Raw genomic sequence first — 143076 nt, forward strand, 5'->3', positions numbered from 1 at the left:
GATAGTCTTTTAGGTGTCTTTTGGCAAGCTCCAAGTGAGCTGTCATTTGCCTTTATCTGAGGAGTGGCTTCCGTCTGGCCACTCTACCATAAAGGCCTGATTGGTGGAGTGCTACAGAGATGGTTGTCCTTCTGGAAGTTTCTCCCATCTCCACAGAGGAACTCTGGAGCTCTGTCAGAGTGACCATCGGGTTCTTCGTCACCTCCCTGACCAAGGCCCTTCTCCCCCGATTGCTCAGTTTGGTCAGGCGGCCAGCTCTAGGAAGAATCTTGGTAGTTCAAAACTTCTTCCATTTAAGAATGATGGAGGCCACTGTGTTCTTGGACCTTCAATGCTGCAATTTTCTGTTACCCTTTCCCAGATCTCTGCCTCAACACAATCCTGTCTCAGCGCCCTACGGACAATTCCTTCGACCTCATGGCTTGGTTTTTGCTCTGATATGCACTGTCAACTGTGGGGCCTTATATAGATAGGTGTGTGCCTTTCCAAATCATGTCCAATCAATTGAATTTACCACAGGTGGACTCCAATCAAGTTGTAGAAACAACTCAAGGATGATCAATGGAAACAGGATTCACATTAGCTCAATATTTACAAAACTAAAAGCATTGTACTTGGGACAAATCATTCACAAAACCCTAAACCTCAACTAAATATTGTAATGAATAATATGGAAATTGAGCAAGTTGAGGTGACTAAACTGCTTGGAGTAACCCTGGATTGTAAACTGTCATGGGCAAAACACATTGATACAACAGTAGATAAGATGGGGAGAAGTCTGTCTATAATAAAGTCCTTCTCTGCCTTCTTAAAAACATTATCAACAAGGCATGTCTTACAGGCCCTAGTTTTGTAGCACCTAGACTACTGTCAGATACAAAAAGATGGACTTAGGAAAATTACAATTGGCTCAGAACAGGGCAGCATGGCTTGCCCTTAAAAGTACATGGAGAGCTAAGAATGATTTGCATGTCAATCTCTCATTCCTCAGAGTGGAAGAGATATTGACTTCATCACTACATGTTTTTGTAAGAAGTGTTGAAAAGCTGAATGCACCGAGGTGTCTGTTTAAACTACTAGCACACAGCTTGGACACCCATGCATACCCCACAAGACATGCCACCAGAGGTTTCTTCACAATCCCCAAGTCCAGAACAAACTATGGGAGGTGCGCAGTACTACATAGAGCCATGACTACATGGAACTCTGTTCCACATCAGGTAACTGATGCAAGCAGTAGAGTCTGATTTTTTTTAAACTGGTAAAAATACACCTTATGGAACAGAGACACGCATATGCACACAAGCGCTAGCACACGCACTTTACACACACGTACTTTGTAATATTGTTGTCTTGTGGTATTATACATTTTGTATTGTAGATTTTGTATTGTAGATATGTAGTGGTGTAATAATGTTACATGATGTACTATTTTACCTTTTCATTTTACAGGTAATCAAATCAAATCAAATGTTATTAGTCACATGCGCCGAATACAACGGGTGTAGATTTTACAATGAAATACTTACTTACGAGTCCCTAACCAACAATGCAGTTTCAAAAAATACATATAAGAATAAGAGCTAAAAGTAACAAGTAATTAAAGAGCAGCAATGAAATAACAACAGCGAGACTATATACAGTGGGGTACTAATACAGAGTCAATGTGCGGGGGCACCGGTTAGTTGAGGTAATGTGTACATGTAGGTAGAGTTATTAAGCACTATCAGATCCACAAGGTAAGAAACAGACAGCACTCCCCCATTCTCATCGATGGGGCTGCAGTGGAGCAGGTTGAGAGCTTCAAGTTCCTTGGTGTCCACATCACCAACAAACTAACATGGTCCAAGCACACCAAGACTGTTGTGAAGAGGGCACGACAAAACCTATTCCCCCTCAGGAGACTGAAAATATTTGGCATGGGTCCTCAGATCCATCAAGAGCATCCTGACAGGTTGCATAACTACCTGGTATGGCAACTGCTCGGCCTCCGACCACAAGGCACTACAGAGGGTAGTGCGAACGGCCCAGTACATCACTGGGGCCAAACTCCCTGCCATCCAGGACCTCTATACCAGATGGTGTCAGAGGAAGGCCCTAAAAATTGTCAAAGACTCCAGCCACCCTAGTCATAGACTGTTCTCTCTGCTACCGCATGGCAAGCAGTACCGGAGCGCCAAGTCTAGGTCCAAGAGACTTCTAAACAGCTTCTACCCCCAAGCCATAAGACTCCTGAACATCTAATCAAATAACTACCCAGACTATTTGCAGCGCCCCCCCACCCCCTCTTTACACCACTGCTACTCTCTGTTGTCATCTATGCATAGTCACCTTAAACTCTGTGCTGAATGTTCCTTCATTTCCTACATGTGATGTAAAAACGTGGCTACATTTGATTTTCTCAGCACAGCCAAATTGTTACATTTACATTACATTTAAGTAATTTAGCAGACGCTCTTATCCAGAGCGACTTACAAATTGGTGCATTCACCTTATGATATCTAGTGGAACAACCACTTTACAATAGTGCATCAAATCTTTTAAGGGGGGGGTTAGAAGGATTACTTTATCCTATCCTAGGTATTCCTTAAAGAGGTGGGGTTTCAGGTGTCTCCGGAAGGTGGTGACTGACTCCGCTGTCCTGGCGTCGTGAGGGAGCTTGTTCCACCATTGGGGTGCCAGAGCAGCGAACAGTTTTGACTGGGCTGAGCGGGAACTGTGCTTCCTCAGAGGTAGGGGGGCCAGCAGGCCAGAGGTGGATGAACGCAGTGCCCTTGTTTGGGTGTAGGGCCTGATCAGAGCCTGAAGGTATGGAGGTGCCGTTCCCTTCACAGCTCCGTAGGCAATCACCATGGTCTTGTAGCGGATGCGAGCTTCAACTGGAAGCCAGTGGAGAAAGCGGAGGAGCGGGGTGACGTGAGAGAACTTGGGAAGGTTGAACACCAGACGGGCTGCGGCGTTCTGGATGAGTTGTAGGGGTTTAATGGCACAGGCAGGGAGCCCAGCCAACAGCGAGTTGCAGTAATCCAGACGGGAGATGACAAGTGCCTGGATTAGGACCTGCGCCGCTTCCTGTGTGAGGCAGGGTCGTACTCTGCGAATGTTGTAGAGCATGAACCTACAGGATCGGGTCACCGCCTTGATGTTAGTGGAGAATGACAGGGTGTTGTCCAGGATCACGCCAAGGTTCTTAGCACTCTGGGAGGAGGACACAAGGGAGTTGTCAACCGTGATGGCGAGATCATGGAACGGGCAGTCCTTCCCCGGGAGGAAGAGCAGCTCCGTCTTGCCGAGGTTTAGCTTGAGCTGGTGATCTGTCATCCACACTGATATGTCTGACAGACATGCAGAGATGCGATTCGCCGCCTGGTTATCAGAAGGGGGAAAGGAGAAGATTAATTGTGTGTCGTCTGCATAGCAATGATAGGAGAGACCATGTGAAGATATGACAGAGCCAAGTGACTTGGTGTATAGCGAGAATAGGAGAGGGCCTAGAACAGAGCCCTGGGGGACACCAGTGGTGAGAGCGCATGGTGCGGAGACAGATTCTCGCCACGCCACCTGGTAGGAGCGACCTGTCAGGTAGGACGCAATCCAAGCGTGGGCCGCGCCGGAGATGCCCAACTCGGAGAGGGTGGAGAGGAGGATCTGATGGTTCACAGTATCAAAGGCAGCAGATAGGTCTAGAAGGATGAGAGCAGAGGAGAGAGAGTAAGCTTTAGCAGTGTGGAGAGCCTCCGTGACACAGAGAAGAGCAGTCTCAGTTGAATGCCCAGTCTTGAAACCTGACTGATTAGGATCAAGAAGGTCATTCTGAGAGAGATAGCAGGAGAGCTGGCCAAGGACGGCACGTTCAAGAGTTTTGGAGAGAAAAGAAAGAAGGGATACTGGTCTGTAGTTGTTGACATCGGAGGGATCGAGTGTAGGTTTTTTCAGAAGGGGTGCAACTCTCGCTCTCTTGAAGATGGAAGGGACGTAGCCAGCGGTCAAGGATGAGTTGATGAGCGAGGTGAGGAAGGGGAGAAGGTCTCCGGAAATGGTCTGGAGAAGAGAGGAGGGGATAGGTTCAAGTGGGCAGGTTGTTGGGCGGCCGGCCGTCACAAGACGCGAGATTTCATCTGGAGAGAGAGGGGAGAAAGAGGTCAAAGCACAGGGTAGGGCAGTGTGAGCAGGACCAGCGGTGTCGTTTGACTTAGCAAACGAGGATCGGATATCGTCAACCTTCTTTTCAAAATGGTTGACGAAGTCATCCGCAGAGAGGGAGGAGGGGGGAGGGGGAGGAGGATTCAGGAGGGAGGAGAAGGTAGCAAAGAGCTTCCCTAGGGTTAGAGGCAGATGCTTGGAATTTAGAGTGGTAGAAAGTGGCTTTAGCAGCAGAGACAGAAGAGGAGAATGTAGAGAGGAGGGAGTGAAAGGATGCCAGGTCCGCAGGGGAGGCGAGTTTTCCTCCATTTCCGCTCGGCTGCCCGGAGTCCTGTTCTGTGAGCTCGTAGTGAGTCGTCGAGCCACGGAGCAGGAGGGGAGGACCGAGCCGGCCTGGAGGATAGGGGACAGAGAAAATCACAGGATGCAGAAAGGGAGGAGAGGAGGGTTGAGGAGGCAGAATCAGGAGATAGGTTGGAGAAGGTTTGAGCAGAGGGAAGAGATGATAGGATGGAAGAGGAGAGAGTAGCGGGAGAGAGAGAGCGAAGGTTGGGACGGCGCAATACCATCCGAGTAGGGGCAGAGTGAGAAGTGTTGGATGAGAGCAAGAGGGAAAAGGATACAAGGTAGTGGTCGGAGATTTGGAGGGGAGTTGCAATGAGATTAGTGGAAGAACAGCATCTAGTAAAGATGAGGTCAAGCGTATTGCCTGCCTTGTGAGTAGGGGGGGAAGGTGAGAGGGTGAGGTCAAAAGAGGAGAGGAGTGGAAAGAAGGAGGCAGAGAGGAATGAGTCAAAGGTAGACGTGGGGAGATTAAAGTCACCCAGAACTGTGAGAGGTGAGCCATCCTCAGGAAAGGAACTTATCAAGGCGTCAAGCTCATTGATGAACTCTCCAAGGGAACCTGGAGGGCGATAAATGATAAGGATGTTAAGCTTGAAAGGGCTGGTAACTGTGACAGCATGGAATTCAAATGAGGAGATAGACAGATGGGTCAGGGGAGAAAGAGAGAATGTCCACTTGGGAGAGATGAGGATTCCAGTGCCACCACCCCGCTGGCTCGATGCTCTAGGGGTATGCGAGAACACGTGGGCAGACGAAGAGAGAGCAGTAGGAGTAGCAGTGTTATCTGTGGTAATCCATGTTTCCGTCAGCGCCAGGAAGTCTAGGGACTGGAGGGTAGCATAGGCTGAGATGAACTCAGCCTTGTTGGCTGCAGACCGGCAGTTCCAGAGGCTGCCGGAGACCTGGAACTCCACGTGGGTCGTGCGCGCTGGGACCACCAGGTTAGAGTGGCAGCGGCCACGCGGTGTGAAGCGTTTGTATGGCCTGTGCAGAGAGGAGAGAACAGGGATAGACAGACACATAGTTGACAAGCTACAGAAGTGTTGTTTCTTGTATTATTGTCTCTTGTGTCTTTAGAGAACTGTTTCACTTTGATATCCTTTTTCTTCTGTCCTGATTTTCTCCTTCTTTTCTTCTGTTAACTAGATATTCTTTGTTGTTCTTCGTTAGCTAGCTAGCTTCTTCCAAAAGAGTCCCTAGCAACTGCTTAGCAACTGGTAAACAATTCAGCTAGCTAAGATAACTACAATTTTATGAAAAATAGTTATTTTTCAAAAGCCTATCTTCTTTGTTTGTTGCTTGTTTTTTCTCCTATTCAGTCTTGCAGTTTTCTTTAGCTTTTTTCCGATGTACTTCACTCTAAAAACCATGTAAATTTCAATATTTGTAGGAGCTCATTTTTTCAGCTGCTGCTGCTCAAATTGGAGTTCCGGAACTCCAATTGTGAAATGAAAATTAGTGCATGTAGCCTAATTGTGCCAACAACAAATTCAATTTACCTTTGAACACAAGAAATCATAATGAATATGAATCCAGTTTAAACATTTTGGCCTGTATGCTTATGCCAATTATCCAATAAAGCCAGTGATTATTATATATTGTAGGAACAGTCACTGAGTTGACTTTGTCATGGCGCCAATAATCCGAAAAACAAAAGTAATCTCATTAACTAAATAGAGTTTTCAGATTTTTTTCTAAATTTAAAATAATCCTAACTTATTTTGGTCATAACTATAAAATCTCCAACTGTCAGTTTCAACCTCCGAAAAAATAGAGGGTGAAGTCCAGCAGAGAAATCCGCTCATCAGACACTGTTCTTATTCTATTCTACGGAAAGACGGTGAGAAAAGGACTCTCTTGTAAATTCAGTGTTGCTTGTTGAAGGAAGTTCTATGAATCTAATTCCAAGAATGGTTTTGTATTGCAGGGGCCGCACCTGCCCAGTGCCCACCCTGTTCCGCGGAACTGCGCTGCGTTTCGACTTGCTCCGGCGCGTGCTCGAGTTTCCTTTTCAGCCTCGCGCCAGGGCTATGGAAGAGGCTCAGCCGGCATCACCAGTACGCCTAATGCACAGCGGATGACTTCTAAGTAGAGCACTTTCCAGGAAAGCTGACTGAAATTGACATTAGCTGACTGAGCCTCCCCCTTATAATGCTCTGCCTTCCCTCATAATGTTTCATAGGCTACTGTTGATTCTTTAACTTTGTGATTACCGTGTGTAAACCTATTAATTGTTTAAATGAGTGTTTACAAACAAATACGTCTCCAATTTTACTTCTTTAATTTATACTTTCTGTTTTACAGGACAAACAATCAACGATATGCAAGCATATCAGGTAGACAAGGTTATTTTCCAGGTAGAGGCCGTGTGCCATTCAAAAAAATATTTCTCAGACATAATTTGACTTTATTCAGATTATCACTGTGGTATGTACAAACACACATTCACACACATGATTTTATTTAACACTTGATCGTCCCTTGTTGTATCCTCTATTTCCCAAACATTTAGTAAAAACAGAAGACAAATGAAATATACATCATTTTTTATTTATTGGAAGATGATGTAAAATAATGAGCATCCTGACATGCTTCAACCTGTATCTGATTGAACCTTCATCTGACTGTGATCAGTCGTTTCGGGGAAGGGCAAGGTGATGTGTCTTTTAGTATGGGGACCAGGGCACTGATGGTGAACCGATGGACAGAGTGGAAAAAGGGAACATACAAGTAATGTTGCATAAGATAAAAAACAGACCTTGAGACGTTGCTTTATGTTAAAATAAGCACCATCAGATCCACAAGGTAAGAAACAGACAGTTGAGGAGAAAGAGGCCAGGTTATACGTGGAGGTTTGGGTGTGAGTCTGTTCCTGTCACTCTCTAGCTCTCTTCCCCGTTCTCTCCGGCCCCCTTGACGAGGCGCTTGTTGCCCCTCTTCCCCCCTGGCCCACGTGGCTTGGCGAACACCTGCTTCAGAGTGTGTTCAATGGGATGGACCTCCTCATACAGAAACTCCTCCGTCAGCCCATCCCCACTGTCAATCTCAATCTGTACACACACACACACACACACACACACACACACACACACACACACACACACACACACACACACACACACACACACACACACACACACACACACGAGAGAAAAAGGGAAGAGGGAGAAAGAAGGAACATACTTGGAAAATATCAAGATCAGTATACATGCACACTGTGATATGACAGTCTGATATTATAATGTACATTAAAGATGGGTAACTTGGAGGTTGTGTAATTGTTGAACCTTTTTGGCGATATCTAGACGGTAGTCTCTCTCCACCTCATCCAGTAGCGGGTTCTTACAGCTAGAGTACAACATCCGCTCCTTAATGCTGCAGCTATACCCTGGCATGGAGTAGATGAACACTGAGAGAGAGAGAGAGAGAGAGAGAGAGAGAGAGAGAGAGAGAGAGAGAGAGAGAGAGAGAGAACGAGAGAGACGAGAGAGAACGAGAGAGAGAGAACGAGAGAGAACGAGAGAGAACGAGAGAGAGAGAACAAGAGAGAGAGGGAGAACGAGAGAGAGAGAATGAGAGAGAGAACGAGAGAGAGAACGAGAGAGAGGGAGAACGAGAGAGAGAACGAGAGAGAGAATGAGAGAGAGTGCGAGACAGAGAGTGAGAGAAGGATTATGAGAGATCCTATAACCTTTAATTGCGTATAATGTGTGTGCACGTGCGTGGCTGTGCATGTGTGTATATGTGTGTGCGTGTGTGTGATACTGACCCAGAGCCTCCTGTTGCTGTCCTTGGTGGGAGTGTTTGAAGATGAAGAAGTGGTATCTGGGTGTATCTGTAGGGATTCTGTAGGGAAGCTCACGGGTCTCTGTGGGGTTGGTGTGGACCAGCTCCACTGTCTCTTTCTCTGTGTCCAACTTCTGAGACACACACCAAAAATCACAATACTGAGTGTGTGTATACTGAGTGTGTGTGTGTGTGTGTGTGTGTGTGCTTGTGCGTACCTGCATGTGTGCAAGAGATACAGAATGTTTGTTGCATGTTTTGTTTGACTTTGTTTTGTACGTTTGTAACGTGAGGCCTGCTCACCAGCTGTATGTAGTTGATACGTTTCTGATTGAGTTGCTGCAGAGCGCGTTTGGCCTCCTCCTGTAGAGGGAACACCAGGCCTGTAAGAGTCTGGTGCCTTTTGTCCAAACCAAACTCCATTGTCACCTGTAGGGGCCGACATATAGCCATAAAACCACAGTTTCTGCATAACACACATCAATAATGTATTCCTACATAAACTATAATGAACAAGGTACTGCAGAAGGAAAAGTTGTTATCAACTACACAAATCAATAAAGAGATGCAAGTGAAAACAGTAGAGGCCGACCAATTCAGTGCGTTCTGTGCAAGCAGAGTCAGGGTATATGCAGCAGTTTGGGACGCCTGGCTCGTTGTGAACTGTGTGAAGACCATTTCTTCCTAACAGAGACTGTAATTAATATGCCAGAATTGTACATGATTATGACATAACATTGAAGGTTGTGCAATGTAACAGCAATATTTAGACTTAGGGTTGCCACCCGCTCGATAAAATACAGAACGGTTCCATATTTCACTGAAAGAATAAACGTTTTGTTTTCGAAATGATCGTTTCCGGATTTGACCATATTAATGACCTAAGGCTCGTATTTCTGTGTGTTTATTATATTATAATTAAGTCTATGATTCGATATTTGATAGAGCAGTCTGACTGAGCGGTGGTAGGTAGCAGCAGGCTCATAAGCATTCATTCAAACAGCACTTTCCTGCGTTTGCCAGCAGCTCTTCGCAATGCTTGAAGCACTGCGCTGTTTATGACTTCAAGCCTATCAACTCCCGAGATTAGGCTGGCAATACTATAGTGCCTATAAGAACATCCAAGCAATAGAGAACAAAAGAGGAAAGCCCCCCCCCACATGTGCAATGTCATGACTTACCTGGACCACCTATTGAGATGTGCCTTTTGTTAAATGAGTTGAAAAGGAGACTGGAGTGCCACTTTTAAAGGTCTTTAGTACAGAGTTGAAGATGAGAGGGCGGGACAAACCTTTGCTCGTCCTCTAGGAGTGTTGCTTAACCTTCTACGCTCATCCTGTGGGCATATAATGGACAATGTTTAATCTCTTTCTCTCTTTTTTCTCTCACACACATTCACGCACAGTTTGCACACATACTTGCACTCATTGCCTACATACACCTGAACCAGATGCTCAGAAACACACACATACACACACAGATACAAAATACACACGTGAAAATACTGAGAGAAGAACCCTAGCTTACCCATACAACCTTGTCCTGGATGGCACATTACAGAGACACAAACACATAAGGATGACAATATGTACTACACATCATACAAAGGTATAACAAGATACATTATCTCACAGTAGTAGCCTTCATCATATATGTTTGTAATATACACTGAAAATAATATACTAATTGGTGGATATATAGCACAGTCACTCCCCTTTGCTTTACCTCTGTGATTTTTATTCGCTGCAGCTCCTGCTCCGCTACTGTGAGAGGTGCAGGGGAGGAGCAGGAGGACATGTGACGCAGGTACCCCTGGAAACACAGGTCTTCCTGTGGACACAGGAACCAGGAAGTGATTCCCTAAACAAGCCCAACATACTTTATTCATAAAAAGAGGGCACCGATCCAATTTATCACACATCATCTTAACTCTTCATTTGAGCCAGTTTCCTGCAGCATGAAAATAATCTTACAGCAACAGAAAATGTGAATTATTATGTGGATTATAATAATGGACATTTTTGTAGGGGTTGATACATGTTTCGTAGGGGAAATTTCAAAGTGGAAATGACAAACTTCAGAAGCCTTTTAAAATGCAAATACACAATAAGTTTGACATTTCCTGTATTGCCAGAACGTTGTCCTGCAACAGATTAAGATCCTACATATGTAAGGAGGTAGATGAGGCCACTGAGGAAGGGTTGTGATCAGCTGTTACCATGAGCTGTCAATCACATAGTGATTCGACTGATTGGAAACTGATATATAGACAGAAAAGGTAACTGGGTGACATCAGTCACTGACTGTAGTGTCTTCACATGATAATCTTCTGACCTAATGAGGTCAAGACCTCATTTAACCCCTCCTTCATCAACTGCCCTCTTGTGTCTAGTCTACCCAAATGGAATGTGGAACTTTGCTCTACTTTGTGGACTCTGGAGTGGGTGTTGTCTAGTAAGCATCTTAACCCCTGGCCCTGGACCTCCTGAACAGAGTAGAAACATTTGTATGCTGTGGAGTGAGTCAAATGTTCCAATATGCAGAAAATAAAGGGAAGGGAGGTTATTTCAAAGGCCGGGGATTGATAGGGTTAACCAACAAGTTAGTTAAACCAAAGTGAAATAAAAGTGTTTTGGATTTGATGATTCCAGACCACAGACCTCAACTGTGCCAAACATCTCATCCTTGATGTGGCCTCCGCCAAACTCCTTCTTTAATGTGGCACGGGTGGCAGCGTAGACCATCTTCTCCCTCACCTACAGGGGGCATAGCGGATGAGGAAAAAAAACACTGAACACTGGATAGTGCATTGCATGTGCATGTTTTACAGAAAATGTGTATAAACTGTACGCATGATCGAGGCAGGTAGCGTAGTGGTTAGAGCATGGCAGGTAGCCTAGCGGTTAGAGCATTGCAGGTAGCCTAGCGGTTAGAGCATGGCAGGTAGCCTAGGGGTTAGAGCGTTGCAGGTAGCCTAGCGGTTAGAGCGTTGTAGGTAGCCTAGCGGTTAGAGCGTTGCAGGTAGCCTAGCGGTTAGAGCGTTGCAGGTAGCCTAGCGGTTAGAGCATGGCAGGTAGCCTAGCGGTTAGAGCGTTGCAGGTAGCCTAGCGGTTAGAGCATGGCAGGTAGCCTAGCGGTTAGAGCGTTGCAGGTAGCCTAGCGGTTAGAGCGTTGCAGGTAGCCTAGCGGTTAGAGCGTTGCAGGTAGCCTAGCGGTTAGAGCGTTGCAGGTAGCCTAGCGGTTAGAGCGTTGCAGGTAGCCTAACGGTTAGAGCATTGGGCCAGTAAACGAAAGGTTGCTGTCGAATACTTGAGCAGACGAGGTGAAAAATCTGTCGATTTTGAGCAAGGCACTTAACACTAATTTGCTCCAGGGGAGCTGTAAGACGAGCTGTAATACAACCTTGTAAAACAACACATTTCACTGCACCTCTCCGGTGTATGTGACAATAAAACACAACCGTAATTTTTTTCTTGGATTTGTATAGTATTGCAAGCTTGCATAATGTTATTCAATGTTGACTGCAAATAGAGATGTGTGGTCTTAGTATTTACGTACTGGTGATTGATCAGGTGACCAAGCGATGAAGATCCATTCATAGCCCTGTGCATTCTGGGAGTCGAGGCGGTACAGGATGTAGCAGGGCTCCTGAGCCACCAGCAGAGGAAGAAGGAAGTGATCATAGTCCTTGTCCCAGCTCTTTGCAGGTTCTCTGTATGAGCCTAACACCAGTTCCTCTGGAAGATGGACAGATAAATACTCATATCAAACTCTCATCTTTGAGCACAGTCCTCACATTTAAATAGTTTCCACGTCCCAGTGGATCAGGTTAAGAAGATCAGCCAATTGGTAGATAAACAGGTACTCTTTACTCAGTCTTTGTTCTAGACTTCACATACTGTGTACATACAACACCCATACTTACCATCTCTGATGACAATCTTTGCTATTCTGATGGTCCCTCCCCTCACCCTGGCCAGGAAGTCCTTCAGTTCATCCGATGCTACAATGGTATGGTAGACAAGAGAGAGACAATGGGGGGGGGACAGAGAGAGAGGGAGACAGAGAGAGGTATAGGGAGACAAAGAGAAAGAGATAGGGAGGTGGAGAGAGATATAGAGAAAGGGAGAAAGAGAGAGAGTGGGGTCAGGGGTGGAGAGGGAGAGAGAAAGAGAGGTATAGAAACAGAGATAGAGAGAGATCAAGAGAAAGGGAGAAAGGAAGCGAGAGAGAGAGAGAGGGAGACGGGGAGAGAGAGAAGGAGAGGAAGATGGAGAGAGAGAAAGAAAGAGAGCGAGAGAGAGAGATGGGGCAGTAAGAACTTGAGACACCGGGGAGAAAATCTGATCCCCTGCCAGGCACTCACGGTATCGCCTTGAGTGACATAGACAGGGGTCACAGAGATACTGTACAGCTGACACGGAGTGAATAGAGTCTATACACAACAAGCTGATCCCAGAACAGTCAATACTGGTTGCGGAAAGTCGGTCTCTTTCGAATGGACTGAGCCCATAATTTGGGTTATTACTCGAAGTGAGTTTCCCTCTCTTTAAGAAGATTTACTGTACGCCTCCCCTCTCTCACCATGGAAACCAAACACAGCAGCAGTCTCATAAATGATGTAGGATCAGGTGAGATAAGTGAGAGAGAGGAGATGTATGCTTCCGCCCCAAGCTCCAGTTACTCACATGCTGAAACATATGCACATAGCCATAAACTAAACACACATTCCCATAGATACAGTACATCTCATAAAAGTATAGGGTTTGAAATATCCCAACTGTTCAATACTTTTAGGAAAGTGACAAATAATGTTTCACATTATATCCCTCATATGGGAGAAAAATGTATGGTTCTATATGGGACTAAATGTTTAGAAGTGTGGTATTATGTAGACTCCAACGAAGATGATTATGTGAGTAAGGTTAGAGGCTCCATATGTGTATTCACACAGACTGCGCCCCGAGGTGTCACTCACTATCTGAATACCATGAGCTGGCATAACTTTCCCGTTAAAGTAAGAATGAATTACCATCACATTACATAACATCAAATTACAGTGTTGTGTCGTAGAATGTCCCGAATTCTGTTGCAACACCAAATTCTTAAAACAGAACGGATCGGTAGGCCTACACGATTGGAGAGCTTTTACGCACAATGGCACAGCGCAAAGAGAGAGCACTGGTAATTGATAATAATCACTTTTCCCCTCTATACAATACAACACTAGCTATCATTCGTTCAAATGATATCATGCGCGTCTAGGCCTACCCAAGAGGACATTTACCATGTATTCCAGTCTGGTGCGACATCCTTTGGCAGTAAGATTTCTGCTTCAAAATCCTCTCCTCCAAGGTAGCCTTCTAGAGTGAGTCTCTACGTGTCCTCTGTCTCTCTGTTGCTGCTCAGTTGGATCCTCCGTACTTGCACAAGACAGTTCGGCCTAAACCAACTTCAGCGTAAGTGACATAAAATCCCCAAGGCTGACTTGGGGGATTCCTAACGCGTGAAACCTGACCTGTGGAACTGTGGCAGGTGAGTAATAACGCGGCTGTCAGTGGATATGCCACCTTAACCACTGCTCTAAAATGATTCGTGTATCAATGACAACCACTTTATAGCGCTTGGCGGGAGTGGGACCTCTCCAACGACGCGCTTCTATACACCGTGACAAGTGGCAACGCAGGCGCAGTAGACACGTTATCTTTCAGAACTCCGCAGCTGAAATATATTGTCCTTGGGTCTCTATCTTTTGTTGGATGTCTGTCCCTGTGTCATCAGCAATGACATATTATCTATCACTCATGCACATCGTGAACCGGATCGGTTCAACACACACGGACGCAGCAGAGATCTCAAATTCCAGCCACCTGGTCACAGAAATGCGACACCCGCATGAAGCTAATCCCAAAGTTTCGACACTGCACTTTTGGTAGGCTAGACCCCGTTTAATATGTGAGAGATAAGCATTGTTCCCCTTGACTGATAAATCTCAGATACCTTTTGATGTAAAAGCTATCTATTTCCATATCCCAGTCTAATTGTTAACTAAACATTAAATGGTAAAGTAGGCTATAGGTAGACTATAGGCTTATGATATTACACACAGGTTTAGGTCTACAAAGCATTATGTCATAGGGGCAGGAATGGTGGGTTTTTCAATGGTCAGTACTTAAGGACCGAAACAATGGCCAGGTACAAAAACGACGAACAAAGCTCTTTCATTAGCAATACGTCTGATTGTGAGTGTGTGTATGAGAGAAAGATAGAGACAGAAAGAGACACACACACACACACACACACACACACACATAGGTGGTGAGAGAAAGATGAGTGTGTACCTGTGAGGTTACCTGTGATGGGATCATCCATAATTCAGTAAGCTCCAAGGTTCTATACATTATTCAACAGAGGCCCCCACTCTACTATACACACAGATACACTTTTGTGCACGCACACACGCACGAATGCACACACCAATGAAAAACACCAGAGTTTAAGGACATAAAAAGTAGACATTAAAACATTTGAATACTTTCAGAATAAACAGTACAAAAAACACTAACATTGAATTCCCAATAAAACATGTATCAGCAGTTCAAATTAATACTTGATTGAAGTTTGTCATTGTATCAAAAAGTTACAAGTTCATAACTCTCTACTTATTAACGTTATGTGGCAGTTTGCTCAGAATCACAGTAAAAAAAAACAAGATATCTAAACAGGTTTTTGCCAGTAGTACACTTCACGTCTTCTCTACTCTTATAAAAATGTATCTCAACTTATCTGCAGGCCACAAGCACCTGTCACAGTGGACAATAACTACTGTAATAACTACCCACAGCTCTAGTCCTCCCCTTATGTAACCTTCCCCATTTGGCAAATCAATCAGTGTATAGAGTGACAGCTCTCCTCAGGGATAATCGACATTGGAATCCCTTTCACCAATGCCTTAGTGTGCATACAATTTTATCTGGAGCCATTAAGAGTCCACAGTGTTATGCATTTGCATACTCAGAGCAACATGAAAGGAGAAAGGCATGCTGGGTAATGATGATGACAGTTTCTCTGTGGCCCCACTCCTTTATCAGTCTCCTACACTGGGAAGCCAAAACGCCTGCAAAGAGAGAAACAGAGAGCGTGGGGGTAGAGGTTGGCAGGGGCCAGTGAAAGACAATGTACGCGTGTCTGAGTGAGTGAGTGTTTGGCTGATGAAAGTGCTTGTGTGTGTGTCTCACCATATTGCAGCAGGTGCTGGCAAACATGTATTTGGGGTTAAACTGCAGTGTGTTGATTGGTAAAGAATGCTTCCCATCCAGAACAGCTATTTTCATCGCACTCTCTGAGGGTTAGTTAGGTGGTTATTGATGATGGATTGGGGGAAAATAGTTATACAAACCTCTGGACTTACTGGAGTTCAGATAGTAATAATATCAGCAAATGGCAAATAGATTTTGGTGACCCTAGAATTGTCTTGAGTGTGTCAGACTTTAAATTGTGTTGAGTTGTTCTGATATTAGATTTCTGTGGATCAGGGAGGGCTGGGTAAGTCAGCCTAGTTTACCAAGTTCTAATGTTGGGACTTGGAGGTGTTGGGCTCACCAATCATGACAAACTTTGAGTCTGGGGTGAAGCAGCAGGCCTCGAGTGAAATGTTGTTGTAGCCCTACATAACACACAGGAGAGACACATGTCAAGATGCAGCCAGTCAGAAAATAACTATGTATTTACTAGAGATAATACATGGTGTGAGCTATTTGCATATTAGTAGATCTGTGTGTGAATATGTACATTAGGTCCATCAGTGCAGTGTGACAACAGTTCTCTCACTGAGAAAGTGTGCAGCACAGCTCCATTGAATGCATCTAGGATGTGAATAGCGCCCCCATTGATAGAGATGAGAATCTGCTTCCCGTCTCTCCATTTCACTCACACACACAGCTGAACTGAGTTTGACAAGGAGACAAAGGTGCCATGAAGACAAGAAAACAATGCAAACTGTCTCAATGACCTCACCTTACAGTAAATTAAAAACAGTTAACAAAAGCACATTTTACAGACATTTTCACAGTGTTACCTTGTCAAAGGAACATAGGAAACAGTTGAATATCAAATCAAATCAAAATCAAATTTATTTATATAGCCCTTCGTACATCAGCTGATATCTCAAAGTGCTGTACAGAAACCCAGCCTAAAACCCCAAACAGCAAGCAATGCATGTGAAAGAAGCACGGTGGCTAGGAAAAACTCCCTAGGAAAAACTCCCTAGAAAGGCCAAAAACCTAGGAAGAAACCTAGAGAGGAACCAGGCTATGAGGGGTGGCCAGTCCTCTTCTGGCTGTGCAGGGTGGATATTATAATAGAACATGGTCAAGATGTTAAAATGTTCATAAATGACCAGCATGGTCAAATAATAATAATCATAGTAGTTGTCAAGGGTGCAACAAGCACGTCCGGTGAACAGGTCAGGGTTCCATAGCCGCAGGCAGAACAGTTGAAACTGGAGCAGCAGCACGGCCAGGTGGACTGGGGACAGCAAGGAGTCATCATACCAGGTAATCCTGAGGCATGGTCCTAGGGCTCAGGTCCTCCGAGAGAAAGACAGAAAGAGAGAAAATTAGAGAGAGCATATTTAAATTCACACAGGACACCGGATAAGACAAGAGAAATACTCCAGATGTAACAGACTGACCCTAGCCCCCCGACACATAAACTACTGCAGCATAAATACTGGAGGCTGAGACAGGAGGGATCAGAAGACACTGTGGCCCCATCCGATGATACCCCCGGACAGGGCCAAACAGGCAGGATATAACCCCACCCACTTTGCCAAAGCACAGCCCCCACACCACTAGAGGGATGTCTCCAACCACCAACTTACCGTCCTAAGACAAGGCCGAGTATAGCCCATAACGATCTCCGCCATGGCACAACCCAAGGGGGGGCGCCAACCCAGACAGGAAGACCAGTCAGTGACTCAACCCACTCAAGTGACGCACCCCTCCCATGGACGGCATGGAAGAACACCAGTAAGCCAGTGACTCAGCCCCTGTAAAAGGGTTAGAGGCAGAGAATCCCAGTGGAAAGAGGGGAACCGGCAAGGCAGAGACAGCAAGGGCAGTTCGTTGCTCCAGCCTTTCCGTTCACCTTCACACTCCTGGGCCAGACTATACTTAATCATAGGACCTACTGAAGAGATAAGTCTTCAGTAAAGACTTAAAGGTTGAGACTGAGTCTGCGTCTCTCACATTGGTAGGCAGACCATTCCATAAAAATGGAGCTCTATAGGAGAAAGCCCTACCTCCAGCCGTTTGCTTAGAAATTCTAGGGACAATTAGGAGGCCTGCGTCTTGTGACCGTAGCGTACGTGTAGGTATGTACGGCAGGACCAAATCGGAAAGATAGGTAGGAGCAAGCCCATGTAATGCTTTGTAGGTTAGCAGTAAAACCTTGAAATCAGCCCTTGCCTTAACAGGAAGCCAGTGTAGGGAGGCTAGCACTGGAGTAATATGATCAAATTTTTTGGTTCTAGTCAGGATTCTAGCAGCCGTATTTAGCACTAACTGAAGTTTGTTTAGTGCTTTATCCGGGTAGCCGGAAAGTAGAGCATTGCAGTAGTCCAGCCTAGAAGTAACAAAAGCATGGATTACTTTTTCTGCGTCATTTTTGGACAGAAAGTTTCTGATTTTTGCAATGTTACGTAGATGGAAAAAAGCTGTCCTTGAAACAGTCTTGATATGTTCTTCAAAAGAGAGATCAGGGTCCAGAGTAACGCCGAGGTCCTTCACAGTTTTATTTGAGACGACTGTACAACCATCCAGATTTATTGTCAGATTCAACAGAAGATCTCTTTGTTTCTTGGGACCTAGAACAAGCATCTCTGTTTTGTCCGAGTTTAAAAGTAGAAAGTTTGCAGCCATCCACTTCTTTATGTCTGAAACACAGGCTTCTAGCGAGGGCAATTTTGGGGCTTCACCATGTTATAGCCTCAGAGTCGACCCGAGCAGCGAATATCAGGCCCTCAGGATCAAAGGATCACCTAATCCAAGATGGCATAGCAGTCAGACGTCCTTTGTCCTCGTCTTGTCGTGTCCCGTGTATATATATATATTTCCATCTTTTCTTCGCATATCTTCTTATATATTTTTTTCTAAAAACTCAACTTCAAAACACTCTCCTGCAGCCTGCCTCACCAATTTAAAAAAAAGTATTATTTACCTCAAATTTGAAATCCACAACAGAAGCTAGCCAGAAGTTAGCCAGAAGTTAGCCAGTTCAATAGCTAACGTTAGAATTCAGCTAACCACGGTTGGCGGTCATCAGCTATCCCTTAGCTCGAAAAGCTATCGCCAGTTTTGTACAACGTGATTCAGACCAGAGCATACCGGACCTATTTTCTCTCCATATCCCCGGATTTCTACCGCAAGCTCTGGACATTTACACCTGGATCTTGCAGCTAGCTAGCTGCTATCCGAGTGACTGTTGGCTAACGTCGGTCCCGGAGCTAACATCAATTATTCCGGAGCTAGCCAGCTAAAGAGTTCCATCAGCCACTCCTGGGCTACAATCACCTATCCGGACCTGTTTGACTGCCGATGCGGAGCCCCATCGGGCCTTCACGACTGGACTACCGACGTTATCTGCCGAGGGAGTTATCCAACTGGCCCCTCCGTCGCGACGTAACCTGAACGCCCATCTGCGGCCAGCTAATCGTTAGCTGTCTTATCGGCTGCTATCTGAATAGGTCTATCTGCCAATTTTCTTGGGCCACTATAACTATTTTTGCCAATTGGATTGGTCTCCTCTACCACACGGAACCCCACTAATCTACCAACGGAAACGCACGAGGTGGCTAAAAACAGACCATCTTCTGCCAACTTGCTACCCATGGCCCGGCTAGCTGTCTGAATCGCCGTGACCGCAACCGACCTCACTACTCACTGGACCCTTTTGATCACTTGGCTAAGCATGCCTCTCCTTAATGTCAATATGCCTTGTCCATTGCTGTTCTGGTTAGTGTTTATTGGCTTATTTCACTGTAGAGCCTCTAGTCCTGCTCATTATACCTTATCCGACCTCTCAGTTCCACCACCCACACATGCGATGACATCACCTGGTTTCAATTATGTTTCTAGAGACAATATCTCTCTCATCATCACTCAATGCCTAGGTTTATCTCCACTGTATTCACATCCTACCATACCTTTGTCTGTACATTATACCTTGAAGCTATTTTATCGCACCCAGAAACCTGCTCCTTTTACTCTCTGTTCCGGACGTCCTAGACGACCAATTCTCATAGCTTTTAGCCGTACCCTTATCCTACTCCTCTGTTCCTCTGGCGATGTAGAGGTGAATCCAGGCCCTGCAGTGCCTAGCTCCACTCCTATTCCCCAGGCGCTCTCTTTCGATTACTTCTGTAAGCGTAATAGCCTTGGTTTCATGCATGTTAACATTAGAAGCCTCCTCCCTAAGTTTGTTTTATTCACTGCTATAGCACACTCTGCCAACCCGGATGTCCTAGCCGTGTCTGAATCCTGGCTTAGGAAGGCCACCAAAAACTCTGAAATCTCCACCCCTAACTACAACATTTTCAGACAAGATAGAACGGCCAAAGGGGGCGGTGTTGCAATCTACTGCAGAGATAGCCTGCAGAGTTCTGTCCTACTATCCAGGTCTGTACCCAAACAATTTGAACTTCTACTTTTAAAAATCCACCTCTCTAAAAACAAGTCTCTCACCGTTGCCGCCTGCTATTGACCACCCTCTGCCCCCAGCTGTACTCTGGACACCATATGTGAACTGATTGCCCCCCATCTATCTTCAGAGCTCGTGCTGCTAGGTGACCTAAACTGGGACATGCTTAACACCCCAGCCACCCTACAATCTAAGCTTGATGCCCTCAATCTCACACAAATTATCAATGAACCTACCAGGTACCACTCCAAAGCTGTAAACACGGGCACCCTCATAGATATCATCCTAACCAATTTGCTCTCTAAATACACCTCTGCTGTTTTCAACCAAGATCTCATTGATCACTGCTTCATTGCCTGCATCCGTAATGGGTCAGTGGTCAAACGACCTCCACTCATCACTGTCAAACACTCCCTGAAACACTTCAGCGAGCAGGCCTTTCTAATCGACCTGGCCCGGGTATCCTGGAAGGATATTGACCTCATCCCTTCAGTAGAGGATGCCTGATTATTTTTTTTAAATGCCTTCCTCACCATCTTAACCTCACTAGGGTATGTGGGATGCTAGCGTCCCACCCGCGGGACACTCGCCAACAGCCAGTGAAATAGCAGGGCACCAAATTCAAAACAACAACAATCTCATAATTCAAATTTCTCAAACATACAACTGTTATACACCATTTTAAAGATAAACTTCTCATTAATCTAACCACAGTGTCCGATTTCAAAAAGGCTTTACGGTGAAAGCATACCATTAGATTATGTTAGGACAGCGCCTAAACAAGAAAAACCACACAGCCATTTTCCAAGCAAGGAGAGGCGTCACAAAAACCAGAAATACAGCTAAAATTAAGCACTAACCTTTGATGATCTTCATCAGATGGCACTCATAGGACTTCATGTTACACAATACATGTATGTTTTGCTCAATAAAGTTCATATTTATATCCAAAGAAAACCATTTTACATTGGCGTGTAATGTTCAGAAATGTTTTGCCTCCAAAAACTTCCGGTGAATGGGCACATCAATTTACAGGAATACTCATAATAAACGTTGATCAAATAAAAAACTGTTATTCAAAGAATTAAAGATAAACTTCTCCTTAATGCAACCGCTGTGTCAGATTTCAAAAAAGTTTTACGGCGAAAGCACACTTTGCAATAATCTGAGTACAGAGCTCAGCCATCAAAGCAAGCTATACAGTTACCCGCCAAGTTCTGGAGTCAACAAAACTCAGAAATAGTATTATAAATCTTCACTTACCTTTGCTGATCTTCGTCAGAATGCACTCCCAGGACTCCTACTTCCACAAGAAATGTTTGTTTTGTTCGATAAACTCCATATTTATGTCAAAATACCTCCGTTTTGTTCGCGTGTTCAGATCACTATGCCAAAGTCATAATGCGCGAGCGCAAAACCCTAGATGAAAAGTCAAAAAGTTACATTACCGTTCATAGAAACATGTCATACGATGTTTACAATCAATCCTTAGGGTATTTTTATCATAAATCTTCGATAATATTCCAACCGGACAATAGCGTATTCATTACAGAGGAAAAAGAAGGAACGGCGCGCCTGCGTGACTGCGCAGTAAACAACTAATTTGCCTCAGGCAGTCCACTTGTTGAGTCAGCTCTTATTCTCTCCCCATTCACAGTAGAAGCATGAAACAATATTCTAAAGACTGTTGACATCTAGTGGAAGCCTTAGGAAGTGCAAAATGAACCATAAGTCACTGTATACTGTATAGGAAATCACTTGAAAAACTACAAACCTCAGATTTACACAGTTCCTGGTTGGATTTTTCTCAGGTTTTTGCCTGCCATATGAGTTCTGTTATACTCACAGACACCATTTAAACAGTTTTAGAAACTTCAGAGTGTTTTCTATCCTACTAATAATATGCATATCCTACCTTCTGGGCCCGAGTAGCAGGCAGTTTAATTTGGGCATCCAAAATTCCGAATGCTGCCCCCTACCCTAGTGAAGTTAAATAAGCATGCCCCATTCAAGAAATTTAGAACCAGGAACAGATATAGCCCTTGGTTCTCTCCAGACCTGACTGCCCTTAACCAACACAAAAACATTCTGTGGCGTTCTGCATTAGCATCGAACAGCCCCCGTGATATGCAACTTTCAGGGAAGTTAGAAACCAAAGGCTAGCTTTTTCAAGCAGAAATGTACTTCCTACAACACAAACTCAAAAAGGTTCTGGGACACTGTAAAGTCCTTGGAGAATAAGAGCACCTCCTCCCAGCTGCCCACTGCACTGAGGATAGGAAACTCTGTCACCACCGATAAATCCACTACAATTGAGAATTTCAAAAAGCATTTTTCTACGGCTGGCCATGCTTTCCACCTGGCTACCCCTACCCCGGTCAACAGCATGGCACCCCCCACAGCAACTCGCCCAAGCCTTCCCCATTTCTCCTTCTCCCAAATCCAGTCAGCTGATGTTCTGAAAGAGCTGCAAAATCTGGGCCCCTACAAATCAGCCGGGCTAGACAATCTGGACCCTTTCTTTCTAAAATAATCTGCCGAAATTGTTGCAACCCCTATTACTAGCCTGTTCAACCTCTCTTTCGTGTCGTCTGAGATTCCTAAAGATTGGAAAGCAGCTGCGGTCATCCCCCTCTTCAAAGGGGGGGACACTCTTGACCCAAACTGCTACAGACCTATATCTATCCTACCCTGCGTTTCTAAAGTCTTCGAAAGCCAAGTCAACAAACAGATTACCGAACATTTCGAATCCCACCGCACCTTCTCCGCTATGCAATCTGGTTTCAGAGCTGGTCATGGGTGCACCTCAGCGACGCTCAAGGTCCTAAACGATATCTTAACCGCCATCGATAAGAAACAATACTGTGCAGCCGTATTCATTGACCTGGCCAAGGCTTTCGACTCTGTCAATCACCACATCCTCATCGGCAGACTCAATAGCCTTGGTTTCTCAAATGATTGCCTCGCCTGGTTCACCAACTACTTCTCTGATAGAGTTCAGTGTGTCAAATCGGAGGGTCTATTGTCCGGGCCTCTGGCAGTCTCTATGGGGGTGCCACAGGGTTCAATTCTTGGGCCGACTCTTTTCTCTGTATACATCAATGATGTCGCTCTTGCTGCTGGTGAGTCTCTGATCCACCTCTACGCAGATGACACCATTCTGTATAATTCTGGCCCTTCTTTGGACACTGTGTTAACTACCCTCCAGACGAGCTTCAATGCCATACAACTCTCCTTCCGTGGCCTGCATCTGCTCTTAAATACAAGTAAAACTAAATGCATAATCTTCAACCGATCGCTGCCTGCACCTGCCCGCCTGTCCAGCATCACTACTCTGGACGGTTCTGACTTAGAATATGTGGACAACTACAAATACCTAGGTGTCTGGTTAGACTGTAAACTTTCCTTCCAGACTCACATCTCCAATCCAAAGTTAAATCTAGAATTGGCTTCCTATTTCGTAAGAATGTATCTTTCACTCATGCTGCCAAACATACCCTCGTAAAACTGACCATCCTACCGATCCTCGACTTCGGCGACGTCATTTACAAAATAGCCTCCAATACCCTACTCAATAAATTGGATGCAGTCTATCACAGTGCCATCCGTTTTGTCACCAAAGCCCCATATACTACCCACCACTGCAAGCTGTACGCTCTCATTGGCTGGCCCTCGCTTCATACTCGTCGCCAAACCCACTGGCTCCAGGTCATCTACACGACCCTGCTAGGTAAAGTTACTCCTTATCTCAGCTCGCTGATCACCATAGCAGCACCCACCTGTAGCACGTGCTCCAGCAGGTATATCTCTCTGGTCACCCCCAAAGCCAATTCCTCATTCGGCCGCCTCTCCTTCCAGTTCTCTGCTGCCAATGACTGGAACGAACTACAAAAATCTCTAAAACTGGAAACACTTATCTCCCACACTAGCTTTAAGCACCAGCTGTCAGAGCAGCTCACAGATTACTGCACCTGTACATAGCCCATCTATAATTTAGCCCAAACAACTACCTCTTCCCCTACTGTATTTATTTATTTTGCTCCTTTGCACCCCATTATTTATATTTCTACTTTGCACTTTCTTCCACTGAAAATCTACCATTCCAGTGTTTTACTTGCTATATTGTATTTACTTCGCCACCATGGCCTTTTTTGCCTTTACCGCCCTTATCTCACCTCATTTGCTCACTTTGTATATAGACTTATTTTTCTACTATATTATTGACTGTAGGTTTGTTTTACTCCATGTGTAACTCTGTGTTGTTGTATGTGTCAAACTGCTTTGCTTTATCTTGGCCAGGTCGCAATTGTAAATGAGAACTTGTTCTCAACTTGCCTACCTGGTTAAATAAAGGTGAAATAAAAACAAAAATAAAAAAAGGAGCAGACAGGCTTCCCCGAAGGATTAGTAAGACCCTGAGACAAACAAACACATATTTCGAAACCTGTTACAATATATAACATATCTCTCTGTAATATATACTGTATATATATTATAATGGTGCCGGAGGAGATGGCTGCCGTTTTACGGGCTCCTAACCAACTGTGCTATTTTGTGTTTTTTTCACATTGTTTGTAACTTATTTTGTACATAATGTTGCTGCTACCGTCTCTTATGACCGAAAAGAGCTTCTGGATATCAGAACAGCGATTACCGACCTAAAACTTCTTTAATGAGTCCGACGCAAAAGATATACTGCTTCTCCGAGACCAGGCCAAAATCCCTGTCATTCACGTGAAGAAAAGACGGAAATACAGGGGGTGGTGATCGGGTGTCTTTTGAGAATTCATCAGCCGAGTGGGTAACCCGCCTCTACCATCCGTTCTATTGGCCAACGTGCAATCACTGGAGAATAAACTGGATGATCTCCGTTCGAGACTATCCTACCAATAGGACATTAAAAACTGTAATATCTTATGTTTCACAGAGTCGTGCCTGAATGACGACACGGATAATATACAGTTGGCTGGGTTTTCTGTGCATCGGCAGGACAGAACAGCTACGTCTGGTAAGACAAGGGGTGGGTGTGTGTGTCTATTTGTCAATAACAGCTGGTGCGCAATGTCAAATATTAAGGAAGTCTCGAGGTATTGCTCGTCTGATGTAGCTCATGATAAGCTGTAGACCACACTATCCACCAAGAGAGCTTTCATCTATATTTTTCATAGCCGTCTATTTACCACCACAAACCGATGCTGGCACTAAGACTGCACTCAACGAGCTGTATAAGGCCATAAGCAAACAAGAAAATGCTCATCCAGAAGTGGTGCTCCTAGTGGCCGGGCACTTTAATGCAGGCAAACTTAAATCAGTTTTACCACATTTTTACCAGCATGTCACATGTGCAACCAGAGGAAAAAAAAACTCTAGACCACCTTTACCCCACACACAGAGACGCATAAAATTCACCCTCCATTTGGCAAATCTGACCTGCTTACAAGCAAAAACTAAAGCAGGAAGTACCAGTGACTAAAGCAGGAAGTACCAGCTACACAGACAGGAATATGTTCCGAGATTCATCCAAAGGCATTGAGAAGTTCAGATAGTAATTGGAGTTCAGATAGTAATAATATCAGCTAATTGGGTCGAATGGCAAATTCATTCGGGTGACCCTAGAATTGTATTGAAATTGAAATTATGTAATTGTGTGAGTTGTTCAGGGGCAAAACGACAGATTTTTACCTTGTCAGCTCGGGGATTTGATCTTGCAACCTTTTGGTTACTAGTCCAACGCTCTAACCACTAGGCTACGCTGCCACACATTCAATTATGTTATTATTGTTGACTATAACGTAATCATTGAATGAAATAGCGTACCCATCTACATTTACAATTTAATTGATACATTAGATAAATAATACTAGCACATCCATTTACATTGTTGTAGAATAGGCTACTACTGTATCCACACTATATTAGGATACCGTTATGATTTAATTGGTTAACACAACAGGCCTAAATATTTCATCCCAAGGATTCCGAATAGCACGCACCCTCTGGGAAATCTTATGAACTCGTCTATACGACTGAAAGTCAGGGACACAACTCGCATTGATTGTCCGGTGTACTGGGAACTGGAAACAACACAGTCTGTGATTGGCTAACGTTTAGATCTGCATACAGATCTGCATAAAAGTGATACAAATGTGACATGTTGCAATTGTGGTGGGAATGCCCAACAAGGGTGTTTGAGAATGAGGTGGCCAAAGTCAGGGCTGTCCAGAGAATTTAATATGCAGCGACTGTTAATAGGGTTGAGGGTTCGAATGGTGCTTCTGAAGAGTCCATGGTGGTGGATAGGCCTTCACTGAAGGCTGCAGGGTTTGCTATTCAACAGCAGGACACAGATACGTGGGGGCGGCAGGTCGCCTAGTGTTTAGAGCATTAGACTAGTAACCGTAAGGTTACAAGATTGAATCCCTGAGCTGACAAGGTGAAAATCTGTCGATCTGCCCCTGAACAAGGCTGGTAACCCACTGTTCCTAGGCAGTTAACCCGCTGTCATTGAAAATAAGAATTTGTTCTTAACTGACTTATTGCTTCTTCACAAGCATTCCCGGAAGTCTTGAGATGTTGCGTCTCTGGGTTAGAAACTCTGTGGTACAGGCTTTAGAAACTCTGTGGTAGCGAATCTGAAAAAAGGGAAGTCAATTTACATCATTTCCGGTGACGATAACCCTAATGGTGCACTCCAGTGTTTTCAGCTGCAGAACGACATGAGATTTAACAATCTTCAAAGTAGCTAGTTATCATGAACAGCTATAGGACGGTTACATTGGCTTGTAATAATGATGTTATAAGGACATGTAAAGGGGTAATTCGCTCAGGGAAAACGGGCAGTATTTGTCACATATCGAGGGGAGTAGCATCCTTGCTCACGCGAGCACATGCTTCTGCCCCGAGACGAGAGGAACCACCACCAGTGTCTGACTCTGACAAGAGACCGAATCTGAGAGCCATCGACCTTGCACGCAAAATTCGCCAGGAGAAACAGAAAGGAAATGCGACTGGTGGTGGGTCAGACGCGGCTGTCCTTAATCCGTCGGTGCCAGTGTCCCAACTTCAAAAGAGGGTCATCGAGCTGCGACAGTTCACTCAGCAGCTACAGAATGTTCACCCCAACGTTCTTGCAAAGCACCTTCACAGAGGTCTGATCCTCCCGCATCCAGAGCTCGCCGTCGTTAATAAACCATATGGAGTTTCTGTTCAAGGTAAGGTGTATGAAGTGCTGTATTCAGTCAAACACACAATCAAAGATAACGTGATGATTAAGTCTGTTCTTTTTAATGTCTCTTTAAGAACACATCTGTGCCAGAGCAGTGGTCAAATCCACAGTGATTTAAATACCATATTCTTCCTCTTAGATGGGTCAAGCAACAAAAACAACATCTCAGACGTGCTTCCAATCCTTGCCAAGATGATGGATGGAATAAGGGCTGGGTCTCAGCTGCACGTCTGCCTTGGATTAGACAAGGAGGCGACAGGGACCCTCCTGCTGGCAAGGACTGAGGAAGCACTGGACCATGTACAAAATCTTCACAAAAACCACCAAGTGGAGAGGAAATATTGGTGTGGATGTGGATTTTGTTTCAAATAAGGATCCAGGCAGCACATCATTCACATTTCAAAACCATCAATTGAGGGCAGCAAATTAACATAGAATATGCCATAAAGCTATTGCAATGACCCTGGCATTAATAAGACATTACTGCTCCCCCAATGGAACTTTCCCATGGAGCAGCGGTAATGTCTTAATCTGGACGCAAGGGTTATTGAGCACGATTCACACCTCGCAACATGTTACGTCCTTGTTTCGTTACTTTAAATCATCTTCCATTCTCCCTATTCCCCATGCAGGGTTGTTGCTGTGGGCGTGCCTGTTCCTTCTGAGGGAGTGATTGACATTCCTGTCATAGAGAGAGAGGTCACAGGGGCTCAGCCTCACTTCAAGGTAACGTCATTTTGTAATAATATCTCACACTTCTTAACCAGTGCTGCCAATAGTTCTGTTAAAATCTAGTCATTATGACCAGTATTGTCATCCAGTCAGTCTTTCCTCTCATTTGTATTGGTGGCTTTCAGTATACTGCGCTGTCCTTGAAGTTTTGAGCTTGACAGTCTTATATACACCGAACCTAACTACCCATAACCCTTCTCAGATGGGCCTGAGTCCTGTGTACAGGGTGAGTGACGGGGGCGAGGGAGTGACCAAAGTGCGGGCCAATCGGCAAGCCCAGGGTGCAGTGACTCAGTACCGTGTCCTGGACAGCAGCAACGGCTGCAGCCTGGTAGAGCTCCAGCCTATCACAGGTAGAGACACAACTGAAGCTGACTCTGGGGTCGTTCCAAGTTGTTGGTTTTTGCAGTCACCCTGCACATCCCAAAAGATTGCTATATAACATGACTGCAAAATGTTATGCTGTTTTCAAATGAAACACTACCTTGCTCTTGTTAAAGCTTTTAGAATTGATTTCAGTCATGTTGAGGGGTCTACCACATGCTAATAACAGATTAACCTAGGTCCTAGAGGATACTATGCACCATGTTATAGTAGCACTAATAACTTTGAACCTTCATAGAAAGCTGTTCCCTCTCTTGCCCCGTCCACCCTCTTGTGCTTCTAGGGGTGAAGCACCAGTTGAGGGTCCATATGGCATACGCTCTGGGATCTCCTATCCTCGGAGACCACAAATACTCCCACTGGACCAAACTGGCACCTCAGGTAAGGCAAACGAACATCACCAGACTTCACAATGTAGAAGCTTTACAACAAGGTAGCCTAGCATTTAGACCTCTTTGGTGCCAGTGATTGATGGGCAGTTTTTTAAAATCATTTTTTTTTACTTTAGAAACTGCCAGATGGTGTATTGCGGAGGCTGGGACTGGAACAGAGCAAAGCGCGTTATCTGCCTCTCCACCTGCATGCCCGTCAGCTGACACTGCCAGAGTTCAAAGGTCAGAGTGACATTACAGTGTCTTGCCCCCTGCCAAAGTATTTCACCAGCACTTTGCGACGACTGCAGATCCCGATTCCAGATGAATGATGCTTCAGCAGCTCCCGCGCAGTGCAGACAGGATACAGAAGACTCTTGCTTCAGAAATATGGAGCAGCATCACTTCAAGTGACCCTTGGCCTAGCGGTTTAAGTTTGTACCTGGACTGGGAATTAACTGTGTGTGGAAAATAAAATAAATGAAACCAGTATTTTCCTATGCTAGGACCCTATCACATTGGGTCTATTTTAAGAACAGGACCATCTATGCAGATATGTTTGAAAAGTAAATTAATTTGCAACTTTTATACAGACCTGTAAAATGGTGAACTGATAGTGGTATTCATTGAGATCGTGCAAACTCTACCCACCTGAGACAAATTGCAACTTGCTAATTCTGATAAATAGTTATGGCAAGTTAAGTGACATCACTTCACGGTGTACATTGACATAAAACCAGATCCTACATTTGTCCCTTGTATGGACTTTTTTTTTTTCTACCAGAGGATCTCAAGATGAGAGAAAATAGGGGGTTCAGAGATCTCACTAATTAGTAGCCTGGTTTATTACCATTACATCCGTCGTGTGAAAACTGCAACATAACCTACTGTATTGTGAACTGTTCAACATCAGAGCCAAGGCTTGACATACTTAATGCATCTCAAATCACTCACAGTACAAAAGGCATATTTGAAAACACGGGCTTTCTTTAGCCTCCAACACCACCATAATATCAATACATACAGGAGATCATAAATTCCAATATATATAAAAGAAATGTAAAAAGTGAGCAGAGGTCCTATTCAATGTCTGTAGGTTATCCTGCCATGTCTGGGACCTGAGAGCTTGGAGGAAAGAGGTCCGTGTGGTAAAAGAGGTACATGTCCATATATATATTTAGAACTGAATTAGTCCTGATATTTCACCATCTATTTCTGCCTACTTCAGTTTTATTGGGGGGCTGCAGTGGCCTACAAGAGTAGATGAGGAGCTCTGATTTGCTGAGTTGGTCAAAATCCATCGGTCTCAGTCCAGGGAAAAAAATGATGAAGTGAGGGGTTTTGGTGAAGTGGTGGGTGACACAATTGCCATTGGATGAATAAACACATGGTTCTGAACTTAAAAAAGGCCCATAAATCCACTCTGTAAACACTGTCACTCCCCCACTCCTGTGGTTGAAAGGTGTGATGGGTAGAGACCGAGGCCACTGGAGGTCCTTAGAATTAGACACTGAGTGAAGGAGGTACCACAAAGAGGAACGCTAGAGAAGGGCTGATTTCGGAGTGAAGAGTGTGCCCACTTCAGTTCCTCCTCCCGGCTCAGTGCATGTTGACCGACGACATGGCGATGGTTTCCTGGATCTCTCGCACCATGATGATGCGTGTGAGCATGTGCTCCACCTGCTCACTTGTGATTGGCTGAGTGGAGTACCATATGGGACTGTTTGGCGCCACGACAGGCTCTGGCGTCAGGTAGTACGCGTCGTTACGCCCCTTAGCACTCTGGGGACTGAGAGAGACAGGTGATTAGTTGTTGCAGGGCTCTATGCTGATATTTATTTCAAGTAGTAGATGTGCTCCTAAGTTGAAAAATGTAGGAGCACAAAAATAAACAGTTGATTTGATAATTAGAAATAACAGGGCTTCCAGTAGAAGATATTTGTGCCGTTGTGTATTTTTTTATTTAACCTTTTAACACCAAGAAAACATCACCCTGTGCAATTACATCCTCTTAGCTACTAGAAATGTACTGAGAATGGGGGGCATTACTCACCATTTGAAGAGGTAAAAGTCATACAGTTTAATGGGGCATCGCAGCGGGTTTTCAGGATCCTCAGCCTGCTCCTCATACATGTCATCAGTCACTGCATATCAAGTAACAAAGAGGTCAGAACCAGCCAGTAGTGATGGGGCTTATGGAATTCATAATGTTACCAAACTCAGCATATCATAGAGGCCCAATGAATTAGCCACAAAGGGAAAGTTTTAAATGTATGAAACACAGCTGACTAATACAAGTCACTCAGTGACTGGGTATATGGAAATCAGGTCTGACTACAATATAAGAAGATGAACTTTCCTTGACATGAAGTCAGAGAAGATCTCACCTTTCTGCCCAGCATGGTGTGTCCCCAAAGAACCATGGCCCTTCAGATAGCGGATACTGGTGCTCTTGTCCTTGGGGTTGGACGGGTTCTTCTTGGTGTGTCTCAGCACCTTGGAGAAGGCCACCTTCAAGTGCTGCTCTACTGTCGTCAGATGGAAATACCTATCGCAGATAGGTTTGTTTAATACCAAAACAAACACACACTAGGCTTGAGCAATATATCTTATATACCAAGGTTTTTTCAAATTTCGAATGGTATGACATTCAAACCCTCCCCCCAAAAAAGGTTGGGGACCCCCCTGAAGCTATGTCCCCAACACATCCTTGTGTGGATGTGTGCTACGCCACTGCTATTAACTATAAATAAATACATTCTCTCCAGCTCAGGGCTCCAGCTATGCATTTTGCTAACTTGCTAGCTGTGGCTAGATGGCGAGATCAAGCTTCTTGGTCACAGCAGAGAATCAATCCATCACGGATCAAGATCCCTGCTGTCTAATGTTTGTGTTGTGTGTGCAGCAAACTGTTAGTAGCCTTTTGAGATCATTGTATAATTATTGTATATGAGCTGGGTTGTTTGTCCTTGCAATTAGTTTATGTTCACTTGCACTTGTTAGCATTTCGCTAGAGTCCACTATGGGATTTCGCTAGTAATTATTAGCATTTGTTGGGCCCCCAACATTTGGAAAGAAATAGCACCCCGTGTGTACACCGATGGTAATACAATACACCCCGTATGGTACAGGAACGGTATGAACATCTGGATCCCTTTTCAATCCCCCCCCTCTTTCTCACACACAATCACCTCAACTAACCTGCAGAAATAAAAACAGACACTAACCTATATAATTTCAATTACCTTGTGGCTAAGAATGTACAATTGAATGACAGCACTAGAGAGAAAAAGTATGTGAGCATGTTGGTGTAGTGAGCAACCAGGAATATTGGTTTCAGAATCATGTGCCCAGATGATTGTGTGTGTGTGCTTCATTTGGTTGTTGTTTAGTACTGGTCTTTTTGCTAGCTAGGGCCATATACTTTAACCTGTTGGGGCTAGGGGGCAGTATTTGCACGGCTGGATAAAAAAATGTACCCGATTTCATCTGGTTACTAATCCTACCCAGTAACTAGAATATGCATATACTTATTATATATGGATAGAAAACACCCTACATTTTCTAAAACTGTTTGAATGGTGTCTGTGAGTATAACAGAACTCATTTGGCAGGCAAAACCCTGAGACATTTTCTGACAGGAAGTGGATACCTGATGTGTTGTATTACCTTTAAACCTATGCCATTGAAAAACACAGGGACTGAGGAATATTTTGGCACTTCCTTTTGCTTCCACTAGATGTCACCAGCCTTTACAAAGTGTTTTGAGTCTTCTGGAGGGAGATCTGACCGAACAAGAGCCATGGAACGATGATGGCCCATTAGACACCTGGCGCGCGAGTTCATGTTGGGTACCCTCGTTCCAATACGTTATAAAAGAGTATGCATTCGTCCACCTTGAATATTATTCATGTTCTGGTTAAAAAAGGCCCTAATGATTTATGCTATACAACGTTTGACATGTTTGAACGAACGTAAATATATTTTTTTCCCCTCGTTCATGAAGTGAAGTCCGGCGGGCTTAGATCATGTGCTAACAAGACGGAGATTTTTGGACATAAATGATGAGCTTTTTTGAACAAAACTACATTCGTTATGGACCTGTGATACCTGGAAGTGACATCTGATGAAGAGAATCAAAGGTAATGGATTATTTACATAGTATTTTCGATTTTAGATCTCCCCAACATGACGGCTGGTCTGTATCGCAACGCGTATTTTTCTGGGCGCAGTGCTCAGATTATTGCAAAGTGTGATTTCCCAGTAAGGTTATTTTTAAATCTGGCAAGTTGATTGCGTTCAAGAGATGTAAATCTATAATTCTTTAAATGACAATATAATATTTTACCAATGTTTTCTAATTTTAATTATTTAATTTGTGGTGCTGACTTGACTGCCGGTTATTGGAGGGAAACGATTTCCTCAACATCAATGCCATAGTAAAACGCTGTTTTTGGATATAAATATGAACTTGATAGAACTAAAAATGCATGCATTGTCTAACATAATGTCCTAGGAGTGTCATCTGATGGATATTGTAAAAGGTTAGTGCATCATTTTAGCTGGTTTTATGGTTTTGGTGACCCTGTCTTTGAATTGACAAAACATTACACACAACTCTTGTAAATGTACTGTCCTAACATACTCTAAATTTATGCTTTCGCCGTAAAACCTTTTTGAAATCGTAAAACGTGGTTAGATTAAGGAGATGTTTAACTTTCAAAGGGTGTAAAATAGTTGTATGTTTGAAAAATTTGAATTTTGACATTTATTTGGATTCAAATTTGCCGCTCTTGAAATGCACCTGCTGTTGATGGAGTGCACCACGGGTGGGACGCTTGCGTCCCACCTAGCCCATAGAGGTTAAGTGCTGCCTGTCTTCCCAGTAGCCTACTTGGCGTGTTAACGGCTGACCGATCATAACTTGCAGATGATTGTTGACACATCAACCAGGATTAAGGGGCAGGGCAATTCGTGACTGTTGTCATTTTTGTAATCAGTGGCTGTATTGGAGGGGGGAGTGCTTTCTCCTCTCCTAGGCAATCAGAAATTAGTACCGGGAGTTGTGCTCTTCACCTTTGCAAGGCAATTAGCACCTCAGTCTCCCTTGTTTTCTCAGCGGTGGTATCGTCACTAAACTAAGATCGTTGCCAAAACGGCATCCCTAGCCGCGTCCTCAGAGCATGCGCAGACCAGCTGGCTGGAGTGTTTACACACATATTCAATCTCTCCCTATCCCAGTCTGCTGTCCCCATTCGCTTCAAGATGGCAACCATTGTTCCTGTACTCAAGACAAGCAAAGGTAACTGAACTAAATGACTATCGCCCCGTAGCAATGACTTCTGTCATCATGAAGTGCTTTGAGAGACTAGTCAAGGATCATATCACCTCCACCTTACCTGACACCCTAGACCCACTCCGATTTGCGTACTGCCCCAATAGGTCCACAGACGATGCAATCGCCATCACAATGCACACTGCCCTAGCCCATCTGGACAAGAATACTGTATATTGACTACAACTCAGCATTCAACACCATAGTCCCCTTCAGGCCCTGGGTCTCAACCCCACCCTGTGCAACTGGGTCCTGGACTTCCTGACGGGCCGCCCCCAGGTGGTGAAGGTAGGAAACAACATCTCCACTTCGATGATCCTCAACACTGGGGCCCCACAAGGGTGCGTGCTCAGCCCCCTCCTGTACTCCCTGTTCACCCATGACCGCCTGACCATGCATGCCTCCAACTCAATCATCAAGTTTGCAGACGACACAACAGCAGTAGGCGTGATCACCAACAATGACGAAACAGCCTACAGGGAGGTGGTGAGGGGCCTGGGAGTGTGGTGTCAGGGAAAACAACCTCTCACTCAACATCAACAAAACAAAAGGAGATGATCGTGGACTTAAGGAAACAGCAGAGGGCGTACCCCCCTATCCACATCGCGGGGACAGCAGTGGAGAAGGGGGAAAGTTAAGTTCCTCGGGGTACATATCACAGACAAACTGAAATGGTCCACCCACACAGACAGTGTGGTGAAGAAGGCACAACAATGCCTCTTCAACCTCAGGAGGCTGAAGAAATTTCTTTAGACTAGTTGAGTATCTGGAGCATCAGCATTTGTGGGTTCGATTACAGGCTCAAAATGGCCAGAAACAAAGACCTTTCTTCTGAAACTCGTCAGTCTATTCTTGTTCTGAGAAATGAAGGCTATTCCATGCAAGAAATTGCCAAGAAACTCAAGATATCGTACAATGCTGTGTACTACTCCCTTCACAGAACGGCGCAAACTGTCTCTAACCAGAATAGAAAGAGTGGGAGGCCCCAGTGCACAACTGAGCAAGAGGACAAGTACTTTAGAGAGTCTAGTTTGAGAAACAGACGCCTCACAAGTCCTCAACTGGCAGCTTCATTAAATAGTACCTGCAAAACACCAGTCTCAACGTCAACAGTGAAGAGGTGACTCCAGGATGCTGGCCTTCTAGGCAGAGTTGCAAAGAAAAAGCCATATCTCAGACTGACCAATAAAAATATAAGTTTAAGACGGCCAAAAGAACACAGACACTGGACAGACGAACTGCCTAGAAGGCCAGCATCCTGGAGTCACCTCTTCACTGTTGACGTTGAGACTGGTGTTTTGCAGGTACTATTTAATGAAGCTGCCAGTTGAGGACTGGTGAGGCATCTGCAATCCAATATTATTTGTTGCCTAGACTTTACTGCAAATGACACTCAAGTCTTGAGAAAAAAAAACAATACACTAATATTGCAGTTAGCCATGACAGCCTTTATAATAGAACACTTGTGACCACACACACACATCTAAATATTGCACTTGGGAAAAAAACATCAAAGTAGAAACAGAATGAAACACACAGGCATTCTATTTTTGCTCTATTATGGTGGCCACTATAGTAGACATCGATCAAGTGCACAAGGCTACACGTGTGCAAAAATAACGTTCACCAAGTAAAATATTTAATTATCCCCCCTCACTCTCACACAAATTGTACTGTCAAGTTCAACACAAAAGCAATATCTTTGGGCTACAGTGCAGGTTATTACATTGTACACTTCCTGTCTGATGACATCTGTTCTACAATGTGCCAGCAGCAGAGCATGTTGGCATAATTTATCTCTTTCAGGCAGAGTACACCTGGCATACCCCTTTTATCCACTGTATTGAACAACAGAGTACACCTGGCATACCCCTTTTATCCACTGTATTGAACAAGTGAGAAAGAGGGGAAGTGTGTGGTGTTCCTTTCCCCTCTATACTGTCATCAAGCTACACTTTACTTTTTTAAACCTTTATTTAACTAGGCAAGTCAGTTAAGAACAAATTCTTATTTACAATGACGCTTACACCGGCCAAACCCGGACGACATTGGGCCAATTGTTCACCATCCTATGGGACTCCCAATCACAGCCGGGTGTGAAACAGCCTGGATTCGAACCAGGGTGTCTGTAGTGATGCCTCTAGCACCGAGATGCAGTGCCTTAGACCGCTGCACCACTCGGGAGCCACAATCCACTTGTTTAACAAGCAATGCCTCATTTTCACCTAATTCTCTCATTCTGAAAATTAACCACATATTGTAGAGGGAAAACATTAGTTCATTAGCTAAGTTAACTAGTCAACATTTCACACAGAATGCCAGGGTCCAGTAAGCAACTAATGCGTTATACGGCAAGGAGTCGTAACGTTGTACCAGTTAAGTTAATACTATAGTGAATTGGTTAGGGTAATAATGTTAGCTCATCTGATGTTGTAACTAGGGATGCACTATATATCTGTCAACATATCGGAATGTCTACTATTGTAGGGTGGTTGTTCCACTGGATATCATAAGGTGAATGCACCAATTTGTAAGTCGCTCTGGATAAGAGCGTCTGCTAAATGACGTAAATGTAAATGTAAAATGTAGTTTAACGCCAATGTGCAAAACCGATGTCAAAGCTAACGTGCATACCTATATAACGTACAGTTGAAGTCGGAAGTTTACATAGACTTAGGTTAGAGTCATTTAAATTCATTGTTCAACCACTCCACAAATTTCTTGTTAAACTATAGTTTTGGCAAGTCAGTAAGGACATCTACTTTGTGCATGACACAAGTAATTTTTCCAACAATTGTTTACAGACAGATTATTTCACTTATAATTCACTGTATCACAATTCCAGTGGGTCTGAAGTTTACATACACTAAGTTGACTGTGCCTTTAAACAGCTTGGAAAATTCCAGAAAATTATGTAATGGCTTTAGAAGTTCTGATAGGCTAATTGACATCATTTGAGTCAATTGGAGGTGTACCTGTGAATATATTTCAAGACCTACCTTCAAACTCAGGGCCTCTTTGCTTGACATCATGGGAAAATCAAAAGAAAATCAGCCAAATCCTCAGAAAAAAAGTCGTAGACCTCCACAAGTCTGGTTCATCCTTGGGAGCAATTTCTAAATGCCTGAAGGTACCACATTAATCTGTACAAACAATAGTACGCAAGTATAAACACCTTGGGACCACGCAGCCGTCATATGCCTCAGGAAGGAGACGCGTTCTGTCTCCTAGAGATGAACGTACTTTGGTGCGAAAAGTGCAAATTAATCCCATAACAGCAAAGGACCTCGTGAAGATGCTGGAGGAAACAGGTACAAAAGTATCTATATCCACAGTAAAACGAGTCCTATATTGACATAACCTGAAAGGCCGCTCAGCAAGGAAGAAGCCACTGCTCCAAAACCGCCATAAAAAAGCCAGACTACTGTTTACAACTGCACATGGGGACAAAGATCGTACTTTTTGGAGAAAAGTCCTCTGGTCAGATGAAACAATAATAGAACTGTTTGGCCATAATGACCATCATTATGTTTGGAGGAAAAAGGGGGAGGCTTGCAAGCCGAAGAATACCATCCCAACCGTGAAGCACGGGGGTGGCAGCATCATGTTGTGGGGGTGCTTTGCTGCAAGCGGGACTGGTGCACTTCACAAAATAGATGGCATCATGAGGTAGGAAAATTATGTGGATATATTGAAGCAACATCTCAAGACATCAGTCAGGAAGTTAAAGCTTGGTCGCAAATGGGTCTTCCAAATGGACGATGACCCCAACCATACTTCCAAAGTTGTGGCAAAATGGCTTAAGGACAACAAAGTCAAGGTATTGGAGTGGCCATCACAAAGCCCTGACCTCAATCCTATAGAACATTTGTGGGCAGAACTGAAAAAGCGTGTGCGAGCAAGGAGGCCTACAAACCTGACTCAGTCACACCAGCTCTGTCAGGAAGAATGGGCCAAAATTCACCCAACTTATTGTCGGAAGCTTGTGGAAGGCTACCCGAAAGGTTTGACCCAAGTTAAACAATTTAAAGGCAATGCAAACAAATACTAATTGAGTTTATGTAAACTTCTGACCCACTGGGAATGTGATGAAAGAAATGGAAGCTGAAATAAATCATTCTCTGTACTATTTATTCTGACATTTCACATTCTTAAAATAAAAGTGGTGATCCTAACTGACCTAAGACATGGAATTTTTACTAGGATTAAATGTCAGGAATTGTGAAAAACTGAGTTTAAATGTATTCGGCCTAGGTGTATGTAAACTTCTGACTTCAACTGTAGGTACATGCCGTAATGACGGCACGTAAAATTTGCGCTACACAGCATTCATAACCTAGCCCACAATGTCTGCTGTGTGGATTAAGCAGTCAAGTCGAACAGTTATTTGAAAGAGTAAAACATTTTCAGCGAGACAACTCAATAGGCTAAATCCATTAAAGCCTAGATAATGGAATTCATCGCCCTTGACAATCAACCGTTCTGTCGTGGGCGATGTTGGCTTTCGCCGACTGGTCGAGCACCGGTACACATTACCAAGTGCGGTATTTTTCAGATGCTGCCCTACCGGAGTTACACAGTAATAGCGTCACTGCTATTAGCTTCAAGACATACATACTGTAACGACCCTGGGTTTATAAGCGCGGAAATCGACTCTGCTGCACAAGCATGCTTTTGCGGCACAGTCGATAGCGCGCTGGACTTCGGGCTAGAAGGTCGAGGGTTTGAGATCTGCTCCCTGCTGTTACATTACACTGGTGTCAGAAGTGATCGGACCTTGCATCCACGACAGTGCATGTGCTTGGCCGGTGAGCGCGTTCCTGTAAGACGTAGAGTCGCAAGCTAGCGCGAGGACGCGCTCTTTGAAAGGAGGGAGTAGTGTAACGACCCTGGGTTTATAAGCGCGGAAATCGACTCTGCAGCACGAGCATGCTTTTGCGGCACAGCACGCTGGAACTTCCTGTTTGTTTCATTACAATACTATGTAACGCCGTTTGGGTCTTTGCGTGTCAAAAAAGATACAGTAGCACCGTCAGAGCTGTACAAAAAAAGTCTGCAAACAAGTAAACACGGGCCACAAACGATGTGTTTACAATACCACGTTGATAATAAACCACAATTTGTTCGACCACAACTTCTGGGGTACCTAGCTAGCACCAATACAACCAGCATGAAAACAATGACCAGTAGAAACTGCAGTCTTTTTCATTATTCTTAGCAATGATTTAGGAATCCTTGTAAGTATTAGCTAGGTTGCCACTTGTTGTTTGCCTATTGAAATTGAACTTTAGTTCATGAAAATAAATAGCTAGCCAGCTACTTAAGTAACCTTATCTTGCAAGCTGGATCTAATTCTCCATTAGCTAGCCAGAGAAATGTTGAGCAACATTAGCCAACTGATCAAGTAATTGAGTTTATTGTGTGACAATTAGCTGGCTAATAAAGTCAGACAGCTAACGATAGCTAGCTAACGTTACAGCTAGTGTTGCACCGATATGACATTTTTGGTCGATACCGATATTTCCCTTGAAAAAAAACGATACCGATAACCAACATTTAAAATATTTGCGGCCTTTTAGCATTCTAGTACATTTAAATAGGTAACACATACACATGGACGCAGCGGTCTAAGGCACGGCATCTTAGTGCAAGAGGCGTCACTACAGTCCCTGGTTTGAATCCAGGCTGTATCACAACCGGCCGTGATTGGGAGTCCCATAGGGAGGCGCACAATTGGCCCAGCGTCGTCCGGGTTTGACTGGGGTAGGCCGTCATTGTAAATAAGAATTTGTTCTTAACTGACTTGCCTAGTTAAATAAAGGTTACACACACCACACTAACCAAAAAGTTATTTTGTTGGCATTTACATACGTCTCTATTACCAGTAAAACATAATCAACACCTATTTCTTTCACTTACTTGCTGTGCTGTTTCATTGTTAATTTGTTCAGTCTCATTCTCAACCAGGATTTCTATGGAACGCCGTTTGGGTCTTTGCAATGGAAAGCCGCTTGGGTCTTTGCGTGTCAAAAAGAAAATAATGACCAGTAGATAACACTATTTGACGTGTCAAATAAGCTTGTTGACCAATCAGGACCTGAATACGGCTACACGTCACATCATTTAACGCTTTCATAAATGTAGTTATTACACATTGATTACACTATCACTTGTATTTCATGTCACAACGATTCATCAATACGTATGCTATGATGCTGGTAAAGTTGTCTCGCGCACCTACAGTGCTGGTCATAAAAAATAAAAGCTAGCTAGCTCAGGGATGCAAACAATGTTCTTCCCCAAAAACATAGCAAAACGACATCTGTTTCAGTAGCTATAGTTAGCTAGCTACCTATATAGCTAGGTGTCATCATCTAAAATAACCCTAATTTATAAGAGTTTGTATTTGATTAATGGTGGTCGGACACATCTATGTGAAGCTAGCCACAATAAGGATTAGCCACAATAGTGGACTTTGCGCTTAGCCTTCAAAACAAAAGTACGGAATAATTCTACTATTTGTATTCATTTGCATCACTGTTAATGACATACTTTTATTTTGAAGGCAAATCGCAAATTCCACTATTGTGCCTAATCCTTATTGTGGCTAGCTTCACAACACATAACCCTGTCCGGTCGAGCCTCACTAGCCAAATGAAGCTAGCTGACTGCTTATAACGTTAGCTTTGGGCAACAGGGTTAACAATGCTAACAATACTAGTACTTGTTCCACCACACTTTGTCCCTTACCTCAAACTTTCCAAATGTCAGTTGTTTTTTGGTTACAGCTCATGAAGTACGCTTCATCACCTTCTCACCCGTCTCCGTGGTCATGCTTTTCATTTTGGTTTCAAAATGGCAAAATTCGCCTTAAGGTGACTAGTTTGCATCCCTGCGGCATCCCTTCTTTCTTTCCAAAACACATGAGCGTGTTGCCTCTGACCAACTCTCTCAGAATGATCTTATTGACCCTAACCAGTCAGGCTTCAAGACAGGTCTATTAACCGAGATTGCTCTTCTGTGTCACAGAGTCTTTCTGCCCTGCCAAAGCTGACTCTCTCTCCTCTGTCAGCATCCTCCTAGATCTTTTCCGCTGCCTTTGACACGGTGAACCATCAGATCCTCCTCTCCATCCTCTCAGGGCTGGGTGTCTCAGGCTCTGCACACTCTTGGATTGCATCCTACCTGGCACGCCGCTCCTACCAGGTGACATGGAGAGGAACTGTGTCTGCACCACGTACTCTCACTACTGGTGTCCCCCAGGGCTCGGTTCTAGGCCCTCTCCTCTCTATACACCAAGTCACTCGGCTCTGTCATATCCTCAAATGGTCTCTCCCATCATTGCTATGCGGATGACACTACTTTTCTCCTTCCCCCCCTTCTGACACCCAGGTGGCGACACGCATTTCTGTGTGCCTGACAGATATCTCAGCTTGGATGTCGGCCCACGACAAGGTCAACCTCGACAAGACAGATGCTCTTTCCCACAGGGAAGGCCAAGACCTCTCCATCACAGTTGACAACGCCACGGTGTCCTCCTCTCAGAGTTCAAAGAACCTTGGCGTGACCCTAAACACGCCATTCTCTACAAACATCAAAGCAGTGACCCACTCCTGCATATTCTACAACATCTATAGAGTAAAACCCTACCTCACACAGGAAGTGGCGCAGGTCCTAATCCAGGCACTTGTCATCTCCCATTCGTATTGTGCCGCTAGAGGTGAAATTCTTGGACCGGCGCAAGACGGACGAAAGCGAAAGCATTTGCCAAGAATGTTTTCATTAATCAACTTGTTGATGGCTGGCCTCCACGCTTGTGCCATCAAACCCATGCAACTTATCCAGAATGCTGCAGCCCGCCTGGTGTTCAACCTTCCCAAGTTCTCCCATGTTACCCCGCTCCTCCGCACACTCCACTGGCTTCCAGTCGAAGCTCACATCCACTACAAGACCATGGTACTTGCCTATAGAGCAGCAAGAGGAACTGCCCCTCCCTACAATCCCAACCCAAGCACTCCATTCTGCCACCTCTGGTCTCTAGGCCCTCCAAGCTCATCTCTGTTCTGACACTCCAATCGTGGAACCAACCCTCGCACCCCCTCCTGACCTTTCTTGAACTAACACTTGCACTTTACTTTCTTTCCCCCTACTAGCTCTGACTTTGCTGATAGTAAGTATATTTGACCTCAGAAGCTATGACTGTGATATGTAGTTGTCCGACCTAGCAATCTTAAGATGAATGCACTAACTGTAAATCGCTGTGGATAAGAGCTTCTGGTTGATGACTAAAATGTAAGTGTGTGAGACTCACTTAGTGTTGAAGAACATGAGTGTGGTAAGCAGCGTGGCTGGTGAATGGGCTCCTAGTTGTTTACACTCCCACAGCATCTCCTCTGTCACGTGACTGGGAATGATGTACCCTGGGAGGAGAGAGCAGCCAATCACAATACACTCTCCTCTAATGAGACCACTGCCCAAAGCACATGAACTGTATTCTGCACAGAAATGAACTCAGGTATGGAAGTCACGAAAATACACAACAGAATTGTGAGTTTCTCTTGCACTTAACAAAAAGATATCAGACTGTTCACAGAACAATCAATGTTCCAAAGTGCTTTGACAGTTCCACTCTAAGGCCTTCAGCAGGCTTTTACCTGTACTCTCTCTTGCACTTACACACAGAAACACAAAAGTCAAACGCTGTGGCTCTTACCTAGTGGATGGATGCTGGGCCTCCACTCATCCAGGGCTTTATGTAACCACTGGGAGAAGCGTGTGTAGTACTGGTCAGAGAAGATATCATCCACCCGTCCGTTTTCAAAGAGGTACTGCCAGCAGAAATACAACCTCTATCAACTGTAATACATTTCAGTCAGTATCTTGTACCATGTGTGTTTGTGGTATGATGATATGTCAGTGACAGGGCAGGTGGGGCAACGCACCACTGTTATTTTGGCATTAATACATGTCACATATCAGTTTGCAAACAATGTAAAAAATTATAATAATCAGTTAATAAAGCCGCATACAAACATTCTCTTTTTTGCGGAAGGCAGCTCCAAAATGCAGGCGTTTCAGCCGAGCTCAGTGCTTTCTCTGGTGGTGGGGCAGCCAGTGGAAAATATGGAGTGTTGAGCCATGATTGGCTAAGTTTTCTGTCACTCATGGGGACACTACGTCACCGCAAAATCTACGGGAGAGCTCAAACATGCAAACCCCTTGGGTGCTGCCATTGAGTTACATTAGAAGTGCCCATCCAAGAAGGCTCAAGGTCATTGGCTACAGATAAAATGACGTAAAATCACGTTATATGTACCATAGCTTTAATCGGACTGATCACGTCAACATCATACTTTCAAAATCTTAGCTACAAAGCATTATCATTAATCAAGTCGACAATCTACTGGCAAATCCTGTTTAAGCTTTGTCACGTGAAGAGAAATTGACAAAACATATCGGTGCTCATCAGCCATTAGATAAACATTATAGGTCACAAATTCAACAATGAATGGTTTGGAAGGAATCAATGGCCTACTGCAAGCATTGCAAAGCAATCACTAGCCTGTTATTCAGTGGAGTGGGTGTGTGGTCCAAGTCTGAGTTTAAGGGTCTGTTCTCCAAGCTTAAAAAGGATAAACATTAAACATTGGCCATGCTGTCAATCCAGCATGACTTCTACCGCGTTCGAAGCAACTGGAAACTCGGAAATCTCAGACTTCAGGGAGTTCAAGACAACTGGGGACTCTGAAAGAAACAAGCTCTGACTGGGAAAATAAGTTTTGAACGCTTGTCAAACTTGGGAACTCAAGCCTCTTTCTAAAACTCAGACCTGAAGATCACGGACGTCATGATACGACCTTGTTCCCCCCCCAAGAGTTCCCAGTTGTCTTGAAAGCACCACAAATCCAGAGAATGCCAGACTTTGATGACAAAATTTGCCACCAAGAACCACTGCGCCACCTTCCTGTTCAAGTGAGCACAGTACAACAAGGTGAGTCCAAACATGTATTGTATGCTATGCATAAATTATGTAATATGCCAGGGAGATATGTATACTGTAGCTAAGAAAGTAATACTAAATGTATGTTGTGCAGTAAGCTGTTAATAGCCTATGTGACTAATAATTTGGTCTCTTTCCCCCTCATTACTTAGCCTACTATTCTGACTTGGTAGTGCACATTTAGCCTATAATCTGTTTTAGAGAAATGTCATCATTGGATATTGTAAGAGCTTTTATTGTCTGCTTATATGCCCCCTTTATTTATCCTACGGTTCTGACTTGGTGTACAGGGAGAATACTGTAAGAACGGCCCATGTTCTGAATTCTGTCGCAATACATTTTAAAAGTGCTGAACAAATGGTTATATTTGTTAACTCGAAATGACACAACGACAAGGTTCCAGTTTAACAAAGTTTACTATACTGTATGAACACACTACAAGGTAGCCATTACACTCACGGCTAGGTCCATCCACGAACTAACTTCCTGCGCAGCCGCACTCTTGACTGAGTGATAGCCCCGTAATAACAGAAATATAGGGATACTTAAAACATGAACTTAACAATATTGACTACGTCCATCCTAGCTCGCTCATTAATGTCTTAATCAAAATTACGGATTGCTTCGTATCAGCTCGTTATCCCCTTATGCCATAGTTTGTACATTTCAATTGTCAGTAGAAACCACATTTGTTTAAGCAAGTCAGCCATGTTTTTTTAAGGCAGTAAATGAGGCTGAATCAACTGTTTTGTTGCCAGACAAGGCTTCGCTGATAGCCAGGTGTAGCAGTGGTAAGGTGTTGGGACTGCTGTTGGGACTCTGCTGTTGGGACAGCTTTATGTAGTCCCTAACAGTTTGTGCACACCGTTTGTCACTGTTATAGTGCAATTAATGTATTGTCTAGTGTTGTGTAGTGGCTTTGTTGGCATTCATCAACAACAAAAAATGTTATGTTTGCCCCACCAAGATTTACATGACACTGGTCATGTGGTATCTCTTTTGGAAGAAGCTAGCTAGCTAACGAAGAACAACAAAGAATATCTAGTTAACAGAAGAAAAGAAAGAGAAAATCAGGACAGAAGAAAAAGGATATCAAAGTGAAACAGTTCTCTAAAGACACGAGACAATAATACAAGAAACAACACTTCTGTAGCTTGTCAACTATGTGTCTGTCTATCCCTGTTCTCTCCTCTCTGCACAGGCCATACAAACGCTTCACACCGCGTGGCCGCTGCCACTCCAACCTGGTGGTCCCAGCGCGCACGACCCACGTGGAGTTCCAGGTCTCCGGCAGCCTCTGGAACTGCCGGTCTGCAGCCAACAAGGCTGAGTTCATCTCAGCCTATGCTACCCTCCAGTCCCTAGACTTCCTGGCGCTGACGGAAACATGGATTACCACAGATAACACTGCTACTCCTACTGCTCTCTCTTCGTCTGCCCACGTGTTCTCGCATACCCCTAGAGCATCGAGCCAGCGGGGTGGTGGCACTGGAATCCTCATCTCTCCCAAGTGGACATTCTCTCTTTCTCCCCTGACCCATCTGTCTATCTCCTCATTTGAATTCCATGCTGTCACAGTTACCAGCCCTTTCAAGCTTAACATCCTTATCATTTATCGCCCTCCAGGTTCCCTTGGAGAGTTCATCAATGAGCTTGACGCCTTGATAAGTTCCTTTCCTGAGGATGGCTCACCTCACAGTTCTGGGTGACTTTAACCTCCCCACGTCTACCTTTGACTCATTCCTCTCTGCCTCCTTCTTTCCACTCCTCTCCTCTTTTGACCTCACCCTCTCACCTTCCCCCCCTACTCACAAGGCAGGCAATACGCTTGACTTCATCTTTACTAGATGCTGTTCTTCCACTAATCTCATTGCAACTCCCCTCCAAATCTCCGACCACTACCTTGTATCCTTTTCCCTCTTGCTCTCATCCAACACTTCTCACTCTGCCCCTACTCGGATGGTATTGCGCCGTCCCAACCTTCGCTCTCTCTCTCCCGCTACTCTCTCCTCTTCCATCCTATCATCTCTTCCCTCTGCTCAAACCTTCTCCAACCTATCTCCTGATTCTGCCTCCTCAACCCTCCTCTCCTCCCTTTCTGCATCCTTTGATTTTCTCTGTCCCCTATCCTCCAGGCCGGCTTGGTCCTCCCCTCCTGCTCCGTGGCTCGACGACTCACTACGAGCTCACAGAACAGGGCTCCGGGCAGCCGAGCGGAAATGGAGGAAAACTCGCCTCCCTGCGGACCTGGCATCCTTTCACTCACTCCTCTCTACATTCTCCTCTTCTGTCTCTGCTGCTAAAGCCACTTTCTACCACTCTAAATTCCAAGCATCTGCCTCTAACCCTAGGAAGCTCTTTGCTACCTTCTCCTCCCTCCTGAATCCTCCTCCCCCTCCCCCCTCCTCCCTCTCTGCGGATGACTTCGTCAACCATTTTGAAAAGAAGGTTGACGATATCCGATCCTCGTTTGCTAAGTCAAACGACACCGCTGGTCCTGCTCACACTGCCCTACCCTGTGCTTTGACCTCTTTCTCCCCTCTCTCTCCAGATGAAATCGCGCGTCTTGTGACGGCCCGGCCGCCCAACAACCTGCCCACTTGACCCTATCCCCTCCTCTCTTCTCCAGACCATTTCCGGAGACCTTCTCCCCTTCCTCACCTCGCTCATCAACTCATCCTTGACCGCTGGCTACGTCCCTTCCATCTTCAAGAGAGCGAGAGTTGCACCCCTTCTGAAAAAACCTACACTCGATCCCTCCGATGTCAACAACTACAGACCAGTATCCCTTCTTTCTTTTCTCTCCAAAACTCTTGAACGTGCCGTCCTTGGCCAGCTCTCCTGCTATCTCTCTCAGAATGACCTTCTTGATCCTAATCAGTCAGGTTTCAAGACTGGGCATTCAACTGAGACTCCTCTTCTCTGTGTCACGGAGGCTCTCCGCACTGCTAAAGCTAACTCTCTCTCCTCTGCTCTCATCCTTCTAGACCTATCTGCTGCCTTTGATACTGTGAACCATCAGATCCTCCTCTCCACCCTCTCCGAGTTGGGCATCTCCGGCGCGGCCCACGCGTCCTACCTGACAGGTCGCTCCTACCAGGTGGCGTGGCGAGAATCTGTCTCCGCACCATGCGCTCTCACCACTGGTGTCCCCCAGGGCTCTGTTCTAGGCCCTCTTCTATTCTCGCTATACACCAAGTCACTTGGCTCTGTCATATCCTCACATGGTCTCTCCTATCATTGCTATGCAGACGACACACAATTAATCTTCTCCTTTCCCCTTTCTGATAACCAGGCGGCGAATCGCATCTCTGCATGTCTGTCAGACATATCAGTGTGGATGACGGATGACCAGCTCAAGCTGAACCTCGGCAAGACGGAGCTGCTCTTCCTCCCGGGGAAGGACTGCCCGTTTCATGATCTCGCCATCACGGTTGACAACTCCCTTGTGTCCTCCTCCCAGAGTGCTAAGAACCTTGGCGTGATCCTGGACAACACCCTGTCGTTCTCCACTAACATCAAGGCGGTGACCCGATCATGTAGGTTCATGCTCTACAACATTCGCAGAGTACGACCCTGCCTCACACAGGAAGCGGCGCAGGTCCTAATCCAGGCACTTGTCATCTCCCGTCTGGATTACTGCAACTCGCTGTTGGCTGGGCTCCCTGCCTGTGCCATTAAACCCCTACAACTCATCCAGAACGCCGCAGCCCGTCTGGTGTTCAACCTTCCCAAGTTCTCTCACGTCACCCTGCTCCTCCGCTCTCTCCACTGGCTTCCAGTTGAAGCTCGCATCCGCTACAAGACCATGGTGATTGCCTACGGAGCTGTGAAGGGAACGGCACCTCCATACCTTCAGGCTCTGATCAGGCCCTACACCCAAACAAGGGCACTGCGTTCATCCACCACTGGCCTGCTGGCCCCCCTACCTCTGAGGAAGCACAGTTCCCGCTCAGCCCAGTCAAAACTGTTCGCTGCTCTGGCACCCCAATGGTGGAACAAGCTCCCTCACGACGCCAGGACAGCGGAGTCAATCACCACCTTCCGGAGACACCTGAAACCCCACCTCTTTAAGGAATACCTAGGATAGAATAAAGTAATCCTTCTAACCCCCCCCTTAAAATATTTAGATGCACTATTGTAAAGTGGTTGTTCCACTGGATATCATAAGGTGAACACACCATTTTGTAAGTCGCTCTGGATAAGAGCATCTGCTAAATGACTTAAATGTAAATGTAAATGTATGCATACCTTCTGTATACACAGGAAGATGTAGTAGAGGGCATCAGGCTCAAAACGTTCTCCCTCCAGCCCCTGGGCCTCCTGAGTCATGAGAGCCAGAGCCACGTTGAGCTCAGCCACCGCACTCGACACCAGGTCCTCCTGGAAGCGCAGGGCCTGCCGACCTGCACAAAGAGAGAGAAAATAAATATGGTAATTTAGAGAACACTTTTATCCAAACTCTGACTAATAGAACATTCAGTGACATATTCAGAATTAAGAACCTACAAACCTACAAGAGAAAGACAGAGAGATGCAGGAGAAAGAGAGAGACGGGAAGGGAGGAGAGAGTGTAAGAAAAGTTCACATACTTGGCGAGGGCAATTTAATGAGTGGGAGTGTGTTAAAACTCACGTCCAATGGGCGCCAGCTTGTTCTGCTCGTCCTTGTCCAGCTCTGCGTTCTTGCGCTGGACCCAGAGGCGCCACACATCCAGGCCCTCCTCAGGCTTCAGGGAGATGGGCATCAGTAGCTCCTGGGGGGCCTCCACCTGGGACTCTGACTCCACGTGACCCTGCAGGGGGACACATTAGAAGTGAAATGTTAAAAAAGAAACATGCACACTACATGCTTTGCTCATTTGTGGTGCAGGGAATTACATATTTCCTAAAATGCTTTCAAGGGGAAAAAGACAGCACAGGGGACATAAAACTGGAGACAGGGGACAGGTGTTCATTAATTGAAACAATCATATCCTGCTTACCTGGGGGAGAGTACTGACTTAATCCACAACATAATCTAACAGTCCAACATGTTAACTATTGATTAATCCAGCATATGTCATAAAGCAAAAATCTACATTAATGTTGTGGAAAACCTTGAAATCGAAGGCAAGGACAAAGTCAGGGTCTAACCCAAGGGGTGAAGGTCCTGTTCTGACCTGTAGGTGGAGCTCCTGGTGTTCCTGCTGCTGCTGGGGGTCCCAGATGTGAAGCTGCTGTGTACTATTGTAAGCCCCGCCCACCGTCTGCACCACCACAGGGCAGTGAATGTTCCCGTTCATGAACTGCGTTGGGAACAGCGTCTGCACCACTTCTTCATTCGTCGTCCCGGACACCGACACCGTGCCACCCGACTGGACGGACAAGGCACCCGACGACGAGGAGTGGGCCACTCCATTGTCCTTGTTGTCGTGGTGACTGGAGGACACCTGCATTGTGCTGTAGGCCTCCTGGGGAATAGCAATATGATGCACGCCCCCTTGCTGTCCCCCAGAGTATACAGGGATGGTCCAGGTCTCCCCGGCAGGGCCTGTGATGGTACCTGTGGTGCTGTACAGGTGGGTGCTGTCCACAGTGAGCAGGTCTGGCCGGATGGACAAGTACTGCTGCTGCTGCCCCTGCCCTTGGGGGAGGGCCAGAACCACCTGCTGGCCCTGCTGGCTCTGAGGGAGGGCATAGGACACCTGGATGGGGACATCCATCTTGCGCTTCTTGGCAGGTTGGAGGACGCCAGCTCTCCTCTCTGCCTCTCGGGGAGAGCCCTGCTGCTGCTGAGGAGACATGGCCTCCACCGTCTGGATCTGGATCTGCTGGCCTCCCTGTAGTTGAATTTGTTGACCGCCTGGTAGCTGGATGTGCTGGATTTGTTGCCCACCTTGTAGTTGGATTTGTTGACCGCCCGGCAGCTGGATTTGTTGACCGCCCGGCAGCTGGATTTGTTGACCCCCTTGAAGTTGGATATGTTGACCACCCTGTAAGTCCCCTTGAAGCTGGATGTGTTGACCTCCTTGGAGCTGAATTTGCTGACCCCCTTGTAGTTGAATATGTTGGATTTGTTGACCGCCTGACACTGCTGCCACCAACTGGGCCTGGATCTGAACGAGACAGAACAAACACCTGAGCATGGTGTATACACTTACTGGGTGAGGAGAGGACATGGATGGGGTGGGTGTGTATTTAATAATGCAGCGTGGTGTGTGTGTGCACCTGTTGGTGCTGCTCCTCTGTGAGTTCTCCTTGCTGGACCAGCTGCGCTGCTGTGGGGATGCCCTGGAGGTCCACCGTCTGGTCCTGCTGCCCCTGGATCTGCACCTGATCACAGAGAACGAGAATGCACAGTGCACCACCATCCATCACATGCCACATGTCTGAGGGTGGTGGGGTTCTGTGTTTCCCTGACCACTGTATTTTCATTTGAACATTTTGGTTACAGGCCCTGGATGTCAATAAGGAGGCCTATCGGTACAGTCTGGAGAATAATTGAGTGGAAACACTGCTTATGGTGTAATAGGTAGGGTGATTGAGGGAAGGTCTCACCTGTACTTGTATCAGCTGTTCAGATCCCTGGTGCACACCAGCAGCCATCTGGGGTGAGATCTGTGCAGAGGTCACCTGCACCTGTTAATCCACAGGAGAATGAATCAATCGCAGAGCAAAAGTAGCAATGATAGTGACAATAAGATAGGTGCTGCCAGTGTTGAAGGATGAGTTGGGCTTTACTCTCAATTTGGTCAATTGATCTGTTCTTTAATGTATATAGACTAGATAAGGGCAAAGGGCACTCGGCAGCCTGAGGTGTATTCAAAAGAACTGAACTACTGAAGGAACCACGTAAGGAGGTCTCTCCTCTTACCGGACAGGCCAGCTCCAGCAGTGAGCCAGCTACCTCTGTGCTGTCTGTGTAGACACAGTTGCCCCCCTGCTGGTAAACCATGGTGGTGGTAGTGGCGGTGTCGCCCTGCTGTCTGAAGTCCTGCAGCGTCTCAGGGCCCTTGTTGGCCAGGGACTCCAGGAACTCCTTCATACGGTGCTGGGGCACGCTGCGGGCCTTCTGACGCACATATTCGTCAAATGAGACCACACCGCTCTCTACGGGTTCATTCATGACAATTCACTCTGCCCTCCACGGCACCTGGTGGAGAAAGAAAGGACATAGTTAACACACCTGTCCAGCATCACAGGTCAAGAACTGGGCAGCAATATCACATCCTTAAACTCTGGTTTCAATAGACTGCAGCCACAGTCACCAATACAACCTCACACACTTCAGTGCCACGTTCAGTAGCCTCGAACATGAACAGGTTCCAAAATGTTCTGTCCGGCTGAACGAGCCCCAGTATCTATTAGACATTTAAAGGCCCAGGTAAACAACTGTTTGCATAGAGAGAAGTGGTAATGGTATCTTTTTGAAGGCACTAACTTCACCATGGAGATAAATGCTGAAAATAAGGTCTGGTAAATAGATGCGTTTTATTCTATGAGATCATCTTAAATCAGCTAACGCCACTTTGTGGATTCTGATGCATTTATGTAATACTTGTTTGTTTTTTTAAAGCTCATAAATGCCATGTTAACTGACTGATTATCTCATAGAACAAAATGTATAAGAACAAAATGTATAAGCCTGCGTTAACCTCAGACCTTATTGTGGGGGTTTATTCCAAAACCCTATTAATTCCCAATTCATTTTCCCCATAGGGATTGCTAAACGAACCAAAGGTGACTAATTTCCGGGTTTTAGGACTACAAACCGGCGAGCACTATTAGAGGGGGAAGTGAGGCCAATTGGGGCAAAGTGCACTGGCAAACCCCTTTCTATGATTAACTTTGAACCAATTATTCCGCCATCTGAACAACTGGCACTATGTTATGTATACTGCATTAGGCCGTTGTGGTATACATTATATGTCTTTGAAAAAATATGATAGTATTAATATTATTATGATGCTAAGATTTGCTTGCTAGCTACATTTACTACAAGGGCAGTGTAAAGCGCCACCAGCCTCTGTGCATCCTTAGCCATCTATCACATGATTGCTTTTGCTTATGTTAATTATATTCATGTTGCCTAGTTTAACTACTCAAATCCCACAATCTGAATGAAGTTAACATTTGAAAAAGAATAGTGTATTTGAGTGATGAATATACGTGCAACTTCTGCAAAGCATTCTACAACAATACCTAGCTAACTAGTTGCTAACGTTTTCTGGCTAGCTAACTAGCTAGCAGTACATCTTCCCATGCTACCTTAAATAAAAACCAAAACCCCTCGGTTCGGCCAAGGCACGGCGTTCAAAAGTAACTCGATAAACCCCAAGTCATTTGCTTTCCACATGCCATTTGTTAGTATTCATTGTATAGCAGGCAATGAATTGCAAGAATTGAAATTTAACAGCTAGCTAGCCAACTAAACAATATCACAATTAGCTAACTAGCTTGCTAGCCAGCTACGTGACGTGTGCTTATTTCTGAGATATTTACCCTCGTTTCGAATAGAACAATGTGGGAAAATCCACACGAAGAATTTGGCTCGCGTACAAGTTTATCCAATACAATTCCGAGCGTTTGTGGAGAATGTGTGTCTAACTGTAAAATGTTACTGTTAAGAGAACATTATTTAATCGATGCATAGAAAACTACGGAAGTAGGCCCGGTGGAACAACGTGAATCCCGGACTGCTGACAAGCAACGGCCGCATCAGACATGGCGAGGAGTCGGAGGTCCTTTACCGCAAATTCCACTTGTAAAGGCGAGGCAACAACCATATACCGTCATTGACAACAACACATTTCATTTTTACGGGAACGAGCATGGCGTGCACCCGAGAGACCAGGGGACCCCAGATTGGTGCCAGGCCAGCCAACTATGTTCTTATTTCACGAAATACATATGACGGTAAAGGTTCGTATTTCAATTAAATAAATATGTCAGACACTGATAAGATTAAACTATTTGTGTCTATACAGTCAATGAGTGTGTTGTGATAATGCATTGTAAATATAGTTGGACATGCCTTGTAAATATTCAAACTATTAATTCTCTGCATTTTCTGTAGATTTGGACGGCGGATACCCCCGCAGCACCTGATTTCGAGTCCAGCTCGCCCCCGCGTCCACATGTATCGTGCGCATGTACGCGATCAGGACTCCAAGGTGCATTGCACGGGCGCTAGTGTTGTGGCACAGACGCTGAGTTATAATAAGAACTTCCACCCATATCCCCTGTATTCTGATCTAACGGTCTTATCTGTTACAATTTAAATTGTGATGTGTCTTGAAGGGTCCTCATAGGCCCAGCTTTTGTATATTTTATTAATAACTAGCACTTTTCTTTCAATACTTTACAATTTCCTACACAGTAGTTGGAAGGCGCCATTTTACATTCAGTTCGAATGGGCATGTATTCTCGCGAGTACTCGCTTGGAAAGGGTCACGATTAAGGCATGCATGCTAGTAGCAGAAAGGATGCTTGTCTTTGAGGTTCAATACATTATTAAATTATAGGACTATTATATTTTATTCTATTCAAAGAATCAGGAAGTTGTGGAATGTCAATGGGATATTTGATATGAATCACATTTATCTTTGTTTTTTCACTGTACATTCTGAAACTTACCAAATACCTTTCAAGGATCGAATACAACCCTGGTTCCTAAAGCACTGTTTGAAATGGCAAAACAAAAAAAAGTTATCATTACAAAACAAACACAGGCTACAATAACATTTTCTCAGTTGGCCTATTGTTGGGCAAAAAAAACATCCATATATTAAATCCTAATGTTTTAATGTAAAAGTTAGTGTTAAACTGACTGTTAAGTTTAAGAAAACCTAATTTTGACCCTTGCACCCTGTTTTCTATGTAAAGGTTCATTTTGTTCAGAAGTTAATATTCAAGGTCTGTCTGAATGTATACATTTTTGTGTGTGTATGTGCCTTTAAACAGGAATACAACTGCCCCAGTCTGCCTTAAAGAGCCTGGCATGTGCTGGTGAGGCTCTCCCCACAACAGGCTGCCTCTCTGCTCTCTTAAGGTGGACCAGAAGAGATGTGTTGCATGTGTATAGTACCTTGCAGTAACAATGGACGGGAAAGAGTTAATTCCCAAGGTCTCTCCTCAAGCCTCTTTGTGATCTCATGGAAGGCTGTCCAGTGGATATGACTCTCTTCCCCAGAACGCTTCTTATACACCGCATCTCATCTAATAATAGGGTACACACACAAAACCCCTCATACAAAGATCAATTCATATGAGGTGTGTATGATGAGAGGTGGGACTGATCCCAAGCTGTACAATACATGACAACCTGTTATGACTTGTTGACAGCATACACAACACATGGCACAATGTTACAATTGTGGAATGAATGAGAGGCCCTCACATAGACTATTGCTGCTCCAAGTGCTTTATTCTTGCACCCAAATACACTACGTTTCGACTTCACAGAAGTCTTTGTCTGGTGTATATTACGATTGACCTAAACCTATTTACATATTATAGTAAGTATTCTTCAGCACTTACTGTATCATGTTAGTTACATTAATGCCTTTTGTGTATGTCACTGTATAAAAATGTATCTTAAGTTCTTTGTAGGTGTCACGCCCTGACCTGAAAGAGAGAACGGAGATACAGGGAAGAACGGCTAGGCAAGCAACAGGAGGCCGAGAGGCAGCGCCCCAAAAAATCTTGGGGGGGGGGGCGCACACGGGTAGATTGGCTAAGGCGGTTTTAAGACCTGAGCCAACTCCCCATGCTTACCGTGGGGAGCGAGTGATCGAGCAAGCACCGTGTTATGCGGTGATGCGCACTGTGTCGCCAGTGCGCACTCACAACCCGGTGCGCTCGGTGCAAGCTCCTCACCGTTGCCGTGCTAGCGTTGGCCGTCAGCCAGGAAGAAGTGCGCCGGCTCAGCGTATCTGGTCTCCAGTGTGTCTCTACGGCCCAGGTTATCCTGCGCCTGCTCTACGCACGGTACCCCCCGTTCACCAGCGCAGCACAGTTCGTCCTGTACCAGCGCCCCGCCCTTGCTGGGCTACAGTGACCATCCAGCCAGGACGGGGTGTGCCAGCCCTGAGCTCCAGACCTCCGGTGCGCCTCCACGGCCCAGTGTGCCCTGTACCTGCTCGGCGCACCCAGTCTCCTGTGCATCTCCCCAGTCCGGTGAGACCGGTTCCAGCTCCACGTAGGAAGCCTCCAGTGATGATCAATGGTCCGAAGCCTCCAGTGATAATCCATGGCACGAAGCCTCCAGTGATTATCCATGGTCCGGAGCCTGTAGTGATAATCCATGGCATGAAGCCTCCAGTGATGATCCATGGTCCGGAGCCTGTAGTGATAATCCAGGGCCCAGAGCCTCCAGTGATAATCCATGGCGCGGAACCAGTAGTGATGATCAATGGCACGGAGCCTGCAGCGATGGTCCCCAGTCCGGAACCTCCAGCGACGCTCTCCAGTCCGGAGCCTCCAGCGACGCTCCTCAGCCCAGAGCCTCCAGCGACGCTCCTCAGCCCGGAGCCTCCAGCGACGCTCCTCAGCCCGGAGCCTCCAGCGACGCTCCTCAGCCCGGAGCCTCCAGCGACGCTCCTCAGCCCGGAGCCTCCAGCGACGCTCCTCAGCCCGGAGCCTCCAGCGACGCTCCTCAGCCCGGAGCCTCCAGCGACGCTCCTCAGCCCGGAGCCTCCAGCGACGGCCCGCAGCCCCGAGTCTTCAGCGATGACCCGCAGCCCCGAGTCTTCAGCGACGGCCGCAGCCCCGAGTCTTCAGCGACGGTCAGCAATTCAGACCCTCCCCTATAGGTTCAGGTTTGCGGCCGGGAGTCCGCACCTTTGGGGGGGGGGTACTGACCTGAGAGAGAGGGTTTGTTTCTCTGTGGTTAGGTCAGGGTGTGGGGTGGGCATTCTATGTTTTGTATTTCTTTGTGTTGGGCCGAGTATGGTTCCTAACCAGAGGCAGCTGTCTATTGTTGTCTCTGATTAGGAACCATACTTAGGCAGCCTTTTTTCCACCTGTGTTTGTGGGATCTTATTTTTGTACTGCTCGTTATTAGCCTGCAAGACGTGACGGTCGTTTGTATTTGTTTATTATTTTGTTTAAGTGTTCTGATTTAAAATAAAGATGAACACTCACCACGCTGCACCTTGGTCTAATCCTTTGAACGATCATTACAGTAGGCTAGTCTGTGTTTGTCGGTTGACAGTACCTCCTTAGCTCAGTGTCTGCCTGAGGTAAATCCAAGCATATGTAGTAGAGTGATGTTGTTCCCCTAGATTATGCACCAAGTTGCGCACAAGGACAGTTCAAGTAGGCCAGGTCAAGAGGGGATGTTAATAAGTTAATAACAATAATAATAATTCAATGTGTTTTCTTTATTTAATTACAGCAGCATAGTTAATGTTATTTTTCGGTGTACAAACATTTTTTTATATCTATATTGTAAATACACCTAATTGTAAAAGTTTGTATATTTTGGTTTGGTCCATCGCGGGTTATCCAATACTTACGTACCCTTTTATTGTTCTCTTTTGCCGGACCTTCAACTAGCAAGGTGCTCGAGAGCTGTGACTGCACCGAGGGCTAACATATTGTGTGTTGTCTCTTCGTGTGCAGGTCGAATAAAAATGATTCAACCATCAGAATTCCAGTTGTGGCAGTGTCCTAAATAAAAGTACACAACGCAGAACGAACCACGCTACACATACTGGCAATAATCCATGAACTTGGCGTCAAAACAATAGGTATGTTAGCACACACCAACACACTTACACAATACACACATCTACCTATTCTAACTAATTTCCTCTATGCATTTATAAATCTCTGTGTCTGTGAGGTGTGTCTGTTTTTTTTCTCTACTGTCCTCGTGCACTGCTGGTATCTTTGCGCCACTCTAATGATCTTAAAGTAATCCTTGACTGATGAGATTACAGAACTGTCATGTCGTGACCAGTAAAGGGGTCTTTTGTCATTGTCGTATGGTCAGGGCGTGGCAGGGGGTGTTTGTTTTGTGTTTCGGGGTTTTTGGTCTAGGTGATTTTGGTTCTAGTTTTCATTTTCTATGTTCCGTTTTCCAGGTTTGGCCGAGTGTGGTTTCCAATCAGAGGCAGGTGTCTTTCGTTGTCTCTGATTGGAAGCCATACTTAGGCAGCCTGTTTTCCTTTGGGTTTTGTGGGTGGTTGTATTTTCTGGGAGCCTTATGGAACTGTTTTCGTTGTTTGTTTAAGTGTTTTCTTTAAATACATTCAGAAGATGAGCACTTTACCCGCTGCGCCTTGGTCCAATCCTTACGACGCCCATGACAAGAACACAGTGTGATAAGGTATGTAGAGGAGAGACTGAGCATCACTATAACAGATCCACTCAGTGCAAACAGGACAACTACAAAATGTCTACACTTGACCCATAAGACCAACGGGAGAAAAGGGAAAGCCAGTGTGTTACCCAACAACACGACAAATGTGAAGCAGAAGTCTAAAGGATCAGAGGTTTATATTAAAAGACCAGCCTTTTTTATTGCTTTTGATGGAAATTAAATTGGTTTATTGAAGCGTCTGTTACTTTGCCTCAAAGTTACTGAAAGAGGAATTATGTCTAAATGTTCTCAGAGAACATAACAGGCATAACATGCATTGAGGTAGAGATGCTGCAAGTGAAGAGAGGAAAAGTGTGAAGTATCTTAATAAAACGGTGTAATCTTTGTCAATTTTAAATGGTAATGGTTTCAACTTTTAATTTGATAACAGAGACCATAGTAAATTATGTGAAGATGCATAAGACAGGAGGATATTAGCTTGTAAATATTATTATAATGTGCTGTAGTGTGTGTATACACAGTCTGCATATGCCTGATACCAATCACAATGAAATTGGGTATCATTCTATGATGGTGTCTGATTGTACCAAGGAAACACTAATCTTGTGCACCAGACACTTCCTACGCAAGCTGTGTGCAATAGCTATAGGGGACAAAGTTAAGGGAACACAGGCATGTGACAAAAAGGGCACACCAAACTCTCAGATCAGACTGCTTGCAGCTGTAGGCTGCTGTATTTTTGCCTAGTTCACCCGCAGGTGTAAGCATGCTTGCATGTCACATGTCTCTCACACACAGACACTTAAATGCAGATTAATGATCAGGAGGGAAGCTGTTTGACACATTACCCCTAGCTCACATCTTTACAAGCTGATACTTAATCAACAGCAGCTGGAAACTCTGGAAACCACATTACCTACAGTGCCTTCAGAAAGTATTCACTCTTACTTTTTCCACATTTGGTTCTGTTACAGCCTGAATTTGTCACTGACCTACACACAATACCTCAATGTCAAAGTGGAATTAAGTTTTTCAAAATGTTTACAAATTAATGTTTTGAGCCAATAAGTATTCAACCCCTTTGTTATGGCAAGCCTAAATAAGTTCACGAGTAAAGATATGCTTAACAAGTCAAAGTAAGTTGCATGTACTCACTGTGTGAAATAAGTGTTTAACATGATTTTTGAATGACTACCTCATCTCTGTACCCCAAACATACAATTATCTGTAAGGTCCCTCAGTTGAGCAGTGAATTTCAGACAGAGATTCAACCAAAGACCAGGGAGGTTTTCCAATGCCTCGCATACGCACCTGTTGGTAGATGAGTAAAAAAAAAGACAGACATTGATTATCCCTTTGCATGGTGAAGTTATTACACTTTGGATGGTGTATCAATACACTCAGTCACTACAAAGATACAGGCGTCATTCCTAACCCAGATGCCGGAGAGGAAGGAAACCGCTCAGGGATTTCACCATGAGGCCAATAGTACTTTAAAACAGTTTAATGGATGTGATAGGAGACAACTGAGGATCGATCAACATTGTAGTTACTCCACAATACTGACCTAATTGACAGTGAAAAGGAATATTTGATATGCCTGTATAGAATAAAATTATTACAAAATATGCATTCTGTTTGCATGGCATTAAAGTAATACTATACAAAAATGTGTCAAAGCAATTCACTTTTTGTCCTGAATACAAAGTGTTGTGTTTGTGGCAAATCCAATGCAACATATTATGGAGTACCACTCTCCATATTTTCAAGCATAATGGTGGATGCGTCGTGTTATGGGTATGCTTGCAATTGTTAAGGACTGGAGTTTTTCAAGGATAAAAATAAACAGAATAGAGCTAAGCACAGGCAAAATCTTAGAGGAAAACCTGGTTCAGTCTGCTTCCCACCAGACATTGGGAGATGAATTCACCTTTCAGCAGGACAATAACCTAAAACAAGGCCAAATCTACACTGGAGTTGCTTACCAAGAAGACAGTGAATGTTCCGGAGTGGCTGAGTTAGTTTTGACTTAGATTTTCAAGCAGATTTATGGCAAGACCTGAAAATGGTTGTCTAGCAATGGTCAACATATCATGTTCCAGAGAGGGTGCAAAAGGTCCAGAACAGCAGGCAAGGGCAGGCAGGGGTCAATAATCCAGTGAGGTGGGGCAGAGGTATAGAACGGCAGGCAGAATGGTAAAAAGAGAAGGACTAGAAAACAGGCGCAAGACCAGACAGCAGCAGGGGAACAAATGCTACTAGGTTTCACAAAACAAACTGGCAACAGACAAACAGAGAACACAGGTATAAATACATTGGGCATAATGGGGAAGATGGGCAACACCTGGAGGGGGGTGGAGACAATCACAAAGACAGATGAAACAGATCAGTGTGTGACCCAACAACCAATTTGACAGAGCTTGAAGCATTTTTTAAAGAATAATGGGCAAATGTTACACAATCCAGGCGTGGAAAGCTCTTCGAGATTTATCCAGAAAGACTCACAGCTGTAATTGCTGCCAACGGTGCTTCTACAAAGTATTGATTCAGGTGTGTGATTACTTATGTAAATTTCTTCCAAAGGTTTCTTCCGAATCACACGATGACGGGCGCATTCGGTCATGACACTCTTGGGTCTCATGTCGTCTGCCCATTCCGTGATTCCGCTGGTACTTCTGCACATGCGCAAAACACAGCGATGGTTCGCCCAACTACGACTACACCCAGTGCGGCATTGTCGTCAGTTGTTGGTGATTCCCCTCTCACTCAGAGCAGACCTGAACTATTGGCGAGACCCGTGTGTTCTGACGCAAGGGGCCCCAATAGGCAGAGTGTCCTCCTACACTCCAGTATTTACAGACGCTTGTCTGACTGGATGGGGAAGGACATGTCAGATTTGGGCGATCGGAGTTGTGTGGCCTCCCTCGGGAGGTCACATCAACCTACTAGAGTTGGAGACAGTTCTACTGGTTCTGACCCACTTCGCGCCTACCCTGCGGGGTCACAACGTTCTGGTCTGGTCGGACAACCGAACCACAGTAGCCTACATAAATTGCCAAGGAGGAGTCAGGTCTCCTGCACTCCACCGACTGGCAGAGGAATTGTGGCTGTGGGCTCCCAAGCACCTTAGTTCATTGAGAGCAGCACACATTCCAGGCTATCAGAACGTCGGAGCAGACCTCATGTCTCGAGGGGGTCCCCGAGATGATGAATGTCATCTGCACCCCAACTTTGTTCTCCAAATATGGGAACGGTTCGGGAGTGCCGAGGTGGACCTTTTTCACATCACGCGTGGACGCGCATTGCCCCCTCTGGTTCTCTCTTCGAGCCCAGGACGAACCGCCACTAGGGACGTACGCTTTTGCGCACCAGCCGTGGCCGAATGTCCTGCATTCTCCCACTGTTAGCCCGAGTGAGAACATGTGGGCTGTCAATCATCCTTGGTTCGCAGAGATGATTCAGATGCTGGTTTCACCACCTTAGCCCATTCTACATCGATGGGACGCGATGTCTCAAGCAGAAGGCATGATAGGGCAATTGCCCATAATCGGCCAAACACTGATGGTCTGGCTCCTGAGAGGGACAGGTTAGAGTGCCGTGGGTTATCTGATTCAGTAATCAGAACCATACAGGGCTCACGTGCCAGTTCCACATTCAGGACTTGTGCCAGCAAATGGAACGCGTTTTCACAATGGTGCGCCACAGAAAATATGGACCCCGTGTGCTGTCAGGTCGAGTGTGCTCTCTTTCCTACAGTTCATGTTTGACAAGCAGCGCTCACCCACCACCATTAAGGTGTTTGCAGATGCGATTTCAGCTTGTCATGAGGGGTTTGGCAGAGACAGTGAAACGGTTCCTATTGGGAACACGGCGGCTTAGGCTGATGCCTAGAGCCACGCTTCCTCAGTGGGATTTGGCTTTGGTACTCAAGGCCCTCTGTGAGACGCCGTTTGAACCATTGAATCAAATCAGCCTCAAGATGTTATCTCTGAAGACGGCATTGTTGCTCGCTTTGACTACAGCTAAGCGTGTCAGTGATTTGTGCTCTCTTTCGACGAGACCCAACTGCCTGGCCATTAATGGCGATCTGATCAGGGCGGTGTTACGTCCTATCCCGGCATTTATGCCGAAGGTTATTAAGAGCTTATATAGGTCACAGACCTTTGAGCTGTGGGAGCGGAAAGAGGAGAGGCTCATCGCTGGTGCCCAGTGCACGCCTTGGCGCGCTACGTGGAGTGTCCAGCGGCGATTAGGTCATCGCCTCGGCTGTTTGTGTGTCGCGGTGCAAGTACACTTGGTAGACCACTTTTTAAACAGAGGCTGTCTCACTGGCTTTGTGAAGGCATTGAGATGGCTTATGAGGTGGCAGGGCGGCCATTGCCTCAGGGTGTAAGAGCCCACTCCACTCATGGAGTAGCGGCATCTACTGCCCTTTTCAGAGGAACAGGAGTAGAGGATATCTGTGCAGCGGTGTCATGGTCGTCACCGTCTCCTTTTATCCATTTCTACCTTTTGGATATGTTTTCTAACTATTGAGGTATCATCTATCTGCTTGGCCCATGTTCTGTCTATCTGCCCACAAATCATTGGCTTGGCCTCTAGATTGAGTGTGGCGGATTTACTGAGAAATCAGTATGACCATGGTTCAGTCTGTACTCAGCATAGCTGATGGAAGGACTTGAACTAAGTGGAAAAAATGCAGGACCTATGGACTAGTTTCCTTCAGGTCCGCTTTTTACTGTTAGACATGACTCCTGACTGAGGGAAATACAGTAGAGGTCATGTATTCTAACCTGCCCACAAGTCTATGACTATGTTTGGGCGGAAGGATGAGGGAAATAGTTTCTGTAACTAGTATTACAGTGCTATGAGACCAATCATTGAATTTTGACAGGATATTGAACCATCTGCTGGTTCAGATTAGTATGGCACATATTCTCTTTATCTGCCCACTAGCCATTGACTATGTCTCTGAACTGAGTGGGGCGGATTGTACTGACGACACAGTATATTGTGACACAGTGTGTCAAAGTACTGTGGGACTTGGTAGCAGCCATGGCTGGGCTGACCTTTTCACTTGGTGGGAATTGTTATGCTCAGCAGGGAGTACATTTTGGAGAGTTGCGCACCGCCTTAAACCACTAGGAGCAGAGCTCCCCTATGGGGTGGAGCTCCACGATATAGAATGATAATTACCGGAGTTGTAGCTCCAGTTATATGAGCGGAGCGAAGCCCCATAGGACTTAAGGCACTGCCAACCCCCAGCCTCGCTGAAGATATTTTTTGGGGAGGCTAATTGAGGGGAAGCGTCCCCTTATATAGGGACACCTGTGCTCCCATTGGCTACAGGTGTGTGCATCATTTTCTTTCAGGTTAGTTGCTGCTTAGGCAGCAGGGTGAACCACTAGGAACAGAGCTCCCCTATGGGGCTCCGCTCCACTCATGAAATTGGAGTTACAACTCCGGTAACTATCGTTGCGTAATCGGGTGGAAGCCGGCTAGTGATGGCTGTTTAACAGTCTGATGGCCTTGAGATAGAAGCTGTTTTTCAGTCTCTCACTCCCAGCTTTGATGCACCTGTACCGACCTCGCCTTCTCGATGATAGCGGGGTGAATAGGCTATGGCTCGGGTGGTTATGGCTGTGGCTGGAGAGCCCTGCGGTTGTGGGCGGTGCAGTTTCCGTACCAGGTGGTGATACAGCCCAACAGGATGCTCTCAATTATGCACCTCTAAAAGTGTGTGAGGGTTTTTGTGAGGGTTTAAGGGGCCAAGACAAATTTCTTCAACCTCCTCTGCTGTTTTCTGAAGTCCACGATCAGCTCCTTTGTTTGTTGACTTTGAGTGAGAGGTTATTTTTCCTGGCACCACTCTCCCAGGGTCCTCCCCTCCTTCCTGTAGGCTGTCTCGTCATTGTTGGTAATCAGGCCTACTACTGTTGTGTCGTCTGCAAACTTGAAGATTGAGTTGGAGGCGTGAGTGGCCATGGGTGAACAGGAAGTACAGGAAGGGGCTGAGCACGCTCCCTTGTGGGGCCTCTGTGTTGAAGATCAGCAAAGTAGAGGTGATGTTTCCTACCTTCACCACCTGGGGGGCGGCCCGTCAGGAAGTCCAGGACCCAGTTGCACAGGGGGGTTCAGACCAGGGACCCATGCTTAATGATGAGCTTGGAGGGTACTATGGAGTTGAATGCTGAGCTATAGCCAATGGACAGCATTCTTACATAGGTATTCCTCTTGTCCAGATGGGATAGGGCGGTGTGCAGTGCGATGGCGATTGCATTGTCTATAGATCTATTGGGGCGGTAATCAAATCGGAGTGGGTCTAGGGTGTTAGGTAAGGTAGAGGTGATATGATCCTTAACTAGCCTCTCAAAGCACTTCATGATGAGGCGATAGTAATTTAGTTCAGTTACCTTTGCTTGGCTTGAGTACAGGAACAATGGTGGACATCTTGAAGCAAGTGGGGACAGCAGACTGGGATTGGGAGAGATTAAATATGTCCGTAAACACACCAGCCAACTGGTCTGTGCATGCTCTGAGGACGCGGCTAGGGATGACGTCTGGGCCGGCAGCCTTGCGAGGGTTAACACGCTTAAATGTCTTATTCATGTCGGCCACGGAGGAGGAGAGCCCACTGTCCTTGGTAGCGGGCCGCGTCGGTGGCACCGTGTTATCCTCAAAGCGGGCGAAGAAGGTGTTTAGCTTGTCTGGAAGCAAGATGTTGGTGTCCGCAATGTGTCTAGTTTTCCCTTTGTAGTCCGTGATTGCCTTACGGGGGTAATAACCAATGTTTGTATTCGACCATATTCCCAGTCACCTTGCCATGGTTAAATGCGATGGTTCACACTTTCACTTTCGCGCAAATGCTGCCATCTATCCATGGTTTCTGGTTTGGGTAGGTTTTAATAGTCACAGTGGGTACAACATCTCCTATACACTTCCTTATAAACTCAGTCACCATATCCGTGTATTCATTGATGTTATTCTCAGAGGCTACCTGGAACATATCCCAGTCCGCGTGATCAAAACAATCTTGAAGCATGGATTCTGATTGGTCAGACCAGCGTTGAATATACCTTAACACGGGTACTTCCTGTTTGAATTTCTGCCTATAGGAAGGGAGGAGCAAAATGGAGTCACGATCAGATTTGCTGAAGGGAGGGCGGGGGTGGGCCTTGTAAGCATTTTGAAAAGTTGAGTAGCAGTGGTCCAATGTTTTCCCAGAGTGAGTACTACAGTCAATGTGTATGTAACGGCCACTACGCAGAATCGGCTCCTGACTGGCTGAGTAGTTGGGCGGGGCCGAGTCTGGGTGGATTTTTCCAAATTCAACAGACATGCATCGCATTAACCATCCTGATAATACTCTGAATAGAATAGGAATTGAGTTATAGGCCTCCTCAGGCTGGTTATAGGTAGACTATCATATTCAACCTATACCATAACCAATGTAGCTCATCTATCCTATCTAAAAACAGAAACAGATAATTTGGTTCCATTTCAACATCATTTTTTAAAAGTGAATCCAAAGTGCTGTAACATACAGTACCAGTCAAAAGTTTGGACATCTACTCGTTCAAGGGTTTTTCTTTATTTTTGCTATTTTGTGTTAAACAAATCAAAATATATTTTACGTTAGAGATTCTTCAAAGTAGCCACCCTTTGCCTTGATGACAGCTTTGCACACGCTTGGCATTCTTTTCCAACAGACTTGAAGGAGTTCCCATATGCTGAGCACGTGTTGGCTGCTTTTCCTTCACTCTGCGGTCCAACTCATCCCAAACCATACAATTGGGTTGAGGTCGGTGATTGTGGAGGTCAGCTCATCTGATGCAGCACTCAATCACTCTTCTTCTTGGTCAAATAGCCCTTACACAGCCTGGAGGTGTGTTGGGTCACTATCCTGTTGAAAAACAAAAGATAGTCCCACTAAGCGCAAACCAGATGGGATGGCGTATCGCTACAGAATGCTGTGATAGCCATGCTGGTTAAGTGTGCGTTAAATTCTAATTCACTGACAGTGTCACCAGCAAAGCACCCCCACACCATCACTCCTCCATGCTTCACGGTGGGAACCACACATGCAGAGATCATCCGTTTACCTACTCTGCGTCTCACAAAGACATGGTGGTTGGAACCAAAAATCGCACATTTGGACTCATCAGACCAAAGGACAGATTTCCACCGGTCTCGTGTTTCTTGACCCAAGCAAATCTCTTCTTCTTATTGGTGTCCTTTACTAGTGGTTTCTTTGCAGCAATTCGACCATGAAGGCCTGATTCATGCAGTCTCCTCCGAATAGTTGATATTGATATGTGTCTGTTTATTGAACTTTGTGAAGCATTTATTTGGGCTGCAATCTGAGGTGCAGTTAACTCTAATGAACTTATCCTCTGCAGCAGAGTTAACTCTGGGTTTTCCTTTCCTGTGGCAGTCCTCATGAAAGCCAGTTTCATCATAGCGATTTATGGTTTTTGTGACTGCACTTGAAACTTTCAGAGTAATTGAAATTTTCCGCATTGACTGACCTTCATGTCTTAAAGTAATGAAGGACTGTCGTTCCTCTTTGCTTATTTGAGCTGTTCTTGCCATAATATGAATTTGTTTTTTTACCAAATAGGGCTATATTCTGTATACCACCCCTACCTTGTCACAACACAACTGGTTGGCTCAAACGCATTAAGAAGTAAAGAAATTCCACAAATTAACTTTTAACAAGGCACACGTGTAAATTGAAATGCATTCCAGGTGACTCGCTCATGAAGGTTGTTGAGAGAATGCCAAGAGTGTGCAAAGCTGTCATCAAGGCAAAGGGTGGCTACTTTGAAGAATCTCAAATTAAACATATATTTTGATTTGTTTAACAATTTTTGGTTACTACATGATTCCATATGTGTTATTTCATAGTTCTGATGTTCTCACTATTATTCTACAATGTAGAAAATAGTAAAAAATGAAGCAAAACCCTGGAATGAGTAGGTGTGTCCAAACTTTTGACTGGTACTGTATTTACATTAAATCAAATTGCCTAGTTCTCACCAAAACCTTTCAAATGTTCACATTAAAAGGGTACTGCACAGAAAAACGTTGACCATCGGGTGCATTGCAAATTCAGAACCGCTGGACATCAACATAATAAACTAAAGCACCGATCATTGGGAATGAGATCAGAATGACTGCTAAGGCTTGATCCATAAATTCAATAATGAAATAGGTAGTCTGGCCTACAAAACCAAAAGTACTGTATGTTCAAATCAAAAGGCTCGATAAACATGATGAAATCAGTAACACAGCAACATGCCGAGTCAAAGGTGCCAACAAAGATCCCAATATTAGCTCCAAGATTTGTATTTTATTTGACCTCTTTTTAACTAGGCAGGTCAGTTAAGAACAAATTCTTATTTTCAATGACGGCCTAGGAACATACTGCCTTGTTCTGGGGCAGAACGACAGATTTTTAACTTGTCAGCTCGGGGATTCGGTCTTGCAACCTTTCGGTTACTAGTCCAACGCTCTAACCATGGCAGCAATTTGAAAAAAAGAACAAGTTTGATTGTGCTGATTTACTGGCACATTGAACCATGTCTCACTCGGTAGTTTAATCTGTGGGTAGTGCTAAAAAGAAATGACGTCATATCTGAATTCTTTTGCACCTTCGCCATTAGGTATCGAGGGGCCCGGTTTCCCAAAAGCTAAATTCATGCTTGTTTGTCCTATCGAGTCACTTTACACACAGAATATCTCGACTAACATAGAATCGCATGGTTTAGCCATCTCTCTGTGACTGTGATAACTTCAGAACAAAGCTGACTACAAATATAAAGTTGCCGATGTCTTTGCAATTTATACAAAAAAGCGACGTATAAAAAGATGCTAAAATTAAAACCGAGATGACCACATTAATAACCTGTTAGGGACAGACGTTCCGCTAGTAATATCCAATGGTATAGAGTGGCGCGAATTACAAATACCTAAAAAATGCAAAAACTTCAATTTTTCAAACATATGACTATTTTACACCATTTTAAAGACAAGACTCTCCTTTATCTAACCACATTGTCCGATTTCAAAAAGGCTTTATAACGAAAGCAAAACATTAGATTATGTCAGGAGAGTACCCTCCCAAAAATAATCACACAGCCATTTTCAAAGCAAGCATATATGTCACAAAAAACAAAACCACAGCTAAATGCTGTGATGATCTTCATCAGATGACACTCCTAGGACATTATGTTATACAATACATGCATGTTTTGTTTAATCAAATTCATATTTCTATCAAAAAACAGCTTTTTACATTAGCATGTTTTGTTCAGAACTAGCACACCCACCGCAAACTTCCGGTGAATTTACTAAATTACTCACGATAAACGTTGACAAAAAACATAACAATTATTTTAAGAATTATAGATACAGAACTCCTTTATGCAATCGCGGTGTCAGATCTTAAAATAGCTTTTCGGTGAAAGCACATTTTGCAATATTCTGAGTACATAGCCCGGCCATCATGGCTAGCTAATTTGACACCCACCAAGTTTGGCCCTCACCAAACTCAGATTTACTATAAAAAAAAATTGATTAACTTTGCTGTTCTTCATCAGAATGCACTCCCAGGACTTCTACTTCAACAACAAATGTTGTTTTGGTTCGAAATAATCCATAGTTATATCCAAATAGCTCCGTTTTGTTTGTGCGTTCAAGTCACTATCCGAAGGGTGACGCGCCGGCGCATTTCGTGACAAAAAATTCTAAATATTCCATTACCGTACTTCGAAGCATGTCAAACGCTGTTTAAAATAAATGTTTATGCTATTTTTCTCGTAAAATAGCGATAATATTCCAACCCGGGTGACGTTGTATTCGTTCAAACACTGAAAGAAAAAAATGGAGTCGTCTCGTGCATGCGCGCTCCAGTGTCATTGTTCTCAGCAGGACCACTCACAAAAACTCCAGCTGTTTTTCACCCAGAGACTGGAGAGCTCTCATTCCACTTTCTGGCGCCTTCTGAGAGGCAATGAAAGCCTTAGAAAATGTCACGTTACAGCAGAGATGCTGTATTTTTGATAGAGATGCCCTAGAAGGAGAACAAATTGTCAGACAGGGCACTTCCTGTATAGAATCTTCTCAGGTTTTGGCCTGCCATATGAGTTCTGTTATACTCACAGACACCATTCAAACAGTTTTAGAAACTTTAGAGTGTTTTCTATCCAAATCTTAATTAATTATGTGCATATTCTAGTTTCTGGGCAGGAGTAGTAACCAGATTAAATTGGGTACGTTTTTTATCCGGCCGTGCAAATACTGCCCCCTATCCCAAACTTAAAATATAAACTGTCAGCTATAGCCCTATTTCAATCATATGAAATACATTTCCTGTTCAATCAATTGTTCTATTTTGCTACTTATAGGCAACTGTTTATGATTTGTCTCAACATATTTCATGATGTGAAGCCTAACATTTGCACAATGATGTGCCACATGAGAGATTTAGTGCATTTTTATTGGGTAAGCATTAGAATAAACTGCCTAAATATTTACAGCCGTAGCTGTTAATATCTCTCAGTATTGTGAAATAATTATAATGTTAAGGAAAGATCTTCGGCCATTGTAGGAAAGATGCATCATTAAAGATGCATTATGAGGAAATCGCTCCCCCATTTCCTGGTTGCTGAAATTCTAATAGTTCGCCTAATTTCAGTTTATGTCAGAAAACAAGCAGTCATTGTGTAGAGAATCATTGTACTATCTAAACCATTGTGAAATATATTTTCCATAACCAAAAATATTGTATTTTCAGCGGTTTGAAGCTGGTGTACAAAACTGAATGTAAAAGACTCAAAAACAGGAAGCATAGAAATAGCTTACATAGCACAGATCTCTCACTTCATAGACTTGCTTTCAATGAGAATGACAGATCTATAACATACATTTCTGTGTGAATTTGGTCAGGTCACCCAAAAACATACATATTGTAGCTTTAAAACACTTATAAGCCTACATTTCACTGCTATCAGGAAACCAGGTCCTGTTTTGTTGTTTGGCTACTTGAAGAGAACTGGGGCCTATCACTCGCAGCGCACATCTTCCAATGCATTGTGGAAAAGTTGTCACACCCTGATCTGTTTCACCTGTCCTTGTGATTGCCTTCACCCCACTCCAGGTGTCGCTCATCTTCCCTATTATCCCCTGTGTATTTATACCTGTGTTCTCTGTTTGTCCGTTGCCAGTTCTTCTTGTTTGTCTAGTCAACCAGCTTTTTTGTTTTCAGCGCCTGCTTTTCCCAGGTGCTCTTTTTCTTACCCTCCTGGTTTTGACCCTTGCCTGTCCTGACTCTGAGCCCGCCTGCCCGACCACTCTGCCTGACCCTGCCTGCCGACCTTTGCCCCACCTCTGGATTGTTGACCTCTGCCTGTATGTTTGCCCCACCTCTGGATTGTTGACCTTCGGCCTACCCTAAGCCAGCCTGCCGTCCGGTACCGTTGCCCCACCTCTGGTTTACTGACCCCTGCCTGCCTTGACCTGTCTATTGCCTGCCCCTGTTGGAATATTAAACCATTGTCAATTCGATGCGTCTGGGACTTCCCTTGATTCCTGTTAAGTGTGCATCGAATTCTACTCATTGAAGAGCCGAAATGAGTATAACATCCTGGCATTTTAAATCATACTTGATTTTTGAAAATTCACATACTACAAAACATAATTCCGCATACTGAAATTCATGCGCGATTATGTTGTTTCCTGCTATTTGTTGATTTCGGTAGTGCATTCCCATATCTGGGGCGGCAGGAAGCCTAGTAGTTAGTGTTGGGCCAGTAACTGAAAGGTTGCTAGATCGAATCCCCGAGCTGACAAGGTAAAAATCTGTCCTTCTGCCCCTAAACAAGGCAGTTAACCCACTGTTCCTAGGCTGTCATTGTAAATAAGTACTTTTTCTTAACTGACTTGCCTAGTAAAATAAAATCTAATTGATCAGCTGAATTTCAAAATGTTGAATACTATTAAACTACATTTGTTTGCATACTCAAACAGTGTACTATTTAGGACGCACATATGTGTATTTGGACACATCCACTTTGTCCAAAATGGAGTGCTCTGCCTTCCTGCTGCTACACCCTATAACAGCTTGCCATCTCACTAATTTTTTCCTTTGTTCGGCAGGCTGTGATTGCTACTAAGAGCAATGGCATGGTTTTTTTATTTCTCCATGGTGCTGACTGTACTGCTTCACTGCTCACCTGGTAACATTGTCAGGACTACCTCTACCGCACCCTCATCCAGCAACTCTGACTATGTCCCATTCCTGGCATTCTCCAACCCCCTCAGCACCAGCTCCAACATGGGCACAACAGCCCCTAAGCTCACCACAATACAACAGCCAGGGACAGACATCCTTCTGCCCACCGGCAGGAAACAAGATGACCAGTATGGAGGACTTAGCTAGGGCATTGATTGGCACATCATATGGCAGTGATGAGTCTATGGATGGCAGTGGACCTGGAGACGTGGTTATAATAGAAGGTAAACAAGAGACCAAGCCACCTGCCAGCACACTTATAATTTCTGCACCTGAAAAATAGGAAAATAAAGCAGGGGAACTTGATGTGCACTCCTCCGCCCCAACTTCTCCCCCACTCCCTCCTTTGCCCCAAAAACAGACCCAAGAATGTGTCAGCACAGCAGAACCAGTTGGCTCACAAACGTCAGAGGATGTACGTTCACAAGCCAAGATCCCACTTATAGCAAGATCTAGAATAGATTTGTATCCCGTAGGTAACAGATCTAGAATAGATTTGTCTACCATAGGTAACGAAGACAGTGGACTCAAACTTGAACCTGAGTATTCTACTGTAGAGATTTCTGAACAAATGGAGCTAACTGTGAACTCGACACTGTCAAGAGAATTTTCAATCCCAATGATAATAACTAACAATCAATTAAGCTTTGACCAATCCACAAGGTTTGTAAGACCCTGGGTTTAATAATAATTAGGCAAAGACTCAGCTTATGCAAAATGTTCGTACAGTTTATTCACGAGAACTTTCTAAAGTCCATAATACAAAGAAATACCATTTTATAACTCACTCCCTACTTACGCACATACCTCCACACAAACAGTAGATAGCCTATGCACATACATACACACGAACAGTAGGTGGGATGTATCCTTCCCCATGGTTCTCACCACTGTTTATCACTACCAAGCTAGCAGTTCCATTCCCCCGAGATTAGAGGAACCTTGAAAGGACTCCCTGTCCTATCGTAAGTTTCTCAGAGTTCTAGCTAGGTCAGGCCATACAGTTTAATTGTTCTCGGTATCTTCTTAGTCACACACACACACACACACACACATTTCTCTCCCTCACATGTCTCTACTGAACCTTATTGGACTTAAGTTTATCACTTTAATTCATTATACATGTTACATAATGTCATAATTACGTTTCAGGGTGGAATTATTTAGTCATTACCTTTAAGCATATAAATTCCCTTATCAGACACCAGATATTTTTATTTATCCAAACTCATTCACTTATCACAGCTCCCACCAATCTCCTAAACCCACAATTACAGAGGCCACTACCGAAGAAGGGCTCAGAGCACTGGAGGAGAATGAGGAAGACATTTTTGTGATTGACTCAATGGTTCCTTTATGAAGCAACATACGGGCAAAACAGTCCCACTCCTCCTCCTTGTCATCTGCCATTGTGACAGAACAGTTTCAAACAGGTAAGAGTAAAGCAGTTAACAACACAATCTTATTTTGTTTTATTATAATTGTTCACAAACATCTAAGCATTTCCTCTTCCATGTGCTTGCTCTTTTTTCTTCAGACAGGGAATAAACTCAATCCATTCCTGACATACAAACAACTGAGTCGTCGGCAGCGTTATCCCCTGACGTGAACAAAACAATCGATCAACACGTAAAAAATGGTAATGTATCTTAGTGTAACGTTGCATAGGCCTACTGTATCATTAGCTGAGAGAATAATTTCACTCTCTCGCTCTCTCTGAGTCTGTCAGACAAGGGTAAGCTCTGGCCTGCGCTCCCTGTCTGCTATGGTGTGTTTGGCACCATAACACATCAGAACCTGAATGGAGGCCCCTGTGTGCTGGGCCTGGGCCCCTGCATGGTCCTTACCGATACCAATGGAACCCTTCTTCTGTGGGAGGACCTGAGCCGCACGCTGGCCTTCGCCTGGGAGCGCCCTGTCTACGGCTCTGCTGGATTTTTCCTGCTGCTGTCCTGTGTGGCTGTGTTGGAAATGGTGGGTGGTTTGTATATGCTCCACCCCCTCTGTGATGCCCTGGCCAATGGGTTGCTGCTGCTGACTGGAGCTCTGCGTGCTGTCCTCCTCCTCATTGACCCGTACGGCACACGTCAGATCCTGTCACGGCCCGTCCTCACTGCCATCTACAACCTGCGGCTGTGGGCACAGGTTGCCCTGGCCTTGATCGCTCTGCGAGGGGCCAACCTGAATCTGCTCTCCCCAGCACTGTAGCGCCCCTGTGTGTTGGGAAGAACTCTTCTGCTGACAGCCGACCTGCTCTCCCCAATGCTGTCCCCTGCCCCCCCTCTGCCGCTACAGAGCCTCTCTCTCTGTTGGGTCCTGACCCTCTGCCTGGGCATTCTCACCCAGTCACTTTCCCACCTGCACCCCTTTTCCAAGAACCCCATACCCCAGTGGGGGCGCCTCAGAGGATTGAGGAGCTTGCAAGGCATGTGACAGCTCCGGCCTGCAGATCAATAGCCTGCTCTGGCTCTATGGGCTGCTGGGGGACCGGAGGTGCTTCGGCTGGGGCTGGTGGCTGGGCCAGTTCTGGGCTCGGGTGCTAGAGTTGTTCTTGGGATTCTCTATGCTGGTGCTAAGCTCCTGGGTTTCCTGGACTCCCTGGAGGAGCCATGCTACGAGTGACGACAGCCAAGGGAGGGCAGAGGGAGCGTTGTTTTGGGACAGGGTGCAGAAAACACTGTGGCTGGAGCCTTTTACAAAGTCAGAGAAAAACTGGGCGGAACTCATGCCAAACAATTGCGTTCGGCAGCATCACTCGAAAGCAGCTCCATATGCCGTGTCTATGATGACCCCCCACTCCACCACCACAGATAGTCTGAGACACCATGTCATCATAAGGGTGGAGGAGGACCCACTGCCAGCAGCATCTCTTCCCTACTGTGGCAGTGAGCACGAGTGCATCCTCTCCTTCATAGAGTTGTGTGTCCTCTGTCACAATCAATCTCCGCATCGACAACGTGCTCCACCGTGACCATGGACACCTGCTAGGGGTGGGCAGCCACTTCACAGCCCCACCCCTTTCTTCCTGGACACACCAAGCTGGAGCTGACCTCTCACTGAAGGACAGTGAGATCACAACCATCTCTCACACCTCTGGTGGCTATGGCTGGACGCTGCAACTCCTGACAATTTCAGAGCCAAGGAGCACCCACAGCCAAAGCCAGAGGCTCATTCAGTTATTGCAGGCTTCTGATCAGATCCTTCAGCCATCTCCAACCCCTGAGCACCAAGAGGAGGAAGTTCCAATGATGTATACATGTCTATGGTTCCAGACAAGGTGAATGAGCCAGGGGTCACTCAGCAGGGTCCAGTATGGGCAGCAGTGACATTTTTAAAATTTGATTTAACTAGGCAAGTCTTTTAAGAACAAATTCTTATTTACAATGACGGCCTACCAGGGAAAAGTGGGTTAACTGCCTTGTTCAGGGGCAGCCTTTCAGTTACTGGCCCAACACTCTAACCACTAGGCTACCTGCCGCCTCATAAACGTTACAGACCTATGAGCTGACATCTTCACCCCATCACCTCAGCCAATGCCCATGTCACTTCACATCAGTACTTCCAATCCACACTGTTGACAAGGGAACTGCTCCACACAAGTTATCCACTTGTTTGCTTTGAATAAAGTCATATTATGCTATGTTAGAATCCCCATGGGACAACTAGAGTAGTAGTTGATTGGCGATTGGCTAGGTTATTTGAAAGATACTAAAATATTCTGTATTCTTTTTTTAGATCTTTTTGTTATATACACTGACTTTACTTGAACAATTCTCTCTTCATTATTTCCATGAAATAGAAATACATGATCAAGCGTAAATGTATTTTAAAATTTTTTTCCGGTATTAAGTTATGTTCATTTTGATGATTTTACAATTGTATTATTAATTTCAGTGGACAATATAACACAATGATGAATAAAACTAAGTTGACCATATATGTTATGTTTCTGACTAAATAAATAAAACATTAAATCCTGACTCCTGAGTGTTATTGCAATTATTGTGGTTTATTATATAGGCTAGTTTATATCCCTGCTCTAATAAGAGCAGAGATTAACAGTTCGTACAGTCTATAACTGGAAAGATAGCCTACATAAACACGACATAATAACAATCATAGATAAAAATCAAAAGTTGATGTGCCATACTAATTGATTAGCCTCTGATTGATTTAGACAAGCTAACATTGCTTCAGGATGTTCTATTAGTTGAGAACGATAGAGAAATGCACTGTGAACAGATATACTTTATAGTCAATAACTATTTGCTTAGCACTTTTGAAATGTACAGCGACAGAATTCAGAACATGAGCCATTCAACACACAGTGTTTTCCCTGTACATCAAGTCAGCACCGTAGGATAAATAAAGGGTGCATTAAAGCAGACAATGAAAGCGCTTAAAATATTAGCGGGCCTCCAAGTTAACAGTTGTTTTGACCGCGACACAAATCGTGCTTCATTGACAGTATGACCAATGTTGAATGTTTATCATTTTAAACTTGGAAAAGAGCCCCTTAATCCCAGGTCTGAGACCACACACTTATTGGCCGATGAGCACCAATAAGTTTCATCAAAAATTTCTCTTCATTATTTCTCTTCATATGACAAGGATTAAAAAGGATTTGCCAGTAGATTGTCGACTTGATTAATGATAATGCTTTCTAGCTAAGATTTTGAAAGTATGATGATGACATGATCAGTCCAATCAAAGCTAATGTACATATAACATGATTTGACTTCATTTTATCTGTGGTCAATGACCTTGAGCCGTCTTGGATGGGCAATTCTATGGCAGCAGCCGAAGGGCTAGAATTTTCAATGTCTCCTCTTACACTTCGCAGTGACGTGAAGTCCCCATGAGTGACAGAACACTGAGGCAATCACGGTGCAACACTCCGTATTTTCTGCTGGCTTGCCCCACCACCACAGAAAGCACTGAGCTAGGCTGAAAACCTGCATTTTGGAGCTGCCTTACTCAAGAAAACAAAAAAGAGACCATGTTTGTATGCGTCTTTATTAACTCATTGATATATATTATTTTTACATTTTTTGCAAACTGTTATGTGACATGTATTAATGCCAAAATAACATGCAAAACAGGCAAGCCCCCCCCAAAAAATTATATGTGGGGCTCAAAACAGCCCCACTTGCCCTGAATGACGGGTCGCCACTGCTTCTGGCATGTACAGTAGTGATGTTTGGCACGGGCACCTCAATTGGCCTGCCTTTCTATCTGCAACTTAACCGGGCACGCTACTAATTAGTGTAAAAAATTGTCACCAGTCGAGCTAAATTCTGATTGGTCTTTCAATTAGGCAAGCCGTTTAAATTTGGAGCAACTTCTACCAGAGACCTCAGTGAACTCGCGTATAAGCGCAATTGCACAGATTTTTGTTTGTACCACCATGCGAAAAACGATTAGAGATGTTATGTCGTGGAAACATCCTATATTGTATTTTACGGTGATGGCAACGATTAGCGCTGTGTTAACCCCTTGCTTTGGGCAGATTCCAGACGCAAGCATTTCAATGCCAAAAAATGCCAAAATGTATCCGACGACTGTCCGATCCGGGAGGCTTGTAGTTGGGAATAACGTCCAACGGAGAAGGGTGGGTTTCGAAGTAACCAATGATGAATCCGCCGCTTCTGACCGCATCAAGACTCAAAACGGATCTCTTGCATTTGAGGCTGGTAATCGGGCTGGACAGCCTGCATCACAAGGTAAGCCACCAGGCCTCCCTTTTTTTTCTCCATTTGTCTGTAAATCATGTAGCCTAATAGTAAAATGCTATATTGCTTCAACACATCGTTGGTCAGTCTTTGCATCCACAGCTGAACTCTGATTTAGTGGATACATTGGTTTAGCCCCATTCTAGCTACAGATTGTAACACCAGCTAATGTGATTTAACCAACACATTTGACAATTTTTATATTGGTAGTTACATATGTGGCTATACAAAACGTTCCTCTTATTATTTTTTTAAGTAATCCAATGTGTACACCATGTCTTCTCCTTGATTGAAATGGGTGTATGTTGTGGCAGGTGGGTCCACCCCAAAGTGTCTCGATCAGAGATTTGAAAGGGGCAAAATGGCTGTGTTCCACTAGTGGTTGGGGGGGCAGTGCCCCTGTGACAACAATTTGACCCCCTTGTGGCCCCCCTAAATGTGGAGTATGAACATTTTTACATAACTAATTTTTGCTTTCTTTTTTACATCTGTTAATACAGTGGCCACTTGGAACACTCATTTAACCCACATTTTCTAGAGGGATGGCTTTAGGCGGAACACAACAGTATCGTACCACATGCATCTGCATTATGAACATGATTTTTGTCTGCAATGCAGTGAAAACGATATGACAACAATAACGTTTAATGTAACTGGCCCCTCTAACCGTACAACTGGCCCTAGCTTGGCCCCCCCCAGTTGAATGGTCTAGAACCGCCACTGCTGTGTTCACTGGACTACATCATGGACCAAAACATTTAGTTTAAAGGCTGCATTTTCTAAATTCAAATGGACCCCTTGCAACTGGACACACTTCAGACTGCTGTTTTGCTGAATGGATGACTAAAATGTTATAGCCCTTTGTTTGAATCCCAGATTGCCCCTTTAAAGATGGCACATGTTTGAGCCTTTACAAATCCTGTTTATTCATTCCCTCTCCCAGAATGGCACAAGTTGGCTGCTAAACTCCAGCACATGGGGCCATCAGTACAGTGTAGCAATGATACAATGACACTTCGGGTCAAAGGGGGGAGAGCTCCACATTTTCTGGTCGATGGCGGTAAGTAGAATGTGCCCACTAGGTAAGAAATATTAAACCCTGATGCTGCTTAGTTGGTTTAGCCTGAGGTATTTCTGTCTTGTGCAGGTGATGGGTTTCCTGTTTTTCCCCTGTCCCGAATGCCAACTCACTGTGGCTTCTCTGTGAAGCGGTCAATCAGAGATGTAATGTTTGTCGCACCATACCAAGGCTGCCATGTCACTCAAGAGGTGATATTACCTCCATGGAGGCTTTACCTTACTAAAAATGTTAAAATTAACTCTTGAATAATCTTGTACTGTTAAATGTTGCTTTGAGCCTCTATTCACATGTTGGCTGTTAAAGCACATTTACAGGGGTTGCATCATGATACAAATGTTTTCCTTCATACAGGGGGGTAACTATGTTCTGCCACTGCGTCTGTGGGGGGCACCCATGACCATGTCTTGTCCTGTTGCACCACCCCCTCCTCCCTCTGTTTCCTGCTATTTATCTGGCATGGTCGTGAAGTTTCCCATGGCAGCAAATGCTCTTCAAGTCAAAGGTGGGTAATTCTTTGACATTTCCAGTGCACATGGTATATTTGGGCATATTAAATGTATTAATTTGAACCTATGGTGAATGAATGCTGATCCAAAAGACTTCTCATTTCTATCAATGGTTGCCAGTAGACTGGTGTATGCCTACAGTCTATTCTGTTGCTCACACTGAAATTGATATTTTTCAGTGTCTGGTGTGTGGGAGCCACTTCTCTCAGTCTCCCAGCAATGTCGCTTAACCATTGAGCCATTCTTTGGAGTAATGGTGATCACTGCACCATACACGGGACCCTGTGTGGAGTTGAAGGTAGTCCTCACTGTGATCTTGTGGTCATGAAAGTGATCAAATGGTCACTTTGGTGATTTCCTGACTTTTGTTTTTTCTACTCAGGATGATGAGCGTTTGCTTTTTATGCTCTCGGTTGCTGGGGAGCTCACGTTCTCCTGCCCTGCAGGCCTCCATCAAACTGAACCTGTTACGTCTGGATACCCTCTGTATCCCCCCCAACCACCCACTTCCCCAACAGCAGCCACTACCATGTCTAAACAAACGCATTCCCCTAAACCTTCTAGCCAGGCCACGCATATGCCACGTAAAGGAGACCCCCAGGTCCCACAAATGCCTGAATTCCACCCGTTTTACCCATACCGTTTTCCTCCGTATCCCCCTCAACCCCTATTTCCCAACATCAGCTCCTACTACCTCACCTAAACAAACAAATTCCCCTCAACCTGCCACCCAGGCCCTGCATATGCCACCTAAAAGAGACCCCCAGGTCCCACAAACACCTGAATTCCACCCGTTTTACCCATACCATCTTCCTCCATATCCCCCTCAACGCTATTTCCCAACATCAGCTCCCACTACCTCACCTAAACAAACAAATTCCCCTCAACCTGCCACCCAGGCCCTGCATATGCCACCTAAAAGAGACCCCCAGATCCCACAAATTCCTGAATTCCACCCGTTTTACCCATACCATCTTCCTCCGTATCCCCCTCAACGCTATTTCCCAACATCAGCTCCCACTACCTCACCTAAACAAACGCATTCCCCTAAACCTTCTAGCCAGGCCACGCATATGCCACGTAAAGGAGACCCCCAGGTCCCACAAATGCCTGAATTCCACCCGTTTTACCCATACCGTTTTCCTCCGTATCCCCCTCAACAACCCTATTTCCCAACATCAGCTCCTACTACCTCACCTAAACAAACAAATTCCCCTCAACCTGCCACCCAGGCCCTGCATATGCCACCTAAAAGAGACCCCCAGGTCCCACAAACACCTGAATTCCACCCGTTTTACCCATACCATCTTCCTCCATATCCCCCTCAACGCTATTTCCCAACATCAGCTCCCACTACCTCACCTAAACAAACAAATTCCCCTCAACCTGCCACCCAGGCCCTGCATATGCCACCTAAAAGAGACCCCCAGGTCCCACAAATTCCTGAATTCCACCCGTTTTACCCATACCATCTTCCTCCGTATCCCCCTCAACGCTATTTCCCAACATCAGCTCCCACTACCTCACCTAAACAAACGCATTCCCCTAAACCTTCTAGCCAGGCCACCGATCTACCACCTATGCCACGTAAAGGAGACCCCCAGGTCCCACAAATGCCTGAATTCCACCCGTTTTACCCATACCGTTTTCCTCCGTATCCCCCTCAACAACCCTATTTCCCAACATCAGCTCCCACTACCTCACCTAAACAAACAAATTCCCCTCAACCTGCCACCCAGGCCCTGCATATGCCACCTAAAAGAGACCCCCAGGTCCCACAAACACCTGAATTCCACCCGTTTTACCCATACCATCTTCCTCCATATCCCCCTCAACGCTATTTCCCAACATCAGCTCCCACTACATCACCTAAACAAACGCATTCCCCTCAACCTGCCACCCAGGCCCTGCATATGCCACCTAAAGGAGACCCCCAGGTCCCACAAATTCCTGAATTCCACCCGTTTTACCAATACCATCTTCCTCCGTATCCCCCTCAACGCTATTTCCCAACATCAGCTCCCACTACCTCACCTAAACAAACAAATTCCCCTCAACCTGCCACCCAGGCCCTGCATATGCCACCTAAAGGAGACCCCCAGGTCCCACAAATTCCTGACTTAAAGATGTTTTACCCATACCATTTTACTACGCATCCCCCTCAACCTTATTTCCCATCAGCCTCCACAACCACACCTAAACAAAAAAATCAGGCCCTGCATATGCCACCTAAAGGATACCCCCAGGTCCCACTGAGCTACCAGTTCCCCCAGTACAATTTCCCTGGATTTTTCCCTCAACGCTCTGTCCCAAGAGCACCCCCCATCATAGCCAGCCAACTGGATAACCAGAATAACCCCCAGAAATATCATTACTCGGATTTATCCTACAGTCAAAAGTCAGCCACTCCTCCAGTAACTGCTAGCACTACCCCTGGCACCACACCCCAGGCCCAACCCAAGCAGTCCTTCATGCAATATGACCAGTACCCGATGGTTCGCAGCTGGAATCCGTATGCCTCTGCTCTGTTCTCACCCCATTATGGAACGGCACTGTATCATTATTAGGGGCCTAAGGAGTAATTTATGGTAAGGCATAATTATCACACATGTAACTAAGTTTAAATATCTAATGTACTATTTACATCATAAACAATTGAAGTTTAATCACACTACTTTCAACAGGTGCAATCTACAGTTTCCAGCCATTACTTGTGAAGTGTAAAATAAATTCACTTGATGTACAGCTTGAGTTGATGGTTTTACTTGACAGTTGGAACAGGGGTACTGTTGGCCAGGGAACTAGCACCAGGCCAGCCAACCACAGGCTCTACGGGGTGGCTAGCTAGCATTCTCTCCCTTCCTGCCTGTGCTTTAGTTGCATTCATGCTTGTACATGACCTCGGTAACATGATAGTATTTAGGCTTCAGCTGTGAGGTGCCTGTTTCGCCTTGAAATAAAGTCCAGCAAATGTGCCACTTTTCAAAAGTTATTTTTCTAATTGCATTTATTTAGGCTTAACTCTTGATGGATCTAATTTTCAAGTGTTTGACTTAGCAACATGTTTAGTAACAATGTAACCTTTTATATTATCAGGAAGTCTTAGATGACCTCAAATTAAATGCAAGCAGAAATAAGTCATACAAAACATTCCTCAGTTAAGGTCCTCAGATTTCTAAATTGCCCTAGAGGTACCAAAAATCCAATTTAAAGGGTTATTCGGTTAACTCCAGAAATTGCTTTGATCAGAGTTAACATCCCTGAGACCAGGTGGTAACTTGTACACTGTTACTCTGGAGAAGTGTATGCAAAATTAGAAACACACTTTTAAAGTAATGTTTGGTACAGTGGGAGTTAAGGGCTTTTATATATTCTAGAAATGTATCAACCTGTGACTGAGGGCCAACTTTCTGGTTGACAATAAGGCTGAGTAACTAAACCTGATGCCTGTAATAAAGCGCAGTGAGCTACTTTAAGCTGCGTTCGTATAGTTGTCACCATAGTCTAGGACCAGTAGGAAACACTGACAATCTGCTTTGAACTATTTGAGGCATTATTTAAAATGGTTTCTCATGTGCTTTGAGAGCTTTCTATCTAGCTGTGTAAGCAGAGACCCTATCAAAGTACATGTTTATATCAGTTGTGTACTCCAGAGAACATGCTTGCATGGAACAAAAATATGAATGTAAAATGTTGGTTTCATGAGCTGGGGAAAAAAATTAAAAAATCCCAGAAGTGTGTGTGCGCAAATTTCTCTAAAATTGTGCACTTTATTTTTTTCCATCCTTTGCCAAGATCCATCCACCTGACGTGGCATATCAAGAAGCTGATTTATACCGGTTCACCTTGTGCTGGGTACAAAAAGGCCACAAATGTGCAGATGCCACAGATGTTGAGGGGGCATGTGGACTACAGGAATACTCACCAGAGCTGTTGCCAGAGAATTAATGTTAATTTCTCTACCAAAAAGCCACCAATGTAGTTTTAGAATTTGGCAGTATGTCCAAGCGGCCTCAACCACAGATCGAGTGTAACCACGCCAGCCCAGGACATTCAAATCCAACTTCACCTGAGACCGGCCACCTGATAAAACTGGGTTTGCACAACTGAATTTCTGCAGAAACTGGCTCAGGGAAGCTCTAACATGAACAATAATTCATATTTAAGTGAATGTTGCTAGAGGTAATATTGTCCACTCCCAAGTGGCTTCTTGGAGTCATGGCTTAACAAGGACATGGCTAATTTAAATCTAGCTGGTTTTTCTATGCATCGGCAGGATGGACTGGCAGAGTCCAGTAAGATCAGGGGTGGGATGTCTTAACAGCTGGTGCGCAAACCTCTAAGGAAGTCTAGGTTCTGCTCGCCTGAGTTAGAATACGTCATGATGGGCTGTAGACCATAATATTTACAAAGGTTTTTTTTGTATTTGTCTATTTACCACCACATTGTCTGAGTTTGTGTCAGAAATGGACAACGCGGTCTGGTTACTTCTCTTATCCTGGAGGTGCTTTCCTAGAGCATGATATGTTGGCGTAGAGTAGCAAGACCATGTAGAGTCTTTAAGACAAGGTTTGCATCTGCATACTGCTTAAAATGGTCCAGACTGAATAAATTGTTTGAATGGTGTGACAATGGTGATAACTGTTTGGTTTGTCATCAAAAATCTTAATTTTATTGCTCTACAAACAGTTTTTAAATTGGGGATCCTGCTTGTGACCAGCATGAGGCACTAACTCAGATGTGAGAACATTATAGCATGTATGCAGGAGGAAGGTAAGGCCTTGTAAACCTAAAGTTGGACAGTCCAAACTTGACCTTGTTTACCACCTTGTTCTTGAATGTCAAGTTGGAGTCAAATGATACTGAAATACTTAGTTTTTTCCCCCTTGACAAAGCTTTTTTGGGAGAGAATGATTTTCATAGAGAAGTTCAAACAGTCTTGTCAATATTTAAATGCAGGCAACAATCAGCCAACCATTTAGAGACGTGGATCATAACTTCAGTTAATGTGCCTGTTTTCAGTGTACATACAGGACTGTATCGTCTGCATACATCTGCATATCAACTTGTGGGCAAGCAACTGGGAGAATTTCTATATACTGAACAAAAATAACACTACATTCAACAATTTCAAAAGATTTTGCTGAGTAACAGTTCATGTATGGATCCTGTATTTCTCGACACATTCACGAAAATAGTCATGGCCTCTAAACCTGCCACCTGCCTACTGGACCCTATTCCAACTAAACTACTTAAAGGGCAACATCCTGGGCTTGGCCCTCCTATGTTGAACTTAATAAACGGCTCCCTATCTTCCAGATGTGTACCAAACTCACTAAAAGTGTCAGTAATATAGCTTCTCCTGAAAAAGCCAAACCTTGTTAAAAAACTGAGTCATTTCAATCAGCCTTTATCGATTCTCCCATTCCGCTCAAAAAATAATAATTAAAAGCTAATGTGCAGCAACTCACTGCCTTCATGAAGACAATGTATTTGAAACACTTCAGTCTGGTTTTAGAACCCATAGTACTGAGACTACACTCTGAAGGTGGTAAATTACCTTTTAATGGCATCAGACCAAGGCTCTGCATCAGTCCTTGTGCTCCTAGACCTTAGTCTTGCTTTTGACACCATCAATCACCACATTCTTTTGGAGAGATTTGAAACACTAATTGGTCTACACAGACAAGTTCTTGCCTGGTTTATCTGTCAGGAAGATATGTTTGTCTCTGTGGATGGTTTGTCCTCTGACAAATCAATTGTACATTTAGGTGTTTCTCAAGGTTCTGTTTTAGGACTACTATTTTCACTATATATCCTACCACTTGGTGATGTCATTCGGAAATACAATGTCAACTTTCACTGCTATGCGGACAACACACAGCTGTACATTGAGGAAACATGGTGAAGCCCCAAAATTGCCTACCCTGGAAGCCTGTGTTTCAGACAAAAGGAAGTGGATGGCGGCAAATGATTTACTTTTAAACTACGACAAAACAGAGAGGCTAGTTCTAGGTCCCAAGAAACAAAGAGATCTGCTGTTTGATCTGACAATTGATCTTGATGGTTGTACAGTCGTCTCAAATGAAACTGTGAAGGACCTTTTATTCTGGACCCTAATCTCTCTTTTGACGAACATATCAAGAAAATTTCAAGGGCAGTTTCTTTCCATCTTGGTAACATTGCAAAAAATCTGAAATGTTTTGCCCCAAAATGCAAAAAAATCTAATTCATGCTTTTGTCACTTCTAGATTAGTGTTACGGATACAGAGTGGGGGCTCATCCGGGATATGTCTTTACTGACACCCATGCCGCTCGTGCAAATTAGTGTAGTGGTTAGTTCAGTGTTGAGCGTCATAGCATTAGTGTTTGCTATTTTTTTGGGGCTCTTGTGTAGTAGTTCAAGATGGCTACTTTGGATAACCCTACGTGGGAGGCTTTTGACAAATGTCGTAGAGTTGATTTACTGACCTTGGCTGACCATTATTCGTTGTCTGTTTCGCACAGTTTAGTTAAGGCAGCGGTTAAGCAACTGGTGTTAAATGTTTTGTTGGAAGAACAAGTGTTTGGTCACAGTGAGAGGACCAATGAAAGTCCTTAAAGAACAGCTTTTGTCCCAAGAGTTGTGTGTGAGAGATGAGAATGTGTTGGTCTACGTTAGTCGCTTTCGTGAGCGCCTACAACATGCCTGTGCTCTCTGTCTTCCTTACAGAGGAGTATGAAAGACACTATGATAAACAGGCTGTTTCTCGTCCACTACAGCCAGGTCACCAAGTACTGGTGTTATTGCCTGTTCCAGGATCTTCACTGTCAGCTCGTTTCTCTGGTCCTTATTTAATTGAAAAGAAATTAAGTGAAACTGATGTGCTTCAAACTCCTGATAGAAAACGCCAATCTCGTGTGTATCACATTAACATGTTGAAAGCATACCACACCTGACCCATCACCCAGGTAGATAGTTCAAAAACAGCGGAAGGTACTGCTGTCTCTTCTGCTTCTACTGCTATGGTAGTGGACTGTCATATTAATGATGGAGATGGATTAGAGTTGCGCAATACTCAGCAGCAGTGTGTGAGATTGCCCAACTCAAATGCTGCTGTCTCTCCAGTCAGATCTAGTTCATTTAACGGACGGACAGGCCGACGATATTGTGAGGCTATTACACAGTTTTCCATGTCTCTTTAATGACGTTCCAACTCGCACAAATGTGTTGGAACATGACATTAATGTTGGAAATGCTGCCCCTATCAAGCAACAGCCATATCGTGTCAACGCTTCTAAGAGGAAGATAATGAGGGATGAAGTGAGATATTTGTTGGAGAATGACCTGGCTACGCCAAGTTCAAGCCCTTGGAGTTCTCCTTGCATTCTGGTTCCTAAACCTGATGGTACGTCCAGGTTATGTACGGATTATCGAAAGGTAAATTCTGTCACAATGCCAGATTCGTTCCCGTTACCCAGACTGGACGACTGTATCGACACTGTTGGTGCTGCTACTTATGTAACAAAGTTGGACCTCTTAAAAGGTTACTGGCAGGTTCCGTTAACCTCACGTGCTTCTGAGAATTCTGCTTTTGTGACCCCAGACAACTTCCTACAATACTCTGTCATGGCTTTTGGAATGCGGAATGCACCAGCCACTTTCCAACGACTGGTTAACGCTGTATTAGCTGGCGTTCCCAATTGTAGTGCCTATTTTGATGATCTAGTGATATATTCATCTGAGTGGACAGATCATGTTACCTCTCTAAGGGTAGTATGTGAACGTTTGGCAGCTGCTTCTCTAACCCTGAACTTGGCAAAGTGCGAGTTTGGGAAGGCTACTGTTACCTATCTTGGCAAAGAGGTCGGCCATGGACAGGTGCGCCCTGTTGATGATAAGGTCTTGGCTATCACTGCATTCCCTGCACCTACCACCAGACGAGAGCTACGCCGCTTTTTAGGAATGGTTGGCTACTACCGTAGTTTCTGTAAAAACTTCTCTGCGGTAGTTGTTCCCTTGACCGATTTACTCAGTCCGGCTAGATCGTTTGTGTGGTCCCCTGATTGTAAGGTAGCTTTTGAAACTGCTAAAGCACTCTTATGTAATACCCCTGTACTTGCTGCTCCGGATTTTGAACGACCGTTTCAACTTGAGGTAGATGCTAGTGCCAGAGGTGCTGGTGCTGTTCTACTGCAGCAGGACAAGAGTGGAGTGGATCATCCTGTGTGTTATTTTTCACGGAAATTTAACAAATGTCAGACAAACTATGCAACCATTGAGCAAGAAGCTCTAGCTTTGTTGTTAGCTCTGCAATACTTTGAAGTGTATATTGGGTCTAGTGCCCTACCAGTGATAGTATATACTGACCACAACCCCTTAGTGTTTCTCCACCGGATGTACAACCAGAACCAGCGCCTTATGCGTTGGGCTCTTATTGTGCAGAATTATAATTTGGAGATCTGCCACAAAAAGGGTTCTGATAATGTGTTTGCAGATGCTTTGTCTCGTGTGTAAAAATGATTTTTGTATGTTTCGTGAGGTTGACTTTGTTTGATCTTGTGAGTAGTCATTGTAAAAACTTTGTTCTCAATCCCCCCTAGGGTTGCTCTTTTAAGGGTGGGAGTGTTACGGATACAGGTATCCAGTGTATGTATCCTGTGTGTGTGTTTCTTTTCTCTACTTCTCCCCTCACAGGTGACAATCATCATTCCCCAATCAGTCACCAACCAAGACACCTGCTCCTTTTCCCTCAACCAATCACATCCCTTTCCCTTGGTTTAAAAACCCAGCCAGTTTTCTCTTGAGTTCAATCTCCCTCTCTCTCTCTCTCTCTCTCTCTCTCTCTCTCTCTCTCTCTCTCTCTCTCTCTCTCTCTCTCTCTCTCTCTCTCTCTCTCTCTCTCTCTCTCTCTCTCTCTCTCTCTCTCTCTCTCTCTCTTTTGTTTTTGGCAACTACATGTCACTTTGTATGTGAGTATTGTTTTTGTTAAAGTGTTGACTGTTTGTTTGATGGTGGGAAAAGGGGGTACCAAGACAAGTCGCCCATGGGCATACACTACCCGTAGGTAACCCTTGTCTAAATACCCTAGTTAGAACTGGGCGGACCACCCACTGTATTTTTGGTTAGTTAGCTAGCTGTTCTTGAAGTAGGCTAGTCTAGTTTAGGGGTGTTTTGGATTATTGTTTCTTTCCTTGGGTCCAGCTCAGCCCCTTTTCCTGCCCCCCTTTACCGTGTGTTTTAAAATAAACCTTTAGTGTTTGACGGTAAATTTAAGTTGTCTGTGGTTTTTGTTCTCACTGTTCTTTATCACTATTATAATTTGCATGAGTTATGTTACGGGTTTCGTTTCCATCCCCCCCCTAGACTGCTGGGCCAAAGGGATTCGTAACAATTAGATTACTGCAATGCTCTACTCTCCAGCTACATGGACAAAGCACTAAATAAAACTTCAGTTGGTGCTAAATACGGCTGCTAGAATCTTGACTAGAACCAAAACCAACATTTTTATCATATGACTCCTGTACTAGCCTCTGCACTGGCTTCCTGTTAAGACTAGGGCTGACCTCATGGTTTTACTGCTAACCTACAAAGCATTACATGGACTTGCTCCTACCTATTTCATATGATTTGGTTCTGCCATACATAAACCTATGCTTCGGTCACAAGACACAGGCCTCCTTATTGTCCCTGGAACTTCTAAGCAAACAGCTGGAGGTAGGGCTTTCTCCTATAGAGCTCACTGGCTTACTAGTGCTCTTCCATGCCGTTCCTAGGAGGGGTGCGTCACGTTGTGCCAGGCTTTTTTGCGCTATACTCTTATCTGGTGAACTTAAGTACCCCCCCCGGAGGACCTGAGCCCTGGAACCATGCCTCAGCACTACCTGGCCTGATGACTCCTGGCTATTCCCAGTCCACTTGGTCCAGGCTATGGAATCCTGACCTGTTCATCGGATGTGCTAACTTGTCCTGGACCTGCTGTTTTCGACTCCTGAATGCTTGGCTATGAAAATCCAACTGACATTTACTCCTGAGGTGCTGACCTGTTGCACCCTCTAAAACCACTGTAATTATTATGGTTCATTGGATCAGTCTAAAACTTGCACATACACTGCTGCCATCTAGTGGCCAAAATCTGCGCCGTGGCTAGAATAATACATTATGGATTTTCTCTTCCATTTCAAAGATGGTACAAAAAAACGCATGTTTTTTTCTTTTGTATTATCTTTTACCAGATCTAATCTGTTATTCTCCTACATACAGTTCACATTTCCACAAACTTCAAAGTGTTTCCTTTCAAATGGTATTAAGAATATGCATATCCTTGCTTCAGGTCCTGAGCTACAGGCAGTTCGATTTGGGTATGTCATATTAGGTGAAAATTGGGGAAAAAAGCATCCAATCCTTAAGAGGTTTTAAAGTATTATTGATCGATCCATGACTTTTCAGATCACCCAGTAGTGGGATCTGGAGAGTTACAGTGAGGGGGAAAAAAGTATTTGATCCCCTGCTGATTTTGTATGTTTGCCCACTGACAAAGAAATTCAGTCTATAATTTTAATGGTAGGTTTATTTGAACAGTGAGACAGAATAACAACAAAAAAATCCAGAAAAAACACATGTCAAAAATGTTAGAAATTGTTATAGATGTTATAAATTTGCAAAATGCTAATCATTTTATAACATTTTTGACATGCGTTTTTCTGGATTTTTTGTGTGTTATTCTGTCTCTCACTGTATATAAAATTCTTACTAATTTGCTAGAGAACCAGTTTGGATTTAGTTTTTCTCAGTCGCATTTCTTAGATCAAAAGTGCCATTCTTGATACTACTTGTACAAATTCCAAATCATTTAGTCACTTGTGTACATCATTAAAGCAATTTCTTATTCCTTTGAACAAATTGCAATTGCTTTTGTACATATTGCAATTGATAATGTACAAGTGTCAGCTTTTTTCCACATTTTCAATTGCTCATGTCATGTTGATCAAAATATAGTAGATGGTTCTCTGATGAATAGTCTTACCCCTCAAAACATCTAGGCATTAGATCCTTGCAGAAGCCATTACATGCCAAATTGTTGAACTATTTGTCATAAACTGTCAAGCATAGTTTTACACAATTCTATTAGACCTTTTGTACAAAAACGTGAATTGATGAATGGTGCAGGTGAAATGGACCCTCACTCATGAAGGAATGTAAAGTGTTAGTTCAACCAACAATCAACCAGTTGTCTAAATTGCTCAAAGGTGCATCTCATGAAGAATCAATTGGCAAGCATATATAGACAGACCACAACACAGAGTTGCAATTTTCCAATAATGGATGGACCAGGAAACGAACAGGGTCAACAGCCAAGAGGAGGAAGAAAAGGAGCAAGGATGTGTGGTGGAAGGCAAAACAGAGGAAGAGGCAGAAGAGGACATAGGCGCATATCTGATGACATAAGGGCCACTATTGTAGACCATGTTGTCAATCATGGCCTTACAATGGCTGAGGCGGGTCGAAGGGTGCAGCCGAATATTGGGAGATCAACCGTGTCCTCAATAGTTCAAAAGTTTCGAAGAGAGAACAGGTATGTACACCAATGTACAGTGCCAAGTTACTGTATATAAGCAGTATACTGTATACTTCCTACAATGCTTCATATTACAGTAGTCCACTTGTATTTCACAGCATACAGAAATGTACTCTATACAGATACATACTGCACCTTACATGCACCCACCTGTATGTTTTACAGTAAAATGTGTGTTCGCATAGACAAAAACTATGTGAAAGTGTGCGATGCATCACTGCATTTTTCCCCACATAGGACTGCAAGATTACCTCAAACCGGTGGCAGAGGACGCCTTTTCACACCTCAACAGGAGGAGGCTATTTGCACCATGGTCCGAGCAAACAATGCAATGAGACTCAGGGAAATACAAAGGACCATTATAGAAGACAACGATGTCTTTGAAAACATCCATACGGTTAGCATCTCAACCATCGACAGGGTGCTGCATAGAAACCAGATGAGTATGAAACAGCTGTACCGTGTACCATTCCAAAGGAATGAGGACAGAGTTAAGGAGCTACGGTACCAGTATGTACAGGTAAAACATATATCTATGTAACTACTTTACAGCAACATTTTATAGTGATACATAGTACAGTAAGCATAAACTGCACACATTTCCCTTGCTGTGGAAGGAACATGCAATATATGTACATTTTATGTCACTCTTCCTTACCAAAACAAATTCAACTGTGTGTTCTGGGATATAGCGTATAATGGAGTTGGAATCAAGTGAACCCTCTCACAACTTTGTATACGTGGATGAGGCTGGCTTCAACCTGACCAAATGCAGAAGGCGGGGTCGGAATATCATCAGTCACAGAGCTACTGTGGATTTGCCAGGCCAACGGGGAGGAAATATCACCATGTGTGCTGCTATTTCGGAGCATGGTGTCCTAACCCATATCCCCCTTATAGGGCCATCCAACACCCAGCATCTACTCAACTTTTTAGAGACTCTCTACAGGGCTCTCATCCCTGATGATGAGAGGGGTCTGTTTAGAGAGGATTTGCCAAAGTATGTGGTCATTTGTGATAATGTGAGTTTCCATCGATCAAACATCATAAGGCAATGGTTTGTGACCCACCTGAGGATGCTCATAGAATTCCTCCCACCTTATTCACCATTCCTTAACTCAATTGAGGAGTTATTTTCAGCATGGAGGTGGAAGGTGTACGATCGTCAGCCACACACACAGATGACCCTGCTGGCTGCAATGGATGCAGCATGTGAGGACATCACAGTAGACGCCTGCAGAGGATGGATAAGGCATTCCAAAAGATTCTTTCCACGTTGCATTGGAAGGGAAAATATCCGGTGTGATGTGGATGAGAATATGTGGGCCGACAGACAGGAACGTCTGGATGTGTAGAGACAGCACTAGAACAGCGCTGCGGGCAAAGTTGTGCCTTAGGGGTGGTTTCCTGTGTTTCTTTCTAATTTCGTTTTTTTTCCTTTGTGCCCCTTGGGTTGTCCAGTCTCTTTCAATCAATAACCCACATACAGTAATATGTAAATAGTACTGTTGAAATTGATATATGCCATAGAAGTGCAGCCTTGTGCATTTTCAATACAGTAACTGTCATCCAAACTGTAGCCTAAGTTTACATCAGGTAATACTGTCAAAGTACACAGTTCCATTGACAACATGCCTAAACATTTTGACGACCTTGTTCGTGAACAATGACTTATCATTCTGATGACACTGACATGATCATTGGCATGAATATTTACTTTTGAGAGATGTACTAAGGATTTTTAGTGACTGACTAGCTTTAGAAACACATCTATTGTATATTGCAGTTTGTACAAATTGTTCTGAGAAATGCCCTTATTATTTTGCACATGTTAGGGATGATGTGAAAAATGCACCAAAGCGACTGAGAAAAACTGTAAGTATAAATTTTGTATGACTGATGTATTTACATTTACATTTTACATTTACGTCATTTAGCAGACGCTCTTATCCAGAGTGACTTACAAATTGGTGGATTCACCTTATGATATCCAGTGGAACAACCACTTTACAATAGTGCATCTACATCTTTTAAGGGGGGGGTTAGAAGGATTACTTTATCCTATCCCAGGTATTCCTTAAAGAGGTGGGGTTTCAGGTGTCTCCGGAAGGTGGTGATTGACTCCGCTGTCCTGGCGTCGTGAGGGAGCTTGTTCCACCATTGGGGTGCCAGAGCAGCGAACAGTTTTGACTGGGCTGAGCGGGAACTGTGCTTCCTCAGAGGTAGGGAGGCGAGCAGGCCAGAGGTGGATGAACGCAGTGCCCTTGTTTGGGTGTAGGGCCTGATCAGAGCCTGAAGGTACGGAGGTGCCGTTCCCCTCACAGCTCCGTAGGCAAGCACCATGGTCTTGTAGCGGATGCGAGCTTCAACAGGAAGCCAGTGGAGAGAGCGGAGGAGCGGGGTAACGTGAGAGAACTTGGGAAGGTTGAACACCAGACGGGCTGCGGCGTTCTGGATGAGTTGTAGGGGTTTAATGGCACAGGCAGGGAGCCCAGCCAACAGCGAGTTGCAGTAATCCAGACGGGAGATGACAAGTGCCTGGATTAGGACCTGCGCCGCTTCCTGTGTGAGGCAGGGTCGTACTCTGCGAATGTTGTAGAGCATGAACCTACAGGATCGGGTCACCGCCTTGATGTTAGTAGAGAACGACAGGGTGTTGTCCAGGGTCACGCAAAGGTTCTTAGCACTCTGGGAGGAGGACACAATGGAGTTGTCAACCGTGATGGCGAGATCATGGAACGGGCAGTCCTTCCCCGGGAGGAAGAGCAGCTCCGTCTTGCCGAGGTTCAGCTTGAGGTGGTGATCCGTCATCCACACTGATATGTCTGCCAGACATGCAGAGATGCGATTTGCCACCTGGTTATCAGAAGGGGGAAAGGAGAAGATTAATTGTGTGTCGTCTGCATAGCAATGATAGGAGAGACCATGTGAGGATATGACAGAGCCAAGTGACTTGGTGTATAGCGAGAATAGGAGAGGGCCTAGAACAGAGCCCTGGGGGACACCAGTGGTGAGAGCACGTGGTGCGGAGACAGATTCTCACCACGCCACCTGGTAGGAGCGACCTGTCAGGTAGGATGCAATCCAAGCGTGGGCCGCGCCGGAGATGCCCAACTCGGAGAGGGTGGAGAGGAGGATCTGATGGTTCACCGTATCAAAGGCAGCAGATAGGTCTAGGAGGAGAGCCTCCGGAGAGCCTCCGTGACACAGAGAAGAGCAGTCTCAGTTGAATGACCAGTCTTGAAACCTGACTGATTTGGATCAATAAGGTCATTCTGAGAGAGATAGCAGGAGAGCTGGCCAAGGACGGCACGTTCAAGAGTTTTGGAGAGAAAAGAAAGAAGGGATACTGGTCTGTAGTTGTTGACTTCGGAGGGATCGAGTGTAGGTTTTTTCAGAAGGGGTGCAACTCTCACTCTCTTGAAGACGGAAGGGACGTAGCCAGCGGTCAAGGATGAGTTGATGAGCGAGGTGAGGTAAGGGAGAAGGTCTCCGGAAATGGTCTGGAGAAGAGAGGAGGGGATAGGGTCAAGCGGGCAGGATGTTGGGCGGCCGGCCGTCACAAGACGCGAGATTTCATCTGGAGAGAGAGGGGAGAAAGAGGTCAAAGCACAGGGTAGGGCAGTGTGAGTAGGACCAGCGGTGTCGTTTGACTTAGCAAACGAGGATCGGATGTCGTCAACCTTCTTTTCAAAATGGTTGACGAAGTCATCCGCAGAGAGGGAGGGGGGGGGGAGGAGGATTCAGGAGGGAGGAGAAGGTGGCAAAGAGCTTCCTAGGGTTAGAGGCAGATGCTTGGAATTTAGAGTGGTAGAAAGTGGCTTTAGCAGCAGAGACAGAAGAGGAAAATGTAGAGAGGAGGGAGTGAAAGGACGCCAGGTCCGCAGGGAGGCGAGTTTTCCTCCATTTCCGCTCGGCTGCCCGGAGCCCTGTTCTGTGAGATCGCAATGAGTCGTTGAGCCGCGGAGCAGGAGGGGAGGACCGACTCGGCCTGGAGGATAGGGGACATAGAGAATCAAAGGATCCAGAAAGGGAGGAGAGGAGGGTTGAGGAGGCAGAATCAGGGGATAGGTTGGAGAAGGTTTGAGCAGAGGGAAGAGATGATAGGATGGAAGAGGAGAGAGTAGCGGGAGAGAGAGAGCGAAGGTTGGGACGGCGCAATACCATCCGAGTAGGGGCAGAGTGAGAAGTGTTGGATGAGAGCGAGAGGGAAAAGGATACAAGGTAGTGGTCGGAGACTTGGAGGGGAGTTGCAATGAGATTAGTGGACGAACAGCATCTAGTAAAGATGAGGTCAAGCGTATTGCCTGCCTTGTGAGTAGGGGGGGAAGGTGAGAGGGTGAGGTCAAAAGAGGAGAGGAGTGGAAAGAAGGAGGCAGAGAGGAATGAGTCAAAGGTAGACGTGGGGAGGTTAAAGTCACCCAGAACTGTGAGAGGTGAGCCATCCTCAGGAAAGGAACTTATCAAGACGTCAAGCTCATTGATGAACTCTCCAAGGGAACCTGGAGGGCGATAAATGATAAGGATGTTAAGCTTGAAAGGGCTGGTAACTGTGACAGCATGGAATTCAAATGAGGAGATAGACAGATGGGTCAGGGGAGAAAGAGAGAATGTCCACTTGGGAGAGATGAGGATTCCAGTGCCACCACCCCGCTGGCCAGATGCTCTTGGGGTATGCGAGAACACGTGGGCAGACGAGGAGAGAGCAGTAGGAGTAGCAGTGTTATCTGTGGTAATCCATGTTTCCGTCAGTGCCAAGAAGTCGAGATGCTGGAGGGTAGCATAGGCTGAGATGAACTCTGCCTTGTTGGCCGCAGACCGGCAGTTCCAGAGGCTGCCGGAGACCTGGAACTCCACGTGGGTCGTGCGCCCTGGGATCACCAGGTTAGAGTGGCAGCGGCCACGCGGTGTGAAGCGTTTGTGTGGACTGTGCAGAGGGGAGAGAACAGGGATAGACAGACACATAGTTGACAGGCTACAGAAGAGGCTACGCTAATGCAAAGGAGATTGGAATGACAAGTGGACTACACTTCTCGAATGTTCAGAAAGTTAAGCTTACGTTGCAAAAATTTTATTGACTAAAATGACGAAGATGATACAGTACTGCTGGCTGGTGAAGTAGGCTAGCTAGCAGTGGCTGCGTTGTTGACTTTGTTTGAACGTGTAGCTGGCTAGGTAACCTCGATAGTTTCAGTACTACACCTTATCATGATACAAAAGCAACTATGTAGCTAGCTAACATAGCACTAATCAAGACGTTCCTTTGTAATGTATTTAGTTTCTACAATTCTGCTTGTCGGTAATAGTTGGCTAGGTTTGGAAAAATGGCTATAGCTGGCTAGCTAACCTCGATAATTACTCTAAACTACACAATTATCAAACTATGACAAAGACAACTAACACTGCACTAGTCAAATCGTTCTGTTGTAATGTATTAGTTTTTACAGTGCTGCTAGTCAGTAAAGGTTGGCTAGCTAGCAGTGGGTTTAGTGAGAGGTCTAAAGCTTTAATATTTAATAATTTAAGTCCCTCAATTCATATTCATTATATAAATAGGCCCGTTGAATTTTGTCGGGCTTGCCGTTCCAAATAAAATGTTTTTTTCCCTCATATAATTTAAATAACTGTTCACTAGGTGTAGGCAAGACCATAAGATAATAGGTAAACTGGGATATGACTAAGTTAATCAGGATGATTTTTCCACAAATAGACAGGTATTTTCCTTTCCATGGTAGCAAGATTTGATCTATTTTTGCTAACTTTCTATTAAAATGTATTGGAGTGAGATCATTTATTTATTTCAGGATATGTATACCGAGTATGTCCACATCACCATCAGACCCTTTTATTGATATACTGCACAGTAATGTAAAGGGTGTATTTTTTTGTTGTTGTGATCCAATACGTAATTTAGTACACTTATCATCATTTGGTTGTAATCCAGAGAGGATAGAAAAAGTATCTAGATCCTCTGAGGCTGTGGAGGGATCCAAATTGTGGATTTAAAAGAAAACATGAATCATCAGCGTACAATGACATCTTTGTTTTTAAGCCCTGGATTTCTAACCCCTTGATATTATTGTTGGATAATCAAACAAGCTAAGCGTCAGTACAGAGACAAAGTGGAGTCGCAATTCAACGGCTCAAAAACGAGAGGTATGTGGCAGGGTCTACTGTCAATCACGGACTACAAAAGAAAAATCAGCCCCGTCGCGGATCACGATGCCTTGCTCCCAGACAGACTAAACAAGTTTTTTGCTCGCTTTGAGGACAATACTGTGCCACTAACACAGCCCGCTACCAAAACCTGCGGGCTCTCCTTCACTGCAGCCAACGTGAGTAAAACATTTAAACGTGTTAACCCTCGCAAGGCTGCAGGCCCAGACGGCATCCCCGGCCGCGTCCTCAGAGCATGCACAGACCAGCTGGCTGGTGTGTTTACAGACATATTCAATCAATCCTTATCCCAGTCTGCTGTCCCCACATGCTTCAAGAGGGCCACCATTGTTCCTGTTCCCAAGAAAGCTAAGGTAACTGAGCTAAATGACTACCGCCCTGTAGCACTCACTTCCGTCAACATGAAGTGCTTTGAGAGACTAGTCAAGGACCATATCACCTCCACCCTACCTGACACCCTAGACCCACTCCAATTTGCTTACCGACCCAATAGGTCCACAGACGACACAATCGCCATCACACTCCACACTGCCCTAACCCATCTGGACAAGAGGAATACTTATGTAAGAATGCTGTTCATCGATTACAGCTCAGCGTTTAACATCATAGTACCCTCCAAACTCGTCATTAAGCTCGAGACCCTGGGTCTCGACCCCGCCCTGTGCAACTGGGTCCTGGACTTCCCGACGGGCCGCCCCCAGGTGGTGAGGGTAGGTAACAACATCTCCACCCCGCTGATCCTCAACACTGGGTCCCCACAAGGGTGTGTTCTCAGCCCTCTTCTGTACTCCCTGTTCACACACGACTGCGTGGCCATGCACGCATCCAACTCAATCATCAAGTTTGCAGATGACACTACAGTGGTAGGCTTGATTACCAACAACGACGAGACGGCCTACAGGGAGGAGGTGAGGGCCCTCGGAGTGTGGTGTCAGGAAAATAACCTCGCACTCAATGTCAACAAAACGAAAGAGATGATCGTGGACTTCAGGAAACAGCAGAGGGAGCAGCCCCCTATCTACATTGACGGGACAGTAGGGGAGAGGGTGGAGAGTTTTAAGTTCCTCGGCGTACAAATCACGGACAAACTGAAATGGTCCACCCACACAGACACCGTGGTGTAGAATGGCGCAGCAGCCCTCTTCAACCTCAAGAGGCTGAAGAAATTCAGCTTGTCACCAAAAACACTCACAAACTTTTACAGATGCACAATCGAGAGCATCCCCTGTCGATTGTGAGGTCTGCACAACGCATCACCGGGTGCAAACTACCTGCCCTCCAGGACACCTACACCACCCGATGTCACAGGAAGGCCAAAAAGATCATCAAGGAAAGCAACCACCCGAGCCACTGCCTGTTCACCCCGCTAACATCCAGAAGGCGAGGTCAGTACAGGTGCATCAAAGCGGGGACTGAGAGACTGAAAAACAGCTTCTATCTCAAGGCCATCAGACTGTTAAACAGCCATCACTAACATTGAGTGGCTGCTGCCAACATACTGACTCAACTCAAGCTACTTTAATAATGGGAAAATTGATGTAATCAATTTATCACTTGCCACTTTATATTATTTGTATTAGATAATGTTTACATAACCTAGATTATTCATCTCATATGTGTATATACTGTACACCATACCATCTACTGCATCTTGCCATCTTGATGTAATTAGATGTATCACTAGCCACTTTAAACAATGCCACTTTATATAATGTTTTCATAACCTACATTACTCATCTCATATGTATATACTGTACTCTACACCATCTACTGCATCTTGCCATCCTGATGTAATGTACCACTAGCCACCTTAAACAATGCTGCTTTATATGTTTTCATACCCTACAATACTCATCTCATATGTATATACTCTACTCCATACCATCTATTACATCTTGCCTATGCCGTTCGGCCATCACTCAATTATATATTTTTATGTACATATTCGTATTCATTCCTTTACACTTGTGTGTACAAGGTAGTTGTTGTGGAATTGGTAGATTACTTGTTAGATATTACTGCATGGTCGGAACTAGAAGCACAAACATTTTGCTACACTTGCATTAACACCTGCTAACCATGTGTATGTGACAAATACATTTTATTTTATTTGGATTTGATTTTAATTGCTAACATTTCAAATGGCCATAATAAATAGATATGCCGATAGTGGACAACCTTGTTTTACTCCTCTTGACAGTTTAAAACTTTGAGAAGAAGCCATTATTTACTATTTTACACCTAGGTTTACTATACATGACTTCAACCCATTTTATAAGAGATTCTCCAAAATTGAAATGTTCCAGGCATTTATATATAAACTCCAATCCTACTTAATCAAAAGCCTTTTCAAAATCAGCAATGAATCGCAAGCCTGGTTTCCCAGACTTTTCAAAGTGTTCTATTGTTTCCAGTACTTGTCTTATATTAACTCCAATGTATTGTCCATGTAAAAAAAACTGTCTGATTAGAATGAATAATATCCGACAATACCTTTTTAATTCAATGTGCTATACATTTTGTTTCACAACACTGAAGTGTAAGGCCTTGTTGAGTGTAAGGCCTTGTCTACCATTTACATAGGAGTGGTTAAAGCTAATAATTGTCCTCTGAGTATGTGTAAAAAAAAAAGTTGTCTACCTCAACTGGTATGCCATCCAGCCCTGGAGTTTCCCCGGACTTAACAGCTTTAATTGAATCAATTTTATATTTAACTAATCAAGTCAGTTAAGAACAAATTTTTATTTACAAAGACGGCCTGCACTGGCCAAACCCGGACGATGCTGGGCCAATTGTGCGCCGCCCTATGGGACTCCCAATCACGGCTGGATGTGATGCAGCCTGGATTCGAACCAGGTACTGCAGTGACGCCTCTTGCACTGTGATGCAGTATTTTAGACCGATGTGCCACTCCTTCTCTGTAATTTGGCCTTCTGGGGGCGGCAGGTAGCCTAGTGGTTAGAGCGTTGGAATAGTAACCGAAAGGTTGCAAGATTGAATCCTTGAGCTGACAGGATAAAAATCTGCCGTTCTGCCCCTGAACAAGGCAGTTAACCCGCTGTTCCTAGGCCGTCATTGAAAATAAGAATTTGTTCTTAACTGACTTGCCTAGTAAAATAAACAAAATAAAAACATGAGTCTTTCTGTATAGCTGTTAGAAAAAAATCCATACAATTAGCTTTGATTAAAATAACAAAACCCTCGCCCACATGGAAATTCAGTAAGTTGTATATGCCAATTATCTCATGGTCCGACCACATTCTGTCCCCTATCAACACTTTTTTTTTGCTTTTGGTGCCACAGAGAATGACATAAGAGAGTAGTCAAGACGACTAGCTTGATTGAGCCTCCGCCATGTATATCTCACTTGGTCAGGATATTTAAGCCTCCATATATCCACTAGTTCCAATATATATAATAAATTAAAAACTTTATTCTGAAACTCGTCAGTCTATTCTTGTTCTGAGAAATGAAGGCTATTCCATGCGAGAAATTGCCATCTGGTACAATGCTGTGTACTCCCTTCACATTACAGCGCAAACTGGCTCTAACCAGAAAAGAAAGATTGGGAGGCCCTGGTGCAGAACTGAGCAAGAGAACAAGTACATTAGAGTGTGTCTGTTTCTCAGACTAGACCTCACAAGTCCTCAACTGGCAGCTTCATTAAATAGTATCCGCAAAACACCAGTCTCAACGTCAACAGTGAAGCGGCAACTCTGGGATGCTGGCCTAGAATAGTTCCCTCTATTATAATAATAATAAGTCATTTATAGGCTTTCAGCGTATTTCTTGAGACCAATGAAATGGGTGGAGCAGAAAGTGATGCTGGGTATTTAGACCACAGTCCCCCGAGAAGATAGCCACCTAAATTTGACTGAGAGACATTGCAGGCTCTTCATCCTCGCTCATTTGTTCCACTTGTTTGCATTTATCCGGCAGTGATTACATTGTCCACATACCTTGTCCTAAGTGGGTTCATTTCTGTGACAACATGTAATTAAGTATATGTGAATAACTCACATCGGAGAGTTTGGTAAAAATGCAAGCATAATAATTCACGACATCCTAATTAGACACTTATAATGCACCTGTTTATATTTCCTACTGTAGATAAGTGCCCCACTATCGCCATCTCTGGGTTGGCATTATGCCCATTATTTTAACAGGAGCAAAGTAGTGTTCAGTGCTGACAATGTCCCTTTTTACTTTGTGGGAGTACGGTTTATTAATGAGGAGCAGTTGATCACATTACCAATCTTGAAGAATCCATTTACATCATTTAGCAGACACTCTTATCCAGAGCAACTTACAGTAGTGAATGCATACATTTCATACATTTTTTTCCTTCCCGTACTGGTCCCCCGTGGGAATCGAACCCACAACCCTGGCGTTGCAAACACCATGCTCTACCAACTGAGCCACACGGGACCACCAACCCATTTGAAATATCCAAACTAATGGAGAGAGTGCTGTGTCAAGTGAAGGCTGTGAAGATCACAAGAGACAGACTTGTTGACAGGCTCTCGAGTGGCGCAGGGGTCTAACATTGCATCTCAGTGCGCGAGGTGTCACTACAGACACCCTGGTTTGATTCCAGGCTGTATTATGACCGGCCGTGATTGGTAGTCCCATAGGGCGGTGCACAATTGGCCCATTGTTGGTCGAGTTTGGCAGTCATTGTAAATAATAATTTGTTCTTAATGGATTTGCCTAAAAAAAAATACATTTCATTGTTTAGATGTTTGTACTTCTTGGCGGAGGAGTTCCATGGAGTAGTGTCACAAGCCAAACCATTTTAAGGAAGAAGTGTTTTTTTTGTTTTTGTCAAGGTACTATTTTTTGGGGGTGGATTAAGTTAGTTAGGATTTTCATTTTACCTTGTTTTTTCAACCCCATCCAGTTTGTGGCGGCAATCCACTTTTTGGGGTTGTAGTCCGAAGAAGATTTTTGCCCCACCCCCTCCCCCGTCGAACACGCTCTTTGACGTCATCGTGGGAATGCTGTTCCATCCGGAGAAATGAACGGGCATCATCAGCACAATCCTCTCAGCGCCTATGTAAGTTGTAGCCTGTAAATGCACAATATATCATATAGTTTGATTGACGAACTATAGTGTCATTGTGGTGTGAGGAACGTCTATTTTTGTAGTATTTTTTCCTAAAGAGGTGTATTGTTTATGAACTTGTGTTCAACCTGATGCTAGCTCGATGTGGTAGCTAGCTAACGTTAGCTGGCTAACGTTACTCCCAACCAACCTGTTCTATCTCGCTAGCATTAGCTAAGCCAGATAGCCTGTAGCTTCTTAGTGTTGCTGTCTGGGTGCAAGCAATTTACGATTACTTTACTACGGCTTGCTTGGGTGTGTCAGACAGCATTCAAATATGATCAACCCCTCCATTATCACATTTCCAGAGAGCAAATGTTAGCTATATTGTCATTAAACTAACGAGTTATCTATTCATCTTGGCTAAGTAATTAGCTAGCTAACTAATGTTGAAGTTATTCAGTGTGGTGTGAGGGTCTGCCAGGTAGGGAGTAACACGAAAGCCACTCAGCCGGTGGCGCATCGTCGGGATGTGCTGCGGTGTAAATCCACTCTCAAAAATTACAGCCTACACACCAGGTGGGTCAATGTTTTCAGCATGTCTGTGAGATCATTAGCCATACACAACATGCAACAGACAAAAGGGAGTTGTGCATTTTTTTCCCTGGTATGTGTCTGTTGCCGGGTTTTAATTTTAATTTTGCCTGTACGCAATAGTGCTAGTGGATGTAACATTAGCGATTCAAATCCACACATATGCTAACTAACCAGCCAGCTAGCGGGCTCATTCTGATATTGATGGTGGTTCTGTTTGGCCACTGACTACTGATAGCTGCACAACTTATTTTCAATGCTTGCCAAAAGATACCGAACCTACCTTTACGCTGAATTACACTGGGTTCAGAACGCAATCATGGTTACTTTAAGACACCATGGAGCCGGCGCGAGATATGGGTCTGAAAACATACCTCAATGCATGGATGGGATATGCCTCTGTACTCCAAATATTACCTTTATCCACCCTGCTCCATCAAAAAGATTGAAGTACTGCTTGTTTTCCCAGAAAACTGGTATTTTTGTCATCATGCTAGCTATCAGTAGCCACAGCAGCCATTATGGAATGGCATGTCTGCATTGAACAATAAAGGAGCTAAAATCAAATGAAAGTTTTATTGGTCATACACAGATTTGTTGATGTTATTGCAGGTGCAGCAAAGTACTTGTTTCTAGTTCCAACAGTGCAGTAATACCTAGCAATAATAAAATAAACTATACACATATAATCCAGAAATATCAGAAGGAGCAATGTCAGATCCCGGAAAATATGCTGAACAAAAATATAATTGCAACACGGTCCCATGTTTCATGATATGCACACAAAGCTTATTTCTCTAAAATGTTGTGCACATTTGTTTTTATCCCTGTTTGTGAGCATTTCTCCTTTGCCAAGATAATCCATCCACCTGACAGGTGTGGTCATTTCACAGGTGCACCTTGTGCTGGGGACAATAAAAGGCCACTCTGAAATGTGCAGTTTTGTCACACAACGCCATAGATGTCTCAAGTTTTGAGGGAGAGTGCAATTGGCATACAGACTGAAGGAATGTCCATCAGAGCTGTTGCCAGAGAATGTAATGTTAATTTCTCTACCATAAGCCGCCTCCAACATTTTTTGAAAATTTGGCCGTATGTCCAAGCGGCCTCACAACCACAGACCACATGTAACCACGCCAGCCGAGGACCTCCACACCCGGCTTATTCACCTGCAGGATTGTCTCAGACCAGCCACCCGGACAGCTGATGAAACTGAGGAGTATTGTTAATAAAGCCCTTTTGTGGGTAAAAACTCATTCTGATTGGCTGGGCCTGGCTCCCCAGGTGCAGCCATGGCAGCGCCCCTCCCCAGTCATGTGAAATTCAATTGACTGATTTCCTTATATATAACTCAGTAAAACCGTAAATTGTTGCATGTTGCGGTTATATTTTATAATACAGTGCATTCGGAAAGTATTCAGACCGCTTGACTTTTTCCACATTTTGTTACGTTACAGCCTTATTCTAAAATGCCTTAGTTTTTCCCTCATCAATCTTCACACAATAGCCCATAATGACTAAGCAAAAACGGTTTGGACATTTTTGCAAATGTATTCAAAATAAAAAAACATTTACATAAATATTCAGACACTTTACTTCTTTGTTGAAGCACCTTGGGCAGTGATTACAGCCTCGAGTCTTATTGGGTATGACGCTACAAGCTTAGCACACCTTCTTTTGGAACCACCAAAGAAGTTTGGTGGTTCCAAACTTCTTCCATTTAAGAATGATGGAGGCCACTGTGTTCTTGGACCTTCAGTGCTGCTCAAATGTTTTGTTACCCTTCACAAGATCTGTGCCCGACACAATCCTGTCTCGGAGCTCTACGGACAATTCCTTCGACCTCATGGCTTGGTTTTTGCTCTGATATGCACTGTCAACTGTGGGGCCTTATATAGACAGGTGTGTGCCTTTCCAAATCATGTCCAATCAATTGAATTTACCACAGGTGGACTCCAATCAAGTTGTAGAAACAACTCATGGATGATCAATGGAAACAACCTGAGCTCAATTTCAGGTCTCATAACAAAGGGTCTAAATGTAAATAAGGTATTTCTGTTTTTTATTTAGTATTAATTTGGTAAAATTTCTAAACCTGTTTTCGCATTGTCATTATGGGGTATTGTGTGTAGATTGAGAATTGATTTATTTAATCCATTCTAGAATAAGACAGTAACCTAACAAAATGTGGAAAAAGTCAAGGGGCCTGATACTTTCTGAAGGCACTGTACATTTAAAGTGGGTAAAACAGTATCTAAACATTTAGTGTCCAGTGTTCAATGACTATGTACATAGAGCAGCAGACTCTAAGGTACTGGGTGGAGGCCGGCTAGTGATGGCTGTTTAACAGTCTGATGGCCTGGAGATAGAAGCTGTTTCTCAGTCTCTCGGTCCCAGCTTGGATGCACCTGTATTGTCTCCGCCTTCTAGTCTCATCATCGTTGGTAATCAGGCCTACCACTGTTGTTGTCAGCAAACTTGATAATTTGAGTTGGAGACATGCATGGCCATGCAGTCATGGGTGAACAGGGAGTACAGGAGGGGGCTGAGCACACCCCTGTGGGGCCCCCGTGTTGAGGGTCAGCGTGGGGGAGGTCTTGTTGCCTACCTTCACCATTTGGGGTTGACCTATCAGGAAGTTCAGGATCCAGTTGCATAGGGAGGGGTTCATACCCAAGGCCCTGAGCTTGGAGGACACTAGGGTATTGAAGGCTGAGCTGTAGTCGATGAACAGCATTCTTTCATTGACATTTCTCTTTTCCAGATAGGATAAGTCAGTGTGCAGTGCAATAGTAATTGCGTCATCTGTAGATATGTGAATTGTAGCGGGGTCTAGGGTGTTTGTTAGATGTAGGTGATATGGTCCTTTAACTAGCCTCTCAAAGCACTTCATGATGATGATGATTGGCTGACACTGCCATTCCAAAATGGCTGCAAATCAAATCAAATCAAATTTATTTTTATATAGCCCTTCGTACATCAGCTGATATTCTCAAAGTGCTGTACAGAAACCCAGCCTAAAACCCCAAACAGCAAGCAAAGCATGTGAAAGAAGCACGGTGGCTAGGAAAAACTCCCTAGAACTCCCTAGAAAGGCCAGTAGCTACTTCTAGTTTTCTGCTGCTGTGGCTACTGCTAGCTAACAAAAAGGGCCGTTTTCTGGGATAACGAGCAGTATTTAGATCTTCTCTATGGAGCAGTGTGGATAAAGGCACAGTGGCATATCCCATTCCTGCATTGAGGTACGTTTTCCGACCCATATCTTGCGTCGGCTCTTCTGTCTTCATGTAAGCATGATTGCGTTCCGACCCCAGTGCAACTCAGTGTACACGAGTAACGGTAGGGTCCGTATCTTCTGGCTGAAACAGAAATGGGATAGGATAATTACGTTCATTTTTATCTCGGTAATTATGTAGTCAATTTCTTAGCGAGTAGCTTAACATTAGATTGAAGTGTGTGTTGTAACTTTAATGGGGTACAGAGTTAATGTTTAAGTTAATTCATTGAGCTGTATCTAAAGATATTTTCTTTACAGTTATTTACATATGTAATTGTATTAGAATTTGGGTGTTGGAGATTGAGAGAACTACATACATACTTCGTTGTATTGGTTAGTATTGAATTACGCTTTTGACTGCAAGTTCCAGAATGCCTTGCGACGTCACGAGTCATTACTTTGAAGATTGTAATCACACTATAGAATAACTATTAGCTTAGGTGTCTTTTTGGCAAGTAATAAATCAGACTGATGCTTCTGGTTACACAGTCTGAGGTTAAAGACATGCTCTGGAACTTTGGTGACTAAATGTTTTTTAAACCTTTACTTTTGGGCTGGATATGTCTATGTGTAGTTTATGCACGCATAATCTATGAGCAAAATTGCTGTCTTAACCAAGAAATCCCTAGTTTGAAAGCGACTGTTTCCTGGAAGCTGTGCAGCTCCATATCCCCTACATTTTCCCCCACATGGGCCAGTCCCCTAGCAATTTGAGTTCAATCAATGAGGTTCAGCCCCTTGCCATTTGAGTAACATCTAATAAGAGGCACATCATGCACACACAGCAGAGCAAGAGAGGGCAATGACGTGGTGCACACATTTGCACATATGTGATGTAGCACGCAATTTCCAGGGAACCACTTTTGGCTCGTGAGCGCTACTTTCAAAAGTACTGGCTAAAAAGTATAGGCTACAAAAGTACCGGATAATCCCTTTAATGCCATACGTTTGTTTGGAAAATGTCCTCACAAGCCAGAATGTTGAATCAAATTCCATTTGAACTTACTGTACCCGTTGTCTGTGCAGTATTATTAAACCAACTTTCCCAAACACCGGTACTACTGAGATTTCTATCACTTGGCACATGCGCAAAACCATGTAAACACCTGGTATGCATGCATTGCGTGCATGTACTTCCGTCTTGTATTGCGCACAAGATATAAGTAAATGCACTGCGCATGCTTCAGGTAAATAGTAACATAGAGAACCCGTTTTGAAGTCAGTTTAATAATATTTCCTGTGGATATTTTGTCTCAAATTTCAAACCATAGGGACAATCGGGTAGTGTGAATGAATGAAATTATATTTTTGTGTCAAATCGCTAATTGGCAACCCTTCCCTTACGGGATTAATTGATACACATTACAAATGAGTAAGCTCAAATATAATTATATTCAAAATTTGCAACATACTGAATGTATAGGTTTTCGTCAATACAAATGTATGTGACTATGTTGTCTAGAGGTCGACCGATTAATCGGAATGGCCGATTTAATTAGGGCCGATTCCAAGTTTTCATAACAATCGGTAATCGGCATTTTTCGACACTGATTTATAGCCGATTACATTGCACTCCACGAGGAGACTGCGTGGCAGGCTGACTACCTTTTACGCGAGTGCAGCAAGAGCCAAGGTAAGTTGCTAGCTAGCATTAAACCTATCTTATAAAAAACGATCAATCTTAACATAATCACTAACTACACATGGTTGAGGAAATTACTAGTTTATCTAGCTTGTCCTGCGTTGCATACAATCGATGCTTTACCTGTTAATTTATCATTGAATCACAGCCTACTTCGCAAACGGGTGTTGATTTAACAAGCGCATTCACGAAAAAAGCACTGTCGTTGCACCAATGTACCTAACCATAAACATCAACGCCTTTCTTAAAATCAATACACATGTATATTTTTAAACCTACATATTTACTTAATATTGCCTGCTAACATGAATTTCTTTTAACTAGGGAAATTGTGTGAATTCTCTTCCGTGCTGTGCAAGCAGAGTCAGGGTATATGCAGCAGTTTGGGCTGCCTGGCTCCTAGTGAACTGTGTGAAGACCATTTCTTCCTAACAAAAACCGTAATTAATTTTCCGGAATTGTACATAATTATGACATAACGTTGAAGGTTGTGCAATGTATAACAGCAATATTTAGACAGGGATGCCATTTAGACTTAGGGATGCCACCCGTTAGATAAAATACGGAACGGTTCCGTATTTCACTGAAAGAATAAACATTTTGTTTTCGAAATGATAGTTTCCGGATTTTACCATATTAATGACCTAAAGCTCGCATTTCTTTGTGTTATATTATAATTAAGTCTCTGACTTGATATTTGATAGAGCAGTCTGACAGCGGTGGTAGGCAGCAGCAGGCTCGTAAGCATTCATTCAAACTGCACTTTCCTGCATTTGCCAGCAGCTCTTTGCTGTGCTTCAAGCATTGCGCTGTTTATGACTTCAAGCCTATCAACTCCCGAGATTAGGCTGGCAATACTAAAGTACCTATTAGAACATCCAATAGTCAAAGGTATATGAAATACAAATGGTATAGAGAGAGAGTCCTATAATAACTACAACCTAAAACATCTTACCTGGGAATATTGAAGACTCATGTTAAAAGGAACCACCAGCTTTCATATGTTCTCATGTTCTGAGCAAGGAACTTAAACGTTAGCTTTTTTACATGGCACATATTGCACTTTTACTTCTCCAACACTTTGTTTTTGCATTAAATAAACCAAATTGAACATGTTTCATTATTTATTTGAGACTAAATAGATTTTATTGATGTATTAAGTTAAAATAAGTGTCTATTCAGTATTGTTGTAATTGTCATTATTATATATAATGTAATTAAAGTGTTCATTAGGGCCGATTCCAAGTTTTCATAACAATCGGTAATCGGCATTTTACATATACGGGGAACGGCCGATTAATCGGCACCGTTTTTTTTTGTGGTCCTCCAATAATCGTTATCGGCGTTGAAAAATCATAATCGGTCAACCTCTGTTGTCCAAGGGACAGCATAAGAACATAGGGGCTAGGTGTTTTATAGCTAGCTAATTACTCACTGGCTGGCTTTTGGCGTAAACAACTTCACATTTCTGGCTGCAAGCAAATTTGATCAATGTCTGATTAACTTTTATCAGATTAATTGAGCTAACAACTCTGTTTAGCTCGGAAGTCAACTGTCTCCTATTGTAAGAACAAACACACCCCACACATTCCATTGATTTGGAAAATCTATCAGTCACATCACTCTAACGTTAGCTAGTTACACAACAACTCCTTCCTGGGTGACCGGTGTGGCAGCTCCCTGCACCTCTCCAAAACCAGTGTATGTGTGTCTTTCACGGGTTGGGTTAAAAGCAGAAGTCACATTTCGTTTGTACCTTATGCGCAATTGACCAATAAAGTGATCTTGATCTTAATTAGCTAAGAAATATCAAGCTCCCAGACATACAGTGCCTTCAGAAAGTATTCACACGCCTTTACCTTTTCCACATTTTTGTTGTGTTACAGCCTGATTTTGTGTTGGAATTGTTTTTCAAAGTGTTTACACTTTAATTACAAATCAAAAGCTGAAATGTCTTGAATCAATAAGTATTGAGTATGAATACCTTCTGAAGGCTCTGTAAGCTACTCAGAGGAGACAGTTGGCAATGGTTTGCCTATCCCAGGGCAGAGTCTGTGCACCTGTTTGGTCCTAGTTTTCATGACAGCTCACTAGATTAGCCAGAATGATATGCAGTGCAATAGCTTATTGAATCTGGAGTGCATACTGTATTGAGTCTTTTGATAAACCACACTTAAATGAGCGAGTCACATGTGTTTGAGTTGACTCTGAAAGTACAGTATTGAACTACGGTGAGTTTGTCAAAAGCATAAAGTTCACATTTACCAGTCAGATCATCTAAAGTCAATGGACAAACCATGGTCTTAATGGTAAATGTTTATCTTTATACCCCTGGTGATTTTGAAAATCTGCCCTGACATTTCTCCACTCTTTCCATTGCAGCATGTGATATTCCTAAACATGACTGGATACCGTTGACTGAAGAGGAAAGGACATCCCAGGTCTTTTATTTTGGAAAGAGTGGTTTTGGAAAACTTCCTTGGAATATTTAGCCTTTTCTTATGCAGAGAAATCCTAATAGGCCTGCTGATGACTGGAACGTAAGGTATGTGTCCCAGTTGCTAGCCAAACAATTTGCTTTAGGAAAGAGTCAACTGGCTATTGCACTGCATATAAATTTGCCTAACTTTTGTCAAAAAATAGGGAATTTCTTTGCCTTATGGTAGATGAGGAAAGAAGATTTGTTGTTGTTGATCTTAACATTGTTGAAAGTGGCATTAATGGTTCAGCCATGTTGACTTTCATCAGAATGAAGAATAGCTTTTGGTAGATGAACAGTGGAAAAAAATAGATCAGAAGATCAATGATCAGCAGGCTGACACAGCACATTAAAGGGGAATGGAAACACTTTAGGACATATAGCAATGCAACAAGTTGTATTCAATCCACTAACACTAAACAGGTGTATAGCCTAGTGTTTCCCCTCCCCTTTAAAGCTGGAATCATTAATGGTGAAACTGCCACGTCCTTTTGGGATATTACAACAGCAAAGAAGTTACTGCAAACAACCAACTCTGTTTTTTACTCTCTGACGTCATTGCACACGCGATAGAACAGCAGAATATGTACTGTGTTGCTCGAAGCATCTCGCCTCCAATAGGTCCACAAAACAATAAGAGGTGCTGGGGCGGACAGGGACGCCTTTCCCCCTATTGCGGATTCAATCTTTAAGACGTTCTCATCTTGCTGGGCCTGTTACAGTGAATGGACACAAGTACAGATGTGGTAGATACATTTGCATGCAGCATTTTATCTATGTAGGCACAGGCAGTATAGACTGTAGATATACGCACACTGATGTGACCTTGGAAGGCTGAATGCTCGAGGCGGTGGGGGAGAGTGATAAGCGAGTGTTGACCAACCCTCTTAAGTCAGAAAATGTAGCGCACTAGTGGAGGAAGAGAGGCTGGGTGTGTCATAGTGTCATGGTGTGTAATAGTGTCATGGTGTGTAATGGTGTGTAATAGTGTCATGGTGTGTCATAGTGTCATGGTGTGTCATGGTGTGTAATAGTGTCATGGTGTGTCATGGTGTGTCATAGTGTCATGGTGTGTCATAGTGTCATGGTGTGTCATAGTGTCATGGTGTGTCAGTGTCATGGTGTGTCAGTGTCATGGTGTGTCATAGTGTCATGGTGTGTCATGGTGTGTAATAGTGTCATGGTGTGTCATAGTGTCATGGTGTGTAATAGTGTCATGGTGTGTCATGGTGTGTCATAGTGTCATGGTGTGTCATAGTGTCATGGTGTGTCATAGTGTCATGGTGTGTCAGTGTCATGGTGTGTCAGTGTCATGGTGTGTCATAGTGTCATGGTGTGTCATGGTGTGTAATAGTGTCATGGTGTGTCATAGTGTCATGGTGTGTCATAGTGTCATGGTGTGTCATAGTGTCATGGTGTGTCATAGTGTCATGGTGTGTAATAGTGTCATGGTGTGTCATGGTGTGTAATGGTGTCATGGTGTGTAATGGTGTCATGGTGTGTAATGGTGTCATGGTGTGTAATAGTGTCATGGTGTGTAATAGTGTCATGGTGTGTAATAGTGTCATGGTGTGTAATTGTGTCATGGTGTGTAATGGTGTCATGGTGTGTAATGGTGTCATGGTGTGTAATGGTGTCATGGTGTGTAATAGTGTCATGGTGTGTCATGGTGTGTCATGGTGTGTCATGGTGTGTCATGGTGTGTCATGGTGTCATGGTGTGTCATAGTGTCATGGTGTGTCATAGTGTCATGGTGTGTCATGGTGTGTCATAGTGTCATGGTGTGTCATGGTGTGTCATGGTGTCATGGTGTGTAATAGTGTCATGGTGTGTCATGGTGTCATGGTGTGTAATAGTGTCATGGTGTGTAATAGTGTCATGGTGTGTCATGGTGTGTAATGGTGTGTCATGGTGTGTAATGGTGTGTAATAGTGTCATGGTGTGTCATAGTGTGTCATAGTGTCATAGTGTGTAATAGTGTCATGGTGTGTAATAGTGTCATGGTGTGTCATAGTGTGTCATAGTGTCATAGTGTGTAATAGTGTCATGGTGTGTAATAGTGTCATGGTGTGTCATGGTGTGTCATGGTGTGTAATGGTGTCATGGTGTGTAATAGTGTCATGGTGTGTCATGGTGTGTAATGGTGTCATGGTGTGTCATGGTGTGTCATAGTGTCATGGTGTGTAATAGTGTCATGGTGTGTAATAGTGTCATGGTGTGTAATAGTGTCATGGTGTGTAATAGTGTCATGGTGTGTAATAGTGTCATGGTGTCATGGTGTGTAATGGTGTGTCATGGTGTGTAATGGTGTGTAATAGTGTCATGGTGTGTCATAGTGTGTCATAGTGTCATAGTGTGTAATAGTGTCATGGTGTGTAATAGTGTCATGGTGTGTCATGGTGTGTCATGGTGTGTAATGGTGTCATGGTGTGTAATAGTGTCATGGTGTGTCATGGTGTGTAATGGTGTCATGGTGTGTCATGGTGTGTCATAGTGTCATGGTGTGTCATAGTGTCATGGTGTGTCATAGTGTCATGGTGTGTCATAGTGTCATGGTGTCATGGTGTGTAATGGTGTGTAATAGTGTCATAGTGTCATGGTGTGTCATAGTGTCATGGTGTGTAATAGTGTCATAGTGTCATAGTGTCATGGTGTGTAATAGTGTCATGGTGTGTCATGGTGTCATGGTGTGTAATAGTGTCATGGTGTGTAATGGTGTCATGGTGTGTCATGGTGTGTCATAGTGTCATGGTGTGTCATAGTGTCATGGTGTGTCATAGTGTCATGTTGTGTCATAGTGTCATAGTGTCATGGTGTGTCATGGTGTGTCATAGTGTGTCATTGTCATGGTGTGTAATTGTGTCATGGTGTGTAATTGTGTCATGGTGTGTAATTGTGTCATGGTGTGTAATTGTGTCATGGTGTGTAATTGTGTCATGGTGTCATGGTGTGTAATTGTGTCATGGTGTGTAATTGTGTCATGGTGTGTAATTGTGTCATGGTGTGTCATGGTGTGTCATGGTGTGTAATAGTGTCATGGTGTGTCATAGTGTAATAGTGTCATAGTGTAATAGTGTAATAGTGTCATGGTGTGTAATAGTGTCATGGTGTGTAATAGTGTCATGGTGTGTAATAGTGTCATGGTGTCATGGTGTGTCATGGTGTGTCATGGTGTCATGGTGTCATGGTGTGTCATGGTGTCATAGTGTCATGGTGTAATAGTGTCATAGTGTCATAGTGTCATAGTGTCATGGTGTGTCATAGTGTCATGGTGTGTCATAGTGTCATGGTGTGTAATAGTGTCATGGTGTGTCATGGTGTCATGGTGTGTAATTGTGTCATGGTGTCATGGTGTGTAATTGTGTCATGGTGTGTAATTGTGTCATGGTGTGTCATGGTGTGTAATTGTGTCATGGTGTGTAATTGTGTCATGGTGTCATGGTGTGTAATTGTGTCATGGTGTGTAATTGTGTCATGGTGTCATGGTGTGTAATTGTGTCATGGTGTGTAATTGTGTCATGGTGTGTAATTGTGTCATGGTGTGTAATTGTGTCATGGTGTGTAATTGTGTCATGGTGTCATGGTGTGTAATTGTGTCATGGTGTGTAATTGTGTCATGGTGTGTAATTGTGTCATGGTGTGTCATGGTGTCATGGTGTGTCATGGTGTCATGGTGTGTAATTGTGTCGTGTGTAATTGTGTCATGTGTGTAATTGTGTCATGTGTGTAATTGTGTCATGGTGTGTAATTGTGTCATGGTGTGTAATAGTGTCATAGTGTAATAGTGTAATAGTGTCATAGTGTAATAGTGTCATGGTGTCATGGTGTGTCATGGTGTGTCATAGTGTCATGGTGTAATAGTGTCATAGTGTCATGGTGTAATAGTGTCATAGTGTCATGGTGTGTCATAGTGTCATGGTGTGTCATAGTGTCATGGTGTGTAATAGTGTCATGGTGTGTCATGGTGTCATGGTGTGTAATTGTGTCATGGTGTCATGGTGTGTAATTGTGTCATGGTGTGTAATTGTGTCATGGTGTGTCATGGTGTCATGGTGTGTAATTGTGTCATGGTGTGTAATTGTGTCATGGTGTGTAATAGTGTCATGGTGTGTCATGGTGTGTCATGGTGTGTAATTGTGTCATGGTGTGTAATTGTGTCATGGTGTCATGGTGTGTAATTGTGTCATGGTGTGTAATTGTGTCATGGTGTGTAATAGTGTCATGGTGTGTCATGGTGTGTCATGGTGTGTAATTGTGTCATGGTGTGTAATTGTGTCATGGTGTGTCATGGTGTCATGGTGTGTCATTGTGTCATGGTGTGTAATTGTGTCATGGTGTGTAATAGTGTCATGGTGTGTCATGGTGTGTCATGGTGTGTCATGGTGTGTAATTGTGTCATGGTGTGTCATGGTGTGTAATTGTGTCATGGTGTCATGGTGTGTCATGGTGTGTAATGGTGTCATGGTGTGTGTATGTCACTGTGTGAATGTTTGCTACTATGCTCATCTATGTACTCATAGCTGTGGCTGTGCATGTTGGACTACATCTGTGGTGGTAGGTAGTCTGATATTATAGCATTAGGCCTTGTGTTCCATTCTGCTTGTGGCACGGGTGTTTTATCTATAGTGTTTTTGGATGGGTTAGATGTGCCTGCTTGTTGACAGTGACATGATATCTGTGCTGAGTCTTGGGAGTCACTCCTATGTTTGTCTGCTTAATAATGTATGAACAACACCGTTAGACTCACTCTGTGTATTACCTTCAGGACACAATGGAACATACACGTACGTCACTGTGTGTGTAAGTGTCCATGTCTCTGTGTGTGTGGAACATGGATGTCACTGTGTGTGTAAGTGTCCATGTCTCTGTGTGTGTGGAACATGGATGTCACTGTGTGTGTAAGTGTCCACGTCTCTGTGTGTGTAAGTGTCCACGTCTCTGTGTGTGTAAGTGTCCACGTCTCTGTGTGTGTAAGTGTCCACGTCTCTGTGTGTGTAAGTGTCCACGTCTCTGTGTGTGTAAGTGTCCACGTCTCTGTGTGTGTAAGTGTCCACGTCTCTGTGTGTGTAAGTGTCCACGTCTCTGTGTGTGTAAGTGTCCACGTCTCTGTGTGTGTAAGTGTCCACGTCTCTGTGTGTGTAAGTGTTCACGTCTCTGTGTGTGTGGAACATGGACGTCTCTGTGTGTGTAAGTGTCCACGTCTCTGTGTGTGTGGAACATGGATGCCACAGCGTCGCCTCATTGGAATCGGGCCTCCACATAGCCTATAGATGGCCATACCACATAGCCTATAGATGGCCATACCACATAGCCTATAGATGACCATACCACATAGCCTATAGATGGCCATACCACATAGCCTATAGATGACCATACCACATAGCCTATAGATGACCATACCACATAGCCTATAGATGACCATACCACATAGCCTATAGATGGACATACCACATAGCCTATAGATGGACATACCACATAGCCTATAGATGGCCATACCACATAGCCTATAGATGGCCATACCACATAGCCTATAGATGGCCATACCACATAGCCTATAGATGGCCATACCACATAGCCTATAGATGGCCATACCACATAGCCTATAGATGGCCATACCACATAGCCTATAGATGGCCATACCACATAGCCTATAGATGGCCATACCACATAGCCTATAGATGGCCATACCACATAGCCTATAGATGGCCATACCACATAGCCTATAGATGGACATACCACATAGCCTATAGATGGACATACCACATAGCCTATAGATGGACATACCACATAGCCTATAGATGACCATACCACATAGCCTATAGATGGCCATACCACATAGCCTATAGATGGCCATACCACATAGCCTATAGATGACCATACCACATAGCCTATAGATGGCCATACCACATAGCCTATAGATGGCCATACCACATAGCCTATAGATGGCCATACCACATAGCCTATAGATGGCCATACCACATAGCCTATAGATGACCATACCACATAGCCTATAGATGACCATACCACATAGCCTATAGATGACCATACCACATAGCCTATAGATGACCATACCACATAGCCTATAGATGGCCATACCACATAGCCTATAGATGGCCATACCACATAGCCTATAGATGGCCATACCACATAGCCTATAGATGGCCATACCACATAGCCTATAGATGGCCATACCACATAGCCTATAGATGGCCATACCACATAGCCTATAGATGGCCATACCACATAGCCTATAGATGGCCATACCACATAGCCTATAGATGACCATACCACATAGCCTATAGATGACCATACCACATAGCCTATAGATGACCATACCACATAGCCTATAGATGACCATACCACATAGCCTATAGATGGCCATACCACATAGCCTATAGATGGCCATACCACATAGCCTATAGATGGCCATACCACATAGCCTATAGATGACCATACCACATAGCCTATAGATGACCATACCACATAGCCTATAGATGACCATACCACATAGCCTATAGATGGCCATACCACATAGCCTATAGATGACCATACCACATAGCCTATAGATGACCATACCACATAGCCTATAGATGGCCATACCACATAGCCTATAGATGGCCATACCACATAGCCTATAGATGGCCATACCACATAGCCTATAGATGACCATACCACATAGCCTATAGATGACCATACCACATAGCCTATAGATGGCCATACCACATAGCCTATAGATGACCATACCACATAGCCTATAGATGGCCATACCACATAGCCTATAGATGACCATACCACATAGCCTATAGATGACCATACCACATAGCCTATAGATGACCATACCACATAGCCTATAGATGACCATACCACATAGCCTATAGATGACCATACCACATAGCCTATAGATGACCATACCACATAGCCTATAGATGACCATACCACATAGCCTATAGATGGCCATACCACATAGCCTATAGATGACCATACCACATAGCCTATAGATGGCCATACCACATAGCCTATAGATGACCATACCACATAGCCTATAGATGGCCATACCACATAGCCTATAGATGACCATACCACATAGCCTATAGATGGCCATACCACATAGCCTATAGATGACCATACCACATAGCCTATAGATGACCATACCACATAGCCTATAGATGACCATACCACATAGCCTATAGATGGCCATACCACATAGCCTATAGATGGCCATACCACATAGCCTATAGATGGCCATACCACATAGCCTATAGATGGCCATACCACATAGCCTATAGATGACCATACCACATAGCCTATAGATGGCCATACCACATAGCCTATAGATGACCATACCACATAGCCTATAGATGACCATACCACATAGCCTATAGATGACCATACCACATAGCCTATAGATGGCCATACCACATAGCCTATAGATGACCATACCACATAGCCTATAGATGACCATACCACATAGCCTATAGATGGCCATACCACATAGCCTATAGATGACCATACCACATAGCCTATAGATGGCCTCCACATAGCCTATAGATGACCATACCACATAGCCTATAGATGACCATACCACATAGCCTATAGATGGCCATACCACATAGCCTATAGATGGCCATACCACATAGCCTATAGATGGCCATACCACATAGCCTATAGATGGCCATACCACATAGCCTATAGATGGCCATACCACATAGCCTATAGATGGCCATACCACATAGCCTATAGATGGCCATACCACATAGCCTATAGATGACCATACCACATAGCCTATAGATGACCATACCACATAGCCTATAGATGGCCATACCACATAGCCTATAGATGGCCATACCACATAGCCTATAGATGGCCATACCACATAGCCTATAGATGACCATACCACATAGCCTATAGATGACCATACCACATAGCCTATAGATGGCCATACCACATAGCCTATAGATGGCCATACCACATAGCCTATAGATGACCATACCACATAGCCTATAGATGGCCATACCACATAGCCTATAGATGGCCATACCACATAGCCTATAGATGGCCATACCACATAGCCTATAGATGGCCATACCACATAGCCTATAGATGGCCATACCACATAGCCTATAGATGGCCATACCACATAGCCTATAGATGACCATACCACATAGCCTATAGATGGCCATACCACATAGCCTATAGATGGCCATACCACATAGCCTATAGATGACCATACCACATAGCCTATAGATGACCATACCACATAGCCTATAGATGGCCATACCACATAGCCTATAGATGGCCATACCACATAGCCTATAGATGGCCATACCACATAGCCTATAGATGGCCATACCACATAGCCTATAGATGACCATACCACATAGCCTATAGATGACCATACCACATAGCCTATAGATGGCCATACCACATAGCCTATAGATGACCATACCACATAGCCTATAGATGGCCATACCACATAGCCTATAGATGGCCATACCACATAGCCTATAGATGGCCATACCACATAGCCTATAGATGGCCATACCACATAGCCTATAGATGACCATACCACATAGCCTATAGATGGCCATACCACATAGCCTATAGATGACCATACCACATAGCCTATAGATGACCTCCACATAGCCTATAGATGACCATACCACATAGCCTATAGATGACCTCCACATAGCCTATAGATGACCATACCACATAGCCTATAGATGACCATACCACATAGCCTATAGATGACCATACCACATAGCCTATAGATGACCATACCACATAGCCTATAGATGGCCATACCACATAGCCTATAGATGGCCATACCACATAGCCTATAGATGACCATACCACATAGCCTATAGATGGACATACCACATAGCCTATAGATGACCATACCACATAGCCTATAGATGGACATACCACATAGCCTATAGATGACCATACCACATAGCCTATAGATGGCCATACCACATAGCCTATAGATGGACATACCCAATGCCTATAGATGGCCTCCACATAGCCTATAGATGGCCATACCACATAGCCTATAGATGGCCATACCACATAGCCTATAGATGACCATACCACATAGCCTATAGATGACCATACCACATAGCCTATAGATGGACATACCACATAGCCTATAGATGACCATACCACATAGCCTATAGATGGCCATACCACATAGCCTATAGATGGACATACCCAATGCCTATAGATGGCCTCCACATAGCCTATAGATGGCCATACCACATAGCCTATAGATGGCCATACCACATAGCCTATAGATGGCCATACCACATAGCCTATAGATGACCATACCACATAGCCTATAGATGACCATACCACATAGCCTATAGATGGCCATACCACATAGCCTATAGATGGCCATACCACATAGCCTATAGATGGCCATACCACATAGCCTATAGATGGCCATACCACATAGCCTATAGATGGCCATACCACATAGCCTATAGATGGCCATACCACATAGCCTATAGATGGCCATACCACATAGCCTATAGATGGCCATACCACATAGCCTATAGATGGCCATACCACATAGCCTATAGATGGCCATACCACATAGCCTATAGATGACCATACCACATAGCCTATAGATGGCCATACCACATAGCCTATAGATGGCCATACCACATAGCCTATAGATGGCCATACCACATAGCCTATAGATGGCCATACCACATAGCCTATAGATGGCCATACCACATAGCCTATAGATGGCCTCCACATAGCCTATAGATGACCATACCACATAGCCTATAGATGACCATACCACATAGCCTATAGATGGCCATACCACATAGCCTATAGATGGCCATACCACATAGCCTATAGATGGCCATACCACATAGCCTATAGATGGCCATACCACATAGCCTATAGATGGCCATACCACATAGCCTATAGATGGCCATACCACATAGCCTATAGATGGCCATACCACATAGCCTATAGATGGCCATACCACATAGCCTATAGATGACCATACCACATAGCCTATAGATGACCATACCACATAGCCTATAGATGACCATACCACATAGCCTATAGATGACCATACCACATAGCCTATAGATGACCATACCACATAGCCTATAGATGGCCATACCACATAGCCTATAGATGGCCATACCACATAGCCTATAGATGGCCATACCACATAGCCTATAGATGGCCATACCACATAGCCTATAGATGGCCATACCACATAGCCTATAGATGACCATACCACATAGCCTATAGATGGCCATACCACATAGCCTATAGATGGCCATACCACATAGCCTATAGATGGCCATACCACATAGCCTATAGATGGCCATACCACATAGCCTATAGATGACCATACCACATAGCCTATAGATGGCCATACCACATAGCCTATAGATGGCCATACCACATAGCCTATAGATGGCCATACCACATAGCCTATAGATGGCCATACCACATAGCCTATAGATGACCATACCACATAGCCTATAGATGGACATACCACATAGCCTATAGATGACCATACCACATAGCCTATAGATGGCCATACCTTTCAGTCTGGATTGTAATAAGTTGAACATGGGGTGAAATGAGGAGGAGGGGAATGGGCAAACACATTAGGGGACTTTCAGTGATAGGCGAGGAGGATGCTGATATGACTGTTGACACTTTGTTTAGGTCAGGTGTTAGTTAGAGCAAGGGTAGTTTCTCTCTGTGTGAGATTAGCCTAGTGGTACACCAGTGTTGGGTTAATGTTACAGGGTTATAGTTATGAGGTCGGGACTTTCTCAAATTAAGCAATCTCTCCTATCCATTTGGGATACTTTCCCTCCATGCTAGTAGTGTTTTCTCTATGCAGTTTGGGGTGTTGCAGGGTGCAGAGAAAAACCTCCTGCATAGCACAACCTCCTAATGTGAGGGAAATACAGGTGATGTATCATCATTTCAGAGTGGGTAGGAGGGACTTGGGGGGGTAGGAGGGACTTGGGGGGGTAGGAGGGACTTGGGGGGGTAGGGGGGACTTGTGTGGGTAGGGGGGCTTGTGTGGGTAGGGGGTTGTCAGTGGTGCCAGTAAACTGGTGGTGACTGAATCTTTCACCTTTCCTCTTCCTTAGTTTTGTGCTGATTAGGTAAATGCTGCCACACAGGCCTGTAATTGGTGGGGTTGAGGGTCACTGACGGGCACTGTGTGTGTGCATGCCAAACAGCAGCCTAATTTCCTATATAGTGCACCACTTTTGACCAGAGCCCAAATGCTGGAAAAGGTAGTGCACTATTGTAAGGAATAGGGTGCCATTTGGGATGCTACCAGTGACTCTAAGCAATAGGCTCTCAGCTCACTACATGAAAGACACTCCATTAGGTTGTTGACATCGTCTGCTAGTCAGTGTCTCTCAAGCTTTGTGTCCCTCATTTACTTACGTTATTTACTGTACCACTCATGATGCATCAATGTATCAGACCTCTACTGCTCTGCTCTCTGAGTAATCTGGATGGGGTCATCACTTTTAGGTGTTCCACACATCTTCATGTCATAGTTTCACATTTTGAGTGTGCACTGGGCAGTGAAGATAAGGACTGCTCCTCCTTCTAGAATACATTTTAGAAGTCACTGAAGAGCCTCAGTGTGTGTTTGTGCACATACAAGTCTCTTTGATTCTGTGCAGTTTATACATGGCTGATTGAGCGTGAGTCAGTGTGCCGCCATGCCAGCGTAATTTATTTGTATCTCTTCGTTTGTTCCAATTTGATAGTGATTTTCCTCATGTTGACCACCTCCTCCTCCGCAGCAGCAGCCAACCCTGAGCTGTGAGTCAGAAGAGAAGCTGGACGGATGGTAAGCTCTTTTTCTCTCGCTCCATTTCTCCTCTCTTTCTTGCCAACTGTTTCTCCTTTTCCCTCTCGCTTTCATCCTCCATATCTCTCTCCCTCCCCTCCCTTTGTCCCTCTCTCTTTCGATCTTTCTATGCTGTTGATAAGTGAAAGATAGTCTTTATATAACGTGCTCTCCATGAACTCAGCTCTCAGACGCTGTAGATTAGCCATAGACAGCCCCGCTAACAGCTCCATGTTTGATTCTGAGACCAAAGCTCTCTACAGGGAGAACATGGTGCCATTCTGGGTGCATCTGGCAGATAACACCACCTGATAAAACTATATTAATGAATATTTTAGTGCTCACTCACCATCCTTTTCATGTTATTTAGCTACAATAATTTTAAACTCATTTGAAATCCTAAAAGGATATAAGGTTTCTTTCACCCATTTGGTAAAGAAATTGTTTCTGAAATGCTGGGTGTCTTATATTAGACGACAATGTAAAAGGACGGTCTGAGTGTCACTTAGCCCTACTGTCTGAGTGAATAATTAAGGTAATGTTTGTTTGCCTCTGCCTGACCAGGGAACCACAAAAATTAGGCTAGTTAACCCAGGTCCTGTGACACGCTTCCGTCCTCTAAAAGTGAATTTGCAATTTGATACGGTCACTGTGGCACTTTAGTGTATCTATGGAAACTGTACAATGAACCCCAGCATTTCAGAAATAGTTAAAAAAAATACAAAATGTTTAGCATGACACCCATCATTGCTATAGATTAGGCTTGTACAGTAGATTTATTTTGTAAGTGGGTTTAGACATATCAGACATTGTGGTTTGGCTCATATGGATTTCTCTGAGAACATTTACTAATATTGCCATTAAGAATATTTGGACATAAAAAAAAAAAATTTAGTCAACTAATAACTCAAGTCTCAAAGCCGACCCTAGTTCGACTGTCTGCTCCTTTGTGTAATCATAGTTTTAATTCTGCTACTTTTTTTGTCCCGTCCCCTCACTGCTGCATGTCATAATCCATTTTATTTTCCTTCTTGTGCTAGACGAGCATGACTTTGAGCCAATCCGCAGATGCATGCATGCGCACAGGGCCCAGTGCCATCCCCCCTGCTTCCTGGCTTTGAAGCTGCCTCTGAGAGGGGGTGTGGCGTCGGGACGTAGCTAGACCCTCGCACCCCCAGTGTTGGCCCTGTGACCCTGTGGCTGAGTGTCAGCCTGGCGCCCCCTGATGGATCAGGCTAGCAGTGAGCAGAGTCCTGAGGAGCCGGAGGTGGGCCGGAGGGCGTCTGAGTCCGAGCACGGCCTGTCCAAAATAACCCACAATGCACTGGAAAACATGGGCGCGCTGGGCCACGGCCTGAAGCAGCTCTTCCAGCCGCAGCGCCGCCGCTCGTCCGTCTCCCCGCACGACACCGCCGCCTCCTTCTCTACGGGTGGGCCCACCCCTGAGCCCTCGGACGGTGGGGGGCCAGAGGTTGGGGACTCTCCCGCCCCCGGTCCGGACTCTGACCCCCACGCTACTTCCTCCGCTCCCCCTGCAGCTCTGAGCCGCGTTCTGCAGCAGATCAGAAGCGCACCCCCAATGATGAAGCGAGGGACCAGCCTGCAGAGCCGCCGCAGCAAGACTGGGGGGACTGGGGACCCCCCCCAGAAAGGCAGCCCCCAGATCCACCGGAGGAGTACCCAGGAGGTGATGCTGCTGCAGGCTGGCCGCCCGCGCTCCTCCTCCACCACGGACACGCTCACCAGCCCCGCCCTGGCCGACATGCTGCTCACATCCGGGTACCACTCCACTGAGGAGCCTGACCGGGTGAGTTTAACCCTAACCCCGGCAGAGATGCTTCTCACTTCCGGGTACCACTCCACTGAGTAGACTGACCGGGTGAGTTTAACCCTAACCCTGGCAGAGATGCTTCTCACTTCCGGGTACCACTCCACTGAGGAGCCTGACCGTGTGAGATTAAACTAGGGGACCTACTCACTGGGACAGACAAGCCACTGCAAAGCTTTTTGTCCTACACTAGTTCAAAGGTTTGGGATCACTAGAAGGCCAGCATTGCTGTTTTGTGGGTACTATTTAATAAAGCTGCCAGTTGAGGACTTGTGAGGCGTCTGTTTCTCAAACTAGACACTCTAAAGTACTTGTCCTCTTGCTCAGTTGTACACCGGGGCCTCCCACTCCTCTTTCTATTCTGGTTAGAGACAGCTGGCGCTGCACACAGCATTGTACGAGATCTTCAGTTTCTTGACAATTTATCACATGGAATAGCCTTCATTTCTCAGAACAAGAATAGACTGATGAGTTTCAGAAGAAAGTTATTTGTTTCTGGCCATTTTGAGCTTGTAATCAAACCCCACAAATGCTGATACCTCAGATACTCAACTAGTCTAAAGAAGGTCAGTTTTATAGCTTCTTTAATCATGATAACAGTTTCAGCTGTGCTAACATCATTGCAAAAGGGTTTTCTAATGATCAATTAGCCTTTTAAAATGATAAACTTGGATTAGCTAAGACAACGTGCCGTTGGAACACAGGTGGGATGGTTGCTGATAATGGGCCTCTGTACACCTATGTTGATATTCCATAAAAAAATCTGCCGTTTCCAGGTACAATAGTCATTTACAACATTAACAATGTCTACACTGTATTTCTGCTCAATTTGATATTTTAAATGGACAAAAAAAAAAGCACATTTCTAAGTGACCCCAAACTTTTGAACGGTAGTGTGAATAAAAAACAAGCGGCTACTAGAGAAACAGAAGAAATGGAAACACAGTATTGGAAGGTCAGAATTCATGACTTCTTGTGCCGTTAGATTAAATTGGTCATATTTCGGCTAACTGGTTTGCCGTCCTCTGGATGTTCTTCGATGAAGGAGTGAAAGGAGCTGTCAGTGCTGGCGGGTCAGAGAGAGCAATAGTGTGTGTGTGACTCTGTGCTCTAAGCTTTTCTATATTTAGCTGTGGCCTGTGATTGCCTCAAAGTGTACTTCAGGTCAGCCAGCGAAGGGTTGCCTTGCAGGCCAAAACAAGCTCAAAGTTTGAAGAACATATCGTTGCCTTACATCATTGACACTGTTCTATAGCCCCCAAGCTCTAAAATGGTCCTCACTGGAATTTCTCACATCCATTGAAATGTGTAGTACACTGACTGAATACTGACTTGTAGCAGGTAAATGATCAAATAATTTTCATTGTTAAAATTGAGTGTTGAACTCCTAGACAACTAGTAAAGCTAGCGCCCCATTGTGTCTGAGGTATACCCATCAAGCACAGTGCATATCCCTGGCAGTCATCTCACAATGCTTGATGACACCCCCAAGCCTTTTGAGAAGTACGGGTATGAATCTGACTGTTGGGTGGATAAGGCTAAGCTGTCTGTGCATACTGCAATGAACTGTCCTTACGAGCAGCTATCGGACTAGGGTCTAACTAGCATCGAGACATGGCTGTGGTTGAGGGACTCAGTCGACAGTCTGTCATTCTTAGAAAGAGCAACAACAGTCCTGTCTTTTACACAAGCAGTCTGAGCTGACAGTGATGGAAAGGGGGATGTACTCACAACCCCACTGTGGTGGCCTACGTCTTTCCCAACCCCCAAGAACAGCACAGAACCCCTCTCTGCACAAAGTGAATTCTCTTCTGACCTCGAACACTGCCATTCCAGAATCTGTTTATAGCAAATTGATTTGAGAACATAGTGCCTTCAGAAAGTATTCACACCCCTTTACTTTTTCCACATGTTGTTACAGCCTGAATTTAAAAAGGATTACATTTAGATGTGTCACTGATCTACACACAATAACCTATAATGGCAAAGTGGAATTTTGTTTGTAGAACATTTTAGAAATTAATAAAAAATGTAAAGTTGAAATGTCTTGTCAACAAGTATTCAACCCCTTTGTTATGCCAAGCCTAAATAAGTTTAGGAATAAAAATGTGCTTAACAAGTCACATAAGTTGCATGGACTCATTCCATGTTCAATAAAAGTGGTTAACATGATTTTTTAAAATAACAACCGCATCGGTGTACCCTAGACATACAATTATCTGTAAGGTCCCTTTATCGATTAGTGAATTTCAAGCACAGATTCAACCACAAACACCAGGTTTTTCAATGCCTCACTAAAAATGGCACTGAAGATGTGTTAAAAAAAAAAAAAGATGCTGACTATCCCTTTGAGCGTGGTGAAGTTATTAATTAGGCTTTGGGTGGTGTTACTACAAAGATACAGGCGTCCTTCCTAACTCAGTTGCCGGAGAGGAAGGGAACTGCTCAGGGATTTCACCATGAGGCCAATTGTGATTTTAAAACAGTTTTTAATGGTTGTGATGTGAGAACTGAGGATGGATCAACAACATTGTAGTTACTCCACAATACTAACCTAAATGACAGAGTGAAAAGAAGGAAGACAAAACAAGCATCCTGTTTGCAATGAGGCACTTAAGTAATACTGCAAAAGATGTGGCAAAGAAATACACTTTTTGTCATGAGTACAAAGCGTTATGTCTGGGGCAAACACATCACTGAGTACCACTCTTCATATTTTCAAGCCTTGTGGTGGCTGCATCATGTTATTGGTATACTTGTCATCGGTAAGAACTAGGAAGTTATTTCGGATACAAATAAACGTAATACAGCTATAAGCACAGGCACAATCCTAGAGTAAAACCTTGTTCAGTCTGCTTTCCAACAGACACAATTCACCTTTCAGCAGGACAATAACCAAATCTACACTGGAGTTGCTTACTAAGACGACATTGAATGTTCCTGAGTGGCCTAGTTACAGTTTTGACATAAATTATCTTGAAAATCTATAACAAGACTTTAAAATGGCTGTCTAGCAACAATCAATTTGAGAGCTTAAAGAATTTTAAAAAGCATAATTGGCAAATATTGTACAATCCAGGTGTGTAAAGCTCTTAGACTTACCCAGCTCTTAAAGACTCTCAGCTGTAATCGCCGCCAAAGGTGCTTCTACAAAACATTGATTATGTTTTCACATTGTAATAATGGGGTATTGTGTGTTGACAGGTGAGACATTTTGTTTTTATTTAATCTATTTTGAATGTAGGCTGTAACACAACAAAATGTGGAATAAGTCGTCCGGGTGTGAATACTTTAAGGCACTAATATTTTATTTTCCTGGTTGAGCCTTAAGCTTCTTCAGAGTTATGTATGAGGTGGCACACAGTTTTTATGGCATCCCTGTCTGATGGATTACTGCTCAGATTACACACATGGATTCCTCTGCGTTAATATATGAAAGGTTTTCCCAGCTGTTTTACACATTATGGGAAACCAGTCTGAGTATAATGGTAGGTAACCTTATGATTATAGGGTGTTGGTATTGGCTGGTTTATTATGTTAGTGCTCTAGTTTCATATACATACAAGGTCTGATGTAGGATGAAGACAAGTTTCTTCAACCACATCAAATAGTGACCATAGCAACTGGAGGAAGCTTGTGGTTGACTGTTTTGCAGCCGAATGATCATGATAGTTTATGAAATGATGAAACTCAATATTTCCCCTGTTGATATAATAGGCCTTCCTCTTCCAGTTCAATTTAGTTATTTTTACACTCTCCTTCAATCTCACACGTCAGTCTCTGATCTCTTATTTCCGTCTTCCTTTTATCTTCTCTCCCTTTCCTTGGTCAGCTGGATCGTCTGGATGGCTCCGGCCCGGCCATATCGCCCAACGCTATTTCCTATGGCGCCGACAGCTATGGGCTGGACTCAGTGGACAGCACCCCCGACCCCCAGCGCACAAAACAGGCCATCGCCCAGCTGCAGCAGAAGATCCTCAAGCTCACCGAACAGATCAAGATTGAGCAGAGGGCCAGAGACGACAATGTGGCAGAGTACCTGAAGCTGGCTAACAACGCAGACAAGCAGCAGAGTGCCCGCATTAAACAGGTGTTTGAGAAGAAGAACCAGAAATCAGCCCAGACCATCCAGCAGCTGCAGAGGAAGTTGGAGCGCTATCAGCGCAAGCTGAAAGAGGTGGAGCACAACGGGATCCCCCGTCAGCCCAAAGATGTGCTCCGAGACATGCACCAAGGCCTCAAGGACGTGGGTGCCAAGGTCAGGGCTGTTATGAACATTTTTAATCACATTTACTTTCCCTGTGAGCTGTTTTGTTAGTCATCCCACTTATTTTTCACCACTGTCATACTAATTCCTACCACTGTAGTGTGCCACTGCGAGTAGTACCACCGCAAATGTACAATTTGTCTGGTCTTAGCCACCTGTCCTTGACTTCTTTGCAGAGTGGTTAGCAGTACACAGCTTCTAACAGAGTCCTATAGAACACATGTAGAATACCTATCTCTCAGACCTGTGTTCAAAATTACTATTTGAAATAATTTATAATACTTTAGCTGGGCTTGATTGGCGCAATGGAACCAATAGAATAGTTGCAAAACATCATACCTGGCCTATCTGGCACTCCAGGCAGACTAAAGAAAACACTAAAAATATTTGAAAGATTTCAAATTGTGTTTGAACCCAGATCTAGTATATCTATGTCCCTGTCCATTAAGTAAGGGATTAACACAGACATTCTGTAGATTATCTTGGAAATAATGGATGACTTTGCAGAGTAAATTTTTCCAAGGTAATGTATATAACAGAGGCGTTTATCCCGCTTATACCACAGTTTCCAAAGAAAACAATACTAAAGCACACAATTACCGGTTGAAATACAATTGTTTTGTTTATTTACTTATCTTTGAGATGCTAGGGACGCAACCCAGTTGTTGGTTCTATATGTTCTGTTGCCATGCTCGCTGGCTAACACAGGCATGACCTCTGCAGCCAGAATAACAATAAAGTAGCTGCATTTGCATTTATTTAAGCTGTTTTCCATTGACATTCATTAAGATACAACAATGAGCTGATGGTGCTAGATTTTGCCTGGCATAGCTAGAAATGTTAATTACGAGGAGATTGCATTGCATATCAAACACTAGGCTAGAAGATGTCTAAATAGTTTGTTGTTAGCAAACCTTCCAATATGACAACCAAATTCAAAAACACCTGATGCTGAAAACAGATGGTAAAACTAGAAACATGGGGGGATTTGACAGCATAGCGCCACTTGCGTCATGACTGCAACACTAAAGACCAGAGAAATTCATGATTGCAAGGTGTCCTGATTTTTATATTTTCAAACTGTCCTGTTATCTGGTTTTAATGTCCATTCTAGAGCCCTTCTAGCCAATCACGAACGAGTATTCAACAATGCTGTTGTCAAAATCTCCTTTAATTCACACCTTAGTCCCACCCCACTTAGTAACTGACCTGTCTTTCCCTACAGGTGACTGGTGGCCTCTCCAGCTTCTCCCACGCCACTCACTCTGCAGCTGGGGCCGTGGTGTCCAAGCCCCGAGAGATCGCCTCCCTCATCCGCAACAAGTTTGGCAGCGCTGACAACATTTCGTCCCTGAAGGACTCCCTCGACGAACCCCAGGAGGATGGTCACGGTCTGGGGGGGGCTTCCAGCCCAAAGTACGGCAGTGAGGACGACTGCTCTAGTGCCAGCTCGGGCTCGGCGGGGGCTAACAGCGTCCCCGGGGGCCCGCCCAGCTCTAAGGGTCTTAACACCCTGGACCCCGGCCAGTCATTGGGCTTGGACACGCTGCTCCACGAGGTGCAGGAGCTCCGGGACAACCAGGGACGGCTGGATGAGTCCTTCAACAGCCTGAAAAGTCACTACCAGAGAGACTACACGATGATCATACAGGCCCTGCAGGAGGAGAGATACAGGTAACCAGTCACTGCCACACACAACCTCGCAGGTATTACATACACTTTACCGAGTCCTCGTTTACAAAGGACACGGACTGTCACTAATACTTATGTGATAACCTGAAGTCTGCATGTATTTACCACTCCTCCCTGAACTCAGCACTTGCACAAATCGCTCATAAATACAAACCTGTCTTGTTATTAAACACTTTCTGTTCAAAAGAATGTATTATTCTCACTCAGCAACAGAAAACATCTCCTCCACCTTTATGAAAGGAAGTGTGTGTGATCGGTACCTGACCTCTGTGTGTCTCCAGGTGTGAGCGTCTGGAGGAGCAGCTCAACGACCTAACAGAGCTCCACCAGAATGAGATCCTCAACCTGAAGCAGGAGCTGGCCAGCATGGAGGAGAAGATCACCTATCAGTCCTATGAGAGAGCCAGAGACATTCAGGTAGGTTGTTTCTCCACTACTTGAAAGAAAGATTATGGAATTGATTATACTTTACTTTTAGCTCCAGTGCATCTCCAGTGAACCCAAGGCGTATTCTTAGTCTGGGCCATTTTTTGTACTATTATCATGCTACATGGTACAGTAGTTGTGTCCTAGTTGTTTGTGCTGAATTGTGAAAGTGTTTCACACGGTGATCCATGGTCTTCTCAATGACCCCCCCCCGGTATGTGGTACGGTAGTTATGTCTAGCCATGTTTGTGCTGAAGTGTGTTGTTGACATTCCACGCTGTGTGAACCATGGCCGTCTTGATAACCCTGTCTCTCTCCCCTCCTCCTGTAGGAGGCGTTGGAGGCGTGCCAGACGCGGATCTCCAAGATGGAGCTGCAGCAGCAGCAGCAGCAGGTGGTCCAGCTAGAGGGCCTGGAGAACGCCACGGCCCGAACCCTGCTGGGCAAGCTCATCAACGTGCTGCTAGCCGTCATGGCCGTGCTCCTGGTGTTCGTCTCCACTGTGGCCAACTGCGTGGTGCCCTTAATGAAGACGCGTAGCCGCACCTTCTCAACGCTGCTCCTTGTTGTCCTCCTCGCCTTCCTCTGGAGGAACTGGGAGGTCATCTCCCAGTACTTGGACCGCTTCCTGTTGTCCCCGAGTTGACCTGCAGGGGGGCCTCAATGAACGACAACAGAGGTGCCGGGGCTCTCGTAACAATCAGGGATGGCGACGCAGGGCCTGGCGGGACGAGAGGGGACTAACTAACCCATGCACGACCTCTGATGCAACTGTAGTGGCGCCAGGCCAGCCCAGTGGGTGGGGCTTAGTGGAAAGGAGGAGTGAATTTGTTTACACGTGGATGTTTATTGCATTAGAATTCATTATCATTAATGCAGATGATTGAGGGCTCTCTCTCGTGGCTGGTATGGATAATGAACAGCTGGCATTTTGCTGATCCACATGGCTAGTGTCCTCCCCTTTCGCTATTCCTTTTCTCTTTCTAACCCTAAAATCTCTCCCTTCCTCTGTCTCTCTTCTCAATCACTCCAGTCTGCTTGTCTTTCTGGGAGGATTGATAGACTAACTACAGTACACTGCTGTGGACAAAATCTAACTGGATCAAGCAATTGATGGGTTCTCGAGCAGTGTGTTTTATATGGACAAGCTGAACGCAATGATGAGCCTGATTGGATAAGGACGCTGAGTCGGGAATATGCTCAGCTTGAGAAGCCCTGCCCATTGGTCCTGCCCCCTGCAGAGACAATGAACATACTTGAAGAGCTGTAAAAATGCTCAGACTGTGCTTCCGTACTGTTTCTATTAGTGAGAATAAAAATAGTACTTTTTATTAATAAAGATGGACTGGTCCTTGAGCCAAACAACCATGACTGGGTGATGTTTGTTTCCTTTCTCACATCCAGGTCCACAGCACTGTTTTATAGATCTCCTGGCTGACTTGAGAATTAGATCAAACTTCCAGGGAAGAACCAGTGTCACTGCCCAAAATGGTACACAGCAACATTCACCTACCATTTATTGCAATGCAAACACAGCATTCTATTGGAAATGATTGAGCAAGGCTCTGGTTGGAGTACACTACAGAACATTTGGTATGATCAATGTGTCCTTGTGGACAAGCTGAGGTGCGTTTTCATGTTTGACCCATACATCTAATGGCAAATGTATCCAGTAGATGGTTAGTCCTGACTAGAGTGAACACCAACCTTGTATAACTATACATCGTGCAGTGGTGAACCCAGGTGTACTAGTAATGCAATTCACCTGGCAGAAGAGGTCTAAATGGCTATACCAATTTGACTCATGAAATTGCCTGTACACCAATTTAAGTCCGGTAAGACTATTTACAATGGCCTACCCGAAAGCTTGCTTTACCATAGTTAATTTCTCCAGCCCCCCAAGAGTTGTTTCAACTGCCACAAGCATTTAAAGAGTCAAACTTGCATTGTTTTTACAAAAAGGAAAGGGGCCTCAAAGCTAGTTCCATGCCCTCTAAGGACAGATTTAGACCTGGGACACCAGGTGGGTGCAACAAACACTCCAGCCTACCCTGCCGCTCGGAGGTGGTCATATGGTCCTAAAGCACACCGTCGCCTTGTGATTTCCTGCAAGACAGGAATGTCAGTGTGCTGCCATGGCCAGCGAAGAGCCCGGCTCAATCTAATTGCGCACATCTGGGACCTGTTGGATCGGAGGGTAGGGCCATTCCCCCCAGGAACTTGCAGGTACCTTGGTGGAATAGTGGGGTAACATCTCACAGAAAGAACTGGCAAATCTGGGTGCAGTCCATCAGGAGATGTACTTAGTATCTGGTTTGGCCACCAGCTGCATTGTTACTTTTGACCCCCCCCCCTTTGTTCAGGGACACATTATTCCATTTCTGTGGAACTTGTTCAGTTGTTGAATCTTATGTTCATACACATGTTAAGTTTCCTGAAAATAAAGCCTGTTGACAGTGAGAGGATGTTTCTTTTTTGCTGAGTTTAGTATGCAGGTCTAGACTAAAGGATACCACAACAACTTCAAAGAAATAAGCTTTATTCAAAAATATAGAAAGTTAATCTTTAAAACCCACATTTGGATGAAAGGAGAACAGTTACTCAGCTGCTCCCTTCTTGCCTCGTTTCCCTGTGGTTCTAGCGGCAGGAGCCCCCTCGCCCTTCTTGGCTGCCCCCTCGCCCTTCTTGGCTGCCCCCTCGCCCTTCTTGGCTGCCCCCTCGCCCTTCTTGGCTGCCCCCTCGCCCTTCTTGGCTGCCCCCTCGCCCTTCTTGGCTGCCCCCTCGCCCTTCTTGGCTGCTTTGGTGGTCTTCAGTGCTTTGGGCTGGTCCTCAGCAGCCACCTCAGCCCCTCCTTCCACTGCAGGCCTCTTCGCCTTGGGCTTCTTCGTAGGGGCCACCTTGGAGCCACCAGGAGCCTTCTTGGGTTTTGCATCCTTAAACATAAAAATGACTTAGATTTGCCATACAATCACACATTGATGAGCTAACATTTTGCCATGATAAAGCCCAAACGGAACAGTACCCATTATGACCTAGGTACATAAACTGCTTACCCACTTGAACTATACCAATAGAAGAAAAAAAACTTGCCTCTGAAGTCTTCTGCTTTTTGGCTGTAGTTCTTGTCTCAGAAACTAGTGATGTAAATGGAGCGACATGCAATCATGACACCACAAAAAGGAGAAGTGAGATACTAATACAAGTCATGAATGAGCATTGTTCTGACAAAGAAAAGTTAGTGATATTATACCAATACCTAGACTCGAAGTAGCAACTTGTAAAAAACTGATTTCTCTAGATAGTGCATTGCTTGTGCTCCATCTTTTTAATTAGTGAACCAATGTTCTCAGCACATTTATTTCCATGACTGATTAAAACTAATTTCTCATGTTCTACAGCAGACATTAGTGAGCAATATGCTCCCAGATAGCACAAATACATCTGCCCAAAGTCCTGCAGATTAATTTAGAATGCCTAAATTCTTAACTCTACATTGCTTATACATCAGTCAAACATTCTATTCGGATGTCTCACCGACATCGTCCCAATGTGCAAACGTGCTCCAAACGACACATTCCCCATGCAATTTCATAAGTCTGCCAAAGGTGTGCTTGTTATCTGGGTTTGGAACATCAGCACCTAAGTATCGTGATAATGCATCACAAGGTCCCTGGCTATTCCCAGCCCTACATTGTTCAATGCCCTCCATTGCAATGTGTTGTTCAATAAACAACAATTATCCCAACCAATTGGGCAGATGGGTTTAGACGTAACCCTAAGGCGTGATGAGAGCAATAGATTCAGTTTACCTGCTTCCTTCTCCTTGGTCTTCTTGGCTCCAGCCTTGGAAGCCTTCGCCACATTGGGATTAGTGTTCTCAGTGGCTTTAGGCTTGGGCTCCTTCACATTACCCCTGCCTGCAAGCTGGAAAGGGAGGGTGAAGACGGACTACATTTTATAAACAGCAAACCCCTGTTCAACGCAATGTTTTGATGTAACGTTAACTTGTATAATAAACACCGATCCTCAAGTGTGCATTCAAAAGTTGGTACCAAATCCAATAGGCACATTTGGCAGGTACGCTACCACACACAGGAAAGTATTTAATTGGTTGACATCTGTAGTCCTAGTTAGTTATCCTAACCAAAAAAAGATAGTAAGGGTCACGTACCCGAAACCTCCCCTGTGCGCCGCTTGCAGTGGAGTTAGGTGGCCTCACTAATACCCCGCTCTCGATTCCTTTGTTCAGGGCCTTGCGCATCATGTACTTCAACCTCACCTGGTCCAAAGATGGATATTTCTCTCTTATGTAGCTACGAATGGCCTGCGAGGAAACCCCCTTTCGAGAATCCAATTCCTTAAGCGCTTCTTTGACCATCATCATCGTTGGTGGATGAAGGGGGGTTTTCTGTGCCACATCGGGTGCTTTGCTGGACTCTAACAAAATTAAAATGAACAACTTATAACCGTAAACTAACGAAATATCAGTAATATTTGGATACCCTTACTGGCCTAAACAACACATGCGTTACAAACCGGATTTAGCTTTTCCCGACACTTTCTCATCTTTGTTGGGTGAGTCAGAAGATGCGATTCCTTCTTCGGAAGCTACCGTTTTTTTAGGTGCCATTTTCTAACGATAAATCTTAAATTAACTTAAAAACAGAACGCCTATTTTCTTGCGTTTAAAACTGTATTGGATTCCAATTTTATGCACTCCAAACAACTCCGCCGCAAACCACGCGGTTCATCAAACAGGTGCTCATAGTTATTAGGTTGGCTACCACTCAGGACACATCCCACTAGTGTGAAGTCGATTCCTTTCCTCGCCTCTGTTCCTTCTTTGCATCCTTTCCTTTATAGCGCTGATCAGCTGCTTACATTTACTGCTCTGGCTTCAATCACGCCGACAGTGTTATTGCATTTTGGTACACCAGAAGTAGATTCATTTCCAATGGAATACTGCGTTTGCCTTGCAGCATTGTGTTGCAGAGGCAGTTGCAGTGTGTTCTGTGTGGTGCATATGTTGGATTTATCGAACTATGCATCAAACTGTATGCTTAGATGGCTTGAAGGAAATGGTAGCAGGAGGTGAATGTTGAACTTTTGTTGCACACGTTTCCAGAGGATGTTGCGTATCATTTTGCATAATAACGCAGTAGGTGTGATGAAGGTGCTACACCTAGATCACAGGAACTGAGTCATTGCGTTTTGGTTACACCAGAAGTACATTAATTTCCAATCGAACGCTGCGTTTGCCTTGCAGTTGCAATGCATTCTGTGTGGTCCATATGTTGGATTTATCGAATGTATGCATCAAATTGTATGCCTAGACTTGACAGAAAGTAGCATACTGGGAATGTTGAACTTCACACATATCTAGTAAAAAATATTGTGGGATTACATAATTTAAAAAAAGTGTGACTCCAGAATTTCTTTGAATTTTTTATAAAAATGATTTACAAAGAAAAAAACATTATTTATTCGATGATATCTACACATTTGTGACAGCCTATAATATAATTTACCTTAAAAATGCATAGTTGGAGGAAATGACAATAATAAATAGTCAAGATAGTAGAGAGTAGGCTCTTTCAACAATGAGACCAATGTTGTGCAAGGTGATCTTGATCGTGCTGTTGGACTGGGACCAGCCCCGCCGAATGCACTGGTCTGTGTGGGTCCAGGGATGGTTGAAGTCCCAAAAGCAGGCAGGGGAGTTCCACCATCTCATTCAAGAGCTTTGACTGTTTGGAGAGGAATTCCAAAGCTACTTTTGTCTGGACCGAAGCCAGTTCGATCACCTGCTCCAGATGGTTGGAGACAGGATCGCCCGGATGGATACCAACTACCGGGAGTACATCAGCCCAATTGAACGCCTGGCAATTTGTCTCCGGTAAGGAAAATTAAAATGACTTTTAAAGCCTTTGATACCGTAATTGATTGATATTAGATATACAGTGCATTCAGGAAGTATTCAGACCCCTTCACTTTTTGCACATTTTGTTACATTACAGCCTTATTCTAAAATGTATTAAAGACAAAAACAGGTTTCGAATTTTTGGCAAATTTATACAAAATAAAAAATGGCAATATCACATTTACATAAGTATTCAGACCCTTTACTTTGTTGAAGCACCTTTGGCAGCGATTACAGCCTCGAGTTTTCTTGGGTATGACGCTACAAGCTTGGCACACCTGTATATTGGGAGTTTCTCCCATTCTTCTCTGCAGATCCTCTCATGCTCTGTCAGTTTGGATGGGGAGCGTCGCTGCTCAGCTATTTTCAGATCTCTCCAGAGATGTTCAATCGGGTTCAAGTCCGGGCTCTGGCTGGGCCACTCAAGGACATTCAGAGACTTGTCCCGAAACCACTCCTGCTTTGTCTTGGCTGTGTGTTTAGGGTCGTTGTCCTGTTGAAAGGTGAACCGTCGCCCCAGTCTGAGGTCCTGATCGCTCTGGAGCAGGTTTTCAGCAAGGATCTCTCTGTACTTTGCCCCGTTCATCTTTCCCTCAATTCTGACTAGTCTCCCAGACCCTGCCGCTGAAAAACATCCCCACAGCATGATGCTGTCACCACCATGCTTCACCGTAGGGATGATGCCAGGTTTCCTCCAGACGTGACGCTTGGCATTCAGGCCAAAGAGTTCAATCTTGGTTCAGAGAATCTTGTTTCTCATGGTCTGAGAGTCCTTTAGATGCCTTTTGGCAAACTCCAAGCGGGCTGTCATGTGCCTTTTACTGAGGAGTGGCTTCCGTCTGGCCACTCTACCATAAAGGCCTGATTGGTGGAGTGCTGCAGAGATGGTTGTCCTTCTGGAAGGTTCTCCCATTTCCACAGATGAACTCTAGAGCTCTGTCAGAGCGACCACCGGGTTCTTGGTCACCTCCCTGCCCAAGTCCATTCTCACCTGATTGCTCAGTTTGGCCAAGTGGCCAGCTCTAGGAAGAGTCTTGGTGGTTCCAAACTTATTCCATTTAAGAATGATGGAGGCCACTGTGTTCTTGGACCTTCAATGCTGCAGAAATGTTTGTTTTTTTACCCATCCCCAGATCTGTGCCTCGACACAATCCTGTCCCGGAGCGCTACCGATAATTCCTTTCGACATTATGGCTTGGTTTTTGCTCTGACATGTACTGTCAACTGTGGGGCCTTATATAGACAGGCGTGTGCCTTTCCAAATCATGTCCAATCAATTGAATTTACCACAGGTGGACTCCAATCAAGTTGTAGAAACATCTCAAGGATGATCAATGGAAACAGGATGCTCCTGAGCTCAATTTCAGGTCTCATAGCAAGACTCCAAATACTTATGCAAATAAGGTTTATTTTATTCATGCGCAAACATTTCTAAAAATCTGTTTTTGCTGGTATTATGGGGTATTGTGTGTAGATTGATGAGGGGAAAAAAATATTTACTCAATTGTAGAATAAGGCTGTAATGTAACAAAATGTGGAAAAAGTCAAGGGGTCTGAATACTTTCCGAATGCACTGTATTTTATGTGCAACCTCGCTAGCTAAAGGGCTCTCTAGTTAATAGCCCCTATGTGATATCAGATGTACTTTTACACAATGTTCATTAGGCCTATTACTTTTCCCAAAGTTTGTTTAAAATCATTTTTTTAATGATTAAATGTTACCAAATGAAAAGAATGTTGCGGTGCCTTCTGCCCTGATGAAGGTAGGCTAGTCTTCTCCAGGACCACTTGTGTTTCAAGACAGTTACAGTCATTCATTGCATTCTTATTGGAATCATGTACACTCTTAGAAAAAAGGGTTCCAAAAGGGTTCTTCGGCTGTTCCTGTAGGATAACCCTTTTTGGTTCCAGGTAGAACTCTTTTGGGTTACATGCCTGTCCCCAAGGAGGAAGACTGGAGGTACATCACTGCTGAGTTCCTGGAGAGGTGGGATTTCCCCAACTGTCTTGGCTCCATTGACGGGAAACATGTAGTAATCCAGGCTCCACCGTGCTCGGGTTTGCAATTCTACAACTACAAGGGTTCATATTCAGTTGTACTCTTGGCTGTTGTAAATGCCAACTACTGTTTCCGTGTCGTTGATGTTGGTGCTTACGGCAAGGGAAGTGATGGCAGGACCCTCTGGGACTCTGCCTTCGGCCAGTCACTTCAGGATGGCACCCTGGAGATTCCACAACCTGCATCACTCCCTGGGGCTGAAGACCTGGGACCTGTTCCCCACGTCTTCGTCGGTGACGAGGCCTTCCCTTTGAGGCCCAATCTCATGAGGCCCTATCCTGGATGCCAGCTGCCATTGCCAAGGCCTGTAAGGATGTTCAACAAATTACTGTCCAGGGCAAGGTAAGTTGTTGAATGTGTCTTTGGGATTCTGGCAGCCAGGTGGAGAATGTTCCAGAGAGTTCTTGGTCTCAGCCCTTCAAATGTTGATGCCTGCGTGCTCTCCACAACCACCTGCGGAGGGAATCCCAGGAGCCGCTCCGGCTGGAGATGGGCACGCCAAATGGTCACCTACCTGATGTTACCAGGGCAGGTGTCAACAATGCCCATAGATAGGCACTCCAGGTAAGGGAGAAGCTGACCACCTACTTCACATCGCTAGCAGGTGAAGTCCCATGGCAGCATGCCGTGGAGTGAAACGGCTCTTTTAGGAGGCCCCTAACACAAAGGTTATTTTAAGAACCTTCCACCGTTGTCCATAAAATAGCATTTTTTCCTCAGTATATTTTATGTCTCATTGTTTCTCTTAGTTTGGAAGTTAAATTAAGTGAAATTTAGGAGTAAAGACCACACCTCTCCCATTAACATCAGTATTATACAGGAAACAACATGACAAGTATTAGTGTTATAAATATTTTTACCAAAAAATTGAAAGAGGTGTGTGTGTGTGTGTGTGTGTGTGTGTGTGTGCATGTATGTGCGTGTAAATCACCTGTAATCTGTAAGAGGGCAGCAAGAGCATGTCTTTTTGACACAACTGCAGACAGATACAGGGTCTACTCATAAAGACGTAGTAGGGGGATTTCAGACATGGCCATAAAGAGAAAGAGGGCAGGGCACTGGAGATCTGAGCTACAGAGAGGAGTGGTGAAGAGGTGTGTGTGTGTCTGAAAAAACGAAAAGTGAATGTGTAGCAACATTACAGGTACACACACATTTCACATTTAGTCTTGTAAAAGAACAACAAGAGCATCTGAATTCTGAGTTTCAATTCAATTCAATGTTGCTAGGGACTCTTGGAAGAAGCTAGCTAGCTAACGAAGAACAACAAAGAATATCTAGTTAACAGAAGAAAAGAAAGAGAAAATCAGGACAGAAGAAAAAGGATATCAAAGTGAAACAGTTCTCTAAAGACACAAGAGACAATAATACAAGAAACAACACTTCTGTAGCTTGTCAACTATGTGTCTGTCTATCCCTGTTCTCTCCTCTCTGCACAGGCCATACAAACGCTTCACACCGCGTGGCCGCTGCCACTCTAACCTGGTGGTCCCAGCGCGCACGACCCATGTGGAGTTCCAGGTCTCCGGCAGCCTCTGGAACTGCCGGTCTGCAGCCAACAAGGCTGAGTTCATCTCAGCCTATGCTACCCTCCAGTCCCTAGACTTCCTGGCGCTGACGGAAACATGGATTACCACAGATAACACTGCTACTCCTACTGCTCTCTCTTCGTCTGCCCACGTGTTCTCGCATACCCCTAGAGCATCGAGCCAGCGGGGTGGTGGCACTGGAATCCTCATCTCTCCCAAGTGGACATTCTCTCTTTCTCCCCTGACCCATCTGTCTATCTCCTCATTTGAATTCCATGCTGTCACAGTTACCAGCCCTTTCAAGCTTAACATCCTTATCATTTATCGCCCTCCAGGTTCCCTTGGAGAGTTCATCAATGAGCTTGACACATTGATAAGTTCCTTTCCTGAGGATGGCTCACCTCTCACAGTTCTGGGTGACTTTAACCTCCCCACATCTACCTTTGACTCATTCCTCTCTGCCTCCTTCTTTCCACTCCTCTCCTCTTTTGACCTCACCCTCTCACCTTCCCCCCCTACTCACAAGGCAGGCAATACGCTTGACCTCATCTTTACTAGATGCTGTTCTTCCACTAATCTCATTGCAACTCCCCTCCAAATCTCCGACCACTACCTTGTATCCTTTTCCCTCTTGCTCTCATCCAACACTTCTCACTCTGCCCCTACTCGGATGGTATTGCGCCGTCCCAACCTTCGCTCTCTCTCTCCCGCTACTCTCTCCTCTTCCATCCTATCATCTCTTCCCTCTGCTCAAACCTTCTCCAACCTATCTCCTGATTCTGCCTCCTCAACCCTCCTCTCCTCCCTTTCTGCATCCTTTGATTTTCTCTGTCCCCTATCCTCCAGGCCGGCTCGGTCCTCCCCTCCTGCTCCGTGGCTCGACGACTCACTACGAGCTCACAGAACAGGGCTCCGGGCAGCCGAGCGGAAATGGAGGAAAACTCGCCTCCCCTGCGGACCTGGCATCCTTTCACTCCCTCCTCTCTACATTCTCCTCTTCTGTCTCTGCTGCTAAAGCCACTTTCTACCACTCTAAATTCCAAGCATCTGCCTCTAACCCTAGGAAGCTCTTTGCTACCTTCTCCTCCCTCCTGAATCCTCCCCCTCCCCCTCCTCCCTCTCTGCGGATGACTTCGTCAACCATTTTGAAAAGAAGGTTGACGATATCCGATCCTCGTTTGCTAAGTCAAACGACACCGCTGGTCCTGCTCACACTGCCCTACCCTGTGCTTTGACCTCTTTCTCCCCTCTCTCTCCAGATGAAATCTCGCGTCTTGTGACGGCCGGCCGCCCAACAACCTGCCCACTTGACCCTATCCCCTCCTCTCTTCTCCAGACCATTTCCGGAGACCTTCTCCCCTTCCTCACCTCGCTCATCAACTCATCCTTGACCGCTGGCTACGTCCCTTCCGTCTTCAAGAGAGCGAGAGTTGCACCCCTTCTGAAAAAACCTACACTCGATCCCTCCGATGTCAACAACTACAGACCAGTATCCCTTCTTTCTTTTCTCTCCAAAACTCTTGAACGTGCCGTCCTTGGCCAGCTCTCCTGCTATCTCTCTCAGAATGACCTTCTTGATCCTAATCAGTCAGGTTTCAAGACTGGTCCTTCAACTGAGACTGCTCTTCTCTGTGTCACGGAGGCTCTCCCGCACTGCTAAAGCTAACTCTCTCTCCTCTGCTCTCATCCTTCTAGACCTATCTGCTGCCTTTGATACTGTGAACCATCAGATCCTCCTCTCCACCCTCTCCGAGTTGGGCATCTCCGGCGCGGCCCACGCGTCCTACCTGACAGGTCGCTCCTACCAGGTGGCGTGGCGAGAATCTGTCTCCGCACCATGCGCTCTCACCACTGGTGTCCCCCAGGGCTCTGTTCTAGGCCCTCTTCTATTCTCGCTATACACCAAGTCACTTGGCTCTGTCATATCCTCACATGGTCTCTCCTATCATTGCTATGCAGACGACACACAATTAATCTTCTCCTTTCCCCTTTCTGATAACCAGGCGGCGAATCGCATCTCTGCATGTCTGTCAGACATATCAGTGTGGATGACGGATCACCAGCTCAAGCTGAACCTCGGCAAGACGGAGCTGCTCTTCCTCCCGGGGAAGGACTGCCCGTTTCATGATCTCGCCATCACGGTTGACAACTCCCTTGTGTCCTCCTCCCAGAGTGCTAAGAACCTTGGCGTGATCCTGGACAACACCCTGTCGTTCTCCACTAACATCAAGGCGGTGACCCGATCCTGTAGGTTCATGCTCTACAACATTCGCAGAGTACGACCCTGCCTCACACAGGAAGCGGCGCAGGTCCTAATCCAGGCACTTGTCATCTCCCGTCTGGATTACTGCAACTCGCTGTTGGCTGGGCTCCCTGCCTGTGCCATTAAACCCCTACAACTCATCCAGAACGCCGCAGCCCGTCTGGTGTTCAACCTTCCCAAGTTCTCTCACGTCACCCCGCTCCTCCGCTCTCTCCACTGGCTTCCAGTTGAAGCTCGCATCCGCTACAAGACCATGGTGATTGCCTACGGAGCTGTGAAGGGAACGGCACCTCCATACCTTCAGGCTCTGATCAGGCCCTACACCCAAACAAGGGCACTGCGTTCATCCACCTCTGGCCTGCTGGCCCCCTTACCTCTGAGGAAGCACAGTTCCCGCTCAGCCCAGTCAAAACTGTTCGCTGCTCTGGCACCCCAATGGTGGAACATGCTCCCTCACGACGCCAGGACAGCGGAGTCAATCACCACCTTCCGGAGACACCTGAAACCCCACCTCTTTAAGGAATACCTAGGATAGGATAAAGTAATCCTTCTAACCCCCCCCCTTAAAAGATTTAGATGCACTATTGTAAAGTGGTTGTTCCACTGGATATCATAAGGTGAATGCACCAATTTGTAAGTCGCTCTGGATAAGAGCGTCTGCTAAATGACTTAAATGTAATGTAAATGTAATGTAAATGTAATTCAATCACTTTTCATGCAATCTAAACTCAGCAAAATAAAAAACGTCCTCTCACTGTCAACTGCGTTTATTTACAGCAAACTTAACATGTGGAAATATTTGTATGAACATAAGATTCAACAATTGAGACATAAACTGAACAAGTTCCACAGAAATTGAATAATGTGTCCCTGAACAAAGGGGGGTGGGGGGGTCAAAAGTAACAATCAGTATCTGGTGTGGCCACCAGCTGCATTAAGTACTGCAGTGCATCTCCTCCTCATGGACTGCACCAGATTTGCCAGTTCTTGCTGTGAGATGTTACCCCACTCTTCCACCAAGTTCCCAGACATTTCTGGGGGGAATGGCCCTAGCCCTCACCCTCCGATCCAACAGGTCCCAGACGTCCTCAATGGAATTGAGATCCGGGCTCTTCGCTGACCATGGCAGAACACTGACATTCCTGTCTTGCAGGAAATAACGCACAGAACGAGCATTATGGCTGGTGGCATTGTCATGCTGTAGGGTCATTCCCTGTAACGCACAGCGTTGAGATTGCCTGCAATGACAACAAGCTCAGTCCAATGATGCTGTGACACACCGCCCCAGACCGTGATGGACCCTCCACCTCCAAATCGATCCCGCTCCAGAGTACAGGCATCGGTGTAACGCTCATTCCTTCGACGATAAACACGAATCCGACCATCACCCCTGGTGAGACAAAACCGCAACTCGCCAGAGAAGAGCACTTTTTGCCAGTCCTGTCTGGTCCAGCGATGGTGGGTTTGTGCCCATAGGCTACGTTGTTGCCGGTGATGTCTGGTGAGGACCTACCTTACAACAGGCCTACAAGCCCTCAGTCCAGCCTCTCTCAGCCTATTGCGGACAGTCTGAGCACTGATGGAGGGATTGTGCGTTCCTGGTGTAACTCGGGCAGTTGTTGTTGCCATCCTGTACCTGTCCCGCAGGAGTGATGTTTGGATGTACCGATCCTGTACAGGTGTTGTTACACGTGGTCTGCCACTGCGAGGACGATCAGCTGTCCGTCCTGTCTCCCTGTAGCGCTGTCTTAGGCGTCTCACAGTACGGACATTGCAATTTATTGCCCTGGCCACATCTGCAGTCCTCAAGCCTCCTTGCAGCATGCCTAAGGCACGTTCACGCAGATGAGCAGGGACCATGGGCATCTTTCTTTTGGTGTTTTTCAGTAGAAAGGCCTCTTTTTAGTGTCCTAAGTTTTCATAACTGTGTCATAACGACAGTTCCACAGGTGCATGTTCATTAATTGTTTATGGGTCATTGAACAAGCATGGGAAACAGTGTTTAAACCCTTTACAATGAAGATCTGTGAAGTTATTTGGATTTTTACAAATTATCGTGGAAGACAGGGTCCTGAAAAAGGGAAGTTTCTTTTTTTGCTGAGTTTATGTACAACTAATAATGAATGCTATCCTAAGTATTGAGTAACTTTTTACTTTATGAATTTCATGAATTTTATACTCAAAAAGCCTACTAACAAGGCCATAGTAACCGGAATAAGGACAGTTGGAAAATCTCAATTGCATTTCCTTGATTCCTCGAGTCCTCTCTCCTCACCTCCCGATAAAAACCCATTGGAGGAGAAGGTCAATGTGAGGGAACCTGATATTCTCTCTCTCTGACCTTCTCCTTCAATGGGTTTTGAGAAGGAGGCGAGGAGAGGGGACGTGAGGAGTCAAGGAAATACAGTTTAGATCCTTCCATGGAGAGAGAGAGAGTAATACAGACAATTAAACCACCCCCTGACCAGCCTGCCTTCTCCCCTCTATCTGCCTCTGCTCCATCCCTATGGTTAGCCACCACCATT

The 143076-nt window shown here is 44.6% G+C and overlaps 6 protein-coding genes across 20 annotated transcripts; 3 read left to right on the forward strand and 3 right to left on the reverse strand.

Annotated features, from left to right (window-relative positions):
• Positions 1 to 6878: 6878 nt before the first annotated feature.
• LOC106583460 (twinfilin-2) lies at positions 6879 to 14092 on the reverse strand. Of its 3 annotated transcripts, none has more exons than XM_014167659.2 (11): positions 13562 to 14092; positions 12200 to 12277; positions 11833 to 12011; positions 10935 to 11030; positions 10000 to 10104; positions 9802 to 9816; positions 9566 to 9610; positions 8578 to 8703; positions 8258 to 8405; positions 7776 to 7897; positions 6879 to 7538 (listed from the first exon to the last, which is right to left on the reverse strand). In XM_014167659.2, exons 1-11 carry the CDS (start codon positions 13584 to 13586, stop codon positions 7371 to 7373), a joined length of 1107 nt encoding a protein of 368 aa, XP_014023134.1. In that variant the 5' UTR covers positions 13587 to 14092; the 3' UTR covers positions 6879 to 7370. The 3 variants fall into 3 exon arrangements, with proteins under 3 accessions (XP_014023134.1, XP_014023133.1, XP_014023136.1); XM_014167658.2 differs by having other exon boundaries at positions 8258 to 8408; positions 13562 to 14074; XM_014167661.2 differs by lacking the exon at positions 9802 to 9816 and having other exon boundaries at positions 8258 to 8408; positions 13562 to 14074.
• Positions 14093 to 26610: 12518 nt separating this feature from the next.
• Positions 26611 to 29434, forward strand: LOC106583459 (mitochondrial RNA pseudouridine synthase rpusd4). The gene is made up of 6 exons (XM_014167657.2): positions 26611 to 27182; positions 27336 to 27540; positions 27829 to 27922; positions 28131 to 28281; positions 28596 to 28693; positions 28821 to 29434. The coding sequence occupies exons 1-6, from the start codon at positions 26723 to 26725 to the stop codon at positions 29013 to 29015; spliced, it is 1203 nt and encodes a 400-aa protein (XP_014023132.1). The 5' UTR covers positions 26611 to 26722; the 3' UTR covers positions 29016 to 29434.
• Positions 29435 to 29510: 76 nt separating this feature from the next.
• Positions 29511 to 53155, reverse strand: LOC106583457 (transcriptional regulator QRICH1). 2 transcript variants are annotated; one of them, XM_014167656.2, is made up of 12 exons: positions 53034 to 53155; positions 50874 to 51152; positions 50558 to 50638; positions 50228 to 50332; positions 49180 to 50115; positions 48654 to 48813; positions 48270 to 48424; positions 42732 to 42846; positions 42330 to 42438; positions 31071 to 31231; positions 30737 to 30827; positions 29511 to 30472 (listed from the first exon to the last, which is right to left on the reverse strand). In XM_014167656.2, exons 2-12 carry the CDS (start codon positions 51123 to 51125, stop codon positions 30283 to 30285), a joined length of 2355 nt encoding a protein of 784 aa, XP_014023131.2. In that variant the 5' UTR covers positions 51126 to 51152; positions 53034 to 53155; the 3' UTR covers positions 29511 to 30282. The 2 variants fall into 2 exon arrangements, with proteins under 2 accessions (XP_014023131.2, XP_014023130.2); XM_014167655.2 differs by lacking the exon at positions 53034 to 53155 and adding an exon at positions 52502 to 52817.
• A 22801-nt stretch (positions 53156 to 75956) lies between these two features.
• Positions 75957 to 79500, forward strand: LOC106583456 (uncharacterized). Its single transcript, XM_014167654.2, has 6 exons — positions 75957 to 76343; positions 77296 to 77412; positions 77500 to 77621; positions 77785 to 77935; positions 78119 to 78237; positions 78322 to 79500. Exons 1-6 carry the CDS (start codon positions 76028 to 76030, stop codon positions 78640 to 78642), a joined length of 1146 nt encoding a protein of 381 aa, XP_014023129.2. The 5' UTR covers positions 75957 to 76027; the 3' UTR covers positions 78643 to 79500.
• Positions 79501 to 100628: 21128 nt separating this feature from the next.
• On the forward strand, positions 100629 to 130151 carry LOC106583454 (transmembrane and coiled-coil domains protein 1). 12 transcript variants are annotated; one of them, XM_014167641.2, is made up of 8 exons: positions 100629 to 100730; positions 108614 to 108776; positions 120485 to 120567; positions 121608 to 122374; positions 126228 to 126653; positions 127888 to 128336; positions 128636 to 128771; positions 129112 to 130151. In XM_014167641.2, the coding sequence occupies exons 4-8, from the start codon at positions 121793 to 121795 to the stop codon at positions 129424 to 129426; spliced, it is 1908 nt and encodes a 635-aa protein (XP_014023116.1). In that variant the 5' UTR covers positions 100629 to 100730; positions 108614 to 108776; positions 120485 to 120567; positions 121608 to 121792; the 3' UTR covers positions 129427 to 130151. The 12 variants fall into 12 exon arrangements, with proteins under 12 accessions (XP_014023116.1, XP_014023123.1, XP_014023118.1 ...); XM_014167648.2 differs by having other exon boundaries at positions 122106 to 122374; XM_014167643.2 differs by having other exon boundaries at positions 120521 to 120567.
• A 1211-nt stretch (positions 130152 to 131362) lies between these two features.
• Positions 131363 to 133610, reverse strand: h1m (linker histone H1M). Its single transcript, XM_014167508.2, has 5 exons — positions 133317 to 133610; positions 132952 to 133217; positions 132590 to 132704; positions 131871 to 131914; positions 131363 to 131713 (listed from the first exon to the last, which is right to left on the reverse strand). The coding sequence occupies exons 1-5, from the start codon at positions 133408 to 133410 to the stop codon at positions 131378 to 131380; spliced, it is 855 nt and encodes a 284-aa protein (XP_014022983.2). The 5' UTR covers positions 133411 to 133610; the 3' UTR covers positions 131363 to 131377.
• Between the last annotated feature and the right edge of the window lie 9466 nt (positions 133611 to 143076).

The sequence above is a fragment of the Salmo salar genome, chromosome ssa22 (assembly GCF_905237065.1).
Source record: "Salmo salar chromosome ssa22, Ssal_v3.1, whole genome shotgun sequence".
Lineage (NCBI taxonomy): Eukaryota > Metazoa > Chordata > Actinopteri > Salmoniformes > Salmonidae > Salmo > Salmo salar.

Bases quoted from the DNA above. Each gene is read 5' to 3' on its own strand.
- LOC106583460 (XM_014167658.2), bottom strand. From the start codon at position 13,586: ATGTCGCACCAGACTGGAATACATG. The intron at 12,278-13,561 runs GTAAATGTCCTC...ATACCATTGTAG, and splicing joins GCACCAGACTGGAATACATG to CATCGGATGAACTGAAGGAC. The intron at 11,031-11,832 runs GTACGTAAATAC...TGCCCCCTGTAG, and splicing joins GGTCACCTGATCAATCACCA to GTGAGGGAGAAGATGGTCTA.
- LOC106583459 (XM_014167657.2), top strand. From the start codon at position 26,723: ATGAACAGCTATAGGACGGTTACATTGGCTTGTAATAATGATGTTATA. The intron at 27,541-27,828 runs GTGTGGATGTGG...TTCCCCATGCAG, and splicing joins CAAGTGGAGAGGAAATATTG to GGTTGTTGCTGTGGGCGTGC. The intron at 28,694-28,820 runs GTAAGGCAAACG...TTTTTACTTTAG, and splicing joins GGACCAAACTGGCACCTCAG to AAACTGCCAGATGGTGTATT.
- LOC106583457 (XM_014167656.2), bottom strand. From the start codon at position 51,125: ATGAATGAACCCGTAGAGAGCGGTGTGGTCTCATTTGACGAATATGTG. The intron at 50,333-50,557 runs GTGAGACCTTCC...CTCTGTGATCAG, and splicing joins AACAGCTGATACAAGTACAG to GTGCAGATCCAGGGGCAGCA. The intron at 31,232-42,329 runs GTGAGTCTCACA...TATCTGCGATAG, and splicing joins CTCATGTTCTTCAACACTAA to GTATTTCCATCTGACGACAG.
- LOC106583456 (XM_014167654.2), top strand. From the start codon at position 76,028: ATGCGAAAAACGATTAGAGATGTTATGTCGTGGAAACATCCTATATTG. The intron at 76,344-77,295 runs GTAAGCCACCAG...TCCCTCTCCCAG, and splicing joins TGGACAGCCTGCATCACAAG to AATGGCACAAGTTGGCTGCT. The intron at 78,238-78,321 runs GTAGTCCTCACT...TTTTCTACTCAG, and splicing joins GACCCTGTGTGGAGTTGAAG to GATGATGAGCGTTTGCTTTT.
- LOC106583454 (XM_014167641.2), top strand. From the start codon at position 121,793: ATGGATCAGGCTAGCAGTGAGCAGAGTCCTGAGGAGCCGGAGGTGGGC. The intron at 126,654-127,887 runs GTCAGGGCTGTT...CTTTCCCTACAG, and splicing joins TCAAGGACGTGGGTGCCAAG to GTGACTGGTGGCCTCTCCAG. The intron at 128,772-129,111 runs GTAGGTTGTTTC...CTCCTCCTGTAG, and splicing joins AGAGAGCCAGAGACATTCAG to GAGGCGTTGGAGGCGTGCCA.
- h1m (XM_014167508.2), bottom strand. From the start codon at position 133,410: ATGGCACCTAAAAAAACGGTAGCTTCCGAAGAAGGAATCGCATCTTCT. The intron at 133,218-133,316 runs GTTTGTAACGCA...TAATTTTGTTAG, and splicing joins GTCGGGAAAAGCTAAATCCG to AGTCCAGCAAAGCACCCGAT. The intron at 131,915-132,589 runs GTAAACTGAATC...TTACATCACTAG, and splicing joins GACCAAGGAGAAGGAAGCAG to TTTCTGAGACAAGAACTACA.